This window comes from Fundulus heteroclitus, chromosome 16, assembly GCF_011125445.2.
Source record: "Fundulus heteroclitus isolate FHET01 chromosome 16, MU-UCD_Fhet_4.1, whole genome shotgun sequence".
In the NCBI taxonomy this organism is placed as follows: domain Eukaryota; kingdom Metazoa; phylum Chordata; class Actinopteri; order Cyprinodontiformes; family Fundulidae; genus Fundulus; species Fundulus heteroclitus.
In genome coordinates, this window is record NC_046376.1 from 18,574,356 (window position 1) to 18,718,534 (window position 144,179).

General features: G+C 40.9%; 4 protein-coding genes, 1 long non-coding RNA gene and 1 pseudogene across 9 annotated transcripts; 1 reads left to right on the top strand and 5 right to left on the bottom strand.

Annotated features, from left to right (window-relative positions):
- Positions 1–11,205: 11,205 nt before the first annotated feature.
- Positions 11,206–63,422, bottom strand: cyth1a (cytohesin 1a). Of its 4 annotated transcripts, none has more exons than XM_036147960.1 (13): positions 63,260–63,422; positions 27,469–27,551; positions 25,629–25,693; positions 24,054–24,120; positions 23,840–23,958; positions 20,813–20,893; positions 20,565–20,677; positions 19,735–19,883; positions 19,532–19,644; positions 14,529–14,607; positions 14,378–14,446; positions 14,104–14,258; positions 11,206–13,432 (listed from the first exon to the last, which is right to left on the bottom strand). In XM_036147960.1, exons 1-13 carry the CDS (start codon positions 63,276–63,278, stop codon positions 13,354–13,356), a joined length of 1,191 nt encoding a protein of 396 aa, XP_036003853.1. In that variant the 5' UTR covers positions 63,279–63,422; the 3' UTR covers positions 11,206–13,353. The 4 variants fall into 4 exon arrangements, with proteins under 4 accessions (XP_036003853.1, XP_012732318.1, XP_012732320.1 ...); XM_012876864.3 differs by lacking the exon at positions 63,260–63,422 and adding an exon at positions 56,719–56,896 and having other exon boundaries at positions 14,529–14,605; positions 19,533–19,644; XM_012876866.3 differs by lacking the exon at positions 63,260–63,422 and adding an exon at positions 45,819–46,058.
- A 1,907-nt stretch (positions 63,423–65,329) lies between these two features.
- Positions 65,330–93,393, bottom strand: usp36 (ubiquitin specific peptidase 36). 2 transcript variants are annotated; one of them, XM_036147961.1, is made up of 20 exons: positions 93,291–93,393; positions 88,443–88,708; positions 88,117–88,338; positions 85,156–85,266; positions 83,781–83,883; positions 83,623–83,690; positions 81,742–81,812; positions 81,553–81,635; positions 81,316–81,427; positions 78,838–78,978; positions 78,639–78,739; positions 78,408–78,546; positions 77,960–78,316; positions 76,507–76,731; positions 76,036–76,160; positions 75,280–75,936; positions 74,739–74,944; positions 69,589–69,771; positions 69,359–69,474; positions 65,330–67,326 (listed from the first exon to the last, which is right to left on the bottom strand). In XM_036147961.1, exons 2-20 carry the CDS (start codon positions 88,693–88,695, stop codon positions 67,195–67,197), a joined length of 3,405 nt encoding a protein of 1,134 aa, XP_036003854.1. In that variant the 5' UTR covers positions 88,696–88,708; positions 93,291–93,393; the 3' UTR covers positions 65,330–67,194. The 2 variants fall into 2 exon arrangements, with proteins under 2 accessions (XP_036003854.1, XP_036003855.1); XM_036147962.1 differs by lacking the exons at positions 65,330–67,326; positions 69,359–69,474 and having other exon boundaries at positions 69,629–69,821.
- A 2,073-nt stretch (positions 93,394–95,466) lies between these two features.
- Positions 95,467–107,810, bottom strand: timp2b (TIMP metallopeptidase inhibitor 2b). The gene is made up of 5 exons (XM_036148312.1): positions 107,452–107,810; positions 97,157–97,257; positions 96,948–97,056; positions 96,717–96,841; positions 95,467–96,587 (listed from the first exon to the last, which is right to left on the bottom strand). The coding sequence occupies exons 1-5, from the start codon at positions 107,579–107,581 to the stop codon at positions 96,390–96,392; spliced, it is 663 nt and encodes a 220-aa protein (XP_036004205.1). The 5' UTR covers positions 107,582–107,810; the 3' UTR covers positions 95,467–96,389.
- LOC118566382 lies at positions 97,813–99,694 on the top strand. Its single transcript, XR_004932970.1, has 2 exons — positions 97,813–99,257; positions 99,612–99,694. It is a non-coding gene; the product is annotated as an uncharacterized LOC118566382 (long non-coding RNA).
- Positions 107,811–125,555: 17,745 nt separating the features above from the next.
- LOC118556572 lies at positions 125,556–130,112 on the bottom strand (annotated as a pseudogene).
- A 7,522-nt stretch (positions 130,113–137,634) lies between these two features.
- LOC118566489 (galectin-3-binding protein B-like) lies at positions 137,635–142,156 on the bottom strand. The gene is made up of 6 exons (XM_036148763.1): positions 142,116–142,156; positions 139,975–140,075; positions 139,615–139,818; positions 139,295–139,456; positions 138,917–139,208; positions 137,635–138,838 (listed from the first exon to the last, which is right to left on the bottom strand). Exons 2-6 carry the CDS (start codon positions 140,051–140,053, stop codon positions 137,764–137,766), a joined length of 1,812 nt encoding a protein of 603 aa, XP_036004656.1. The 5' UTR covers positions 140,054–140,075; positions 142,116–142,156; the 3' UTR covers positions 137,635–137,763.
- Between the last annotated feature and the right edge of the window lie 2,023 nt (positions 142,157–144,179).

Genomic DNA, 144,179 nt, shown 5'->3' on the forward strand with positions numbered 1-144,179 from the left:
GCCGCTGCTCCTCCACGTCGAGAGGAGCCAGTTGAGGTGGCTCGGGCATCTGGTCAGGATGCCTCCTGGACGCCTCCCTGGTGAGGTGTTCCGGGCACGTCCCACCGGGAGGAGGCCCAGGACACGCTGGAGAGACTATGTTTCTCGCCTGGCCTGGGAACGCCTTGGGATTCCTCCTGAGGAGCTGGCCCGAGTGGCTGGGGAGAGGGACGTTTGGGCCTCCCTACTGAAGCTGCTACCCCCGCGACCCGACCCTGGATAAGCGGAAGAGGATGGATAGATGGATAAATGGGTGTGTGGATGGATGGATGAATTGAAACTGCGTATTTGGATTCATTTTTTTGATCAAGTTTCACAAACCAAAAATCCCAAACAGTTCGCCCTGTACCTTGGTGGGTTGCAGATTCAAATCCCTGCTCTGACATCTCATTTGTTCTGTCCTTGGGCAAGACACTTCACTCGCTTTCCCTGCTGCCAGTGGTCAAAGGGCCTGATGCCGCTAATTGTATGGCAGCCTCGCTCCTATCAGTGTGCCCCAGGGCAGCAGTGGCAGGCAGATTGTGAGAGAATGACTGAATGTGGTGCAAAAACGGTTTGGGGTCTTCAGGCCATTTACCGTTTGAATGCATTTGATTGTGAGAGATTAGGAAAATCTCATTTCAGTCTGAAGCCTGCTTCTGCTTTCTTTCTTGGCAAATATGTTTTTACTTTTTGTTTCCTGCAACCATCCTGACACAAAGCTAATTCCAGTCAATGTCACATGTCTGGAAGGAAATATGATTGACTTTGTGTTTGTTCCTCTGCAATCAGTTTCGTTATCATTTGCCAGTCACACTTAAGATCTAAACCCGGAAGTTAGATTTTACAAGTTAAGCTGCACAGTTGCCGAATATTATGTCATGAGCCACACAATGTGCTTCCTCCTGCTTTTCTTTCTTCCTCCTCGATGTTTTAACTTTTACAGGCTGACAGGAATAGTTTGCACTTAAACCGCTGCTTGAAAGACTCGCAGCTTCCTTCAGTCTCCCAGCAAACAGCGCTCCAGAGCCTCAGCCTGTGTGCAATTTGAAGATTTCTAAAGCTGGAGGCTCAGGGCACACCTATTTCTATGTGCAAAGGGACAGAGCAGGGCAGATTTTATTGCCGTGACACAGTATCTGCAGAAATCATTGTCCAAAGTGCTTCAAAACAATTCACTCTGAAGCCTGCCAGCACAGTTTGGCTGTTCAGAGGTCACATTCGTGGCATTAAGACTTGACATGAAGCAGGAGCACTCCGGCCCCTTTAAATGCTTTCACCTCAATAATAAACAACTGGACCTTTGTAGAAAAGTCTGAAAAGCCTGGTAAACCCTTATGTGCTATTAAAACATGAGAACACTTCAAAAGACTTTGCCGAGACTACTCCCTTTCTGACATTTAATGGCACAAAAAGGCCTAATTAAGAATAAAAATGTAATTATTTTTTCTTTTCTTTTTTTTTTTTTTGCAGAAGGCATGAAGATAGACTATATATAGCTATATTTATGCTATATTTAGAAATTCATGACGGGGCACTTAACACAGAATAGTTTTGTGTAAACTGGAAGCTATTTAGAAGTGCTCCTCTAAACTGAGGTGGACACCTTGAAGCACCAGATGCCCGCATGAGCAGTTGACATGAAAATAGAGCAAGCACGCGTGGACGCCGCGTTCCTAGAAGTCGCTGTTGTTTTGAATTTCGGATGAGTCACCTGTAATGTATTAGAATCCGTCATAACCGAAGAATCGCTGCAATCCTAAACAGGGCATGTGAAAACAAGAGTGGAGCAAAAGGCTGTGGGTACACAAAGTTTTAGTTGTTCATGGGACATCCCTTTTACTATAAATAGTTTGACGCTGATTTTGCTGATTTTCAGACTGTGAGCTCTTTTCCAAAACTGCATTGCACCATGAGATAATTATCTAATTCTGGCCAGCGTATATATTAATCTGATAAGGTTTCTGCTGAGAATCTTTTAATCATCACGTAGTAACACTATGAGATAGTGAGAAGTGCACCTAAAAAAGCACAGCACTTTATGCTGGTAACGTCACCTAGAGCCATGAATTGGCCTGACTGAAGTCAGTAACACCCCACAGAACATATAGCTCAGCTGTCTAATTTCAGCGCTAAAGAGTGAGTTACAAATGAGTTGATCCAGCTAAAAAAAGAAATAAATCTGAGCACATCGCACTTCAAAGGAAATGTGTTTGTTCAAAGGGTCCTGAAGGGGGAAACCTCAATTACCTGAGCAGGAAATCAGCCTTTTGTTAATGTCTTGGATTCTTACAGAGCAAAACCAAGTTACTTCAGATACTAACACTGACCAAAAAATAAATAAACCATGCTTGCAGTGTAGGTATAAAAAGAGGGCGCGTAGGTAGTAAGTCTAATTTTGGTTGGAGGCACAAAGCATCATTAAATGGGAACCTCGCCCTTTTCCAGCCATTGCTAAACAACACAAAGCAAGCTGGAAAACAGATGCGAACTGAAAAGGATTGTAGTTTTTTTGTGCATGAGGTTTACATCATATCTGCTCCGTGTTTTGCGTCCTTGAACGACCTGATTACTTGGATTTAACGGTTGGGTATTTTGGCATCTGTGCACATGGAAACACAATGTGTCCAAGGGAATAAATCAGTTGATTGTAACACAAACAACTCTTGAGAGACGTTCGTTTTAAACAACAAAATCCAAACATGCCTTAAAAAAAAAAAAGCTGCATGCTTTGTCCTTGTGTGAAAAATGTGGGCCGATCTAAAGAGAGGGAGGGTCATCTCCTCTCCAGATCTTCCAAGTAAAGGGGGAGTTGAATATGCAGCTGGTTGCAATCTGCAACTTTGCTGTCGTGTCCAATTTAGCTGAGGACATCAGCAAAAAACATGTGTAAAAACCATTGCATGGGCTGCAGTGTGCAACATAAGCTCGCTCACACTCTGATAGGGAATGTGGGCTGCGACTACAACATGCAAGATGAGGTCATCCTGGTGGTTTTTCATGCAGATCTGCCACATTTCCAATCAGCAGCCGGAGCTTAGATAAACATGACAAAAATGCAGATTGCATCAGTGCAGACTACTGGGACTAGTGTGGTGCTGCCTGCCAATTTATGTAACCACGTCTCTCCTGGTTATACCTACCTATCCGTATCAGGTTGGTTGTAAATGAATCAGTCACGGAGTTAACAGCTGAGAGGCGCTGTTTACCGAAAGCAACTCATTAATAAAAGCGCTCAAGTGGGGAAACATGGAGCTTGAAGAAGGACGTGTGCTCATCCGCGCGTGTGCTGCTCTTTATTATGCAAAGGACCAATGTTCTGCTTGACTATTTGCCTACAAGCACATGCAAAGATCCAAATGCTCCGTTTCCACCGCAACCTGGCGATAGTAACTTGAGCCTCCTTTGTGCCGGTAAGCTGGACGGGTTCCGCACAGAGTTGGCGCGTGCACTGAGGATCACCGATAACGGTGCTGATACCGATTCCTGATAGGCGCGCTGGATGGGGGACGGGGGACATTTAGGTGGCTAAGGTGGGGATTTACCTGAAGAAGAAAAAAATACCCTCATTTGCACTCGCTGATAAAATGCCTTTCCTTTCGTATCCCGCGTTGGCTGAACTGCTTGGACTCAGTCAGATGTGCCGGAGGATACCAAGGGCACTTTGATCCTGGCCCCTCCCTGTCTGACTAAGCGACTCCATGTGTGTGTGTGACGTGGCCCCGGACGACCTCGCACGAGAGGCTCTCCCGCTGCAGACACAATGAAGTCATTCCAGAGCCTATTGTTACTGGCGCAGGTGTCCTCCGTTTCGAAGCGTCGCCTGAGTGAGCTGCTCTTTCATCTCCTCTGCCGTCACCTATGAGTATCTGTTTCCTCCCTTTTGATAAGGTGCCAGCTGTATCCTGTTCGCTTGGGTTCCTTCGCGGCTTTGCCGACGCTGTTCTCTTTGTTTCACCCATTTCTTCAACGGTGCCCCGCTTCCCAACAGTTGTGCTGAGCAGGAACGCCACGCCTGCCTGTGCCTGCGCCGTGTGCCTCTTGCAGGAACAAAGGCGTGAAGTGCATGTTACTTTTTGGGCTGGCAAGTGGAGGCCCCAAATGATTTTTTTTTTCACCCTTCGAGGCCTCCTGTTTCCTCGAGTTGTGCGTGCTCTGTGCTCGCTGATAACGTGACGTCTAAACTCTACGGAAAACAAAAAACAATGCTGTCTCAAAGTTGCACTGCGTTTTTATCTGCAAAATCTCAAATGTCCTTTAGTTACCCGGGAATGTTGCAAACGTTCTCTTTATCCTTTCGGTGTAATCAAGCCAAAGGAAAGAGTGAGCTGGTCCTAAAGCAGGGATTAGAAAGGAACTGTGAAGTCCCCCACACCCACCCTCTTTCTGAAAGGCATTTCCTTTGTCCCCCCGCTAACCGGGCACTCCCTGTAGACAGGAAATTCTTCTGGAGTCACTCCAAAACCCTCGCCTCTCTTCGTTTCGTTTTTTATTTATTTATTTTTTTGCTCTCAAGCTTAACTTCGAGATCTTTGGAAGGAAGGTACAGCTTGTCCCCCGGCCCTCGGCCTCCTGCATGTAAACAAAGAGCGTGCCTAATCCACATTTAAGACGATCCCATCTAGGATGTCGTGTAATTAAGATGCACGACAAGCAACAATGAGCAAAAGATAGCAAACAGGATGGCGCATCGCGAAGAGAGATAAAGCTGCAAAACTATTTAGGAGTGGAACGAAATGTGCTTGTTTTCTCTCTCACACACACACACACACACACACACACACACACACACACACACAAAGGACTTCCCAGAATGAGAGCCTCCCATATTCCCACTTTCCCACTGGGACAAACAACAATCTGTCTTTTTTTTTTTTTTTTCCCCAGTTACCACATTTCTCTGTATCAGCGACTCATCGACCTCAACGTGCGAACAAGTAAAAAGAAAGATCCTTCTTTTTTTTTTCCTGCTGCAAATCAAATCAATGCTGCACACAAGACAGCGTCTAGTTCCCGACTCGATTCTGCTCAGTGAAATCCAATTTTTTTTTTTTTTTTTCTTCCAGTCAGAGCAAACATCAGGATGACTGACGGTGGCTGCGTTACTTTCTCAGCTGCGATTGTGCAGTTGCTGGTAACTGAAGTTATGCCCCGTGGCTGTTTGTTAAATTATTTACAGCTTCTTTAATTAGCTGCAGAGGGCGGTTTACAGCCGTCCGTGAAGCCTCCGGTTTCAGTCTCTGTGACAGTCACGGGCAAGTAAATGAGAACCTGTTTGTTCTCAAAACAGTATAATTCCTTATCACGTTGTTTTAGTATCTGGGTCACTGTGTCACAAATGAACATTTGCCACAGCTTCTGGGAAACTGGCAATGAAGAACGGCAGGCTTATGTTACAAATGGTGGTGTAAAAAGCATCGCTGCGTGAGAGATCTGCTATTATTTATGCTCATCTTAAGTAAAATACAATATATGTTACTAATTATAGCACACCAGTTTAAAGGGATTTATTTGAATCGGTTTATATAGCTGTCTTGGTCCATTGCATTTATCAGAGTTAGAAAATATTCAAAGCAACAGCAGCTTTCCTTCCCTTCCAAGAAGCACAACTGAGAGTGGAAACTGGAGGAGCACCTTCTTCTTACTGTAATAATCAATATTGTATATTAATACTGGCAGTCACGATCTGCATTTTTTGCTCACATCAGTCCATGCGGAATCGGAAACGTTTTCATTTTATGAGGATAGCTGAGAGGGGGAAGATCCTTAAAACAGAAAATAGAGAAAAAATTCACCGTATGTGAGAATTCTTGTGTGACGATTGTATCTTTTTGCTTTTAGTTCAACTTGTCTTTATTTCTATTTTACTCATTTTAGTGACTTAATTACATATTTTTTCTGCTGATATGTTAGACTAATAGAATTTTATGATTTAACCACAATTATTTACCTGTATAGCTCCATATATTCCCGATTTATAATTGATTGATTTATATCTGGAGTAGAATGTTTTTATTTTTTACAGTTTCTATTTTTTTGTTACATTTTTATTTTGAAATACATTTATTTTTACACATACATAAGTCAATATCTTACTTTTCATTATAAAATTCACTGATGGTTCCTCTTCTGATATCTTATCTAGAGCCACATGTAACCACTAACCACTAACATCAAACCTGATGAAGACCCTCCAGAGGCTGATCTTCAACCATCGTCGCCCCTGGTGAGGTCTACACTGCAGTTTGCTTACCAGCCTGGCATCGGGGTGGATGATGCCATCATCTACCTGCTGCACCGAGCTCTGGCCCACCTGGAGAAACCTGGAAGATGCTCTAAGGCGAGCTTCTGCAGGTCGTTCCTCCCAGCTGCTGTTAGACTTTGTAATCTCTGCTGCTCGCAAACGACTCAATAACCATTTGCAACATGCTAATGGCCGCCCAGCTTCTCATCTGATAAATAATAATTTAAACTGTTTTAGAGATGCTAATGCTCATTTGCACGCGCTTTAGCTACTCTGGGGTGTTTGCTTGCACAATCATGCATATTGCATTGTGTTTCTCACATCGCCTGTCAACTGGCTGCTGCCTTTCCTGTGTTTTAACTTGTATATTGCATTTCTTTTTAAATATTCCACATTATCAATAACTGCACAATATTTTCTATTTTCCCTTTGTGATAGGTTCATTCTCGTTTGGTTTCAAATGTAACTTTAAATGAGCTTGTTATTCCTCTTACTAATCTAGCTCTATGTGTTTTTGCCACTGTCATGCCCTAATTTCCTGAAAAGAGTCTTCATTTGTGTAACACTGTGAATTTGTTGGGTATCCTACTTCCTCCTTGTTAGCTGTGCACGTCGATCTATTTTCATTTATTTTATTTCTCTGTGGGGTCATTTGCCTTGCTGAAAACAACGGATTGGATGATTAATAACTCCATTTTGTTTGCACGTTTTTCATTAATATAATCTGCACTTGCAGAAGTTACTGCAAATCATGTACAGCTGAGCTTGCGAGAGGTATGAGATAGTGGTTGTCAGGGGTGGGGGGGGATGGTCGTACTTTCTTGTGGGTGCTTTCAAAACTCCCATTCTCAGAAGTCCTGTCCTGAGGATTAAAGTTGGTGTCCCCCGAGCAGAGCGGGAGGATTCCAGAAAGGACCTGAGGAGGACTTTGTTTCCAGGAAAGCAACAAAACACCCACCGACATCACAGCACATGAAACGCACATATGCATCCCCTGCCTCGTTGCACATCCGAGTAAGATTTCTAAAATAAGAGCTGCAAAGGGCAAGCCATCATTCATCCTGTTTATTTTCGGCTCTGCTATATGCTGACCATTGTGATATTTGAGCTTTTGGCGACCCATATGAGCGATGACTCACCTGCCAAACCCAAAAATGTCGCGTCCAGACCTGAAAACCAGCAGATCTGTAACAGCAAGTTCTGTGCAGTGGCGAATTGGATCGCGTAAAAACACTCAACAGGCTGTGCTGTTTGACAGAAAAACGTATTGTTTATGTGTATGCAGGCCTTTGCGCGCGTGTGTGTGTGTGCGTGTGTGTGTTGCATTCTTTGTTTGAGTGAGGCTCAGGGACAAGAATGGTCGGCTGAGGGCACCGTGGGGTGCTCCCTTCCCCTGCAGTGTTGGGTCGAGAGGCAGTGTGGGGGGAGGGATTCAGAGCTTCTGGGAAACAGTCTGGGCATAATTGGAACCTGACTGTTCTCACATGTCTCCACTTACGGGAGGAGTCGGAGAACCATGCTGCCTTTGAAAGCTGCAGCAGGCCCGGTCCTGAGTGCCGAGGACCTGAATGTTTTCACAGCAAAAAAAAGAATCTCAGGTGAGCTGAGCCAGTTTGCTCCTGTCCACCTGGGTACATTTTGTTCCAGGGATATTATTTCAGTACAGTACAGCGTGTGCTTCGCTCCTGCTGTTGTTCTTTCCACTCCTTCTGGTGCACCGCTGAGCATTCGTCACGTTCCTGTTCGCACAAAGACCTCAACCGCACGAGAAAAATGAGCCGTTTTTATTTGTTTCTGCAGCGAGAACATGCAGATAAAGGACAAAAAAAAAAAAACAACAACAAAGACTTCCTCACTTCTGCTGCTTCTTCACAACCACCGCACGCTCACGTTTTTTTTTCTCTCTTCCTGCAGCAGCATGCCTCTCGTTTCCCATCAGCCACAGTCACCTCCTAAGCCTTGCTCTGTAATTCTCATAAACAGCACTTTCATCCTGTTTTACTGCAGAGATGCAAAATATTGTTGAAAAGCGGCTATGCAGAGACAAATTACGGGTAATCACTCGTCTTTTTTGAATGCTGTTTAAAAAAGCTTTATTTTCATTTGAAAACCAAATGCACAAATGTAAATGAGGAATCTTGGGCTTTTCAGTGCACATCTGGAACAAATTGCTTCATAATTTGCACCCGTATTCTCACTAAATGCCACAGGGAATGGCCCATAGGAAAACATTGTAAACAACGATCCGTTTAAGCTCTTTTATAGACATAGTTTGGCTTTGCTGCCTGCTGCCGCTCTGTCACTTCAAGATGTGTCAAGGACTTTTTTGTTTGGATAAAATACGACATTAGCTGGAAGGGCCAGCAATACAAAAATACACATGAAGCAAAAGGAAGTAGAAAAAAAAAAGGAATTTTTTTGGGCACTTCACGTCAAACATAATTTATATCAAGTTAAACAGGATGCTGTAAAAAAAAATATATTTCATTTTAACTTTTGCACTTTTAAAGAGTTTTTTTTTTATGCTTCAGTCTAATGAATAAATGCTGCAGCCCTATCATTACCATCATGTGTTCGATATTTGGTTAGGCACCTTCGGAAACAAAAGCAGCTTTCCAAAAAAACCCTTTGGAACACCTTTCCTCTCCGGGTCTTCTGGGAAAAGTCACTGGAAGTATCAGAACACAGCCGTTTTCTGTTCAGGTCTTTCCACAGCCACGCTGGGCTCAGATGGAGACTCTATAGCTGCTCTACCTTTTACTGACGTTATTTAAAGCCACTCCTGTGTTTGTCTGACCTTTTTGCTTTGGGTTGGTCTTGGCTGACAGAAATGCAGCTCCACAAATCCTGAGGCCTGTTTTCCCCTTTCCCCCTCGACTCTGCCAAATGTTCCCAGTTCTCAATGCAGGGAAAGGTAAACCCTGTTAAACAATGGAGCTTTTAGATTTCATTATAAGGTTTAATGTCGGTGGAGTGTCAGTCAATTACTTTTCATATTCTAAGATCGTTTCAAGTGGCTTTGAAAATTAGAAATAGCCTCTTTGTCCTCTTTAGCACCAGATGCGTTCATGTAGGCTTCGCTTAGGTGCCCACGGGAACTCTCTCCTCGATTACTCAGTTTGCTTGGGTAACCGTATCTAGAAATCTGTCGGTGTTTCTAAACTTCAACCAAGAATGATGAAAGCTTCTGTACTTTTCTGCGTTGCTCGGGTTGCTCTTGTCCATTTCTTCACATCTGTTCTGACACAATCTTTACAAAGGGGGGGAAAAAAAACCTTTAGTTGCAGTTTCATACTTTAGTTTACATTCATCATAATCATCTGATTCCGCAGATGATTATGCAGAACCATAAGACTGAAGCAGGATGTTCGCGAATTAAGAAATCGGCTCTTTGTCATAATGAGGGGAGAGGGGAACGGTACCTCCGCCCCAAGCCTGAAGTCCTTCTCAGCCACTGATAGGTTTTGTTCCAGGGTATACATCTGATGTATTTACTTCCATCCCTCTTCCCATCAAAGTTCTGACCAGCTTCCATCTCCCTGCTGAGGAAAAGCATCCCCACAGCATGATGCAGCCACCACTTGGTTTGCATAAAACTGCTAATGGTGCTTCTAAATGTCATTTTTCTTTCCAAAGCTTCCTGAAAAAGGCCAAACTAATTGTCTTGACATTCTCCTACCCGGGTAACGGATCTCTCTACAACTCCTCCAGAGTAACCACAGGCTCTCCTTGCCAGGCATGTCTCGGTAGGTTTGTAGCAGTGCAGAGGACGGATTGAACAGTTTTTAGTGAGTTTTAAACTTTAGACTTCTCCACAATGTGACTCCTGACCTGTCTGGTGGGTTCCTTGGTGTTCATGATGCTCTTCGTTCACTTGTCTAACAAGTCTTCACACGACACCTGTATTCATACTGGGGTAGAAATAGCGTAAGGGGGACTCTGTGAGCAATTGGTTGCACTGGATTTTATTTCAGGTATCAGAGAGGCTGAATAGAAACTTGCACACACACTCCTAAGATTTTCTATTATTTAAAAACAAAATAATTGAAAGCATAAATTTCCCTTGCAGCGTAGAATTATGCGATGGTAAAATCATAATAAAACCTGTTGAGGTTTTGCATAATTTAGAAGACTGAAAAAAAGGACACTAGCAGGATGAAAATGTGGAAATATTTAACAGGGCTCACAACTTTTAAAGGTTGGAGTTCTTGTTAAAGTTGAACCTTCCTGGGAATAAATTACTTTTCTCCGCTGGTAGGACTCGACTCACCCTGACAATCACAGTCCCACCACCTACCAGACAGATACCAACAGAAGCCATCGGGGTGCGTGTGAATATTAATGCATTTCAGACTTCATTATTTCTAACCTGCCCTCTATTGCGCAGCATGACAGCTGTGCCTCGCCGCTTCCTGCACGACTGTCCCATTGAGAAAGTCGTTTCTATCGATTGCTTTTCCAGGCATCATTGAATTTGATACATATTCACCTATTAAATGTCGACCTTTCCCCCGCCGCGCCGGCCCTTTGTGGCAATGCCGGCGGAGTAATATTAAATGTTATGGAGCAGTAGATAAAGACAGGGTTTAAACAGTAACTGAAGGGAAGCTCGTTTTTTATTTTTTATATATATATATATATATATATATATATATATATATATATATATATATATATATATATATATATATATATATGTATAAAAATCTGGAGTAAAGCTTGCTTAGGAAGGAGTGTGATCGGGAAGAAAAAAAAAAAAAAAAAAAAAAAAAAAAGAGAGCATGATTGGATTTCAAGGCTGCCCTCAAGGGGAAGTTCGGTATTCCTGGACATACAGTACTGCAGACATTTCAAGCCTAGGACAGACAGGACTGCCCCTGTCCTATACTGCCACCTGCTGGAGAACCTAAAATCTGCTGCACACACATTCCACACAAGTCAGGTTTTAGAGACAAATGAGGCTTTATTTCAAATTGAGTAAATGGCATTGATAGAAATCTGAAATACTATAACAGTATACTAAACCAAAATTGTCAAATCTAACAAAACTCAAAACAAAACGCCCACTATCTATTTAAATATGTACAACATTGATAAATAAAACAATACTGTTGAGAATCATGACCGCTCTGCCTTTTTTTTTTCTTCTTCTTCTCCTAATCCTCTGGGAGCAGGGCGTCGAAAGCAGCGGAGAGGACGAGAAACAAGAAACTGAACAGATAGTCCACTTTAGAAAATAAAATAAAAACTAAATGCACAATTTGTGATTGTTTTTTTTTCAATTTGTCGCTGCTGCAGCCCCCCGTCACCATTTCATACGAAACATCCTGAGACGGAGGTACATCCCACTCATTTACAGGCATAGTTTAGAGCTTCGACAGCAATAAGTTTCTTTTGTTGTTGCTTTTTTTTTTTTTTTTTACAATATGGCTTTAACATAACCTGAAGATTACAATGGTTATTTTTTACAATGGTCAGAGGGGTTATGTTTATTATTAAAAATAACAACACTGTGCAGAAAATAAGGAGAGAGAAAATCTGTGCTAGACAGGGTAAAGAAAAAACTAAATCAGGCTCGCCAACCAGCAGCAATTCCAGTCACATTTTCTCAAAAGCGCCGAGCACTAGCGCTCTCTAACATTTACACTCCTTCAGTGTCACAGAGTGACGCTGAGCTTCTGTTTCGCACATGGAGCGAAAAGCTCTGTCCGCGCGAACCCGATCACTTGGAAAAGGGACGCCCACCGTTCGCATTGACACAGAGATTTTTTCAAAACTCACATTTGTGTGCGGCCAGGATTTCTGGAGATAATTAAAAAATGCCACAACATGCAAGGTCGCTCTTCCTCTCTTTGTCCCGTCTCTCGTTTCCACAAATCTCTGCCCTTTCCTCAGTTATTCCACCTGCCGACAAACTTGTGTCGCGGACGCGACGAAATGCAGCCGTTTAGTTTCGGAAATCCTCCCTGCGTCACAACGCTGCTGACGCCGGGTTTCACAGCGGGGACGTGGCGTTCAGGAGCACTTGTATTGTTTTGCCTTGCACTGCTTTAGCAATGCTCAGGATGTTCTGCTCTTAACGGCTGATGTTGGTTAATGTCAACTTTCCCGTCCCCTGCAGGCTGAGCGTCGGTATAACAAGCGTCCAGCAGGATAAAATATCTAAATGCGGTTTTGATTGGAATCTAACAGCACTGACCAAATTGGAGAAAAAGAAATATCTGTTTAAATATCCAGAGTAACGTAGCAAGGGGGCCTAAAGGGAGACAAGAACTGAGTTTGCAGACATACCAAGACCACGCAAGTTCTGAATGGTTGCATCGAGAGGAGGTCCGGTTTCGTTTTCGCTTTAATCTCCTGAGTGGCAACTTGTTTTGTAACCGTAGGGTTTGCGGTTACACTTTCTCTTTTTCTCAAAAGTAAAAAAAAAAAAAAAATCATTAAAAACATTCCCAACTGCTTCAACCGTCGGTCTGAAACAGCCTTTCCAGCAGCTCCTGCTGCAAGAACAGTCGTGATCACAGGCAGACAAAACAAAGAGCAACAGACAGCGAAAGCTTTAAAAAAATACACTCGTTACTAAAACATATTAAAAGCACGTCAGTAAAAGATCTTTGAGGAACATTTTGGTTCGGGGATGCCACGCTTGGGTCAGACCTGCTGAGTTCAAAATGACGTGTGCAAAGGGGGCGCCTGCAGGAGCACGTTGTCGATATACACGATGAATATGAGGAATGACTTCTTAAAGCTTTTTTTCAAAAGGGGATTTTTACCAGCAAGATTCCCTTCCTGCCTGAGAAACAGAACATCCAAAGCTGTGAGTGGAAAAAAAAAAAGGAGACATTCAGACAGAAGGGTTGAGGAAGCTTTGAGCCCCCCCCGGCTCTTATCTGACTCCCCACCATGCTTCCTGTTTTTGTTTCTAGCCTGTAGAGTTGAAGAGAAACCGTCGGAGAGGTTTTGAGGGAAACCTCAACCGTGGCCTCTGCACCGACCCAGGAGGGGGAAGCAGACAGCCAGAACCCCCCACCCCCCACCTCCACGCCACCCCTCTTCTCTGTCAAGTGCAACGTTGGAGGAGCCCAGCAGCTCTAGTGCCTCTTAAGCGACGACACTTTCTTCTTCCTGGCTGCAAGCATCTCATAAAAGGGGTCCCTGCTAATAGCAGCTCTGTGGAAAAAAAAGATACAGAGGAAAGGGTAAATAAAGGCAAAGGAACACCGTGCTGCAACAGTACCAGGTGTCTGCGTGTGTAAACGTGGTTTTAATTGATCCGTTTCACATTCCTTGATTTTTTTTTTCCTCAATAAAACCAATGATTTCAATGGATTTCATTTGGAGCTTTATGTGCTAGAGCAACTCAAAGCAGTGCATGATTGTAAAGTGGAAAGAAAATGCATGTTTTCAGAGCGTGTGGGCACCTGTGGTCTGACCTAAACATTTGTATTCAGGTCATAGTCAATACTTTGCAGAGCCACCTACCGCTCTGACTGCAGCTACAAGTCTATCGGGGTATCCCACTTCACGCTTTGCAAATCTAGTGATGGCTCAAACCTTTCAGATCTGATGGAGATCGTCTGTGAACGTCACCTTTCTCTTTTGAACTGGGTTTAGGTCTGCACTTTGTGGGTTTTACCATGTTAAACTATAAATACATTAAAATATATATATATATATATATATATATATATATATATATATATATATATATATATATATATATATATATATATATATATATATATATATCTCAATACTTGAAAAGCAACCTGACATGGGATTTGTTTTCAAAATGAAGCATGTTGCCATGTTTCAAAAGAAAGTGAGGAAAATGTACTCACTGTATGCTGTTCATCCATTCGTCTTTCTCCTCTTCAGTCGGGGCAGAGATGCGGTAGAAGGTGTGGTTGCCTTCGACAACACGCCCATCCGCCTCGGTTTTGCACGCTTTTATTACCTGATCTTTGTTGTCTGGGATGTAAAGCTCGAAGCAGTTCTGCCAAGACAAAAAGGAGAATAATGAAGAACAAAATCTGCCAAACTGCTGCTACATGAAATGGATTGATGCTTTATGTAATCTCTTTATGCACCACTAGAGGGCGCGGCACTACTTACAGGCTTCTTATCCTCAACCTCCCTGATGTTCAGATTCTCCAACGGGATGATCCCTCTGGGCTCTTTGTCCTGAAAGCAAAAAATTAATATGTGTAAGTCGGCAGGTTCTGCACATTAATGTGCACCAGCATCTGTTAAAAGTTGTACTTACTGTGGTGTACTCAAAGTAGTAAAGACAGTTGTCTGTGAGAATGAACCACCTTCTCTTCCAAGTTTTGACCCGGCCGCCTGTGGAGCAAACGGCACGAATCAGAGACGCACGGCGAGACGAGGAGACGAGGAGACAAGGAGAAAGAGACGAGCACCAAAAGCACCGAGCGGAGCAGCAGACAGGCAGACGCATGTATGGCAGACAGACAGATGACGGCTCCAGGGGACTCCTGGTAGCCACACCAATTATCACCAAGTTCTCCCCTTCACCACAGGAATTACAGTTTTTAGACACTTCAAAACTACTGCTTAATTATAAACTACCGACTAAAAACTCTCCCAGCAGCCCAACTTTTAGGACATGGCCGCCCTTCTTTTGGTTTATCCTGTTGATTTGCAGGGACGTGCGTCTAAAGAAGCAGGTCGATATTAAAAATACAGATGCGTTTTATTTTTTCCTGCACTTACTTGAGCTCAGTTCTAAAATACAAAATGAGCCCTGAAGTGTTACTGAGAGCTGAGACGTCGTAGTAACGTCTGTTGTGGGCGGTCTGATCATATCCGGACGACGCTAAATCCAGATGTGAACGCGCTCAGAACGTTTTGAGGACGGCCTTCAGATGCGCTCTGGGACCCTTTGATCTGCGTTAGATCAGCAGTCTGAATGCATTCTGCCCTGAGAAGCACTGAAAGACCAACCTGAAGCGACTCGCTCAGGCAACAGCGTTGTTAGCTGGGAGTCTTTGGGCCAAAGGAACAGACATATATCCTGTAAACGGTGTTAAAAAAAAGCTCCACAATCTCCAATCAACATTTTAAACTGTATTGTCGCTCTCTATGTACTTCCTAAAAATGTGAACGTTTCTTGATGGTTAGAGACTTTAGCAGCAGTTTTTCTGTGCTCCGATTCAACCTTCCTGTCGGCTGCTGAAGGTTTCGTTGTCTCTCGCAACCTGAGCGCACGGCGGCCAAAAGCTTCTCGCATCTCTCTGCGTTCTCCCATCTTCGGTTTAAAACTACGAACTGAAATATGCAACAGCTAACACCGAGTTTTCCCCACTTCCACAGCGAATGCTGTCGCTGCAACCTGGGACCGCTGAGTCATGGTTCGTCCATCGATCAGAAAAAAAGATTTGAATTACATAGTTCGCCGTCTCGGTGCATCTCTACAGATGAACTTTTATTAAGTCCCATATTATTTACTCTTCTTAGCGTCTACCGTTGTGTCTGTTAAGGTTAATAATTTAACTCATCGGGAGTTTTATAGCAAATAACTTCACAAGAAAATGGGACCCAGGGGACTCTCAGTCATGTGAATATCTGAATGATGATAGAAATGAATTTACTGAATGTGTCTGCGGTGTTAGAGAAGACCTGGTTATTGTTTCCTGTTTTTTGGTCAATGTCGTTCAGCTGACAAAGCCGCCGGGTGACTTAAAATAAGTATTTATATGCAGATATTAATGGCAGGTACTTTTATCTGATTTTGCAAAACGAGAAGAGTTCGAGGGTTCGGTTTTAAGCCACAGGAGGCGAGCAGGTCAACTTTGCGCTCGCTGATCTGCGTTTGACCTGTCGGCCTCTTTGCCACCGATGCTTCCTGTGAGGGAAAGCCCGATTACAGGAGCAGAAGGGCGACTAAACACCGGGAGGAATGGGATGCCGACAGACAGCGTGAAACCGGAGAGCTTAGGCCTACAACTTGCTTTCTCTAAAGGCATCTCAGACTTGAATTTCCTGTTTGTCTAGACTAGAAAATCCCACCACCGAGGTTAGTAAAAAAGGAAAAAAAGAGAGAGTTGTGCAGTGTAACTCAATCTCCAGTAGGTGAGGTTTTGAGGATATTTCTGTACAAACACGAAGAACACACTTTTGTCATCATATTACAGCAAAGGCGCTGCATATGATATCCGATCCTATTCCAGAACTAACAAGACGTCTAAGCTTAGCATCTAAACACAGAGTTGACATCTGACAGAGATGGAGATCTGCGGCTCCTCCCCGCGTGTCGAACAAGAGCAAAAACAACAACAAAAAAAAGCAGGCCAACAGAAAACATAGATGCGGTGGGAGAATCACGAAGCTCGTTGAGCTGGTTCCAGATTGGAATCGGTTTGATGAGCAACGTTGGTTCCTCACACTTAAAAACAGGAAAGAGTCCCCTCTGCAAACAGCATCTGGAAAGGTGGAGAAACGGCTCCAGCATGCCGTTGCAGAGGGGCGGGCGTGGATGTCGTTGGACTGGAATGGAGCAGGAGAGGAAGGAGTAGCTCCTGCGAGACGTGGGAGGTTAAGAGGACGCGTGTTTTCTTTTAGATTACAAGCAAATGGACACGTTTTGTTATCCCCCGCAGAGAGGAAGAAGCTCATACTGCGGGCAGATCTTCCACAATTTGGTGTTATCTGGAATTTCGCTTAGATATGCCAATCGAGTCTCTTTTTAGAGACGCTCTTCCCCCCGCAGTTCATTCCAGTCCAGACACCCACAAACAGGCTGCAGCCACACTTTGACCCGTCAGATCCGGTTCTAGCAACGAGAGATAAGGAGAGCAGAGCTTCGCTGAGGTAAAGATGCAGTATTCCCTTTTTCATGCAAGCAGAGAGCAACTCTCTAATGACTATTTGGGTTTTGAGTATTCACCAAAGGTCTTTGCCCTGATCAGAGGATGTTAAAAAGGTATAATGCACCTTCCAAACAAACAAAAAAAAGGAGATCAAAGAGAGTGACCACTGTAGCATACAGAGGAATAAAAGCTGCTCAGTAGAGTGATCACAAAGCAGCGGCTCTCCCCCCCTGGGTTCGAGCCTGGAAGGTGGACAACCCAGCGAAGATAAGACCACCAGCTTATTGACACACACACACAAAAAAAAAAGAGACAAACATCTGAAATTTCAAATGAGCCAATGAGGAGACGAAAAGATACTCAACCTTGCTTGAGTCTAATTCATTAAATGAGGAACGGAACGAAAAGCATGACAGACCACCAAAAGCACCTGAGAGCCGAGAGATGGACTAGCTTTTTTTTTTTTTCGGAAGAGCAGGTGTACATACCTCCTGAGGAAAGACAACAGCCAAAATCATGGGAACAAACAAACGAAGAGGAGGGGGAAAAAAAACATGACAAATCAAATTAAATGATAAGTAATTATATCACCACAGTCCTTTTTTAAAAAAAATCAGTGCGGCTTTTTATGCACTGCTTTACAGCTTCCGGTCCACAAGAGGGCGCACCGCTAAATGTGGACAGCTTCTGTAAAGCATTACATGAAAGAAACAAAACAAAGAAACTCGGGTTTATTTTCAGTTATGACAGGTATTTGACCTTCCACCGTGATTATTTCACTCATTTCTCCCCATTAGGAGTCATTGGAGAAAGTAATTCCTCACTCCTTTGTCACAGTTGGTTGTAAAGATTCACTGTAATGTCATTTTTATTTTTATTTTCCAAATTCATGCTGGCTTCCGTTTTCACAGTGAATCTGTACAACAGAAAAATAAAATCTCAGAGGAAACAAAGGTTCAGGAGTCGGGGGACAGGGGGGGGGTGTCATTTCTCGCAGCCCTTATCGATATCCCCCCTTTTCACATTTCACCACATTACAACCTCAGACTTCAATATGTCCAGAGGGGATTTCATGTGATAAAGCAGCCTATAAGTCTAAAACATAAAAACAAATGCATGTGGCTCAAATTATTTCACAAACATGAATTTAAAAAAAATGATGGTGAGGCAATACTGTGTAGAACCAACTTTCATTGCAATTAGAACTTTTAAGGCATGTCCATGGCTTTACTTTAGAAACTAAAATTTTGATCTAAATAACCTCATGCTGAGTCAGACAGGTTTTTTTTTGCATGTTCACACTAAGTTTTGGGTCTGGATTTGACCGTAGCCTTTATACACTTTAATTTGCTTTGATCTGAACTATGTTTTATTGTAACTCTGGCTGTACTTTTAGCGGTGTCGTCCATTTAGGAAGGGAACCTCAGCTCTAGTCACAAATCGGCCTCTAACAGCTTTTCTTCTAAGATTACCCATATTTATCTCCATCCATCTTCCTATCATCTCTCTCCCTGCAGACTATTCCCACAGCCTGATGCTACCAACCATTTACGTACTCTGTTCTCTTCCGCTCACCTTCTTCAATGGGCTTGTGCTCAACTTTAAACTGGACCGCCTACAGCTTTTTTTTCCCCTCTCAGGATTGGCTTTCTTGCTACGGCCAGATTTCTGGAGTGCACAGCAAGCAGCTGTCCTGTGAACAGATGCTCTCCCACCTGAGCTGTAGAGCTCGGATGATCCTCCAGATTTACCTTTGGTCTCGTCTGACCCGGCGCATCAGGACAGGTTGGAAAGTCACGCATTCTTTGGGATGTTCAGAGTTTGGGATATTCTTTTATAACTTAAGCCTACAACTCCCTCTCTGACCTTTCTGCTGCGTTGCTCGGTCTTCCTGATGCTTTCACTGATGTTCTCAGACAAAGCTCTGAAGCCTTCGCAGGACAGTGATTTTATGTAGGGGTATGGTGTGGAGGTAACGGGGGCTGGATACATTTCTAAAACAATGTATCACTTCATAATTATCCCCCAACTTTGGTCTACCGTTAAAAGAAATCCCGATAAAAACACATAATGAAGTCTGTGGTTGTAACCTGACAATAAAAATATAGCAAAGTTCAAAGTGTATATATACTTTTGGAAGGCAATTTAATTCACAAAGTCACTATTTCTGTGCGTGCTTGCAATCCAGTTTATGAAAAGCTCTTGAATAATTCAAATGTCTCAACATGTTCTGGTCTGATTCATTATACATTAAAGCAGGCAGAGAGGCCTTCAGGTGTTGCGTGTGCACACACCTATTCCCACGTGATCGCTTGCACTTTAACACACTTACAGACCATAGATCTCAGGAGAGACAGCTGTCATTCCCCATAACTTGCTGACACAAAGACTAAAAGTGTTGATTCAGAACGGGTAGCATCTGACAGAGATATCCCACTGACCCAGCTTTAGCAGCCAGCCCTCTCTATCCGGGTTGAAGAAAGTGTGCGTGAGGTCGTTGCCGTCGTCTTCGGGGATTTTGAAAGGCTCATTCTTGATGCTGTCGTACAGGTTCTGCAACAAAAAGGAGGCGGAATCAACCTTTATTAAAAAGAGAGAGAGAGAGAGAGGTTTCCAGAGGTGGAGGCTGGATGTTCTCCTCACCCTGAGCAGGTCTTCGGGTAGGTCCCCTCCATCGTTAATGCCTCTGTTCATGGAGATGAACCGCTCCACGGTCGGCTTGTCCTTCACGTTGGGGTTGTGGAGGCTGGTGTTGAGCATGATGATGGCAAACGAAAGGATGTAGCACGTGTCTGTAACGCACAACAGGACGGTAAAAAGGTTGCAGCCTTACCATACAAACGAGTCCGCTGCATAATGAAACGCTTCAGTGTGAATGCAAACGGGGCCGAGCTGAATGCAGAAGTGCTTTCAGGCACAGAGCGGCGGACAGATGTGGCACTGTCTGGGAGCGGAGTGGGCAGACGGCACGTGGGCACTCCAGCATGCATGCATGCGCGTCTCTAAACGTGCGCCAAGCGTGAGCCCAGGGACGACGCGGCAAGCGCACGGCTGACACGGCAGCGCTTTATGAGCGCTGTTGTGTCGGAGAAGGCGCATGAAATATTCATATCCATCTGCATGCATGTTGGCGCCTGTCTGTTGGGAGCGCCGCTCTCCAGAAGCCTGTTAAAGGAAGCCGCTTTGAAATGATTTTCCTTAACTGGCCACCACATCTTGGCGTAATAGCCTTTAGTGAGTGTTTTTTTTGCATCTAGATTTCACTTGGACGTGCTCCCCAGATGTAACAGGATACTAAGCAGTGTCAGTGAACATTTTACTGCACTGTGGTTGCACTTTTTGCACCCATTTCTGTGGAATTCCTCATAATCAAGTCATTTTATTTAGAATAAAATGATATCAAACATATTGTTTAACAACCCAGATACTTATTGGAGTGTTGTAAACTTTGTTGCACAGCACAGCGGATTTACCTGTGGACTGGAAAACACCAGGGTTGCACTGGCAGTAGCGCTGAGCGAAGGCCTCCATCATGCGGTCGATCTTTTGGGCTTCTCCCGGCAGACGGAAACTCCACAGGAACTGCCTGTTACAGGACACACTCGCATCAGCAACGCTCGCACTCGCTCTGGGCGCGGGACTCGCTCCTGCACCAGTCTGAAACCAACAGCTGTATCCTTGCTAATGCGAATAAGTCAGCTTTTGAAAGCAGTCGTCTCACCTCAGGGCCTGGACCAGGTTGAGGTCTGTGAATTCGTGCAGCTCCACAAAAGCATGGAGGACTTGGATGTTGAAATCATCTCTGAAGGAAAGACAACAAGGTAAATTTGCTACAGCAAAACTGTAAGTTAATCCGCATACATTATTCAAGACAAAATGCCAGTTACCCAAATATTTATCTTCTATGATACATAAACATAAGCTTAGAATCTTAATCCAGTGTTACTCCAATAGAGAAAAAAAAACTATTTCCCAGCATATCAGACAGGAATATTACATTTTATTGACCTATATCTTACAAAAACGATACTTAGGAGGTAAACTGCCACATTTAGACTTAAAACAAAACCTTTACACCCAGTAATATACTGTAAATACACACAAATACAACTACTAGAAATACACAAGTGATTGAACCAATTTTTACTTGATTGAAAATACGGAAAAGAAATCCGTGCATTTTCTGCATCCAAACTTATGACCTGGACTGCTTTCACAAAACATTTTCTTTCAAGCACTTTGTCTTGGGTGGAATAAACAATCAGATGACGGTTAGGGAAATCTGCTTTGATGCACACGTTAGGATAATCTTTTAATCAATTCTTGCTCTGCTGGATTACTGCCTCTAACAAGAAAGCTGCAGCGCATGTTCTCCCTTCTAATTGTCAATGTTTATTAAAGTTAATCGTCTAATTTTTAACTACATTTTGTACAAGTTACTATCAGAGATGTTGACCTGAATTGGCAGATCAAGCTGAAAATCCTCAAATCTATTCTTTTTCCTGCTCAGGGAATGCACCGCATGTACACACCAGCATCCTTTGGCATGAAGGCTATTACTGCGTGAAGTGACTCTAAACTCAGATATGTTCAGTATCACTGAGGGGTGTAGAAATGGAGTCAGAGGAAGCTCACGCATAAAAAGCATCTAAAAAAAGGAAACTGAATTTTCTACCACGGCTCATCCTGGCTGAGAGAGAGCGAAAAACAAAGTAGATAACAGGAAGGTTGAAGACAGTATAGCCTCTGTCTGACATTAAACATGCAGGATTTGGAAATGTTGGCAGCTTTTTAGGAAATGTCAAAGTTAAGTTGAGGGTTCATATAATCGAAAACTGCCGTTTGTCTGCTGCTTGTCATGGTAATTGTTAAAAGAAGATCCTAAAGACAGCTTAAAATTATAGTATAAGTAAAATAAGTAAGTAAACAGATTTTATAGCTAATGCTCTCTCCCATTGTGGCATAATGTAACTCCTCATAACATCGATAATTAATGAATGCTTGCAGCAAGAAGGGTGGTAAAATATTTCCCAACTGCTCTAACATCTTCTTATATTAAGGTTCTCATTGAGACATTTGATTTAGCCTACATGGTAGGGCTGGGCGATAAATTGATTTAATTGATTAATTCGCATTTACAGTTTTTTTTAAGATTTTATTTTTGGAAAATCTGGATTTTATTTTGCCAATGCACTTATTGGGTTTCCATGAAGAGAATAGCTGAATATATGTTTAGGAAAATATACTGTCAACACACTGTAAAGAGGAAACTTTTTTTTACCGATAGATGAGACACTTTAATTACTCATTTTTGTAAGTTAGTTTGAAGTTACACAAGTAACAAGTTACACAAGTGAAGCCTGTTCTCATCTCTTTGTGAAATACCACTAGCAGCAAACATTTTGTTTTCATTGTTTACAATTCAGGGCCGTCATCTTGTTTTAAAAGTATGTTTCACAGCTTGTATTTAGTCACACTTTGAATTCAGGGCCAGTCCCATACAAAATATTTGATATAAAAGCTACTTTTTAAAATAATTTCTTTAACTTATTTTTGTGAAGAAAATAAAATTTGATTAATCGGATTTGGTATAGTAAAACCAGATTTTATTTTTAAGCCATGTCGTCAAGCCCTACTACCTGGGTACTAGAAGGAAAAAGCTTTACTATAACCAGGGATCAGAAATAGACAACAAGTTTTTGATTGTAAACGTGTGTGTTTAAATTCCTTAGCAGGAACAATCAGTTTGGCCAAAAACCAAAATCGGCAGGTCAAACTTTAATGTTGGATAATTTACAAAAAATAAAGTGAAAAGTGAAGTGAAGTGAAAGCGGATCGTCGGTATTTGTCTGTAAAGACGTGATCAGTGCATCTCTAAGAAATTTAGACGGTTTCTTCAAAACAAAATAAAAAAATACTTCTTTTTTTTTAAAATATACTCTGTAAATGACAGAGAACATGTATTTCTTGACCATTTCCTGTTTCTGACCTACTTAAAACTGGTTCAAAATATCCATGTTACAAATGATACTCCAGGAATCCAAAAGGGGGGATATATATCCCCCCCACCCCTGTTTACTTATCATCCAAACTAGATCATGATATCATCCTGGCCTTAAAGCCCTTCAGAGTAAATGATCTCTCCTTAGGGATGATGGAGAGGCTCTAAGGAGCCACGCATCATATCCAGTCACCACATTCAGCGGACAAATGACCACCAGGATCTCAAGACTCCCCCTCGCAGTGTAGAAACCAAAACAATTTATCTTGTTTTGATAAAAACCCAGCAGCGCATCAACTCCATTTCCTTATCTGACCCTGAAACGGGCCCCACCCCGAGCGTAGCCCTGATTCCCCAACAGGCTCTGAGCAGAGCAGAGCAGACCGGACATCGAGCTCAGGCTTTTCCGATGATCTCTACTCTCAAGTGAAATCCTTAATTGCTTAAAACCCATGCGTTCCTAGGTTGTGAGTGTCTTGGTTACGTTACTTATGAATGAGTGTACTTATCAGAGACATATGGAAGGGCTGTTGAGTATGAGGCATTGGCTTGAGATGACGCGTTAAATGTGGAACCAATATCCAGTGTTTGGGAAAGGAATGGGTGTGGGCCTGACGAAGCAGAAACAAAGCAACAGCAAAACTATGCTCTCCGCACGCTCTGCATGCTTTTAAGCGCTCATGCGGATGGGTTCTGGTAAAGCGAAAGGGCGAGGTGTTTGGGCAGAGCGAAAGAGGAAAGACTGACCTCTCTCCGAGGTAATCTCCGATGGCGGTTTTGTTCAGGCCCTCGCCCTTGTAGAGGAACTGAGCGATGTTATCACTGGTGTTCTTCAGCAAGTCGTTGTCAATCAGGAACTGGATCCCCTGAGAAAGAGACCAGACCTCCAAATTAAACCCTGTACATCAAAACATGAGCGGAGGGTGGGGGGGAAAAACAACTTGTTTTTACAGCTACAAACCTTTTTAGGGTCCATGTTAAATTTCTTTCGCCCCATGGCCACCTGTTTGTTCCTCTGCATATTTTTCCTGGAAAGCGAGCAAAATCATTAGCTGTTCCTGGTATTAACGCAACATGGTGTCACAGTACACCTGCAAACTATACATTTATTTTCCAAGAAACACAAAGTAGTACATAAATATATAGAGGAAGGAAATACCTGGTTCTTCTTATTTGCAAGTAAAAATCATAAAAGTGTGTACACATATGTGTTCAGTCCCCTTTAGTCTGATAAACCTAAATTATATAGCTCCCAGTTACCTATTGGCCTACATGCAAACGCTATGCGAGGCGAAAAAAAAAAAAAAAAAAAAAAAAAACACTGAATATTTCCCTTAACACACCATCCCTATGTCAAAGCATGGCAGCGGCAGCAGCATGCTGTGGGAATTCAACTTTGACTTGAGATTTGCTGTTCCCAGATACGCTTCATCCAATCAGACGGAGGTTGACCTTTTTTTTTTTTTTTCAGGTTGTGCCTTTTAGGATTTTGGCCTGTGAAAACGTTTTTAGGTCAGTTCTAATTTTGTTTCCACGTTTGTTCTTATTTTCTCACACCCTTATGCACTACTTTGTGTTAGTCGGAAACAAAAAAAAAAGAATCTAAATAAAACACATTAAAGTTTTTGTTGTAATGCAAAATCTGAAAGAGATTTCTATGACTGCGTCCTTTAACAAGCAAAAATAAAAGAGAGAGGCGATTATGTCCTGCAATTGTTTGCAACTGATCAAATAAACTAGTCAAATTATTTCAGCAGATTCTTTCGCTCCTATTCATGTCGAATAAATCAGCTGGGAACAGAACGTCAATGTAAATTTATTCAGTCCAGATCGTGTCTTTGCCTCTGACATCTTTCTTTTTGGCAGGGGCTGGTGATGCCGTGCCGATCGAGTGAGATGTTAAAAGGTTGAGCCGCATAAGGGAATGTCTCATTTCTCAGGCTTTGAATAATTCAGGGGTCAAAGTGCACCTCGATTCTCAGCTGATGAGACGTCAGCGCCTCGTTCCAAAGTGTCTCTTTAGGTTTTTGAATGCCAAAGTCCTCATCTGAGCAGCGATAAGACTTTTTAGAGGTTTTTTTTTCTTCCCCCCTACATTCAACAAATCAAATCATGAGAAAGTACTTGGATCATCAGCGGGTTCCCAATGCAAGTGAAAATATTTTAGATGAGATTTTTCAAAGCTGATAGGATCCGTATCCACTTAAGCGGACTAAATCCCAAGCTCTCCTTCTCCTGAGACCATCCATTGTCTGCTTCTGCCAGTACACCCACTGCATTATTCAATGAGACCTCCCATCATGGAGGAGGGGGTGGGTGCGTGATGAAACATTTAAACTGCCTTAAAAGCATAAAAGCAAAGCCAATTTATGGAGGGCATTTGGTGTGATGGAAAGCCCATCTTAGCCATCAAACATGAATAATTGACAGCCTCATTTTGCTAACTTAATAGAAGGGATGCAACGAGCCAACTTAGGCAAAACAGAAAGGGAAGAGCTGGGTCCGCTTCTTTTTTTTTAATTATTTTTTTTATTACCTTTCCTCAGTGGAACCAAGGTTCTCGATCTCACTGGTCACTTCTGCTATCTCATCCTTCAGCCGCTGCAAAGACAACAAACAGCAGTGTTGAAATGCTGCGAGTCAGCTGTCCCACCAACGTCACAGCGAGGCAAAAAAAGGGTGTGAGGGACACAGAACAAGAAGCAAAGAATCTGTAAATCCATCCCAGGTTTTCCAGGTTGCACGTGTTCATAGGTGAAAAGGCAATAACCTCAATATAAACTGTTTTACACCGTTATATGAGAGGAACATATCTTGTGATGCTCTTTACTGATGGCTTTGGTCGATTGTGCCGGAGTCAGACTGATGTTATGGTGAGAAGAGACGATGATGAACTTCACATCAGCTCGATGAAGGAGGGGAATACTCTCCTTGATTATGTAGTATTTGGATATTTTAAGCTTACCAAGAACTGTTTACTATGGAAGTGATGAGAGCTCATGCCTGGAAACTCTCTAATTGTTAAGACGCCACAATGTTTCTCATGATGACAGTGAAGTTTGTCCAGTTCCTGTCAGTGCGTGTGTCATGTGCTAACCCTGCAGCCAGTTAACAATTAGCCACTAACTATGCCAGCGCTATGGCATTAAACCCCCCCTTAGAATTAGACAAATATACGAATAGTGATATATGGACGAGTCAGCCCCCAACGCAAAATATTTTACACTGACTGCTGATGTCTTTAAAGCGTTTTGTGAAACGTTTGCTTTATTTGAGAAAACCACACAGTTGAAACCTCTTCCATGTGAACAACACGACGTGTGTCGTCTCTTCTCATGAAGCCGGACGCATGGTAGCGCCCCTAAAATGTACGTCCGCCGAGCAGCTTCCTTCATACCCTGCTCCAGTGACAGCATACCATTCCGCGCGGACAAAACTAACTTAGCGAAGACCAAAACCGCGGAAGACGCAGCGGCGGTTTCAAGGCCTCTGCAATCACAATACATTCCTCAGATGCTTGCCTCCAAAAACAAAGACTGTCCTCATCCAGAAAAACGACAGGGCCTGCGGTGGGTTGACACGCAGGAGCGGCAGAGAGAAGGGTGTGGGAGTCACACAAGGGGAGTGGGGTCAGCGTGCAGACAACTGAGGGGGCGAGGGTGAGGGGGGGGAGGGAGGAGGGGGGAATGGGCAGCAATGGTGTCCCAGACTCGTAAAAATGAGGTGATGGATCCCACCTCCAGAGCCCACAAAGGGGGGGTCAGCAGAAGTCGAGTCCCCCTGGGTCTGTCCCCTGGGTGAGATATTCACTTACTGCGCCGGGTTACTGAGTGACAGGACTGACCCGAGCTGCAATCTAGAATAATGGGCTGGACGTGGGTCGTGGGTAGGAATCTGATTTGACTGCAGAAATATGCCACTGACCGCTTGCCTACGTTCGGCCACAGAGTCATTTGCCTGTTTCATTTGCAACCATTATAAATTCAAAACAGCATTTAAAAAAAAAAAAAAACAGAACTGAGATAGATGGATTAAACAGGGGCCTATGCTGTTGACATAGGACACCTACGGATGGCGAACTGGTGAGCAATGACGGGAAAACATCTTCAAAGGAAGTGACTTGTTGGTAGGAAATGCCTCACATTCCACAAGGAGTGCAGAAGACAACTCAGGGGGCAAATAACCAACAGTTTCTGACACCGAAACACATTGATTTTAAGGAAAAATGCTATCAATGTTGAGTTAAAGCAACTCAAAATGCAATTTTACCTATTTAAAATGGCATAATTTTATATTATTAAATGTATTAGATATTTTGTTATCCAATAATGCATCTTATACACCCATACTAGCAGAATGTCTTTCTTCTGTGTTACCTGAATGTCCTCCTGCAGCTCCTGCTTGCGCCGGCGGATATTCTCCAGCTCCTGCTTCTCCTCCGGGGTGAGATCGTCTGGAACTGGACGGAGATAAAAGGAGAAGATGAAAGCTTAGCATGGCTAGGCTTATCTAGTCACGTCTATTCCTAAAGTAGATCCCTGAGGGGTGCATCACTGAAGCAATATCTGATTATACTTTCTAATGCTTGTTTTTTTTTTCTTTTTTTTTTTTCTTCTTTCATCAAAAGGTGAAAGCAAAGCCAAGGGAAAGAGATTTTGGAGTCTGGCAACCGAAGACATAGTGTCTAAATGGCAACAGGAGATGATTTTTATTTATTAAAAAATGCCCCCAATGTCTCCTTGTGATAAATAAACAGTGAATATAAAAACACAATTAAACGGCTATCCAAATTAGCAGTTTTGGAAAACCGACGGGTCTGAGAGTGCTGCTAGTGTTTCTGTCACTCTCACATTACTGGCTTCTAATTAGCAACGTGCCCTGGGTGAAACGCGTGGGCACTACCTGCACGACAGAGCAGCATCAGCAGCACTCTCAGCGAAAGATCGGTCTGAACTTTTCTGCTGAGCTAAAGGTGCTTGCTTTCACTTTCACTCTGACTGGCAAGAGAAAGTCTCCCTTTTTAAAAAAACGCTCTCTTGCCTCCTTACCCTTTATATCAAGCAAACATGACTCAACAGCTAGGCCCACTTACAGCTTTTTGGTTAACGTCTACGTTTGAGACTTTTATTTTGAAGTAAGACAGGAAGCACTCCACGGGCCAAACATTTGGAAACAACTTCCAGGTTGTGTGACTTCCATGGGTTATAGGACGGATCTCTACCGCATGGTTACTAAACGATGAGCCGTTTCTCTTCGGTTCGGACCAAATATGAATAAATGCGAAGAAAAGAGAAGAAGAGCTTTGTTTCCGTCTTGGGACGATGTGCAACAGTTACAACTTCTTTCAAAAAAATACACCCTAATTACGTTTTCAATATTGTCCAAAACAATTGTTAAAATGGCAACAGGATTTCAGGAAAATATATAAATGCAATTCGATTGCTACAAGTTAAAATATGGACTGTTCTGTCTTTTTTTTTTTTTTTTTTTTACCCTTACATATTGTCCTCAAACTCTCTTGTAGAGTTTTAGCAACTCAGCCACTGATGATGTGTGTCAAATGTGGGCATTCAGCTCAATCAGAGTTAACCTACTGGGCAAAAATATTATGACTATGGCCGACACTAGAAACACAGTACCCTGCTAAATATCGCGTTCGTGTACGTCTTTGCAATTGTAATACTGCCCACAGATAATCCAATATATTGCGCGGCTTTAATTAAGATTATGAATTTCAATCCTTCGACCCCATTTCTGTGATTCCTCCTGCGGCCGAGCACAAGCCCTGCCCTCTGACCTCTGCTCTTTATTAACGCGGCGGCAGAGTTTAAAGGTCGGAGGCCCGGGGCAGCAGCTTGACCCTGTGCAGCTCTAGTAACGTTTAACAAAGTAACAGTTAGGAAGTGATGGAAACCCAGCACGGACAAATGCTCAATACCACATCTTATGTTACTGCATTCACAGCTTTCCATAAAAAAATTAAAAAAACCTAATTTATTATGTTTTCCGTCAATCTATAACGTGAACTTTTCACCTTCAGCGTGAAGGAGGGCACTTATATTTAATAACAGGAGGCATGTGAGCCTGAACACCTTGAGGCAAATACCCATGACATTTACTGGAATGTCTGTTAATGTCTGGCTAGAGGATAATAGACAATGGGAGTGAGGACCAGACTGAAGCCTTTCAGCTGGCTGCTGAGGACGACCAAAACAAAGCCACGTTTTCTTCCCGAGGCCGTTCCAGGCTGACCTTTCACACGTCGTATCTTGCGACCTACAAATTTCATCCAGACCCACTTTTCCCGACGGCACGATACAGACACCAGAAGACATGCCTGTCCACCTTTTTCTGTTGTCTCCCCGATGGGGACGAGGACGCTTCAGGACAACGACCTTACAGCAGTTAGTCAAGTTGTCTTTCTGGACACGTGATTGGGAGGTTCTGCAGCAGTCGGACGCGACACAAGGCAAACCGCCACGTCCCGGAAATTGGACTGACAGGAGATGAGCAGCAGAAAAAAACACTATAATTGAGCAAAAGGGAGGATTTGAGGATGAAATCTATTTGCTTGTCTCACTCCAGACTACGAGAAAGGCCCTTGGACAAAGTCAGGAGAACAGACACTCAAACGGTCAGTCAGTCTGGGCTAGCACACCACTCACCACCTTCTAGACTGAGCTTTCAAAAAAAAAAAGATCAACATTTCAGGGAAAGGAGTAACCCTTTCTAGAGGGCTTGTGCCATAGATGCTCAGACTGGGGGAAACTTCCCACAACTCGGCAAATCGGGGGGCGGCCCATCCAATTAGGGTAAATGCTGAGAGCGCTGATCAACTCTTAGTCTGCAAACTTCTGCACTGACTTGGCACACTGCAAAAACAGACCTTAAAATAAGTAAAATGTTCTTAAAATGTGGGTTTTTGTCCTTGATTTAAGCAGGTAAATGATAATATCTGCCAATGGAATGACTATTTTGACCCCTAAAATACGATAATTAGACATCCTGCACTTGAAATAAGACGATGGAGATGAGTTGGTCCTATTTTAAGAGCTTAAATCTTATTTGATTGGCAGATCATCTTATTTACCTGCTCAAATCAAGGATAGATACACTAATTTTAAGAAACGTTTACTTATTTTTAGTTTAGTTTTTGCAGTGCAAATGAATAGATTCTGGAGTCTGTGGGATGCCTGCGAAGCAGAACTGGAGATACGGTCGCCCCATCCACAGGGCAGGGAGACAGGTCACTCTGGGCAATATTTGTTTTTTGTACATGCATGTGAAGCTGTGCATACAATAGCTGCAGAGAGGCACAAAGACCAGGAAACTGTGACATGAACCTGCGCGCACGTACACACACAGTTTCTTTCTACTGTTCCTGGCATTGTGTTTGGAATTTGCAACTACTCAACCTCAACCAAATTTTTCTTGTGATTTCTAACCAGCATTAGGAAAAATCTAAAAAAATATTTGCGATTCTCCAGTTAATTGACCACACTGCGTTTATGGACAGGGCAAACAATTAAAAAAATTATAATAATTTTGATTAAACCCATCAAATTTTAAGGGCTCCTACCATTCCTGATCTGTAAAAGCACAAACCAACAGCATATACTTTGATGCTCTTATAATCTTGTAATTCCTTCTATTTCTGTTGGATTTAAAGCTTCGGTCTCCATCGGAAAACCTGCCGACAGTTTGCGTTTCTTGCCTTTCTTAAGAGAAATAAATAAAAATCTAAACTGAAATGGGCAGGTCAGACCTTAAAGAAAATCCAAAATCGTATCAGCCAGCAAATGAACAAGTGATCTCTGGAAAATTTACATGCTCTGTATGTTGCAGGACATTTATGCAAATCTGGACCAGTGAGAGAAAAAAATTTCACAAGCCACATCGGACATTGCGAAGTTTTAAACGCCATTGCAGGTCTGAAACAGCCGAGAGTAGCCTCACATGATTGGCCAAGGTCTTGTGAGATGTGACGTAACAGCCTAGAAATCCAAAGAGGGGAAAGACATTCCTAAAGAGAAGCCCGCTCTCGTCTTATTGTGTCTATCAACTGCATTTGTTGTCTTTTACCCCCCAGCAGAAAATGTGTTTACAGTTCGGACGAGCGTGCTCCCAAATTAAAGTCACGCAAGCGAAGCTTTACCGCCACACCAGTATTTGTCTTCAGGAAGTTATTGGCCAATTTTCTGACTGCTAGTTTTTGCTCTTTTCACACACAAAAAAAAAAGAAATCCTCAGATGAGCTTCACTAGTGAGTGGACACATGATTACTAATTTCCTCTCACTGGAAGTGACTCAACCCCCGATTTCCAGAGAGAATCCACGAGATGAGAATGAAGCTCCGACACTCAAGTCACTTGGCTTCAATCAGACTTACCATCGGGGGGAAAAAATTAGCACTCGTTTTACACAATAGGTCCTTCAAAAATCAAAAATAAATCTTATGGTTAGTCAAGAGGCCCGAATTACGTATTCAAAAGACTCATCTTGCCGGATCGTGTAATTCTTGTCCTGGCTTTCATTATTTCAGAGTGCTCTTCAATCCCAGTTTATGACTTGAAACAGTCAATACGGTTTCCCTCAGAGTAACACGGGTGCCTTCCTCAGCCTTCGCTGCGCCGTGCCTGCTGCAAACTGCTCTCCTACGGCAGAGCGTCACGCCATCCAACCAAAAAGACCTAATTCACATAATTTCTTGAACATGCTGACCATATGCGTGCCCTGAAATTCATGCATCTTGCGAGTATTTTAGGATTTCTTGAAGCGGACCCATTTTTAGTGAGGGCTGGGTCAGCAGAGAGGACTGCGGTGGGTTACATCAAGGGAGATATCAATTATAGCTCCGTCTCCCGCAGCGGGAGAGAGCCACTAATACCTATCCTGATTGCCATCCCGGCAGAGGAGGCAGACGTTTCATTTCCACCCAGATCACAGAAGAATACTCCTTGGAAAATAAGGAAATTAGAATCCTGGGTGCAGAGGAGAGCCCCCCCATCCACTCCAGATGTGACCCAAATTAAGAAGCTCTGCTAATCACTCGAGGTACAAAGCCAGGGCAAAAGAAAAAAGGATGTACTTATTAAATAATGTCTCTACCATGAACGCATTAACAAAATATGTTTAATAAGGGGGCAATGACAAAATGCACGCCTGGAGGTGAAAAGATTTATATCGCAACACTAACTACATCTGCTGGCAGAGAAATTATGCAAAGATATAGCTATTTCTGCAACCGTGCGTTGGTTTGCCTGCACTCTGATTAGATTTGGACGAAGTGCACAGAGTGAATGACACAGCTGAACGACCCCACTCCCCCTCACATCATTTATTCTACGCAGACAAGCTTTTCCTTCGTGTATGTGAGGAGGAATAACACCCCTAAAGGCCACGGCACACTTTCCATTAGGCTTCATTAGAACCCTTCACTACCTGCTCTATTACGCCGCTTCAAGCCTTCTGCTCGGTCTGCCTCATTAATAAAATATATCCAAGAACATCAGCTTGTTTCGTCCTCTTATGCCGACGTCTCTTAAGGATTTTATTGAAAAATCATTATGGACGCAGGGACATCATGCGGTGACCTGCATCGGGCGACTTTAAGAAGCGTGTCGGACTGGTGAAAAGCGGACTGTGCTGACAACACTCTTCGGTGTGGATGCTATTACTGACTGAAGAAAATGCCATTTTGAGTTTTCGGTTCGGGCTTTTCCAGAAGAGTGATTTCCGTGCTTCATGGAAACTGGTGCTACAACCAGTTACCGGTTCTTTAAAACATCCTGGGTTGTTAGGTACAACCTGCGAGCCACGTCATTCACCTTATCCGGCAAACTTCAGATCCTTTTTTTTAGTTTAGATAAGGCTGCTCACTTACACACACAGTGTGACATCTCCTCTGGTCCTAATACCAGAAGTACCAGAAGACAAGGAGCTAAACTTTAGTTCTTAAAGAAAAATAGGAATTTGGTCAAATAAAATCTGTGCATCTCTAAGAGCTATTGAGTAAATAATTGAATTAGAGACACAATACTGAGTTCATGAGAACAGGACAGAACAAGATTTTAACCTGGCTTTCAGGAGGAGTGAATGCTGCTTGTCAAGACTCGATGTGATCTACTGGGTGTCCTTACACACTGCAAAAACGGATCTAAAAATAAGTAAAATGTTCTTAAAGTTAGTGTATTTGTACTTGATTTGAGCAGGAAAATAAGATTATCTGCCAATGGAATGAGTATTTTGACCCCTAAAATAGGATAATTAGACATCCTGCACTTGGAGATGGATGGTTCCTATTTTAAGTGCAAAAATCTTATCCCATTGGCAAATGATCTTATGTACCTGTTCAAATCAAGGACAAATACACTAACTTTAAGAACATTTTACTTATTTTTAGTTCCGTTTTTGCAGTGCATCGGAAACGTTTTGACCAATCTGACGGATGATTTATTTTTTTGAATTTAACTCTGCAAAGTGCCTTGAGATGACGTGTAGTGATTTGGTGCTATATAAATAAAACTGAATTGAACCCTTTTAAGAAATCTCAGTTCCCGACTGACGGTGTGCACTGTGATTGTGATGCAATGCAGTACCCCTAAACGTCCAGAAATCGGACGTCATAGCGATCGATGCTTTCTGCCTCCTTTAATGTCAGAACAACTTTACACTTTCACTGCTTGTAGATATTAAGTGATCACTTTGCGAGCAAAATGCCGACATGATGGCATGATGTACTTTGTACTGTGGTGCCAAGGCATTTTCCAGCAACATCTATCCTTTTCGATTTAGGCCATGTAGGCACGGTGCTGTGGTGGTTCTGAAGGTGTCTTTGCGTTGTGCTCGTCTTAGTCACTGTGTATGATAAAAAAAACAATTCGCCGGTGCTTAAATATTGTTTGTGTCTTTTCTGTCACCTTATTACTGGAAACCCAAAATGCTGTCAAACAAATAATCTGAGTAGCTGGGGAATTATGTAATACAAGTGACCTTGACTGGCTAGCGCTTGTGAGATAGAAGTCACCTCAATGAGAAATATCACAACGTTTTTTTATATCGAGGGAGATCTCGTTACACCTCAAGTAAATTAACTTGGAAAGTTAGAAAGGCATCGAGCTCCGGCAGGTCTCCAACTGGATAAGAGTTCCAACAGTAGCAAAAAGCAGCCAACTCCACGACAAGAGAGTGAATTCAGCATGAAAACAATCAATAGTTCTTGCAGGCCGATGCAAAAACGTCAGCACACAGAGGTCCCCCAAACAAATACTGGTAGATTTGCTGCTTTTTCCAGCATTTAGTTGCTTAAGCAGACAAAAAAAAAAAGATGTGATCTCTAAAGTGAGACTGAATTTAATTGTTAAATCTGATCCCAAGAGTGCTCAGTCATATTTCTTGGCCACACACACACACACACACACAAACGTTGATCTTCTAAACCACACAGTTTCTAACAAAGGAATGTCAGCGTTTGATGTGGTCAACCAAAGGAAGTTGGTCAACTATGACCTCCAGCTCTAAAGATCCAGGGACTGAAAAACACGTCCAAAAAGAAGAACAGTCTGGATCAAGAATCCCAGGAGGCATCGAACTTGACCTGGCCCGTGGGTAGGTGGAGCTGAAGGCGACAGGGGAGCGCGGGAGGTGGACGACAGGAGAAGGAGCCCTGTGTCGGTTCGGGGAGGAGTGGGTCAGCGAGTGGCAGGAGAACACAGAGTCGGTGGGACGAGTGGTGGGATGGACACAGCTCCTTCTTTGTGTCTGGAAACAGTCACGTTCCTCTACAAAGCTCAAACACCGGGTTTCAGTTTCCATACTTCAACATTAGCAAGTCAATGACTTTCTAATGAAATCATATTTTTCATTAAGACTGGAAGCCCCCTTATTTACAATTCTAAAGAGTCAAACGTTACACACCTTCACCATCCCCCCCAACTTCATAGAGACAACTGACAGCAACCCGCTGTACAGTTATTGGCCCGCTGCACCGGTACTCAATCATCCCCGGCCATCAGTGGCTAAAGTGCCAACAACAGGCCTTTCCAAATATGCACCAAGCCAGGCTGGAGAATGACAGGCCATTCATAAAGATAAGTCAAACCACAAGTAGCTGGTCCTCGCTTTGCCGTACATCATGCATCACCTGGAGCTTTATTGATTTACCAAAGTCTAAGCGTGTTACAGTAAAGCGGGAGGGCACGAAAGCGGAGCAAAGTCCCACAGACAAACAGCAGAAATGGCACTGTGGAGAGCAACACATGCCGAGAAACCCAGAGAAAGATGTTTCAGCCCGCTAACCTGAATAGAATATTCTCCAGTTTCCCTCCTCCTCGGCTTCTCTTTTCACTCCTGGTGATAAAGGAGTCAGATCCTATTGCAGAGACATCCTCATCAAGTGGCAGAGGGAAGGAGCCCGCTCCTCCAGGCAGGGCCAGAGACGCCGTAGACGTTTTAACAGCACAGCTATCGGCTCTCGCAGTGTGCTCGCAGCACGCCGACACTGACAGTCCATTTGGGAAGGAGGCTTACTCACATACCTCGCTCCCTCCTCTCCCTCTCCCTACCCACGCTTTGCTGTCACCACCACTGACATGAAGGCTCCACCCAGTGGTTGCTCCGCTCGCTGCCTCCCCTCTCGCAGACGCACAAATAAAAAGCTAAAAAAAAGCTAAGCAACAAAAAGACAAGAAGCAATACCGTTGCTCTGTCAGCAGATGACGTTGGCAGCCCGGTGTAAAAAGGTGTGCAAAATCTTGAGATAAATTCCCTTTTGTTTGCACGAATAGAATCTTACACTGAAATACTTGGGGGGGGGGGGGGAAATAAGCAGGAGTAAAAAGAATCAACCAGGAGTTTTAATTTGGCATCATGCAACCATGAGGAAAGTTTGGTGAGACAGCGACTCAGAATGCAAACAGACGCAAAATCAAAATGTTCACGATTAATGCAATGACAACACTTCCTAAAAGCGTGGAAATGGTCCTTAGCATCTGATAAGTTTTAAATGTTTAAGTCAAAAAAGACCGATAGTAACTTTACAGAACGACATAGTTAACAAGTTTGGGGCGACTGTGGCTTGATGGGTTGAGTAGTTGTCTGGCAATTAGAAGGTTGTGGGTTTGATTCCAGCTTCCCCTTGCCACATGTCAATGTGCCCCTGGGCAAGGCACTTAACCCCAAATTGCCTACCGAGCTGCGGTAGTTAGTGGTTAGAGCAGTGCGCTTGCACTTAGAGAAGGATGCAAGTACCCGGTTCGATCCCCATCGCCTGTACTCTGGGTCTCTGAGCAAGACCCTTAACCCCACATTGCTCCCAGGGCGCCGCGCATGGCAGCCCACTGCTTCCCAAGGGTGATGGAGAACAAATTTCGTTGTAATGTATGTTTCAATGACAATAAAGATGATATTACTATTACTTATTACTAAGTTTGCAAATAGCCGTTAGCAAACATTTAAAATGTTTAAGTTAATTGCTGTTCAGTTCAACAAAAGAAGAGTTCATGTAAGCAGTCGACCAGCGAGGAAAGCGGCCCACAGCATCACAGAGCTTCCGCCTCATTTATAAATTTGCCTTTTTTCAACATGTTAATCCTACTGTTCATGTAGTGTTTACTGACCTCTCAGCCTCTTTTGGTGAAAGCAAAACCACTTCAGTCAAAGTAACACACGTGTACGTTTGTGATGGTGGGACAAAAAGGCTTTTGGCCAGACTGCCTCGCAAACAGCAGGTTGGCAAGCGGACGTTGAGGAGCATTTATTTTTTTGTTGTGACAAACGAAGGTCTTCATCCATTCCGCGTGTCACAGTTTTTATTGAATTTTACTTGAATTTCAAGATGGATTAAATCTTCTTGTTGTATATTTCTGACTTATAGTGATCAGCACTCATCTACTTTCAATAAACCGCACGTTCGCTTTTCTTTTCCATTTTAAAGCCTGGCTGAGGGGAAAAAAAGGGAAACAAAGTAGTGATTACTGATTCAGTGTGGGTAGAAATACTGATCCATTTAATAACATAAGGAAGGAATTTTTAAAAAAAAGCTTTCTTTCTATTATTAAATAGCTAGAAGGGATTGTTGGGTGGTGCTCCGCTGATAATTTTAATAATAATGGAAAAAAATTGCTTCCCTTAATTGATTTTATTCCCTCCGATAACTAAATGTGCACCTTTTTTTTTTCAAACTAAGATGTTTATGATAATTATGAAATAAATTTCCAACCCCACATCTTTACCAGGAGTAACAACTGTTCAGATTATTTTAATTAAATCAAAGCATTTATCAAAATAGGCTTTCAGAGAACTAGCTAAATATGTCCGTTTCTAGACTCTTACTGAGAGCTCTGGTTAGTCACCGTTTCATTTCAGGCCCCTCTTCAATTTCCTGACCAGTCTCACTCCGGCTATCATCTCCCATACGGAGTTAAGTTGCACATTCCGTTCTGGACTCCACCTGCGTGTAGAAATGACCCCAATGGGAATGTCTCTGCTGAGAAAACGGGGCACCGTTCCCAGGATTCCTCGTCGAGCACAGAACTTTTTGCAGCATGAGTGATACGTCAGCCACGGGCGTGCCTGTAGCTCGGGGCGGATGTGAACAGACATGCGAGCTTGCCTCTCGTCTGCTCGGAGACGCGTGAGTCAAACTGGAACCCTCTGCTGTGAACGCTGAACTCTGCCGCCCCACAGTGACAGAGCTTCCTCTGTCTGGTGTGCGTGATCCATGCGTTGGTTAAGTTATAGCTCGCACTTAAAAGTGGCGTTAGCACCTTTTACAGAGGGTACTTATGGGAAGATAAACGACTCACAGCAGACGATCACGCTGGAAAGGACCTCAAAAGAACCACAGACAGCGGGGAAAAAAATACATAAAACAGCACAAGATCGTTGCTATACCTAAAACCACAATATGTCTTTTCCCCACAGAAACCACATCATCAATATACTGAAGTAAAGATATACAGAAAAAGAAAGAATAGCAGTTATTTGGGTAAGCCGCTACTGTCTATAGCAGGGGTGTCAAACATACGGCCCGCGGGCCGGATCCGGCCCGCCAAACAATTTAGTCCGGCCCTGTGTCTAAATGCAGTATCATTATTAAAAAAAAATAAAAAAATTATTATTTTTTTTCCCCCAATGTCCTGTCTGGCAATGTGGCAATAAGATGCCACAAAGAGCTTATCAGATTTGACTTTCACAAGTGGACAAGATAAAAGGAAGAGAATGATAAAACAATTATTGAAAAAAACATGTACTTCATTCATTTGAAAATATGCAGTTCCAATATTGTCCATGAGGGGCGCTGTGTTTTAATTAGCAGATTAAGCTTCGGTTGTGGAAAAATTTAAATCATTTCTTAATTTGTATCTGTTTGATGTATTTTGTCATGCAGGACAGTGTTTTTAAGTTCCAAAAAATGTGAATACATGTTTTTCAACATTGTACAATCACTGTGATCAGTTCTTATGCATAATGACAACGTTTAACTGAGTAAAAGTATTGTTGAAATTGCACATACTTTTCTTAAAAACGCTGAGGTTATTCATAATATATTGTGTAAAAGTGAAATTCATTTAATATAAAAATTAATAAGTCCACATTTATTAGTTCTATTTAATCTTGCAATAAGTTAACTCATGTGGCCCTCTTGAGATCAGATTAAGCTGTATGCGGCCCCTAAACCAAAATGAGTTTGACACCCCTGGTCTATAGCATCTTTACTCTGAAGCATCTTTAATAAAGTTAAGCTCAAAATCAGACCAATTGTCTAAAGATGCACTGATTGGGCTTCTCTGGACCAATACAGACTTCCTGTAATCTTCGAGGTCCAACCCGCCGTTCCCAAATTGGACCGTTTCCGAATCTATATGTTGTTTTTTTTTTGCAGGCTTTTTGATAGAGATGGCAGTTTTTGAATCCAAAAGATAACGAAGGATCCCTTTATTCTTCATCACAGTATTTGTCCCTAACTTTCATAGGATTTGTATTATCTGAAATGTGCATCATAGTGATCCAACATGCACGTCTGAGTTAATAATGAATGGATTTTTATATATATATATATATATATATATATATATATATATATATCAGTATTTGACCTGCTGATAACGGATCAGTTAACGGATCAATTTCCAGTTCCAGTCCCCGGCCAATTAATTTGTCACTGTTGCCTAATTAGCCTTTTTATTATGGGATGCCACTGAAAAAAAGTTTATGTATGTAATGGCCAACTAACCAAACATTCATAAAGCCTTCATGCAGTACACAGCGCAATCTTCAAAGCCCTTCTGGCTTCTGGTCCGTTTTAAAAAGGGAAATGTCAACCTGTGACCTCACATCAAAAGACTAAGGGACACACTGAGGCCAGCGCCGCCTACTACTGTACATGTGACAAATAAATAAAAGAGCACAAGAACACCAACATTTACTTGAAAGCACCTCAACCATCAAGGAAGTGAGGTTTTGGCCTCATCGCTGACATAACTTTTTACCTGGTTTATCAAAAGCATCAACTCATTTTGGTCAACAAATGAATTTGGATTATTATTTAAACTTTGATTGGGTGAAAGTGATCAAGTCCCCATAGTTGCATTAGTTTTAGGTTTAGTGCCACATCGGCAGGCATAGCTTTATTATAGAAACTAGCTAAAACAGCAACTTTTTAAAACAACAGATAAAACAAAAACAAAAAAAACTTTTTATAAAATATTCACCAGGATTTAGTTCTTTGAATTTTTACTAACACATTTATATGATTTATTTTGCTTCCTTTTGTAGAGATGTGAAGCTTTCTAAAAGTTTGAAATCACCATCAATCACAACAAAAACACCCGATGTTGGAGGTTTTAAAAAAGTGTCGTATTTTCCCCCAAAACTCCTCCAAACTGCATCTAAGAGCAAGTCGCCATATTTCATTGTATTAACTAACTTTTGCTTTTCTTCTGCCATCTTTTCTTCCAGGTTTCTAGATCAGCTTTTAGAGTAAACGGGGGTGGGACCGAAGATCCAACATAAACGACATCTGAACTTCCTGTCCCGACTCTTGCCGTCGAAGCAGCAGAGCAGGAATGTGAGAACAAGAGGGTGTGAGTGGGTAGGAACCAGAGCCGCAGAACGCACGGCGAGGCCTCTGCGCCTAAAGCAAACACACAGACCGAATGCATGCACAAACACACCAGAAGAATGGTTATGGACTGTGCAGCGCGGCTTTCTTCAATAATCCGCTGTTTAATTTGCATTAGCTGTTTTCTATGGAGGCCCTCTCAATGTTATCCCTCAAAGGCGGAAGTGCTGCCATTTCTCCACAATGCCCGCCTTTGTCGTTAGCCGCGATTCTTATCGGGGGACGTCCTATTGTCAACATCCTCCTGCTCGGTACACATACACACGTCCTACAACCCGTGATGGGAAAAGCTGGAAGTCTAGTTTTAATCCACACGCATGCCGTTCGGTTTTCTCTCCGTCTCGCTTTTTTTTTTTCTCTAAAGTTTTTTTTCCCACCCACACACAAAGTATTTAAAGGCGATTTCCTGCTGAGCACATTGTCAAACTCCTAGCTTCCTGTTTATGCTATGCTCGGTTTATTGTGTGGATATGCATAAGTTCCAACTTTGGGGAAACAAAAGTTCATCTTTTCACCTATTGACATAAATCATGCATGTAACGAAAAAGTGCTAAAAAAAAAAAAAACGGCAGAGGTGGCAAATCACCGCAAAGCAAACAAACACATAGCTCAGCAAACAGACCAGATCTTTTAATGGATGTTCTGAATGTGGCTCTTTATTTAGAAAAGAAGCATTTTAAATGGCTAAAACCTGTCTTCTGCCCAAAATCCTTTGTAAAAAAAAATAAATATATAAAAAATAATCAAATCCGCAGAGCATAAACCGGCATTTCTCAGCTAGAAAGTGCAAAATGTGCTATTTTAGGGCTTCAACATCAGCAGAATACATCTAGACCTAACCCAACCCGAACACAGTAAACAGATATTTGATGAACACGCCTTTAAAGACTTTTAATTCAGATTGCGGGGAAATGTGCTGCATTAAATCTCTGGAATTATAGAAGAGAAAGAACAGGAGGCGTGTCTCTACCTGCTGTGGACAAAGCTGAAAGTCAGACATGCCACATCTCTGAGGAAAAGTGTCACATAATTACTGGCAGGAAAGATCAAGCACAGAGGGACACATTTACAGCCCTGAAAAAGTTTTTAAACACTTCTGTAGTATTTGACCAACATGCTTTGTGATGAGTTACTGTCCAGAAATGTTCAGCACAGGGAAAAGTAAACACTGTTATTCTGACAAGATGAATCATCAGACAAATCCCTTCAAGTTCAGACTTGATCCAGTGGCACAGTAGGTTCTAGGATATTTCATATTTGATAACGTAAGAGCACAAATATTAGGGCTGTAACAGTTACACCTAAAGTCCTGTTCTGTACAGGTGTGATAAAGCTAACGTAAATGCATTTGACTCATTTTAACGCTCGCATTACCCGTTTTAGTGTATAACTCTCTGAACTGTAGGGCCGAATTTAGCACTTACATGCCTCATTATGCCAAAAAAAGGGTTTAATTAAATCCCAAACTTTGTATATATATATATATATATATATATATATATATATATATATATATATATATATATATATATATATATATATATAAAGAAGAAGTTAACCTTCCTGACAATTACAGTACAGAAATGGATTAACTTCTCTAGGTTATAAAATGTTAAGCATGTATTCACCTGGTGTGACACTGTGGGAAAACTAGGTGGCGCTTGTTGAGAAGCTGGTGTTAGGTTGCAAGGTTTCTTAAGCTGTAGGGTGAAGCCGAACATGTACTGAAACCACGAAACAAAATAGGCAAAAAAAAAAGTATGTGGAGGATATGAACTAAATGCACAAACGATATGCCATGGCTTGCCATATTTCTACCACTCAAACGAAACTGAAAACTGCAGAAAAACAAAACAACCCAGTCTTAGATTTCTGTGAATCATTCTTTGCACTAGTTTGGAGTGGAGTACTTTGGATAGTAGCCTAACCTACTGAGGTTCTCTCGTAGTTTGCCATTACAGTGACAGTTCATAAAACGGAATTGTGACCATTACACCCTTAAAATAAAATTTTAAAACTAAATACATTCATTTTAAATTACTGACTATTATTGTGAAACGTTAAAACAAAGTGTAGTTTCTGTTGTATGCTGGAAACTATTTAAGGAGGTGTTGTTTCTTTACAAACAGGTATAAAATAAAGTGGATATCGTGAGCCATCAGTTGTTTCGTACTAGGAAATACTGCAGGGAATAAAGAGATATAATAACTATGCCTGCTTCAAGTTATTTTACGCTAGTGATAAGCTTACTTTAAACTAAACATTTATATTCTTTAAACTGATGGTTTACATACACCTACATCTCACTGTAAAACACAACATGTGACAACAGCAGAACACTGAATGTTCATATTCAATGGCACTCTATTATTACAATGTATCTTAATATACTGGATACTAAAAAATTTACTAATCAAAGATACTTATTTGCATCAAAAATGCATATAAACTGAACTTTCTGTATAAGGCAGATGGACAAGAGAAAACAAAATGTTGCATGATGCTAAATGCTAAGCTATCACTACAAGCTAACGCGACAACACTGATGTTTGAGAGCGACGTAAAAAGGTCTGTAAAGCTCCTGTAAGTGGTAAACCTCTCGGATGACATGAGCTATCTTTTAAAATATTAGCTTCAAACATAAGGACAGCGCAACGATGGTTTTCTGTCGTTCTAAGCAACGCTCCGTTCTACTGCGGCAGGAATCAACCCAAGAACGTGTTAATTGTGTGACGCCTCAGGTGGCTACTAAATAGTGTAGTAGCCCCTCAATTACTCAACCATTTAGTTTTAAAAAGCATTTGAGACTAGCGTAGCTAATAATAGGACAGGTTATGGTAGAAGTAGACTGAAACTGACAATTACAGCAGAAAAAAAAAGTAGAAACCCGTAGTTGCGCGGTGCAGCTGGAAGGGGCTAGCTAATAACAGCTAGCGTTAGCTTATAGCTGCGCTTTTGCACGTTCAAGAGCTTTATTGACCTTCCTGTTGCTCTCAAACATCCATGTCGTACCGTTACGTGTCGTTATGCTCACTAAAAATTAGCGTAATGGTCTAATTTTGAAAACTCTTAGGGTGACGTTGGTCTGAAATGCGCTGGCGAGAACCCTCTTTGTCCCTCAGCAGTAACATTTATTTGTATCAGGAACAATCTGACTGGCAAATGGAAGCACAGGGTAGCACACAAAAGACAAGCAATTATAATAAAATGATTGCACATCTGAATCAAAGGTACATATTTTCATAAAGGAACGTAAAACTCAGAGGTGGGGACTCGAGTCATTGATTTTATAACTAGCTTTGACTTGAAAAGGTTTTCCAGAGACTTGGGACATGACTTAGACTTTAACACCAATGAATTGGACTTGATCCTGTTTGCTTGGAAAGATTTGATATTTTACTCAAATTCTAAAGCTTAAGACATCCATCATTTAAAAAGAGCGCACCATTAATTAATTTCACTCAATCAGCATCTACAAACACAGACTGTCTCTCTTTCCCCTCTGTACGCATGCATGCGTGAGCTGCAGCACAGCCAATTAGGGCTGGACGATATAGAAAAAAAGCATATCGATAAAATAGACATCATACTGATCGATATTTCCAGATATTTAAAAAAGGAAGAGGAAAAAAAGCAAAGGACAAAAATGCCCCCAACAGTAATTTCAATTGGGTCTAAATATGAAGTTCTGCTGTTGCATTTTTCAGTGAATATTCTAGAAAAATATGGTTCAAAGGACAGTTCTTGAAGCTAAGTTTAATTGTACTGTTTTATAAGGTCAGTTGCACTGGTTTCACCATGTTTTGAGGTAAATGCTGATTTAAGATACTCTGTTATTTACATTTAACATGTAATTCAACATTATTAAAGACTCGAAAAGTCTTTAATAATGAAATTAGAAGTTTCAGACTTGGGACTTGACTTGAGAAATACCAATTTTGACGTGACTTGGCTGACCGTACATGAGACTTGGCTCGGGACTTGAGGATAAAGACTTGAGACTTACTTGGGACCTGCAAAAACAGTGACTTGGTCCCACCTCTGGTAAAACTTGTACAAACTGTTATCCGGTCTACTGTTTACCCAAACAAGGAAGTGGCACTTAAATTATATATTCCTCTAAACGAGAATTACTTAATGGTTTTGCCCCAATAAAGGAAGTTAAAGTTAAGTTTGTCATATTGTAATTAATCCTCTTTTCTGTTTTTGCTCTTCGGCCTGTGCCATCAAAAATAAAAGTTGCTGCGGTATCGAGTTAGAAATTTTAGCATCGTGACAAACCCTGCAAAACCAGCAGATAACCAAGCACGGACTGAGCTACCAAACATCTTTAACTGCTCCAGACAGTAAATCCATTTCCCCGCTATAGCTGCGCGTAATGAATGATGACCTGAGCGCAGAGCAGGTCTGCTCCCGATGCAGAAAGAAGGCAGAAATGTGATTACAGAGAGATGATGAAGATTAGCAAACTACCAGGGCATTAGTGCCAGCCGGGGCGCACAGAACCACAGGGCCCGTAAGAGCTTTCAGCTCCCGTTCATTAGAAAGCCATTAGAGACAACTACTTTAACCCCACGGACCAGCCACTTTAAAGCGGCAGAGACAAATGGACTCAAAAGGAATCGACTGCTCCTCTCGTTGGGGGTATGGCAAGGAAAGGAAAGGAGACGGCTGTAAGCGTGTGCCAGCCTGGAGCGCCGAGGCAAACCGGCGTAGCCCCAGCAGAACAAAACGGTAATCAGCGGCTCCCAGCCGGATCAGTCGGTCAGACGTTCACCCTTATCCAACATGATTAACAGTGACGCAAGTCAGGGGTGCTAGATAATAATGCTGCCAGGCTAAACCAAGCCAAGGAGATGAAAGAATCAGCAACAAAGGCCCTCTGTCTCCTACCAGGGGGCTACCCACTCACTCACTCTAGTTACACAATACCACACTCTGACAGAATGTTGTGTAAAAGCATTGCAGACACCAGCTGTTGTGATGTTAACACTACACTACATTGCAGGTGTTTTAACAGGCTTATAATAACAATAATAAAATACATTAAGCAATAGTGACTGCTGCATTTAGGGGAATGTGTCTGACCCACCTGTTGCTGTGCATTCAGGGAATAACAACACTAGGATATACTGACTATTAATCTATATTAAAAGTGTCTGATCATGTGGGGAATTAGCTTGTCTTAAAGAGCAAAGATAATACTTTTGTCTAGTATATCAACGTAGACAAGAAAGGGCAGGATTCAATAGGAAGAGAGCATAAAAAGCGTTAATAACGCCATAAATGTACGGCTGCTTTGCATTTAACGTGCTGTTAAATGGCAATTTAAATGAAATTTGTGTGATGTGGGGGGGAATAAACAGTTAATAACAGTGAACAATAAGGATATTAAGAAAAACTGAGTAAACAGGAGAGACAGAGAAAGAGGAGAAAGCCAGCACTGTTCTCGCGTTTGGTTTTTGGAGATTTATTTACATAAAACTCAACAAGTAACTTATACAGTTCCGGTTCTGAACAACAAACAGAGTTTTTTAGAGATGACTGAAGGACATTCTGGCGACGGAAAAAGTCGCTCCCTAACTTTTCTTTTTTTTAACTCACCGACTCCTTCTTCCGACTTTAACACCATGCTGTTCTGTCAGCAAGTCCGCGTCCGCAGAGAAAAAAAGTTTATGGAGGCTTCCGAGAGCGAAAAAACTTTAGACTGCTAAAAACTACAAATACACTAACGAGTCTTGAGATTGTTCTTGTTCGAAGTGAGAACGGAACAGCCGTCAGACCAAAGGGAGTGGTTTCAAGGTAGGTACGAGACGGGCTTTAACCAGCCTTCCCTCCTGGGTCAGGAGTCACCGTGAAGTCTGTCAGAGGCACAACACATAGCTTCCGGTTGTGCCCTTCACAATAAAAGTTGGTATATATATATATATATATATATATATATATATATATATATATATATATATATATATATATATATATATATATATATATATATATATATATTGTAAATTTGACAGATTAAAAATACCTTTTGGGGAAAGAAATACCTTTAGGCCGGTATTAAGCATACCTTTCATTAAGCCCCCTTTTCTGCATGACAAATATTGCTTTTTTATTGGTCTGACACAATATTTTAATCTTAAATGCTGTGTCTTAATTAGCTGAAGGTGGGGGGGGGGGTCATAATTAGCAGAAATAAAGGCTTTAGAGGTTGTTTGCTTGACGGTGTGCTGTAATTGGAGAATAAGAATTGAAAGATAGCCTACGTACAACGATAAACCACCCATGAGCGGGGTCTTTGGTACCTGCTCTTGACATTCACTCTTCCTCATCAGTGCCCAATTATATTATCTTATATTATACCCCCAAAACCACAGAATAATAACAATAAAATGGTCATGACCCCTTTAATGATATATAATGTGTTTCCCTTAGTGAATTGAGTTACTGAAATAAAGGAACTTTTCAATAATATTCTATTTTATTCAGTATGACTGTATACACCATTTCATTTATGTTCACTGTTGTTTTTATTGTTGTTGTGAATCAAACAACAAATAAGGCAAAATAACAACTTCAGTGTCCCCCCAAACACACACACACACACACACACACACACACACACACACACTATTTCGTGGAGATCCCTGATATAAAAAACATTAAAAAAAATATTGAAATTACGGTGAACACAAAGGAAACAACAATAAATAAATATAGCAAAAGTATTTAAACGCGCACTCGTGCACTATGTCTTGGTTTCACAATAAAAATAAAAACAGTATGATGATGTGTATAAAGCCGGTGGTCAGCTGCTAGGCTACTGACACTATTGATCGTGGTAAAATCGAGATTTCCCTCTTTTCCTCTCTCATATCCCCTAGCCTACGCTTTCATAGTTGTTTCAAACACTGACCATTGTTTCAAAGTGCGAGTTCTGAAATGTGTCCTTTTAATTTGAAGAGTTGGCTTGCTACATTTCCGGTTTCAGTGTCGTTTCTGGTCAGGCAGAAACCGACAGCAGTCTGGTTACGCGCTTTATCTGATACCCCCTATCTGCCACGCGCGCGCGCGCCGCGCACACACGCGCGTGCAGATCTGTTGTCGGTCGGGAGAGGACCGAGTGGGGGCAGGGAGAGAATAACCGACAACTAGCGACTGCTACTGAATCTAACTCATGTTTGGGCTCTCCATTAAGCCACATCCGCAGAGAGCAGAAGTCTGAGCCTTCAGACTTTCACCTCGGAAACAAAAGTAAAGAAATAGCAACAAAAGATATCCAGACAGACAACACATAAAACCTGAAACCACTTACGAACACCTGTTGAATGTCATGGTCTTATTTATAAATAATAGACGCAACCTGAATTTGTTATTTCAACGTCATAATTATGTGTATACCTGATACCAACATCAATTATGCACCATGGTTGTTGTTTGTTTTGTTTTTTTTTTTTTTGTTTTTTTTAATCATAGCTAAATAGTTTTGTTTTGAAAAGATGCAAAAGCATTTTACATTTTAAAAGTTTCTACTCAACAAACAATGCACTTTTTCCCATATTGACTCAGTTATATGACAACTTTACGTGACTGACCAATGCAAAGCAGTAGATTGTTCTGACTTGGAAGGAAAATGATTTGTGGTTTTCAAAGTAAAAAAATAAAATAAAAATGCATTTGTGTTTTAGCGTCTGGTGCCCCAAAATCCAATCCAGCATCACTGATTGCCCCCAGAAGTAAACTAATTAGTAAATGCCTCTGTGTGCAATTTAATCTCGGCATAAATCCAGCTGTTCTGAGGAGGATTTGAAAAGAACATTATTGAACAATCATGAAGACCACAGAGCACAGCAGACACCTCAGGGAGAAAGTTGTGGAGAAATTTGAAGCAGAACATTACGTCGGGCTTTGAACCTCTCACAGGGCGCGGCGTTTCAGTCCGCCGTCTGAAAAGGAAAGAATAATAGGAAATCTACCAAGACGTGGCTGTTCAACCAACTGACAAGTCAAGCGGGGTGACAGAAAATTTTAGCATCCTCATAACAAACTGCCAGAACACCGATCCTTTTTTGAAGCTTTTCTAAACAACATGTCATGATTTCAAAATACAAGAGTACGTTTTTCTTCAGATCCTTTCCTTTGTCTAGGTTGAAAACATAAACAGAAATACACAAAAAAAAAAGACAGTGGCTTAAATATAATGCTCGCTATGAATAAACAATTAATCCCACACATTAATAAAAGAGGCACCTAAGTGTGGAGGAGCTGCAGCGATCCACAGCTCAGGTGGGGAATTCTAGCCATAAGAGATCTTGTTTGTGGCTTTTGCACAGCCCACGTAGGGGATACAGCAAACATGGGGTAGAAAGGTGGTCTGGTCAGATGAGACCAAATCCGAACTTGACATAAAAAAAAAATCCTCCTGACCACGGCGTGGCCATTGTGAAACATGGTGGTGGAAGCACGTTGCTGAGAAGGTTTTCTGCTTCAGCAGGAACACGGAAGGCAGTCCGAGTTGACAGGAAGACAAATGGAACTGACCCCAAATGTGGGATTAGAAAACGATTGTGGGCCAAGAGTTACTAAGGGATGTAAAGTCGATAACTGAAAATCAAACATAATCTAAAAATATCTCTTTTTTTCCCTTAAATTGGAAATTCAAATGTTTTAAAAAAAAAGTCATACACGCAGAAAAACATTACGCAAAAGGCTGTTTTGCGTTGTCATTGTAGTACCTTTTTGGTTTTGGTGTGTTTCCCACGATACCGGTGATAAATAAAAGGGAGCTTTTCTTCTATCGAGAAGGGAATTTCTTGCCTGCATGGGGGAACATTGTAAGGCCTTTTCCTTCCCTTTATAAAAGGGGAATAAATCAGTATGGTGTTTGAAAAACACCTGCACCTGCATGGTGCTCTCAGATTAAAAAAAAAAAAAAAAAGGCCTGTCCATGCCTGTTGATGAAAACAAGAGGAATGAGGAAGAATGCAGCCAGAGGTAGGCCTTGTAGAGGTGCAAAACCTCTCCTTCCTGCGTTCATTGCCCTCACTCTTTGGATGTTAGTTGTTTATCCAACGACAGCTGAGTAAAATATGGTGTGAGGTCCAATTTATTGAAGCCTGATTGACTTTTTCAAACCCCTTTCAAAGATAGACCTCGTTCTGGGGATAGCCCAAAATCCTCAGCGTCTGCCTCTATCTGCGCTCTAGAGTCCTTATCTACAAGCCGGGACCGATGAATGCACCACTTGTGTGCTGCAAACTCAACAACTGACAATGCAGCCTGTGTGAAAATGAAGTGTCTCACACAAAGTTTCAATTCATTGTTACTAGTTCATCCATGCCCCCCAGGGCCGCTGCACAGATGAGCCTAAACCCCAGAGCGAATGAAAGCAGGGAGCTGTTTGACCTTTACAGGAGAAGATCGGTAGTTAATTATGAACACACACACACACACACACACACGTCTTCTGCAGCTCGCTGAAGCCAGAATACATGCAACGTTAACTGAGTGTTTATGCAAAGACGCGATCATTGTCGTTCTGCGCTGGGCCGGTGAAGAGGGGCTTTTTTTTTTTTTTTTTTTTTGTCCCAGCAGGTAAAAAGATGCAGCTGGTTTAAAACACAATTCATGTTTTATCTGTAGATGTCAGATGCTTGGATATTTGAAACCCAAGTTATTTGCTAGTGTGCTCCATTTTTGTTAACGAAAAAACAACTCATGATTGTAGACAAATGCATGATAGAGAGAGCTGAAAAGACATTTGCATTCCTGTTGGAATAATATAGAAAGAAGATTTCAAGAGCTAATAATTAAAGACAGACGCGGCATCATTATCATAACAAATTAATGAAGAGTTTGCATTTGGTATTTAATGAAATCAGTGACTAAATGTTGCATCTCGTCTCAAATTGTGGCCTGTGATTGGGTACCTTTACCCAACTACTGTGCTTTTAATTGTTATAATATAAGAGCTCTCATTATGTTTTGATGCCACGCTAAAGGGTTAATAAAAATCCCTTTAGCTGCGTTTTCCAACTGACGCACGACTTCTAAAGTGAATAGAATAAAACTCGCGTATGTTAAATTAGGATCTTACTATAAGGATGAATCAGTACAAATATTATAAAGTGGGTTATATGTTAATAGGTTTCCCAATCATTGATTGTTTAAACATATCTAGTTGGCAAATTTAAGTTAAAATGTGTTATTACCTTGCAAAGACAAAAAAAAAAAAAAACACTCCTTATTCCTTTTTTATAGATAAATCTTAACAGTTTTGTATAATAATAAAACTGTCTTTTTATTATTGGCTTATTCAAGCCATGGCTTAAATATGCAAAATATCCAGTTTGTTTAGACATACAAGCTACTAGCACTGTTCGATTTAAAATAAAAGTTAAAACTGTATTCAAATTGCTGTGAGTGAGATATTTCAAGTATATCATTCTGTTTATTTTGATGGTTATTGCAGATAAAAAGGCAAGAAAATGACCAGATCAAATATAAGAAACCACCTTTCATCTGAATTTGCCAACGCCTGACTCCAGTTACAGGAAAACAAATTATAATACCATCAATAATTGTATTTGTTTCAATTATTACATTGAAAAGTTTATGCAGATTCATTACATATATTACAACCCCTGCAGGACCCTCGCGGTTAGGGTGGTTCACCGTGGCACTTAGTTTTTAAACACTGACCAGCAGCTATGGTGTCTCTGCTCTCATCCACACATGCTGCACACACATTCTTCACTCACACCCACCGTACATCATTAATTTCACTGACTTTAACACATCGTAATTGTTAGAAATTTTATTTTAACCCACAGTCGTGTTAAATAACTTTATATTTAAAAATTATTAGGCATTTTTGGCCCCTATAATTGGGTCATACCAGAGAGCTTTGCTTATCCCTGTTGCTTGTGTACCTTTTCCCACCACGCGTTTTCCGTTCAATCAACTTTCCAATAATGTATTTGAATAAAGCTGTTTGAGCAGCCAGATTTTTTAGCTATGAACCTTTGTGGTTTGCCCTCTTTGTAGAGGGTGTTCCGCTTTCAGGCAGTTTTCCCCATTCTTGTGTGGGTCATAAAATGATCAGAACATAACACTTTTGTAAAAAAAAAAAAAAAAAAAAAAAAAAAGACACTTTTTAAAACTGATCTCATACAAAAAGTTTTCTGAGAAAATCTAAATGTAGGTTTTTAGTAGTATTATATATATATATTTACATACCTGCCCACCTATACTATAACTTTACTATACTATAACTTTTTTAAGTGAATTAGCTTTTGATGCGTTATTCTTAACAATATTCCCTAAAATTTGAAAAGAAAGAGATGCCAACAGTGCCACCTGCTGATCATTTGCGTTAAATGCAAGGGAAATTCAAAGAAAATAAAGATAAAATAAAATAAATAGTTATAAAAATAGCTATAAAATCATTTTTACTTAACTGCGTTACCTTAAGCATATTGCTTATTCTAGTTTGACTGGATTAATGAATATGTGGAGCTAGAAGAATACTCAGCATGCATTTATTGATTTATTTTAAATAATCATTGTTTTGGACTTTTTATATTTTTAGAAGATAGATAGATAGATAGATAGATAGATAGATAGATAGATAGATAGATAGATAGATAGATAGATAGATAGATAGATAGATAGATAGATAGATAGATAGATAGATAGACGAAATACAGAGAAAAAGTGCATCAATTTAAATCTAAAAAAGAGACACTCATATTGCATATTCCATTTTCTCTGTGTTTGTATTACTATGACTTACAAACAAAATGTATATACCAAGAAAATCTGTTTGCTGAGAAGCAAGTAAACAACAATCGTGAAAATAACACAGTCTGCGGGGCAGACATTAGCTTTGCCTGGAGCTTTGCAGCTCTCCACATGACTCACCACACGAGCTGATTTTGAAACCAACGCTCGGCGTTCATTGGTGCCGTAATAAGACCTCTGGATCAATGCATCCTATAATTTTGTTGGTGGGTGGGAGGGCAGACCCTGAAAATAAGAGGATACGTTTCTAGCACTGGTATCACGTTTCTAATCATTGCACAAGGGAAGAAAAGCACTTTTTGTGGATGGCCAATCACATCACAGTCACGCCAAATATATATAGATCGGCACACCTTTCAGCAGATATTACCCAAGCTGCAAATACATAAATACTTCTGATGAAAGCTGCATGGAGAAAATTTAGGAGGAGGATGTGAAATACAGATAGTTCTCGCTAAAGGACAAGTCAATGAGAGCAGTATTGCATTTGGTGTAAATGTCACATCCTTAAAACTTCCACCATGTTCACCATACAGGGTTCATCAGGACGGGAATATTAGCAGAAAACCAATCCTCCTCACAGAAATATCTTTTGCTGGTTGTAGAGCTGCTTGGGTTGACTTCATCCGTTTATAGATTCCCACACATTCCTGCTCCAGGCGGCCCACTTCCAGATTCTGCCTCTCGCTATCTAAAACGCATCAGACTGTGCGCTAACAGAAGAAGACGGATCTTCGCTCCGAGGAAGCAAAACACATGCGATCTGTCCGTCCACATTAGATATTTCTTCTACTGTATGCAAGAGCAAACACTAATTAATTAATTATCCTTACGATGTAATTCAATAATACAACATGTGGACATTTCTTCTGTATAAATGATGGTTCGGACATGGTAAAGGGATCAAATAAAATTTTACTTAAAAAAATGTATTTCAGAGCCTAAGAGTGATTATATATTCTTTTAAATGTTGGTGACCCCTGATCTAGAGTAAACTGCTTTTAGAGAGAGGGTCCCACTTTCTGATGATCAGACAACCATGCACCTAAATTAGTAACTGATTTCTTTACTATTAGTTAAATGGGTGATGACAGTGTGAAATTTCATTAATTACTTGATTAATAGCAATGTGATTTTATCTTTGTAAACATCGTTCTTTGTGTTCTCTGTGTGGTATAGTACTATGTGATTGTTTTTGATTGTTTATGTGATAGACAAAGTCTTTTTATTAATTTTAAGCTTTCTTTGTGTAATGGGATTTCCCCTCTGGGATAAATAAAGTTCTATTCTATTCTGTTTGTGTTTTTGAAAACCTGAGTCTGGATTTCAATAATTTTACAACCTGGACAATATGTTTTTTTTATATATATGAGAAAAAGAAACAGCGCTATTTTGTACAAAAACAAATTTAATTTCGCTTTCTATGTTAGTTTGGGGTCCAGCAATACGTCACAAAAAACACTTGTGAAAACAATCTAATTCATAAATAAATATTGTAGTTGACTTAATAAAATGCAACAACCTCCATATCCTGCTGAGAAACACACAAAAAAACTGATTTTTTCATCTTTAAAAAGATAAAAAAAAGCCTAAACAAAACTTTTCCAGGGAACGACCACACGCTTGAAACAGCCGGCAACAGCTGACACCAACAGGGCATCACACGCTCCCTTGCAACAAGCTGAGCAGGCAGAAATCTTTAAACGCTGGCTGCTGCTGACAGCCTCGTGTGAGCCTCCATACAGATCGGTGTCCTCAGCTGGCCCCGGACTCCACGCTCTATAGGCTCCCTGCCAGAGAGTCTCAGCAAATGTTTCCCAGCGCACCTGTCCCACCGTGCAGATGGTAACCTCTGATATTAGTCAGCTAGATTCCTAATTTAACAGCTCTACAAGACGCGACGCCCCGACATGAGCAAACTGATTCACTTAATCACTCGTTTAGTTAGACTGACATTTGCAGCTGGGAGGAGCAGTAATGCAAAAAAGCGGGCTTGTACATGAGAAAAAGACAGTTTAAAAACAGCGCTGAGGGAAAGCTCTGATTATCTTTGTCTAAGGTTTTATTGCCGACAGCTATAAAGCCAACACATTATGACTTCATGTTGTTCAATTCAATTCAATTTGGTTTTATTTATATAGCGCCAATTCATGAAACATGTCATCTCAAGGCACTTTTCAAAGTAAAATTCAATCAGATTATACAGATTGGGTCAGATTATACAGATTGGTCAAAGAATTTCCTATATAAGGGAACCCAGTTGATTGCATCAAAGTCTTGACAAGCAGCATTCACTCCTCCTGAAGAAGCGTAGAGCCACAGGGAGAGTTGTCTGTTTTTTTATTTTCCGCCAGATTCATTATATAACACACCCAAATGTCCACTTTTCCAGCCTGGAAGACTTCCCAAAAAACATTGGGGATGAATTAACTTTAGGTCAGCAGGCTTTAAAGATAGGTAATGACTTAAAGGGTCCTATAGTTGCATATTAGATCATAAAAAGAAAACACAAAAAAACACATATATTATTCAGATAAAACAACATACGTCAGGCATTTGTCCTGATAGTGTTTACTGAGTCCTCTTTGAGCCTGAAAAGAACTTTGCCCCGGGCAAGATCGGCAGACGTAAATATTGTCGTGCCATCTGCTGGAAGTACCGCGTAAAAATCAGAAAGCAAGATGGCGACAACTGATGCAGCCTCTGTAAGAGCCAATAGATCGTCCTGCAATGCCGCGCGGTAAAGGGACAGCTCGACGTTGTCAAAAACCAACCGGATCTACAGGGTTAGGGTTACTTAACCGCTTTATTTTCGCTCCTCCGCTGAGCACGGCCGACTCGCCCTGCTACATTGCTTCTCCCTGTTTACTCTTTGCGTAAACGCGCAATATCATACTTCTGGTCATGTGGTCTTGTTATGGTAAATATATGCACAAAAGTGCTTTTTTTTTTACTAACAAATAGAGCAAAAACAAAGTGTAAAACAGAAATAGAATATCATAAGCCAATTTAATAGGAAAACCTTTGTATGCAAACAGAGGAAGCTACTTGCGTAGAAATTCGTAAAGTCGTAGTGTGTGACCAAACGGAGACTAAGTGTTGTATGATGGAAATGCTTACATGCATGCACAGCAATCTCCACACTTATCAGCAAACAAATATGTTGAAAGGTGTTCAAATGAATGAATCTTCTATTGCAGCTACATACTCTCCATCTGAATCTGGTAGCACCCTCTTCACTGTCATCAGCCTCACTTTTTTCTTTTTTACTTTTTTTAATTATTGACTTCTTTCTCACAGCTATTATCTTAGTTGAAAAGATCAAAATATTACTTGAATGGTACGTTCTCTTGTCTTTCATATTTTGAAAAGAAATTAATATTAAAAAAAGAATAGGCCTCAATGTCACGCCCTATAAGGTAAAGGAGAAAGTCAACAAAAAGTCAAAAAACAAAGGAAAAATAGAAAAACAATTTGGGTATTGCAGGGGCGGCTCCTCCTGCAGGCAGAGGCGGGTCTTATTAATTGGAGCCACTTGGGCTCACTATATAAGTTGGGCTCCATTAACACTCTCTCTACTCCTCCAGGTACTCACTTTGTTGGTTGGTTCCGTTTGTTAACATTCAGACACATTCTCACATACATGTTCACCCACTCATACACTGCACACACTAAACATTCTTACAGACTCACATCTCATCCCTGTTTTATTTATTTAAAGTTACTTATAGGTTACAATAAACTATTGATTGGCCTAAACCGTTTTGTCTCCCCTCCTTTTTGTCATGGGCATAGAGCCGGCCTGTGACAGTATATTAACTGGACAAAAATAGGAAAAGATTAGTCAGATTTAAAGTCAAAGAGGGACAATATACTGATGTAAAAATAATAATAATAATAATAAAATCAACAAATACGATAAATTTCCTTCGGAAATCCCCTGCAACTCTTTCGATTTCATGCGCTTTAAGAAATTTTCAAGCAGAACAATCCAGATCACTTCCCTGTCAAATATCCGAAGCTAAGAAAGCTTCTCCTCCCACACACACACACACGCACACACGCGCGCGCGCACACACACACGCACGCACAAACACAAAAACACCGGTTGCTGACTCAGGTGTTTTGAAATCACCGAGACGGCATCGCTTCCCGCCCAGCACACACTCCGTCAGCTGTTTCGCCACAACCCAACAACAGAGCTGCTGCAGTCACGACAGCAAACGGTTTAAACGCTCCCCGTGGAAAACCTGCAGGGAACTGGAGTCCAGTTGCAACACTTAACAACGCAGCAAACACAGCCGCCTCAGTTCTGGGTATCACTGCAGGAGGAGTGGCCCCAGGTCCAGCTGAACAATCTTTATTCAAAGAGTTTAAAACTTAATAACAAATCTTTACCTTGAGGTTTCAGTGTTAACAGCTACGGTGCGTATTGGCAGTATGTGTCAACATGACTGTGGAGATTAGTAGTAAAAACGTTACATCACACTCCCTAAGAGGCCGCACACGGGCTTAGACGGAGACAGCCGGGTTAGATCAACAGAGTCTCCTTCTATTTTTGTCCGACTGATGTTTCCATCGCCATGGAGGCTGTGTGTGTGTGTTTGTGTACATCCCATCCGGCACAGGGACAACGCCTGGACTTTCAGGCTGTAAACATTGCGCCACACTGATTCCTGTTCTCGTGTTTTTCTTTTACCTGGAGGCGTCTTCACCGCTGGGCACAGGAAGGTCTGAAGGCTGGACACGCACAGCTCGCTCACCGTTCCCATCGCCTCCGACAGGGATCCCCGCGTGTCCGCGTTTGAAGTCTCCGTGGTGGCCGCGAGCTGCTCTTTCGACACGCGCCGCTCAGTGCGGAGGGGGAAAAAAAGGGAAGTTTCAGGGAACCTTTAAACTCCCCGCTGTCAGTAACTCCTGGTCGTAGAGAGAATCCCACCTGTTACCCTGAGTCGCTTTGCTTCACTTAATCCCCGAGTCGGATGACTTCCCCGGTCTCCTTGGCAAGGAATAAAAAAAATCTCTCACAGTCACCGAGTTTCTCTTCCCCTTTGATCTGAATGTGCAACTTGCTCGGATGCAAAAAAAAAAAAAAATCACTTCTGCTTTCTCCCTCTTTCCCCTTTTTTTTACTTTTTTTTCACATGCTTTCGTCTCAGCTTTCCTCTCTCTCTGCGCTCTGCTCCCTCTCGCTGCGCAGGACTACATTCTAGCGGCCAGTGTCAAACAAACTGCCCAGACCGAGGACGCAAACGGAAAAACACGCGCGACCTTGGTTATGAAGTGTCAGCAGCTAGGCCAAGCAGATTTTTGGATTGCAGCCTCTGGGCCGGGCGGCTCTTTAGCCTTTTCTTGCCCTCCAAAAGGCCGTGCGCGCCAACAAAAGACGGTCAAAGCTCGGAGCGATGAACTTTCACGGCGCGATTACGCAGCCCCCTTGCAGCGAAACAGGCGGCGTTCCTATAATCAGTGGAACGTTTCGTGTGTTTACCTTCACACTTGAGCTGGTATTACTCTCTCCTGCCGCTCTGAATTAGCCGACCTGTCAGTCACACAAACCATCTCTGACTCTCTGTCAGCGTTGGTCATTAATCGATTCATCAACTCGCTCATCCTTCTTTGTCAATCTTGCTTAGGTGGCCGTAACTGAATGCTGCTTTTCATTCTTTCTTTCTTTTTTTTTTTTTTTTTTTTTTTTTTTGTAGGGTGTGCGTGAGTATGACAACTGCTGTTACCCTGTTTGGTTGCCAGAGGCCTGAATGCTTCTACCTGACCCTTGCATGAACTGCCATGTCTGCATGGCTACTTTAAATGCTTACAGTTGCACATCATCACCCGAAGAGGAACGGCACACGGTGGAGTCAGCACTAAGGCATGTTCTAGATTTTTATTTTTATTTTTTTTATTTTTTTTTTGCGGAATATTTTCTGCTTTAACTTTTAAAGATGCTGTCAGCAGTCATACTGCAGACGCTGAATGGATGGTGCGACTATTCTGGGATGCACATATTAATACTTAAAAAACACAGCTAGAGCCAAGAAGAAAAGCCACAGCACTTTGCAAAAGTATTTAGAATCCATCCATCGTGCTTTTCACATTTTCTGACACTCTGACTAAAAAACTAAATCTGGAGAGTGTGGTGTGTGTTTTAACCCGGCCCCTGATACTCTGATACCCCAAAAAGCAAATCCAGAGTAAACAACTGCCTTGAGTGGACGCCTAATGGGTAAATAGAGAGATAGTCAGTATGGATACAGGCTTCAGAGGTTTGTGAGACTAAGGCTACGTTCACACTGCAGGTCTCGATGCTCAATTCCGATTTTTTTGTGAAATCGGATTTTTTTGCGTGTCAGTTCACATTTCCAAATATATGCGACTTGTATATGATCTCCTGTGTGAACTGAATGCGTTCAACCTAAGTGTCCCGCGTGGGCAGTCGAGGACGCGATGACGTCACACGTAGCAAGCGTCCTCAGTGTTTGCGGAAGTAAACATGGATTATATTGCTGGCGCGCATTTTGAGGTCATTAATTTCTTTTCTAACCGGAGCTTTCTCTCCATTGACTGCTCTTCTCATTGTAGTCCGCTATGGGTGTCGTCTTTCTTCCCGCTCTGCATAGCAGGACGCAGAATAGTGGCGTTTGTGGAGTATCGGTGACGTACAGGTCGGATAAATGCGACCTGGCCGTACAGACACAGGTCGCATTTGAAAAGATCAGATACGTATCGGATTCAGGACCACATATCCAAGTGGCCTGGGTCGCATTTGAAAAAAATAAAATTATCTGTGTTGTTCAGACTGTCATAAAAGGATCAGATCCAGGTCGCATACGGGCAAAAAAAATCAGAATTGGGTCACTTCAGGCTGCAGTGTGAACGTAGCCTAAGACAACTGACCACACCAGACAGGTCCGGAGTAAAGTTGTGAAGACATTTAAACTGAGAAGAAGCAGAGAGGCCGATGGTAACTCTGGAGGAGCTGCAGAGATCCACAGCTCAGCTGGTAAAATATGTAGACAGGGGAACTATTGGTGTTGAACTCCATATAAGAGTGTTTGTTTTTTGTTTGCCGAAGAATCCCGCACAGCTAGAACGGCATGGTTTAGCTCAAAGTGTATCAATGTGTTAGAAAGTCCCAGTCAAACCCCACCTGAAAAGGAAAACCACATATCATCTGGATTCAAATTCACCACCATGCTATACCTTGTGTTGGTCAATCGCATAGAAAATCCCAAATGTATGTCAACTGAAGGCTCTGGCTGAAATGTGTCAAAATGTGAAAAGGTGGCATGAATAGTTTTATAGTAATGATAGCCATTTTGAATTAAAACATAATATTACAGTTCATGTGTGCCAAAATCTGCGGTTCTTAAATCATAACTTGTCAACTAATGACTTTTTTGGTTCGAAGGACACTCCTTGAGCTCAGATCATGCAACACCTGAGCCACTGTTGACCCGCGACTTAATCACGCCTACATTTAACAGCTAAAAGTCAATTTCAAACACTCCTGTCAAACCGTGGCTGTTTCTCCGCGTTATGTTTTGTTTACAGTCGAAAAGCAGATAGGCCTAAAGCGCCGATTGAGACGACCTGACTTTTCCAGATGTGATTTGATTCGGCCACACCTCAGAGATTCATGAGCAGCTGCTCCGCGCGACGCAAGCATCATCATTAGGCTGGGAGAGCGGCGAGACGAGCGTGACTTCCTGCATGCATACAAAGCATGAAGGAGGCCGCAGAGAGGCAAACAGCAGCTTCCTTGGCCAGCACACGCCACCGAGTGGACAAAACGGGCAACAGCAACACTTTTAGTTTCAATCCAACAAGCAACACTAAGATTCCCCTGCAGTTTAGCAAACAGCGTTCCCTCAGCTCCAGCGATAATATGGGATGGATGTGAAGGACGGCTCCCTGCTCCCTTCTGTAGTCTGTCTCCCAGAGACGCTTCACACAGGAGGACGAATAAAAAAAATCCACAGGGAGCTTCACTGATCTGTGTTTGATGCACTCCCACACACCGGCCGAAGTGCAAACACCACCTCAGGTGTCTAACAAGCGGGCCGAGAGGGGGCTGAATCCGCCCTGCTGCTGGTGCATCTCACCGAATATGCACGACGACACCAGTGATAAGCACTCTACATGCACACCGAACAGCTGCCGAACGCGATCAAAGAAAGCTCTGCTCCATAGTTTTAGCTTCAGCTGGGTGTGATTCTTACTGCGGTATTTATTTTTAGGAATCCAAAGAAGGACCCGTTTTAATCTATCTGGTTCAGTGAATCAGTTCAGTTCATAAAAGTAGTCAGGTTTATTTTTAGTGTTGTCTGACCTAATGGGGGGAGAGATATGAGAGATCTGTCTAAACTTTGAAGCTCGTTTAAAAAAATAATAATAATAAAGACGCATCTCAAAGAAATGACAGATCTGAGATGATTTTAGAAATGCCTCAAACACCAGAGGAGCTCCAGTGTCTTGCAAAAGTATTCCCACCCCTTGAGCTCGCTCTTATGGGACAGACCAACACAGAGTTCGTCCTAACTCTGACATAAAGAAGAAAACTATGCTTGGTTTCTTTATCACAAGAAGGTGCCCTGAGCAGAAGAGACTACGTGCCAAATGTTCACAGCAAACAAACACCCTCAACGCGCCACTCCCACAGTAAAAGGGGTGGGATATTTTTCATGAGCAAGGAAAGCAAAGGTGGCCAGAGCTGGTAGGCAGTAGTGCATAAAGGAATGGATACATGTATAAATCTGACAAAAACACACAGCGTGTGTTTGTATTCAGACCCCCGATTTGATTGTGTAGAAGCTAGTTGAACGGAACCACCTTTTGCTCCAATTGTAACTGCAAGTCTTTGGGGATATGGCTCCATAAGATTTGCACATTTAGAGACTGGATGTTTGCCAATTCTGTTAGGCGAAATAGCTCAGGCTAGGCCAGACAGGACGCAGAGTGTCCGTGAACAGCAATATTTGACTCTTGTGAGTCTGAGTGTTGACTGATTCCAAAATCTGACTCTAAACTCTGACTCTACTCTGATTTCTTTTGTATTTTTTATTCTTATTCTTATTTTTTCTCATTTTCTTTTTGATGCACTGTATATATGAAGATACGCTGTATATAACTGATGCACCATTCCTACTTTTGGCACCTTCTTCTGACTATTGAGCCGATGGGACAAGTGAATTTCTCCAACGTGAGCTCAATAAAGCCATTCTTATCTTATCTTATCTTATCTTATCTTATATTAAAACATGCATACGCTTTGATCTAAGCTTTTTCCAGTGTAGCTCCGGCTGTATATTTAGGGTTGCTTCCCTGCTGGACGCTGAACCTCTGCCACAGTCTTGAGCGCTTTGCAGCATCCAACAGGTTGTCTTCCTGGATTGTTTCCACTCTCAGCTTCATCAACCAACTCTCAACAGCTTCCCTGTCCCTGCTTAAAAAAAACCACATCCATTCCCACAGCATGATGCTGCCGCCGCCGTGTTTCGCTGTGAGCGTGGGTGCTCGCAGGGTTTAGGGTGTCGGTCTTTAGCACCTTCTTTCACAGACACAAATTCTAGAAAAAAAGGTGTGTCATTTCCCACTCACCACGGCAACGCGCACGACTTTGAGTTGATCTATCGCAAAAACCAAAAATAGAATATACAGATGTTTGTGGCTGTTAAGTGACAAGATATGAATAGATTCAGCAACGCACTCGCGAGAGCTGACAGCAACTACGGGATAAGACGAGGAAGGGGCGCCGTAACGTGTCGGAGATCCCCCGCATCTCACCCAAATCAAACAGAGAGACGCAGCGAGACGACACCCATAACCGCATTTACCACACCTACCTGCGAATGTAGCGCACCACGCCTTTGAACACATGCGCCGTTTCCTTTTGTATGTGCGCGTTTCATTATGCAGAGAGAAAACCGGCCTGAGCTGACAGGTGCAGGTAAAGACGGCAAGATGCAGAGAGAAGATAAAGGCACTTTGACACCCGGCAGCTGGGGAAGCCTTTTGAAGTGGGTCTCTCGAGCAGAGCCGCACCCCGATGAATTCAGAGGGAGAAAAAGCACAGCGCCACATCTGGAGAGCAGAGTTTGAGAACAGGACAAAGCATCAAAGCAAGTGTATCATTCCGGACACAATGCACATGGGGACTTGACGGCAGTATACTTTCTTGTGCGGAGACAGAAGCGATGGCATGACTTGCGTTTCGTGGGCCTTCGCGGTCACAAGCTGTCAGCTTGACAGGCACAAGTGGGAGTGTTTACGATGTCCTGTCGCCTTCACCTCCCACCCTGGCCGGTCGTCACAAAAAAACCGTTCCCTAACTCATTAGAGGCTCCGCCAAGAGAAAAGGCCTGAAAATAGTTGCGTTTAGGTTGCAAATGCAACCTGAATGCAATGTTTTCTAGAAGCAGGGGGAAAGCAGGATGCGTGTACTGTTTGGACTCGGGGATAAGTAGCCACAGATCCCCTAAAATCAGCAAAACACCAGAACCACATTTTTGTCCTAGATTAACTACGGGGTTCTCATGCAACTTCTAGTTCTCCTGTCAACACCGCATCTATAAGGAAATCCTGCAATGAGGCCACTGCCAGGGGTTCTATTTTGAGACGCACCAAGCCGAAACTCTAAAATAGCTAAATTATTGAGGGGATGCTCAATCACAGCCTTCGCTCAGCCGTCCCGCTCCCCCCGCCTCACCGCGGCCTGACATCATCAGACCAGGTCACCTCACAGAAATGAAGTCAGGACCTGATTTTCCGGCCAAACCTCAAGTGACAGCCTCGCCGGAGGCCATGTCATCCTGCTTTGCCGGTGAATGATATCACCACGAGTTCAAGAGGAGCAGTGACAGCAACTTTTAGGCTGTATTTCCACCATGCTGCCAGAGCTGCAGTGTGATGCTCAATAATTCAGCGTGCTGATCTTTTTTTTATGTCTCACTGGCTGTGCATTCCACAGAGCCCACCTGTTTTAGAGGAAGCTTGTGACAGCCCACCCCCCCCCCCCAACCCAACCCCCAAAAGTGTTTACCTTACATAAACTAACACGCACATTAAAATCCACTGCGGATTAACTGGACTTCGGGGTTTCCACAGCTCTAGATGCGCATTTTCCAAGCACGCACAGCTTTCTTGGACTGTGGCATCTCTGACTGGCACCGCACACCACGCACGCAGCACGTCCCGAAACACGCATCTGATTAAGAACCCAAGAAGAGTGAAAGACGAACCGTGATTCTCCCCCTCCATCCCTGGTGGTCCTGATGCTGCCGCGGGCGTCACTGGTCGGGGATGCCTCTCTCCGTCGCGCCCGGAGCGGATGCGGATACCTGCCTCAGTACTGGCTCCTTTACTTCCTCCTTCCAGCCCTGCTCGTCACGCTGCTGTCCTCCCCTCACCCCCCTCTTCCGCCGCTCAGAGATCCGAGTTTTTTTTTACTTCGAAGCGTGTCGCTGTTGGATTTGCTTGGCTTGCACCCTGTTTTACAGACTGAGATGTGCGCGTTTTTGGCCGGTGTGGGATGCTCGCTGGTCCGCCTCCTCACTCGGGAGGAACCCGGTCCACGGAGCTGGGCCCCTCCCGCCCCCAGCTGTGATGTCACGCTCTAACTCGCCTCTAACTTTGCTCTGCACATGAGTGCATGTTAGATCATCTATGCATAAGTTGGAAATTATAACACTTAGATTGCAAGGAAATGTATTTCTTTATTTTCTGTGTTTTATTTATTGTCCTAACTTAGGGTGAAGGTATGAAATCACATAAGATTTGACCAGCTTGACTCTTACAATAATTGTGCAACTGACATAAAAGTGTAATTTTTGAATATGATGACCAATATATATATATATATATATATATATATATATATATATATATATATATATATATATATATATATATATATATAGATATATAGTCCCAGGCTTGGATGTTCTTTTCTAAATTTCCATGATGACAGGGTTGGTAACTAAAATTGGCAGTGAATGAATTATACATTTTTGAATCTCATGAATTACCAATTTGTTCTTCACAACAATAAAAAAAATAACACCTAGAGGAATAGGTTAATCTTTCAATGCTCATCTGTAAAACAGCATTTTTTTGTGTTCAAGGGAGACTGGTGGAATGCCAACCGCTGACATGTCCCACTTAAACCGAAACCTGGGCAAGAAGGCCTTCCACAAGTCATCTGCTTATCTGTGAAGCTGATAAAATAAGCTATTTATACATTTCAAGCAATGCTATTTATACTGAATACTCGTGTCTCTTATGCATGTTTGTATGATTGTGGCCAGAGATAAAGAGTTTCTCTCTGAAAAAGGTGATTATTTTTGGCTCAGTATGATAATCTGCCACAGACACACCTTTTGTAAACTCCTCCATCACAACGGGGGTGACTTGTGCATGCTGTTTCAGAAGAAAGAAGAGTCCTACCAATTAGAGTAGTGGATATGAATACAAAGTGGTAATAGTAAAACGCCATGACAGGAATGTGAAGAAAAATTACTGTAAATGAATTAGTTTTCATTTTGTTACTGTACAAAAAATATGGCAATAATCTGAAAATTGAATTACAGTACAGACTTAGACACTGAAAACCTTACAGTAACTTATTGAGAAATTTACAGCGATTTCTAAGTGTGGATTCTACTAATGAATAGATCCCAACTGAAGTGTCAACATGTCGACTATAAAAGAACAAATGTTTCTTATATTCATCGTCTAGCTTTCCAGACAGGATTGATTGATTTGGCAATGACTGTTTTTTGATGCATAAATATAATTAAGTCTAGCCTTCTCAGTTGCTGATTAATTACCATATAGTCAGACGTTATCATTCCCTACGCAACCTTCCTTTTTAGTCAACATTTGCCTAAATTTAGATACCAATTGACCTTTCCCTTTAAAAGCCTGTGTATAAAAGGAATAAAAACTGATGTCCGAGCACCATTTTATTTTTATTTTTTTCAGAATGGACTTCTTTAGTTAAGTGGGCTCTTGGTTGTATGTGGGGTTTAGACACATATTATGCTAAACACATCACCTAAATTAGCTTAGATGCTTCTGCGCAAAGTTTGCTGAGTGTATACAGTTTCTGTGTATATATCCTTTTTACTTCTTATTTTACTGTATTCTTATTTTTTGTCTGCACCATCAACACCAAGTCAAATTCCTTGTAAGTGCAAACCTACTTAGCGATTAAACCTGATTCTGATTACAATAGAGAAAAATAAATCTGCTACTTGTACAAATATGCAATATGTGGAGGACTTACAAGAGAGGAAGAAAAACACAGCTCACAAAAGTCACAACTTTATTGCACCTTTTTTACTTAACTGTATTGTGGTAAGAGCTTCTTTCATTATGAAAGTTCTCATTCCTGGTCAGAAAAAAAAAACAAACAAAAAAAAAAAAAAAACGGTGCAAAACAGAATCGTTGCAAACACTGATGCGAAATGTTCCTCTGAGCCTCTTTGAGAGTCATATAGCCTACGTTATGAGTTCACAGTTGATGACAAAGTCCTACAGAAGTTAAGACTGCTCCACCCCCCCTCCCCTGCTCTGTATGCATACTACAGAGGCAGCAGAGAACTTGCATGAAAACAGGTAACTCTTATACACAAACACATTTGCAGGTAAATTCTCAAGTCAACATCCATCAACTTATCATTAGAACAATAAAAGATCTGTCTTTTGTTCTTTAAATTAGATATTTATAACATTAAATCCTATAGTTGTAGCCAATTCAAGGCAACATCTCTAGAATGAAAAGAAATGCTTTGGGCAACTCTTCAAAGCATTTAAGGGTGATGCAGGTAGCACAAGACGGACTGTACAGTCTTCTACGTTGGCGAAGCGGTTTTCTACGCGTTTCTGTCCCCGATGGTTTCCCGCGCTCGGAAAACAATTGTTCGTATACAAACCCCCCCGAAAAAAAAAAAAAAAACGTTTCTACAAGATGTACAGGATGCAATCGTGGTGGTCCAGGTAGAATAGCTGCGCTGAAATGAAACAGGAGGAGGATAAGGTTGATCTGGACGTAGGGTGAATGCATGGCGTACAGGAGGTCCGCGTTCCTGAGTCTCAGCCCGGTTTTTTTTACATGACCAGCGTGACGGTCAGAAGATTGCATAGTAATAAAAAGTTACATGGGAAAAGAAACGATCACGTCCCCCTCTGATGCCCTGTCTGACATGACAGACTGAAATGATCCTTGTTGTGGTTTTTGTAGAGAACAGGAAGGTCCCATTTCCAGATTGGAGGCCTCTGAACGAACAATTGAGATGCTCAGTTGTAGAAGAAAAAAAATAAAAAATAAAATAACCTGTACATATCTGGTTCCCTCGGAAATCCGACCCACTCGCCTACAAGAAGGCGAATTGCATACTAAGGTGTCAATGTAATCTTACTAGGCTTTTTTTGTGGTACAGGATAACTAAATGACATGAAACTCATTCAAAGCAACAGGCAAATTAAACTTACATTTGTTCAGTCAAGCATGCAATATATATATATATATATATATATATATATATATATATATATATATATATATATATATATATATATATATATATATAAAAAATCTAGAAATTTAAACCACAATTTTACCAGCCATACGCAGGCAAAATTTGGTCCAAAAGAAAACAGATAGCACCAACTTAAAAAATAAAATAAAATAAAAAATCCGCAAAGGAATTAAAAGACTTAAATCACTGTATGATTTGGTATAGAAGGATACATCTAGGGGATGGGTTAAAACAAACGTCTCTTCGTTAAGGTCTTAACTCGAGAGCCCTTATGCCAGCAGAGACCGCGTGAAGTCGGACACAAGACAGCCAACGTGTTACAGCGAAATCCTCACGATTACAGTGTTTATTTCCTTTTAGAGCAGTTCTAAACACCGTAACTAAGGCTCAAAGGATGTGGACACTCAGCAATTCATGTGACATTGATACATCATACATCTTTTTTTGTTTAATGAACCAATAAAAAGGCAACATTTTATACGTTAGGACTGGTCAGAGTGTCAGTGGGCTGCTTGTGGCACATGCTGTTCCCGTGAATTTGGGAAACAATCGTGAACACAGCAGACGGAGATGAAAACCGGAGAACGGACGTTTGGTTTACAGTGTAGCTGTCCAACGTTTCCGGCAGCAGGACCTCAGCGCCGCGCTCCGAAAACTCGCTTGGCTCCGGGTGTTACCGACCACTTGTTCCGCCTGTCCTGGATCTTCTGGAAGATGCTGCCGCCGCCCCTCCACTTCTCTCTTTTGTAGTTCTTGACTTTCTTCACCTGAACGTTTAAAAAGAAAGGGAGGTCAGAGAGACAATAAACAATGCATGCTGATCTAGAAGTAGCTGGCAGTGGGACGCTGGAGCTCAGAGACACAGTGCGACTCACGCCGCTGGTAAAACTTACGTCCTGTAAAACTCAACTGAAAAACAAACAAATCTGTAACGGGAAAAAAAAAAAAAAAAAAAAAAAAAAAAAAAAACTATGAAGCTATGCAATAGCCTAGTAACCCAGGTGTGCATAATCTTAAACCAATAATTGGATGAACCACATTTTGATTTGTTTTCCAGCATTACTTCTTTAGCAGGAGTCTATTAGTATGCTACGTCCTTGTCTTTTCTGCAAGCTAGAGAGTCTATGTCTTTTCTCTAGCTAGCAGGAAAAAAAATCTATCTATCTATCTATCTATCTATCTATCGAGTCATTATTTGTTATTCTGCTACGTTTTTCATTTTGTTAACATTGTAAAGTTTGGAGGAATTTCCTTTTAAACTGACTTGGGTTGAGCATTTTTGGCAAGGCCGAATATGACCAGACAGTTTAACTGAAGTTTCATGAGATTGCTGGAAATATTGCCAAAAAATGGCTTCTTTCTACCAGCGTGGTCTTTAAGCCCATGTCAGTACAGGCCTTGTTTCACAGAGGAAAAAGAAACACTAACTTCAGCCAGTATCTTCACATTGTTGTTGTTTTTTTCTTATCTAGGCTATTGCCCAACGTATGTTATTGTAAATGATAGATGGACTGAATGTAGGTAGCCAATCTCTAGTCACACCAACCACTCAAAGCACTTTACATCAGAGCTCACAAACAGTCACACACTAATAGATTGCTGTATAAATCTATAATTCATCATTCAGACAAGTTGAGGCTAACTGCCTTGCCCAGGGGCACATCGACATGTGGCCGGAGGAAGGTTGCTGTTAATACTCGCTCAGATGATCGTGGAACATTTTGGCGTCTGGAAATTGTACCCGAGCATCAAACAGACTCGTTGAGGTCCACGTTTTATTTTTCTACTATTTTTCTGTCACGCAAAGAGGGATGTGAAATCAAAAAGACTGAATAATGGAATAAAACCTGTGGTCCAACAAAATATCGGTTTAATCACAGTTTAATGTTTCATTTATTGTATTTCGCCTCCCTTAGACTTATTGTTGCTGTTAAACTGCACAGGGCATGTGTTGCATTAAAGATGGAAAAGGCTTGGAAATGATTTATCATGATTTCTCTTATTAAGAATCAAAAACACAGAGGGAGGGATGTAGACGTCAGAGTCGCCTCCATTAAATCTAGGGCTGAACAATTAATGGAATTTTCAATATAATCGCGATTAAAAAAATAAATAAAAAAAATCGCAGAGGTCTGCAATTTTTGGCTATGTAACAATTAGTGAATCAGACGCGTCCTTTAGGTTTCACTAATATGTTTAAAGTGGATTTACCTCCACATGGAAAGAAGAGAGTTGCAGCAGTGAGATAATCTAACTTTTTTTTTACTTGTTTTAGAGTTTATATAATCATACATAGCATTAAGTACAGGTCAATCAGTTTAATACATAGACTTGCTTGTTGGTTGCACTTTATGTTCAACAAGGATTGATGTCCAAATCAATTAAAAGCTGTTCTCTTGAACAATTTTTTCTGATTAATAGAAACAATAAAAGTTCTTGTTTTAAATAGTCCTTGTTTACAAACATCTTTATCTAGAGGCCATTTTTGTTTCTTGTGGTTAATGCAGAAAAAAGTCAAAATTGCAATTTTGGTTTAAATGTATCGTAGGCAGAATGCAATCATTTCTGCTCTGAGTTGGGATGCTGTGGGTCTTTTAGCAACTAATCCGCATGGCGAGGAAACAAACTGATTTGTTGTTTTGTATATGTTTAAAAAGACATGATAAATTAAACTGGGGAAAAAAAAGAAAGAAAAAAAAAACACATTAAATCGCAAAATTAAGATAAAAAAAAAAAAAAAAAAATTGCAATTAGATTATTTTTTCAAAATCGTTCAGCCCTAATTAAATCATTCCACACCTTTCCTTGGTCAAAGTCCTCATCCCACTCATCAATCACCGTGTCACACATGGCGCTGCGGACATCTTCAATTGCATCCTTACTGACAGCAGACACCTCGCCATCCCAGCTGAGGACTGGAGAAAAAAAAAAAAAAAAAAAGAAAAAAAAGAAAGCATATAGCTCTGTTAAGGCGGCCCGGATTGTATCTCCCGACACGGCGACCTCACGTTCACGCAGCGCCGTCTCACCGTTGGCTCCGTAGGCTTTATCCGTGGAGTTCTTGAGGAGCTCTTCCACGACGGCGCTGCTCTTTTTCCCGTCCCAGGATGCAGGAGCAACGCGGCTCGGGGTCTTCGCCGAAGCGCTTCCGTCAGCCGCCGGCGCCCTGCTGCGTTTGTAGCCGTCCCTCACCTGGCTGTCCCACAGCACCACTGAGGTTTAAGATCATCAGAGAGAAAAAGGAATTCAGGTGAGGTGCTGCCTGGTAAAACATAACGAGCAATTAGCTTTTGGCACCATAGTGAGTTACCAAACCACAGTGTTCATTAGGCTTTAACATTTTGGCCAGAATCGAGCATCATGATATATCCTATCAAAATAAAAGGTCAAATCTATATAAATACAAAATAAATTTGTAGTTTGTATTCATAGCTGCCATGGTCAGCCAATACAATAAAAAAAATTGTCAACATTAGTATTTTTAGATACAAAATTTTCATTTAAGTGTTTGTTTTATTCTCCTAAACTATTTTCTTGACATTTTAAATAAAGGGTGAGATATAAGCATATTCTTTTTTCTTTGGAGCTGCCCTCATGTCTGAAATGGAACCGGTTTAGATTTTACTTTCACTTTAGTCTCATCTTAGTCGACATTATGAATATTTATGCTTTTGTTTCACGAGTTTAATTTGTTCTGTGATGAATTAATTCGTTCAAATCAACTTTCCCAGTTGAAATATATTCAAAACAGCATTTATCTGCTCTGGACCTCACCGAAAACACCGCAATTTTTCATGTGGTTTTCAATAAGAATGAGGTCTCTGAAAATGTTGCTATTGCAGAGATAACCATCTCCGCTGTGTCACCCAGTCCTTTATAAAAAAAAAAAAAAAATAAATTAATAATAATAATAATAATAATAATAATAATAATAACTAGAAACGTTCAACTTCTGAAGAAGTTGAAGAAGGCGCCCGCCTGGTGGTGCGCGTAACCGTCAAAGGCAAACCTTCCGAGTTCCATGGTCGTAGGCTTTTATCACTTGGGGATTTTAAATCAAATCGTCTGAGTGTGAAAAGGATTTGTCTTTGTCAAAACCAGCCGACAGGAGAAGGTCTGCATCCAAGCAGCATGGAAAATTGGTGTTATTAAAACATGATTAAATACTTCAGTGTAGCAAGAAAAAAATAAATATGTGAATAAAAATGTTAAAGGCATTACAAACTACTAAAGGAAGTACAAACTCTGTGAAGCCGAAGTTGGTGAGACCTTCCTAGAGCTACTTCCTGTTAGCAACATGCTAAGCGTTAGCCGCTAACATGGTTGTGTCCAGTATCACCGGGTGATTGTACTCTGTTAGTTTGGTCCAAATCCTGTACTGGCAAGTTCCTCAAAAAGGGGTGCCAATACTTAATGTCACCAAAGCTCACCAAAGGCCATGTGTCAGATTGGCCTCCTTTAGCAACTAAGCCTCACCAAATCTGGGCCCAGAACTCAACATTTGACAAAAATGGTGTGTGCCATTTCCCACAGGTGAGTGGTGCTGTATTGGCCGGGGGGTAGTTCTTGCTGTTGCAATTTTTCCATCATTCATTCATTTATATCGGTTGTTCAAATTATTTATTTGTTACTTGTAAAAAAAATAAAAAAATATTGGGTTACCCCCCAGCGGGTTGCGAACCTGCGACCTTTGGTGCACCAGCCCAACACCTAAACCACTGTACCGAAAAAAAAGTGCCATGCTGAGCTCTGCATTTTTGTGAGGTCAACTGTGTCTAGGAAGTGGTTTTGAGAAGTGTTTTTTTGTTAATTTTGTCACCACGGTAACTTTAAAAGGCGTCAAGTACAAATAGCACACTTCGCGGCGTCGAGACGCACGTTTTGATATATAGTTTGTGGGGGTACAGCCTACGGTTCGGGCTGTATTAACGGTGACGGAAGATTAAAAAACAATAATAATAAAGAAACCCTTATTAGGTGCATAACATAAGGCCTCCGCCTATGCATTTTCAATGCATAGGCGGGCGCCTAATAATAAAAGATCCCTGTGAGTCTGTGGCTCCTTTGTTGAAGCGTTCGCCATGGTGTGCGCCCACTAGTGGTGGGATGTATGAATCTAGCTTTAAACAACGCATTGGCTGGACAAGATGTTTCAAGGGGCAAAACTTTGTTAAAGGCTATGTTGTTACTGTTTATTCTGCAACTGAACACAGCATACACGTATTATCGGCATACTTTCAGGAATTAGTTTATTGCCACGATTGTGGGCATAAACAAGGATTTTCACTTGCTTCTTAAACAGCAACCTAAATTATGTAAAGCAGTGGTGGCCAACACGTCTATCGTGATCGACTGGTGGATCTTTGAAACTTTCCCCGTAGATCCAGTAAATGATGGAATGACGCTGTCATGTTAACTGTAGCAAAATGACAATATACGGCACTAGCTATATGGCTGATAGGTGACAGCAGATAGATGGTGATGTCAGCTGGCATGGCGGAGGCTCTGAGAAAGAAGTCAAAAACGTATAATTTCCATGGGGAATGGGAAGAGGAATTAATTTTCAACGTGGTGAAAGACAAATGTGTTTGCATTCTGTGCTACCAAACGCTTGTGCTGTCTAAAAGAGGAAATCTGGAGTGGCACCACGACACCAACCACGTAAAACTCAAAAGACAGTTTCCCCGCCAAGAGCGTAATCCGCGCTAGGAAAGTTGCTGAGCTGAAAGCGAGGTTGAAGGCCCAGCATTCGCTTTTCACAAAACCTGCTGCTCAAAATAAGGCTGTGAATGAAGCTTCATTCCGTATTAGTCACCTTTTGACTAAACACAAGAAGCCTTTTCACTCCGATTTGATGAATCCCTGGACGTAATGGACACAGCTCAGCCTGTTCCAGTCGTCAGGATGGCGCTACTGAACTCTACAACAAAAGAGGATCTCCTCACTCTTGCACTTAAAGGAGAGAACAAGAGGTGAGGATATTTACAATTCCATTAAAAAATGCGTCCGCGATAATGCCGTCCCTGTTCACAAACTGGAGGTAATTACCACTGGTGGAGCCCAAGCGATGAGCGGTAAGCGCACTGGATTTATCGCGCCGCGCCAATATGACTGGTGGTCAAACCGTTCAACTCGATTAGTGCAAAAGCATTTCAGCACGGCTTATTCAAGGTGGGCATAAAAATGGGTCAGGGGTGAAAAAAGGTGGAGAAGGATTAAACCCATGTAGGGGGGTCTGGGGGCTTTTTTTCCCCTGGAAGAAAATGTTGTACTATTTAATTTAGAAGCACTAATCTAGAGCACTTGGATAGAATAATCAAACAAAGTTACAGAAGAGATGCGTACCTTTCATATTTAAACCGATACGGTTTAAATATGGACCGGTACTTGGGAAACAATACCGGTAATTAACAGTACCCATTTTCAATACTTGTGTGTATATGCTGTAAATTTTTTTATTATTATTAATTATATATATATATATATATATATATATATATATATCTATATATATATCTATATATATATATATATATATATATATATATATATATATATATATATATATATAAATGTCTGTTTTATAGACAGACATTTATATATATATATATATATATATATATATATGGATGAAAATCAGTGCCTCCAAATCCGAGACCATGGTCTTGAACCGGAAAAGGGTAGAGTGCCTTCTCCGGGTTGGGGAGGATGTGCTGCCCCTAGTGGAGGAGTTCAAGTATCTTGGGGTCTTGTTCACGAATGAGGGGAAGATGGAGCGGGAGATCGACAGGCGGATTGGTGCAGCGTCTGCTGTGAAGCGGGCGCTGTACCGATCCGTTGTGGTGAAGAGAGAGCTGAGCCAAAAGGCGAAGCTCTCGATTTACCGGTCGATCTACGTTCCTACCCTCATCTATGGTCACGAGCTTTGGGTCGTGACCGAAAGAACGAGATCCCGGATACAAGCGGCTGAAATGAGTTTTCTCCGTAGTGTGTCTGGGCTCTCCCTTAGAGATAGGGTGAGGAGCTCAGTCATCCGGGGAGGACTCAGAGTAGAGCCGCTGCTCCTCCACGTCGAGAGGAGCCAGTTGAGGTGGCTCGGGCATCTGGTAAGGATGCCTCCTGGACGCCTCCCTGGAGAGGTGTTCCGGGCACGTCCCACCGGGAGGAGACCCAGGGGAAGACCCAGGACACGCTGGAGGGACTATGTCTCCCGGCTGGCCTGGGAACGCCTTGGGATTCCTCCTGAGGAGCTGGCCCAAGTGGCTGGGGAGAGGGACGTCTGGGCCTCCCTACTGAAGCTGCTACCCCCGCGACCCGACCCCGGATAAGCGGAAGACAACGGACGGACGGACGGACGGACGGTCTGTTTTATAAAATTTTTCTTCTATTATGATTATTACTATAACTACTTTCTCCAGTTTTCAGTTATTTGAGTAAATGGAAAGGTAAGACTAAGTTTGAGGATGACTGTACATAGTTGGATTTCAAATCTAAAAGGCAGATGTATTTTGTCACAAAATAGTAGGGTAATAAGTAGGCTAACAGTGAAAAGGACCATATGTGAAAGCCCAGCATTCACACCAGTTTCATGCCATCCAAAGACCAACATTATTGCTTTGCTATAAGCAGCACGTCCTGTGACACATAACAGGGATATTAAAAACAACAAAAAAAAAATCAATCATGTTAACGTTCATTTGTTGAGTCAGATCTTCATAATGAAGCTAGCTAGAGTAGTCGCTAAATGTTAATGTTAGTTTGAGTCAGTCAACGTTACCTAAAAGCCTCTCAAAGCGGTCCCATCAACATCTGCCAAAGTCCACTGTCAGATTCATGCCGCTCTCGTGTAGTCGTAATGAACCCCCCCCCCCCCCCCCCCCCCCCCATTTTTTTTCATTGTATCTACAGGATTCACATGGGAGACCAATTTCGGATTCAAAACGCTAAATTTGTCTGAAAGGTGAGTGATTTTCATGTCTGCGAGGCATTAATGAATGAGCTCCATGCCATTCTTCTGCGTAGGAGACCTACTCCTCCATCTCTAAAAGTTTAATGTAAAAATAAAAAACTTTGGCTTTTTGAAGGAAAATTAATTAGATTAACTGAAAAATGTGTCAAAACAGGGATAATTGCATTGTGCAACAGAGACACTAAACTGAAGTTTTAATTTGGCGCTCACCTGTACTTTCCTTGCCACCTTTTCTGTCCTCTGTTGAGATCTTTTTGGAGGCGGGTTCTTCTCCCGATTCATCTTCAGAACATTTTCTCTCCTCTCGCAGCTCTACTTTTAGCTTTTTCTTCTTCTTCTTTATAGTCAGTTTATTGTTCATCTTTATTAAATCTTCTGCATCATTAGGAAAACCTGCGATTTTCATCTCTGGATCCCTGTTGGGAAAACATAGCAGAAACGTAAGAAGTCTGACAGATTCGCCAGCATCTACTCTTTAAAGCAGAGCAAATGAAACATTTATAAAGAAGAGCAGCTGATGCGCAGCACTTTATGGAGAGCTGAGTAATGAAACACAAATCACAAGGGATTGTTTCATGAAATGTAGCTGGTGTGTGGCTAAACTTTGCTCTAAGCATTTGGCTAAGTCTAAAAGCTTTAAGGTAGCGCGTAGAGCTTGCCGGAAGCCAAACAGGTCGATCAATCGGAAAGCTTGAAATAGAAATGGTGGGGGGAAAAAAAAGGTGATATTAATTTACAAATGTACACCCACCTTTCTGATGTGGAGTGCGTAGCCTCCTCCTGTTCATGTCTCATCTTCTTTTTCTTCTTCTTTTTCTTCACAGGGTCAGTTTGCTGTTCTTTCTGATTTGACTCGGACTGCGTCGAGCCGGTGGGGGAAAGCCGAACCTTTTGCTCCGACGGAGATGTTAGACTCCACAAGCCGCTCTGACACCAATCCTCCTCTTGATTCGACGTGTCCAAATGAGACTGGACGCACTCCCTCAGTTCCGATTTTTCCGCACCCTCTCCCTCGTGTTTCCGCTTCTTCTTCTTCTTCTTCTTGCTCTTCTTCTCGTGCGTAGACTCGGTGGGGCTGGACGGTGTGGCAGGAGCCGAGGACGTAAAAGTCTCCGCGTCGCCCATTGCCTCGGAGTGTCGTCGCTTCTTCTTCTTCTTTTTCTTCTTCTTTGGGCTGACGTCCTGAGCCAGAGGGTCGAGGTCTGGCTCTGGAGCTGCGGGGCTGAGGTTGCTGGAAGACTTGGGGCTCGTTGGACTGTGAAGGCCATTGGTTTTGTGAGAAAGGCTGGCTTTTGGTTTTTGCGGTATGGAGGAAAATGGCTGTTCGTGGGGGCTCTTCTGCGCTAGGGGGCCGCATGAGTGGGCAAAAGGTGAGAACTGGGCTTTAGGAGGATTAAATGGGCTGACTCTGGAAAGAAAACGGAAAAAATAAATAAAATAAAAATGGAGGACTGGAACCAGAAATTTAGGAACAGAAACTGAAATCCTGATATCTTCTTTTAAATACCTGTAATTGTGATTGGCTGAGGCGGTGGCGGGTGATTTAAGTTGAGTTTGATGCATGGGGTCAGTGGGCAGCCGCTTAGGCGCATGGCGCAGAGCATCAATGTTGCTCGGACTCTGACTGTAAGCCTGCAGTTATCGACATAAATAAAAACTTGGTGGTCTAAAAGAAAAATAGCCATGAATGTGACAAAAACAAGGAGAGAGAGAGAAAGAGAGAGAGAGAGAGAAAAAAAAATCATATCAGGAAGACAGGTGTTGAAAGGCAGGGCGGGAAAAGATGGAGGGAGGGATGCAAGGAAGAAAGGGTGTGGCAGAGAAGAATTAGAAATGGTTAGAAAAAAAGGGGAGCTAAAGAAAAAGAAGAGAAAATCTAACATGGTTGATTAGACAGATACAGCAGGTGAAACCATTGATTACACAAAGCAGCAATAAGGTTGAATATGCCGAGGTTAGGGAATTACAGGAAACTTACCTTCTTGGCTGAGAGGGCCAGCTTCTTGGCAGGTGGTGGAGACATGGCGCTGGTGGCTTCGGCTGTGATGTTGTTGAGTGCCGGGGGTTTTAATTTGGCCGTCTTTTGCTCCTCCGTGCTCTGGGAGCGCTCCACGCTCCGGGCCGGAGACGCCACGCTGCTGGAGCCCTTCCGAGGAGTCGAGGGGGTCTCTCTGGCGGGCTCGCTTTTCGTACCGACCGACTCCTGGCCAGAAGAAAGGTTGTAGGTTCTACTACCATTTCTGTAAACCCCTCTACAGTGCCTTGCAAAAGTATAGCGACAACCTGAACTTTTTACAATTTAATTCTGCTACAGCTAAAGTAGATTTTCACCTGACTCTCTCTATACAAAGTGACAGAGCATGAGCCATTTCTATGCCTTTCCACAGATGTTTTAGGTGGATTTAGCTCTGGACTTTGACTGGGCCATTCTACTACATAATATTCTTTGATTGAAACCATTCTCTTGTAGCTCTGGCAGTAAGTTTATGGTCACCGCCTTGCTGGAAGGTGAACCTCTGCCCCGAGGCTCCTAAAGTCTCAAACAAAAAAAATGATATATAAACAGGTTTCCCTCTACATTGATCAATTCAACTTAATTCGTCTTATAAGCAAATATTAGCTCCTAGTTCGCTAATGTTCTCTAACAGACCTCTGAGGCTGAGAACACCTACATTCTCTGCGTTGTTAGCAGAGATCCACCGATCACGTCTTCCTGACCGATACCCTCTTCTGTGTTTTCAGATTTGCCGATTAGGATTTTGACTGTTTCCATTTATTTTTCTCCTAAACAATTTATTTCAAAAGAGAAAATTGCAGGTTCTTTGATAAAAGGGAAGAGTTGACTGAAGAACCAAGAAATATAAAGCATTCAAATTTGAGAACAACATGTATTTTAAGCCATTGTAGTGACATATTTATGTGTTGACATATTTATGAACTTAAGGTCTAAAATAAGGATAATAAAACCTTCTAAAAGACATTAAGTCCCAGCAAAAAACCCCACATATTACATTTCCATGTCACAATAATGCACTACTTTATGTTCTATAAAATTAATTTATGTTTGTGGCTGCAATTTAAAAAACATGAAAAAGTTCAATACTTTTGCAAGGTACTTTTGCAAGTTCAATACTTTTGCAAAGGTCTTCTAACTAGGGCTGCACAATAGAGCACAGATAATTTTCTTGTATCAGCGTGAGTATTATTAATATCACAAAAGGACTGTTTTGAGTGCAACAGTTGTTGGCGAATATATTTCAAGGGTTTTGAACTCGCATTTTGCTGCTAATGTAATATTTAGTCAGCTGGAAAGAGTTTCACGACATAGATGACCTTGCTGGAGGCACAAATGGTATCGCCCAATAATCTGCATTGAAAGATTTTCTAACATTGCGCAGCCCTGCTACTGACGTCGCTACTTCAAACGATACCTTTGAGTCGGTGGTGTCAGCAGAGGAAGAGTCAGACAGAGACTTGAATGAGGTAGATGCTGCCATCCCTCTGCCCTCGCCGCTCTGCTTTTTCTCCCCGTCCGTCCTCCCGACCCCGTTGTTGGAAGGGGTCGGCGTGGTGCTGCGGGACTGCGCCTGGCTCTGAGGAGAGGGCTTGTTGACCTTCTTGAAGGGCTCCTCTATGACCGTGGGTCCGCCCGGCACCTTCGACAGGCCGTTGGAGGATGACGTCCAGTTGGACAGTCTGGGCTGGGAGTTCACGCCGTTCCTGGAAACGGGCAGACCCAAGCCGCCGTCCATGGACTGGATCTTACGCAGCTGGGCAGGCTCGAGTTTCTGTAGGGGGAAAGAGTCCAATCGGAGTAAAAAAAATCCTTCCAACTGATATTTAAAAGAAGACGACCTGGATGACAAAGTGTTTTAATACCTTGGTATCTTGCAATGAAGATAGAGGCCCGTTTAAGTTTGCCCTCTTTATCTGCTCGGATGATGCGCTGTTCTTCCCAGAATGCAGCATTCCCTGCTTGGTGGTCTGCCCGTCTGCGTTCCTCTTTGACTCCGGGATCCTTCATTGCGCAGCCAGACGAAGAGATTATTTAACACCACCCCCTTGACGGGCACAGACATCTGCTTTGATTCGGCCTCGTCTCCGTCTTACCGCAGGTAGAACAGCACGTAAGCCTGCTGGTTCAAAACCACTTTGATGTTGCTGGAGTGAACCATGGAATCGTTCATTTGGTACCACTGTCCGTTGCTCGCCTAGAGGAGGGGGCGGGAAGTAGGAGATGTCAGCTGGACATTACGTTGGTGAATGTAACGCAGGAGAATGACATTCCACACAGATGATATAAGCCTACCTTGACATAACAGTAGTAGTGACCGGCGTGACAGCTGTAGCCGGAATGCACCAAGACGGCGTATAAACCGTACATAACTGGGTCGCCTGAGCTCTGAGACATGTAGGGGCGGATGTTTAGAAATTCTGGATAACCGACGTCCTATGAAGAAAGAAAATTAAAGAAATAAGACCATCCGTCCACCGTCTTCTGTGAGTCCAAGACTGGGTCATTGATGTAAACCGGATCCCCAGAGACAGCTTCCCGCTCGTTCTGGAAATGTCCAATCAGAAGGGATATACTGTTGTTCCAACGGGTCGGCTGCGGAGTCTTCTCCCACATGAACGTGACCAGACCTTGGCAGGATGGAGGTGATCTGACCCGATGCTTTAACCGGCACCACCGAGTCGTTTTTGATGCAGAGGAGCAGAAGCTCTACTCCGAGCCCCCCCCCTGAATGACCGAGCCCCACGCCACAAGGCTACGGATGAGCCCAGCCATCTGCATCTGTGATGGTTCGCTTTAGGTCAGGATAGATACCTCGTAACTTCAGCGAAGGTCAGAGTACAGACGGGCCGGTGTATCGCTTAGCTTTTCGGTAGAGCTGCGCTGATCACATACACCTTTTTAATTTTCATATAAATTCTACCTGACTCTTATTTATCTTTAAGATAAACACTGATTTTCTCTTTAGATGCAAAAACAGTAGTCTTGGACTGATAAAATGACAGTCAATGTTAGGGCTAACCAATTAATCGCATTTTCAATATAATCGCGATTTAAAATAACACAATTTCCAAATCGCAGAGTCTGCAATTTTTGGCTATGTAACAATCAGCGAATTAGACACGTCCATTAGGTGTTGGTAAAATGTTTAAAGTGGGTTTGCCTCCACATGGAAGGGAAGACAGTTGCAGCAGAGAGGTAATCTAATTTTATTACTTGTATTAGAGTTTATATAATCATCCATAGCATTAAGTACAGGTCAATCAGTTTAATACGTAGACTTGCTTGTTAGTTGCACTTTATGTTCAACAAGGATTGATGTCCAAATCAACTAAAAGCTGTTCTCTTGAATAATATTCTGATTATTAGAAACATTAAAAATTCTTGTTTAAAATAGTCCTTGTTTACAAACATCTTTATTTAGAAGCCATTTTTGTTGCTTGTGGTTAATGCAGAGAAAAGTCAAAATTGCAATTTTGGTTGAAATATATCATAGGCAGAACACAATCATTTCTGCACCGAGTTTAAATGCTGTGGGTCTTTTAGCAACTAATTTGCACAGCGAGGAAACAAGTTGATTTATTGTTTATCATGTCTTTTTAAACATATACAAATTAAACTGGAAAAAATAAAAATCGCATTAAATCGCAATATTAAGAAAAAAAAAAAAAAGAAAAAAAAAAATCGCAATTAGATTATTTTCCAAAATCGTTCAGCCCTAGTCAATGTTCAAAAAGGTAAGAATAGGCCAGGCCTTTGATGCTTGCGGTGGCTGTTCTGGGCAGTCTAAGAAGAAATGCCCTCAGTGCGCTCGGCTAGGGGGGCGAAAGAGTCTTGTTGGGCTGCCGCTGCATCCTGTCTGCTCTGTTGTGTCCTGCCCTGGACCTGACTTCTCTAACTGCAGACGGTGGGACAGAAAACTGCAGTTAATGCGCGCATGGATGTGTTCGATTTATACATGAAACAAGCCGACTTTTCAGCAGACAACAGGGAACAAGCAGTTTTTCCAAGAGATACAATCTACATGTTATGTACAGATAAACAGCCCCACCCTCATTAAACGACAGTGTGATGCGATACAAAAAAAAAAAGGGTCAATAAAAAGTTCAACAGAACAACAGTTTTCCTTCCTTTTGCATTTTAGCCTATCATGTAGGTTAATACTACAGCCATTACATCCTCCCAACAATCATAAACAAAGAACCAGGAACCCTGTCACCAAGCTCCGCCCCTTTCAAAGAGTCCAGAAAGCCCTTGTTCTTTTTTTCTCTTTGGTTGAATAAAGGGTTGAGTTTGAAATTAGTTTGTGTGTTCTGCATCTAAAGCAACAGCATAAAAAAAGCCAGGATTGCACCTAAAATACATGTTTTGAATATTTTGATAATCATCGATATCAATCAATATGATTTCTATTTCATCAATGTTTTTTTTTTTCCCTAGATCGTCCTTCCTAATTAAGATTCCCACCCTTAGCTGTCAGCGGAACTTAGCAGTGCGTAATATAACAGAAAGGGAAAAATAAACAGGTAATCAAGCTACAAATTAACCAAAACATTTAACCATCTCCTTTTTTTGCCATAGCTCTTTTTTTTCCACAACCTAACGCAGCAGCGCCCGTATTACAGCAGGTCAGGCCCACCTATCCATCCATCCATCCATCTCCCCGTTTTACCCACCTTCCTGACAGCCCAATCACTCAAATTTAAAAAAATATAGCAATACTATAAATAAAAAAAATAAAAAAAAAATCAATAAAATAATGGTGAAGCTCACCTTGGTTATTTTTCCTCCGCTAAAGTTTGCAAACCTCTTCAGAGAAAGGGTGAGGACGTTGGATGTCCGGTGGACAGTGAAGCGCTTGGTGGCTGGCACTTTCTTTTTGCACCTGAAGAAAGCAGATTTAGTATCGTCCCTTTCCAGAAGAAATGCTCGTAATACAAGTTGAGCGTTTCTCACACCCAAAAAAGGTATTTTTTAAGCGCGCAGTCAGACAAAACAAATGCCACTCACTTGGCACACATGTAGGCATTCTCCCCACTCAAGACGTCAGGTTTGACAAACAGCTCCAGGGCTCGCACTATGTTCGCTGCTTGCTGAAAAGGTAAACACGCACGCTTACCGTCACGCTGTCGAACATTTTCATTCACGTGGAAATAAATGGCTCAATAAAAAAAATAAAAACAAACTCATGCAACATACCCGGATCTCCACTGCAATGTCCAGGTACGGGTCGTACGTGTCCGACACACTTTTGCAGATGGAGCATTTCACTGAAAGATGAAAAATAAACAGAATCTTGGTGTGAGGGTGATTACCGGATAAATAAATGCATTGAAAGGATCACATATTTAAGAGGGACCATTGTAACATGAATCTGTTCCTAATACTTAACCTAATGGTAAATTGCAATAACAGACTCACACTCTCACATCCTTATTAAATATACAGGATGATATTTAATAATGACATAAATGTGGAAAAGCTCCATGGCTCTGGATGCTGATATTTATGTGCCTTGCAAAAGTATTCAAACTCTGAACTTTTACATGATGTGTTACACAACAACCACATTCTTCAATGTATATTATTGAGATTTTATTTGACACACCAACACAAACAACTACATCACCGTGGAGTAGAAGACAAAAGGATAGAAAGTTTCCTTTTGTATATACGTTCAAATCAGATGATTGTGGAGTAAGTCTGTATTTAGCAGCAATAACTTTGATACCCAAAAATAAAATGTAGTGCAATCTATTACCTTCAGAAGTCACCTAATAAGTAAATAAGTCCCCTGATCTGTAATTATTATTTCTTTATAAATGCTGCTCTGTGAGGGTTTGTTAGAGAACAATAGTGAAGAGAAAGAAAGCAGAGCAGACAGGTCCGCAGTAAAAGTGTAAAGTTTCTAGCAGCATCAAGTCATAAGAGAATATCTGAAGCTTTAAACGTTTCGCAGAGCATCTGAAAATGTGAACGAGTAAGGGGAGGTCCACAGTAACCAAGACGCTCATGGTAGCTCTGGAGGAGCTACCATGAGCTAAATGAATGACCATCCCGGAATAATAATAAAAAAAAAAAAAAAAAACTGTTAGATGTTAGAACTAGAGCAGAGGGTCACCATCCAGAAGGACAACAACCTTAGAGGAGCAATAAGTGAGATTTCACCACTAGATGCGCTGTTGAGCACAGTCTGTTAACCAAAAGCAAGATGTGTGGCAAGCCACGCCTCTCTACCTCCAAAATCTAAGAATGAAACCAGTTATTTGCTTAAATTTTACATTTTGTCAAAAAGAAAATGCCCTGAATGTACGCGAGGATCACGGTGGGCAGCTCAAAAGTATCAAACAATTAGCTGGGCATAACCGTAATGCCTGGCTCATTGCTAGTCAGACTCAAACAATTGACCCACATGCCACAATTGCAGCATTACACTGATTCATAGCAACACAAGCCTAACAGGACTGTAAAACCAACAACAACCAACATTTGACTGCAAGCTGTTGCTCACCTGTCCGGAGGAGAAAAGCTAGCTCCAGGTCAAACTGGAGCTACTTCTACTCTCCAAATGCTCTCCACCTTGGAAACACGAGGCCAAGGTTTAATCCCTGTTGTTCCATTTCCTTATCTTACAACTCATTTACCAAAAGGCCGTTATTTTTTGTGTGATACAAGCAGGTCCTAATGTGGCGGTGGCATTTTCAGGGGAGGGAGGGGGTAAGCCCTGAGTGGCAGCTGTTCACATACACGTACGTGCCTTCCCCACAAGACTCACAGCTATAATTACTGCAAAATCTAACTCTACATTAGTATTTCCAAAAGACGCCCATCTATGAATGCACACAAAGATTTTCAGATTATTATTATTATTAATAAAAACAAGGTTCAAAACTTTGTAACCTTTTCATTCTACTCCACAATCATGAGCTACTTTGTGTCAGAAAAAAATAACCAAAAGAGCATGCTGTGGTTTGTGGTTGACTTGACAAAAACAGGAAAATTCATAGCTAACATTTTTTTTGCAGAGCACAGTATGTGTGAAGAAAACAAACAAAAAAAAGGAATAAAAAAATAAACTACCTCTTGACCTGAGGTAACCTCCAAAGATCTGGTGAACCAGTGTGGTGGCTTGAGTCTGTCTATCGAGTCTAAAACAAAACAGGAAGACAGCAAGTAGTAAGACAAAAAAAAAACAAAAGGTTTTCAGAACCAAAACGTTTAATAAGCAATAAACATACTTAGGGTATCCATTGAGACAGGCTTTCTGCATGGCATCGATGGTGTACCGCAGAAACTCATGGGCGTCCTCTTGGCTTCCGAAGCGAAAATGGCGAGCGATTTCTGTGGGAAACAAAAGTGCATCTTAAATTCTTAGCACTTTAATCTCTCTTAATGGGCACAAAAATACATAATCAGACAAGCTACTGAGAAAAAAAAACAATCAGGTTATATACAAAGGGCGATATTTCTCTTACTTTGTAATGTTTATTAGAGTGAGAGATTCCCTGCATAAGAAATACCTTTGGTCAGACGCTGCATTTATTTTCTAAAATAGATATAAGTCATGTTAGAAATAATTATTAACCAAGAAGAAAAGTCCCATTCGAACAGTAAATGTTTTAAAGAGAATTCAAATAACTTTTTCTTCCCTAAAACTAACCACACATTGTAAATATTTGACATGTTAAAATGAATCTCTGTTCAACTCGTGCTCTTTTTAAATGTGCTTTTAAAAATGTATTTTAAATCATTCTGAGCAGCCTTAACATATATTTCGAATATATAAAAAAAGCTTTTTGTCAATAGCGTAAGCAGACTTGCATCTCATCCAAATTAAAAGTCCAGCATCAGAGCTAATGCAGCTGCAGGATCTTTGCCTTTCTGTGGTCTCCTAATGGACAAATGAGAGACTTTGAGCTGGCACACGCCTAATGTGGTCATCACCACTTTCCCAGAACTACAGCATCACTCACTGCTGGACAACTGAGTCACCCGAGAGTGGGAAAGTGGAATAAGACGTGATGCGCTCATGACCAATCCTGGGCACTTACGGCGGAGAAGGGATGAAATCAGCAGCAGCAGTCTTTTTTTTTTTAACTGTGAGAGAATAGGCAGTGCAGAACTTGGTAATAGAGCTTCTCCAAATCTTATATGATGAAACAGGGGCATATTTACATTTTTTGGCCAATTCTATGCAATAATTTTTTCCCCTTTATGCCTTTGGGATTTCTAAATGTAGTAGCATAAATAAATGTGACACAAACTACGTCTGAAGCCAGGTGGAGGGGAGGAGAAGCAGGTAGCTCGCAGATTTTTGTGCTAAAGCAGCTCCTCTAAGCCTGCAGTCACAAGGAGACAGAAAGGGCATTGGGGGGAAGGGGGGAGTAGGGAGGCAAGAGGGGAGGGGAGGGAGGCGCAGGAGGTAGGGACAAGGTTGCAGCAGCGCATAAGGAGAAAGCAGACGAAGTGGGGTACTCGGCTGCAGAGAAACTCCAGCATGTCGATGCGAGAGCTCCCACTGGCTCCGGTTATGTTCTGCCACATATCCTCTAGAAGGCTGCGGGAATGAGCTGCTCAGACCGAATGACGCAGGGTTCACCGAGGTGTTCTTACTTTTCAGGTCTCTGATGAAGGAGACGGGCTTAATGGCGTTGCCCGTGTTGGCGAAGGCTTGGATGATATGGTTCTGCATCACACAGATCATACAGAAGCCTGACTGGTGGCCTGAGACAAAAACAAAACAAAGATACATTTTAATCAAGTTTGTGGCACCTGAGCTTAAGAAAATGTCAATTTTTATGAATTAATAAATCGTAAAAAAAAAAAAAAATTATTTGACTGATTCCCATCTTTTTAGTAAGTACAAACAAGAATTTACAATAATAATAAAAAAATATTTAATCTCAGCAGACGTTCATTTTGACATAAATGGAAGTGCATCTTAGTATATCAGAATATTATTAAAAAAGGTTAATTTATTTTTCAGTCAATTTAAAAAAAAGGTGCACTTCACATTAGGGCTGGACTATATAGAAAAAAAGCATATTGATAAAATAGATGTCATATTGATGGATATCAATAATTATCAACAAATTCAAAACATATTTTAAGTGCAGCCCTGGCCTTTTTATGCTGTTGCTTAGTGACCTATTTGAAGATAAAGAACACACAGACACTGAATTCAACCAACTTTTTACCAAAACTGCAAGTTTTAAAAAAACAACATAAGAACACGTGCTTTCTGAACTCTTTGAAGGGGGCGGGGCTTAGTGATGGAGCTTGCCTCCTGGGTTTGTAATTGGTTGGGAGGATTTAAATGACTAATATTAATCTTAGGGCTGGGCAAGTTAACGCGTTAATTTCGCGTTAACTCATTAGACTATTAACGGCGATATTTTCTTTAACGCGCGTTAACGCATGTTGGTCACATGCTTTTATTTTGTGAAGGTCTGTTGCTGCGGTGTAGGGGTTTGAATCAGAACAGTAGGTGGCGATAATGCGCCAATAACCTCGCTGTCAGCCCAGCCTCAGATTCAAAGAGGAAGAAAGGTGCTGGCCGGAAAAAAACACAGCTGACATGCGGAAGGCGGTGTTTCCACTGAGCTATATAGCTCAGTGGGTGTTTCCCGCTTAGGCGAGGCGGTGAGTTGGCGGCCGGAACAAGTTTTGTGCGGAGCGGAGCGGGGGGGGGGGGGTCTGCAGCGACGCCGTCGGTGAAGTCGCTTCTCGTTTCAAAGTATCCATGTATTTTTGCCTGTTTTTCCCCTGCCATTCACTATATGCGCGCGAGAAAGCAACAACAAAAAACCGCGTGTCAACGTCAAATAAACGCAAGCATATCGAGTTAGCAAGCATTTCAGTTTAAAGTTCTTCCAGCATGGAATATGACAGAAACAAGTTAGTTGTAACCACTGCCAAGTTAAACTTTGGTATTGAACATAAAATGGTAATGCTGCTCCCTGCTGTTACCTCAGAAATTGCCTGTTTTTGGTAGATCTTTTCCCCATAAAGAGAATTCCCTGTCAGTGGCAATAAGCTTTAATTTATTATTATTGCTATTTTTTGTTTTACATGTTTAAGTTGAGCTTTACACTAAATATGTGTTACTGATAAGTGCTACAAATGTTACAACACTTTTGTTCATATGGCAGCAGAACATTAAAATAAAAGTGCTCTTTACACTACTTTTGAATTCATTCTTGGAGTTTGTAAATACAATGCGATTAATCGCGATTAATCAGTGCGATTAATCGCGATTAAATATTTTAATCGTTGCCCAGCCCTAATTAATCTACATGGCTAGAACGCAAAAGGAACAAAAACTTTTAATCTATAGAACTTTTTATTGACCTTTTTTTCTACAACCAATATAAGTCTATCGATATATATTGGTATTGAATTATCCTCCAGCCCTACTTCACCTTATAGTCATTACACACATAGCTGTTCAAGATCGTCTAAAACATTTTCCTTCCACTTAACTTTCCATTACAATGCTTGAATACATCAACAAGCCAGATAACATTTATGTATTAAGAAAACAAAACATTATTGGTCTTTATGCAAGTTATATGTTGAGAGAAACTCAACACTGGATTTTGATGTTAGCTGTTAAATTAATAAGCAGCAAAGTAAACAGGAAACAATAAAATATTTCCCGCTGTGTTAAAGAACCCAAAATGTAGCCTCTTTTTTGTGTTTGTACCTCTCGGGACCTGTAATAAATATGGGCTTTACATTTATAACAGACTCACTAAAATGAGGTAGCTTTTTTTATAATATTCTAATAGAGTGAGATGCTCCTGTAAATATGGATTAAATTAGTTCTTCATACAAAAGGAGACAGTAAATAAAAAGAAAAAAGAAATTGAGGGAGCCATTATTCATTTGGATGGAGAAAAACTTGACTGCATTTAGCTTGTGTTATTGGTTTGCTTTTGGCAAACAAAGAAAACAAAGACAGTTAAAGAAAAAGTACATAAAATATTTTTGCGTGTCTTCCATACTTTGTATTTGTATTTATTTTTATTTAATCAGGACAGTGCACATTAATGAACAATCATACTCTTGTACAGATTGTAAATGAGCCAGATTATAGCATAGATGCTAATTTACATCTGTCGTCCTGACACCTGTTGTGTAGTAAACATACGTCTGCTATTAAAACCCATTTTAAATGTATTTGATTTAAAACAAATAAGGCCACAAAAGTATGCTATAATGTTGAAACTCATTATCAATTTGCTCAGCGTCACTTTCTAAACAGTTTTATTTCAAACACAGCCCCGACATATTAGAGAATCTCACCTTTGAAGAGGCTTTCTTAGCTAATTTATATGTAATCAGCTATTTTATAAAAACAAAACTGGTCCTTCACCAACCGGATGAAGATGCCAACATTATGAAACAGGGAAATAAGCGAAAAGACCCAGATCCAAAGCTAAACTACACCCAACACAACACTTCTCTTTGTGCTTCCCCCTCTCCTCGTCTATCGGATTGAAATGTCCAAACAGTGGCGTGTAAGTAAAAAAAAAAAAAAACATGGAGGGAAGTGCGGGATGAAGTACTCACAGGCCCGACTGTGCTCCTTTGAGAGCAGGTAGTTGGCGAGCGGCGGGGTGTAGGTGAGACACTGGACAGTGGAGTTGAGGAAGCAGGTGTTTCCGAGGTTGTGGAGACCAGCTCCCACCCTGTACACGCGCTCCCATTTCAGATTGAGCTTGTTCCCAGGGAAGAGCATCTTCTGCGGGGCCGGGACCCCGTCGCCCTGGCTGCTGATCACATTTTCAGACGCTGATGGAGGAGGAGGACGACACACAGAACAAGAGCTGAACTCCTACTGCCTGGAGACTAGAAAGAACGTTTAAAAATCCAAACCTACATTTGAAAGCTCTCACCTTGCCTCTTGATTTGAGCCGGCTCCGCAGCTCTCTGGCCCGTGGCGCCCTCGGTTCTGGGATTGAGGATCACATACTTGTTCTTCAGGCTGTCCAGCTGGTAGGAGAAACCCTTGGTGGCGGGCTCAAACTCGATTTTCTGCAGGAGCACCTTCTTGGCGGAAGAAGCCAGCAGCTTGTTCAGGTCGCCGTCGTCGCCCGTCTCCTTCCGACCGGGTTTCAGCGCCTCCTTGAGTTTATCTACTATCGGCATTGTTGGAACATTACTGCAGAGAAGCAGAGACAGCGTCACCTCACGGCTGGTGGCGGCATCGTCTTAGTGGACGCCATTTGAAGGCGTCTCGGTTGAGTGCGAGTCCTTAAGAGGTTTGAAAATAAAAGCTGGCCGTAGAAACCGGCGGCAAAATGGTCTCTAAACGCTTCTGCGTGGATTTAGTTCATTAAGTCTAGTTTATTACATTAGATTAAAGCTGAACGCATCCTTGGCAGCAGCCCTCTGTAGCTATACAAGAGCTCAGACGTCATAAACAAGCGGCGAAGAGGACAGTGAGCATTTGCAGCTCATCACCAGACAAATTTTGACCGTCTATTTACATTTAAACTATTTTTTTTTCATGTTATAAGCATTTATATTTCTATAAAATGGTTTTAAAATTATAAAAAAGCATCTAGAAAGACAAAGTAGTTTGGGTGCAACACACAAGAGACGTTTCTGAGTCGATATTATAAAGCAAAAAGCTCTCTGAGTGTCCTCGGATGCAGCAAAAAAAAAAAAAAAAAGAAACAAATCTGTTCACGGCTCGGTAAGAGACAAACCCCAGGCACCTTTGGGTTTTTATTCATTTGATGGTGTTACTGTGCTGCCTAGTTGGGATGATAAACAGACAGAAACGATGGCCCATTAGAGCGGGCAGCGGCGTCATGGAGCAGCAGGAGGGCTGATCGTACGTCGTACGCACAAGGACAGCCTGACCTTCCCATGCAGCTGATACTGATACAAGTAAGAGGAAGGGAGCCTGTGGGGACCCAGCTAACAGCAGGAAGGGGGGTGGGGGGGCTATTACACAACGCAGAACCACTGATGGGCACTAAAACACGGTTCTCTACATTAGCGTAGTTTAGAGCCTTTGGGGGATGCAAACCGGATGGTGTAGCAGTGGCAGTAAGAAACCCCCCCGCAGGGTTTAGGTCTCAGTTGCGTCCTTCTGTTCCATTTCCATGTTCTCTCCATGACTTAGTGGGTTTTATTTGTGCACCCCCTTCCTCCACAGTCAAAAAACACGTTTATTAGGTAAAGTGCATTATTCTACACCAACCCAGTGATGGACCAGTAACTTGCCCCTGAATGCTGCTCTGATGCCATCAGTTGCAGTTAATCCACACATCCCCATAATCATTGCTCCTCTTAACAAGGGTTCAATTACACACCCGAGGACACAAATTCAGCCAAACGCAAACCATTTACTGTCATCAATATGCTCATTTTAGAAAAGTGTTCTTTGATTTTAGGTTTTCTGAATACTTCAGGCCAATGCGTAAAGCATCAGCTTGTTCAGAATAATGATAAAACATGTAAACATGAGCTAATGTCCAGATTTCAGGCGGCGTAAGAAGATTCAATGGGATTTTTTTTCCTGACTGGAAGTACAAAATAAAAACATCTTTTATACCAAGATGATTTTTAGTTCATTAAAATAGATAATTTTATCAGAATCTAAAAACCTGCAGTTACATTAAAAGAGCGTGTCTTCTAGAAAGAGTTATTTTACATGCAGAGCTGTGGGGTAAAAATTAAAACTGCTCATCATACCAAGCAGTTGTTGTAATTTCACATAACAGATTCCAACATGTGTGTTGGGCCCAACATTTAACCCCCTCGCCCTAAAAATCATGGATATCCATTCTTTAATACCAAAGTCACGCCAGGCAACCTTTATAGGAAAACTTGACCCTAAAAGAGCAATTAAGATAAAGTTAAAAACATGGTAACTCTTTTTATACAAGTATTAAATTGGTGGATTAGCTGCTATAATTAAATATACATTAGACAAGAAGTAAATCAAGAGAAAATCAAGAATACACATTTCATAAGTTTAATTATTACAGATAGGTACAGCTTCTTAAAATGTAAAATAAAAAAAATCTCTTTGAATGTCATCCTAATTAAATATAATGAATACATCTACAGGGCTATTTTTAAAGATATGCACAGATCGCACCTTTACTTGCTGATACTGATTTGTTTTCTGTTTTTTTTTTTTTTTTTTTTTTTCCTTTTAGGAGGTATAATCTGTAGATACCAGCAAAATAATGTGCTTCAGGTTCCTGGATGTTAGTAGCAGTTTTAAATCCAATTAAATTAAAAGGAATTACAAGATTTTCTTTCCAATTTACCCATCAAAGCTTCAAACCCTTACGGCAACTGCCAATCAGAAATCTGAGCTGATCAAAGGAAAACTGACCAGTTGTGACAGACTGCTGCATGTTCACCTATTTACACTTTCATTTTGACAAAAAGATGATGTTTGGCTTCAGCTAATTAACTATCTGCCTCTTCATTATTTAGTATTTGTCCATTTATGTTAGGCACTTAATCAGGATTCCTTGAAATAAGATAAAACAGATTATTTTTAGCTAAATATAAGTCTGTTGTCACAATTTTTTGATACTGATGTATAAAAATATTTTCTGTCATGTTCTTCAAAGACAGATCATAAACAGAAAATAGTTTTAAAATTATTGAAATATCCATAAAATATTATGGTGAAAATTAAAAAAAAAAAGATAATGGAAAAAAAGTGAAAAAAAATTGGGATTTTGCTTTTGTCAAAAATGAAACCGAATGGTAAACCTAAGCATTTCTAGCCTGTGAAGGGTCCAGATCGACCAACAATGTACATTTACAGACAAAGGGGGGTGGGGGGTTGTGGCCTAGTGCTTAGAGCAGGGCGCTTGCTTCCTGACAAGGCTGCAAGTTCCCACAGGCGGCCACTCTGGGTCCCCGAGAAAGGCCCTTAGCCTCAGAATGCTCCCTGGAAGCTGCACAGTGGCAGCACACTGCTCCCTAAAAAGCGATGGGTTAAAAGCAGAGGACACATTTCACTGGAAAGTACAAAGCTGCCGTGACAAATAAGATGATTACAATAATATTATTATAAAAGAAAAATCCTTTACTGTCCACAGTGGGGAAATTTGGGTGTAAAACATGGTCTAGCCCAGAGTTAAAAAACATGACGCTTTGGCTAAATAATGGCCTATTACAAGTAAATTAACAAACACCTACCAACCACTAACGATTACCAAATATCATCTGTTGAACATTTCATGGCAATCCTTACAGACTTGAAAGTAAGCGATTTCTCGTGGGATTTTGGGTCTCAACTTTTCATAGATGTTAATGCAGAGTAAGAGGCAAAAACGACCCCAGAAATCCAGCATGTGAGAGGCCAAGGCTGCGGCAATCTTCAACCTACGCGTTTGATCTTGGCATCATTTAGATGTACACTTCTTTTTAACGTTCTTACACTTCAAACTCCAGAAGAAATTTAAATATTTGAATAATCACAGTGAAAATGGATTTCCTCGGTTTTCAATAATCCACTTGCACACAAACATTTCCTACTAATACAACTACGCTACTAGCAGTCTACCATTTGCTGTTTTGATGCATTATTTTGTGGCATTTATTGGGATTAAAGTGACATTAGATAGCTTTAAAACATGAATTACAGTGTTGTTAGCTATAAATGCTCACAAATATTGCTAAAAAAAAAAAATCAAACTTTGCCATGATCAAAGAGGCTTCTTCTATGTACCAGTCACATAATGTAGTGTGGTTGTAACTCTCAACAGCATGGCAACAGTTGCACTTTAACACCATTATCACAGTCAATCACAAAACTAATCACAATACCTCTCTCCGGTAATGATGATGGATATGATATGGGGCAACACCTGATGAAAATATAATTTTCTACAGTAAGAATCTTGATCCTTTCGGCTCATTAAATCACTTTGTGGCATAATAAGTTTCACAGCCTTAGAAACTTCAGCCACGTTTAGTATAAATTAACTAACACGAAGTAACCTGGAATTGTATGTTTTTGATATGTCGTAATTTTCTTATACTTTTTTTTTTTTAAACACGTGTGATTTTGTATCATTTAAAGTTGTTTTATTTTCCCACTACCTGTGAAAAGAAACGTTACTTTTGACATGCAACTACTCTGAAATTACAGTAAATAGAGGTGGAGATTTAAATTGCACAAAAACATCACTTTATAACACTGAAGTGATGTGATAACTGTTGAAAAAACACCATATTATGCTATTTTAGCAAGCCTAATCGCTTCCTAATTCCATTAATATACACGTTATGAGCTTTATTTATTTAGATAACTTTTTAAATGAATAAAGAATAGGAAAGACGTGGACAGCTCGTGTTAGACCCATCTGAACCTAGCACTACGGGACAGCTTCCAGCTTCCATGCTAGCTTGCTAAATGTCGCTCCCAGCAGTTTTCGGCCGGGGTGCTTTAAAACACGAAGAACACGTTTGAGCCGAGCGACTAAAACCCCTCTACATTTCGGTAGACGGGGTTTCTTTTGAGGCCCGCTTCGTTTTATACAGCCGTACGTCGCACGGAGCTGCAGTGTGAAGATTAGCCAGCGAGCTAACTTAACGTGGCGACAACCTCCTGCCTTCCTCGGCGCTGAAAATGTGGGTTAGCACATTTCAGAAACCAGATGGCTAACAGCCTCTGGCAGACACGTTTATATTTTGACAACCTGGACTACGGTTTTAAAAACAAACAAAAAACGCCGTATGCCTTACAGGGGTTCACTCACCTTTTGTTTAATCGGCCAAATATTTCTCAAAAGGAGTTTGCTCCCTCAGCTGAAGCTACCGAATCTGGAATTTTTTGCCCATGCTGCATTATGGAGGGGCGGGACCAGTATTGACAGACAGGCGCCAGGAACCTATCACAGCACAGACGGTGCCGTCACAGAAGAGGGTTGTCCAATCAGCGCTTCAGATGACGTTGGGCTGTCGGTAGAGAGCCACACGTGACTTCCAGTTCTCGCTGTTTACCATTGACGCAATCGGGCGCGATGGATGCCTGACAATTTCGACTGTGACAAAAGAGCAAAGCCGTGTGGAATAAAATGGAAAGCGATATTGTCATATAAAAGCAGGACGCGCTGTCCTCTTCAGATACCCTACATTTAATCATCGCTACTCAAAAGGGTTATTCAAGCCTTCGTAAATGTGATTGGTGTTATCAAAAAAGTACGTTTCAGAAATAATGAAGGTCATTCTTTCTAGAATAAATTACATTTCTACTTTCGTGCATTTTACCAGGCCTACCTATCTACATGTGCATTCTCTGTACCTGCAGAGAAGATGGGTAGTGTGTGAAAATGCATTATTTACTGGAGAAATGTGCATGTCAGAGATGTTACAGCAACACATTTCTGTAGGATTGTTTTAAATATAAAACACAGACGCAAAACAAAAGTGGAGATTTGTGTAAATATGACCAAGTCATTTCAGGTGTCCATTTTTAATTAAGAATTGTAGGAATGTGCTTAGAAAGCATATGTAAAATAAAAGTGATTAATGAGGATAGGCACCAGTCAATGGACGTTTCTGTATCTCATGAAGTATTAGTATGTCTTTACAACAGAATGGCAAATGTTCAAAGCAATATCTATGTTTTTTGTTCACTGATTAATATATTTATTAATTTAATATTAATTCTGGAACTGCAAACTACACACTGGTATCCTTGGTAAACATGGAACATTACATTAAAACTAATTTTGTTTGTAAAATTTAATAGCTTTCATTATCTGAAACCTGGAAATTCAGTGATTCTTAATTGAAACATAGACTCACATTGAACAATTTATTAAACTGGATCTGCTGCTGTTTGGATGGTTATGCTAGTACTCTGGCTCATGACAAATTTAATTTAGCAGGAACAAAGGGCAAAGGTGTTTTTTTTTTTTTTTTCAATATGACAACATAAGTGCCCGTTATATGTTCTTGAACCGTTTAAAGAATGCACACATCAGTAATTTCTCCTGGGACTTGGAGAACGCAGACTGTAGCTGATGCTTGAAAATGAGTGCAAGCCCAGCAGGACACCTTTTTTGCTGGCTGGTAGGCTAGATGAGAGCCAGTAATATATATTCTTAGATTGGTGTGACGAGTGAACATATGAAATCCAATGAATGTAAAGGCTTTAAGAATTTTCACTCATGGATATCTGTCAAATATTCACTGTAGCCTCTAAATATTACAAACTGATATTCAAATTTGGCCATATTTTGAAATCCCAAACGAGGTTCCCTCTTAGTTTTGCAGGTCCTGAGTTACTATTTGTACAGGTAGAAGTCTTAGTTGCATAAATATTCAATATCAATTTGAACTTATTTCTAAGGATATAATTTTCCAAATAGGATCACTGCTACATTTGACTCAAGTAAATTTGATTAAATGTTACAACAGCGTGCCATAAGCCTTGCGTCATTGAGCTGAGAAAAGTACCAGCCATTTACTTGTTAATTACTACAGGGATTTTGTCACTTCCCTGTGTTTGTTTTTTTTAAAAGGAGCTTGCACTTGGAAAGCCATAAACATATTCCATTAACCCAGAGGCGTTATTACAAGGTAACGGCATGTTTAAAACATGATGGGCAGTTCCAAAATGTGCAATGCACCATTGTACTAATGGTAATAATCAATATTGTGATAACAAGTGTTTCATCGCAGAAACTGCTCATCAGGGCACATGATTTGCCTCGTGCGTCTTTTATTTTGTCTGCTGTTTTCACCACTAGGGGGCACTAGTTTGCCATAATATGGGGCCCAATTGTTCTACAAGGCCTCAAACTGCTCCCCTGAGCAGCTACACTTGCCACAAGGTCACTCCTAATTTCTCATTTTACCAGTGTATCCCTACAAATGCATGCTTGTTTCACAAATCAGTACTTAAAAAATAAATATCACACATCAACACATCATTTACTTTTTAATAGCCAAATGTACAAAAACGGTTTGAGCTGGACATCCATGCAAAAATCATTCATCTCCAAAATCCCATGTGAAACCAGCACAAGATGTCACATTGCAAAAACAAGGGAGGGGGGGGGGGGAATTATACAAAATTTTGTAAGTCATGTGACGACAGCTCAAATAATTAGTTTTTTTTTTGCAAGGAAAATTACATACAAAACCTTCAATATGCAGCAACTGTCTAGGTTGTAAGACATTGAACACAGATACAATTTGTTTTTTATTTTGTACAAAGTCTGCTTATTAAACAGATACAAAATTGGGTCTTTTGTCAAAAGAATTTTCAGAATCATTTAATAGTAATGCTTAAATGTATGTCATACCTTCTAATTGAAAATGTTTGTGGAAAAAAAAAAAAAGAAAAAAAAAAAAGAAATAGTATTCAAAGTGCATTTTTTTGTCTATCCTGGATGATTTCACAGCAAAAGCACTGATGGTGACAACAGGTGGGGGTGGGGGGTGATTAGCATCAATGCAGTGAGAAAATTTCAAGTTTCTGAATTCTGCATTAAAGATTTGCATCTCACTTTAAATAAAACTTTAATTCATTACATATATATAAAAAAAGAGCACAAAGAAAAAAAAATATAAAAAAGAAAGAAAAAAAAACACTAAACTGATACTATTTATTTCAGATGGAGAATAAGTGGTTGATGAGGAAGTGCTTCAAAAAGGGTTGAAGTGGGGAAAGGCGAGTTTTTCATATCATGCAACCTGAAATAATTATTAGTCGTCTTACCAGGGCCTCCGCACAACAGTTAACAAAAACAAAGTCTACAAACATAATTTTTTTTTATTTCTTTTTGTGTGTGTGTGTTGAACTATTCAAACTGCACCCATCTTCAGATTGTTCCACAGACGAGGAGTTATGGGTCTTCAATGTCCAGAAAATCCTTCCTGGGTGGCGCACTGCCTCTGTACCAGGCGCACGAGTCGTCGCTCCTCTTGATGCAAGCGTAGTGCTTGGCTTGCTCTCCGTTCACCGTCTTTTCGATCACCCAGTCTGTCCAAAGGCACTCTGCCGGGCTGCTGATCATGCAGGGGATGGAGGTGCAGCGGGTGATCTGAGGGTTACAGAGGAGACGGAGGTGAGGAAACGTGCATAGCGAAGAAACATCTTGGTCTTTATATATTGTTAAGCTCAATGCAGCTATACGTCCAAGTTCATTATATTTTAGAAGCAACTTCTGTACCCTGCAGTCGCAGCCAGTTTCATAGCGCTCAGTCAGGCTCTTCCTCTGCATCGCGGTCAGGGTCTCCCACTGCTCCATGAAGTCACACAAGGTGACGTGCATCGTCCCATCAACCTCCAGTTTACCTAAAATTTGTAAAAACAATTGGATGGTGTCAAAAATTATATAAAGATGCATTTTTAAAACAATCTTGCAGTAAATAAAAACAGACATGAGGCAAAAACAAAATACCTGTAATAAGGTACTCCTTCTTTCCATCGGTGTCCAGAGTCACGCCACACATTGCTGAGGATGGAGCAGTATAGATGGCATCAATATCCTGGGTGGGACCTTTAAACATCTGAGGATTAAAAAAAACAAACAAAAAAAACATTTATATAACGAACATTTGCACTGAAAGAACCAAAAAGTAGTTTTTTCTTCACCCCACCCTTCATTACCTTCATCTGTTTGACGTCAAACCGGAGCCGTTTGATGGGATTTCCATATACATCATTGCCGCTGTCAACCTCCTGCATTCCAACCACTTTTGCCCTAATAACTAAAAGACAAACACAGCAAACCAGATTAAGATTTTATTCCAAAAGTAAAAAAACATCATTAGGTTAAACCTCAAACAAAATTTACAACAAGATGCCGCCTCCACCGTTACATTTGGCAGCAGAAGCATCATGCTGTGGGGAATCTTTTCAGCAGGGACAGGGAAGCTGGTCGGAGTAAACGCGTACGTTGATCCGCTAAATACGGGCCAATACTTAAACACAACCCATTGAAGCCGGTGGAGCTGCAGTTCAATGGTTCAGGTCAAGGATATTCGTGTATTAGAGTGGCCCGGTCTACGTTCAGACTTAAATCCAACTAAGAATCCAGGGCAAGACTCGGAAATGTATGTTAATAGATGCCCTTCAGCTAATCTGTCTGAGCTGGAACCATTTTGCAAAGATAAAGGCCAGTAATGTAGGCCCTATATGTGCAAAAGCTGGTAAAGCCATATTATCTCAACACTAATGTAATCATAGCAGTTCAAAGCGGATTTTACAAGTTAGAAGCTCAATGCATAGGCAAATAAACAGATTTTTATTTGGGGAAAAAAAAAAAAAAGTGTGGTAATTTGTATTGGTCCATAAAAATCCAAATGACTGAAGAAGTTTGTGTTTGGCGTTTTAAATGATAAAGGTTGAGAAGATGAATACTTTGGCAAAGCACTGTATATCTGAGAGCTCATGTGCAATAACTGCTGAGAAGACAGAAGCAGAGCAGAGCGTTTCATCAGCTGCCATCAGAAGGAAGAACGTGTGCTGCCTGTTTGGCTTCCTCCTACCTAAGGTCTGAGAACCTACAGTCAGCAGTCTTTGAAAAGCTGAATAAGAAATCTCCCTTTTTGCCTGCCTGCAGGCCCCCTTTCTCAGCTGGCCTCACCATCTGGATAGAGCTGCTGACATGTAAATCGTGCCTTTATTTTATTCTTTTCATTTTTTTTTGCATGATGCCTCAACTTTTCTCTTGTGAGTTCTGGAAAAAGAAAAGCTCATGCTCTCAGGGCAAATTATGGCACAGGCTGGGACCAAATAACTCTGGATTACCTGCACAACGCATAAAGTATTACTGTAAATTCCTAACACAACCGCAAAAGGAAAGGGCTTACGGTTTACATTTTTAAGAGGGGGAAACCAGCGACAGAGCTAATGCTAACCAGATGTTCCCTCTCAAATTCCAGTTCGGCCTTTGCTTTCTCAAGGTGGCAGCTGCAGAATCTCTCGGATCAAGACTTGCCCACTACTTTACCAAATAAGAGCAACTATTTAAATTAGTCTCGCTAAAACTTTCAGCCTACTCCAAGCTACCTTTTTCATTCCAAGTTTGTCAGAAAAGTTCTCTTTAGAGACCAGCTGAAAAAAAAAAACAACAACACTCAAAAATGTTTCCAGCACCAAAACAGCTTGAGACTTTAAAGGCCTTATTTGATCCATTTGCTCTTGGAGTACAGAGATCTAGGTGTCGTTTTAGACTTAGGTTCTGCTTTTGACAGTGTAGACAATATTATCTTAGCATGGCTGGGACTTTAGGAGGCTTGGCATTGAGAAAACTTATCTACAGGGGGTAAGGTCTTAAATAAGAGTTTCTCTATCAACACAGACATTTTCCTTCAGGAGCAACAACTCTTGCCTATAAAAGGTTCCTCAAGGTTCTATCCTTGGCCCAGTCTTGTTTTCATTATATTCGTTATCTCTGTGAAATACAACATTCCTTTCTGATGTTTTGTCAACGACGTCCTTTGATTTGATCAAGTTCCAGGACTTGATTTGAGAAACATGGCAAAAGTAAATGCACCCTCAGCTGCACCTTTAACTCTTTTTTCCTCTCCATTTATATTGCAGACTGCAGCTTTTGGCCCCATTAACCAACAAAACCCAAACATCGATTGTCACACAGAGAAAGTATGCAGGCATGGCCTTGTGAAACAGGGGAAAAGTGGAGCCTGGTAGCAGCCTGGACTTTATCTGAAGCCGACTCGGCCTTCTCCCCCATCTGCAGGTGCCGGTAGGTTTAATGCTCAGAGGTGGTAGGTCTGGTTTTAAAAAGGAGAAGAGGCCTTTGCACTAGAGTTTTCTCATCCAATAAAACAAAAGCTAGCAATTTCTTAAATACTTTGCTTTAATTATATCAAAAACAGATTACTTTAAATTTGCATCTTAAAGTTACCAAAACAGAAGTCATAGCATTTGGGAGATAGGGGCTTTCCCCCCCTCAGCCTTTATGATCGTTTCACTTCATACGATCAATCTTTTGTCATTTTTTTTTTTTGATAACCTCTTCAAATTCTAAAGGCAAATTGTGATGCAATGTCATGTTGTAGCTGATGGTTTTAATGAAGCGGAACAAATTAACTTACAGGGACAACAGCAGGGCAGAGCACAGACCACTATGAAGATCAGAGGAGCATGCAGGAGGCAGGATAACGGAGAAACTAGCTAAAGGGGAAAATCCAGGCAGCTTATATACAAAAAGGAGGAGTGAGGAGAGAAAGCATGAAGAAACCTAACAGAACCCAATAACCAACCCACAACATTTAACACTAAAGGATAATAAAACCATAGAAGGCATGATCCAGAAACTTAAAGAACCAATCCAAAACAAACACCTGGAGATCATTACAAACTCAATTGCCTTAGTGGGAACTTCGAGTGAAGTTTAAGCTCACCCCCCCCACTCAAAAAAAAATAAAACCATATTTAGATTATTCCATTTCCTTGTAAGTGGGCTAAAATCAGTCATCACTTGAAGGTGGTAGAAAATGCTGCTGAGAGCACAACTCTAGAGCCGGCCCCTCACCACTAACTTTGTTAACTATAGAAATGACAGACTATCACGTATTAAGGCCTTAAAACTGTCTGTCGGCATATTTAAAATGATATTTTTGCTAAGGTATTTCCCATTCACAAAAAGAACAGAGGTTAAACGGCAAGATGTTGGAGGTGATCCTACGTTCTCAAAGTTAGATTCATTTGCATTGTGTGCTGGCGGATCACACCCAAGTTGTAGAAAATGGCTTCAAAATACAAAACAATTGAATAGGAGCAAGAAACAATATTGATAGGGGAGATATTACTTTATGGAGCAATGAAGCTTCAGTATGGGCATTAAACAGCAGCTGGCCATATTAAAGCGGGTATCCCCTTTACTCAGGGCCTTCATTTTGTGTTTATGGCAAGACCTTTGTCAGGAAAATGCAGCATTATCCTGTTGAGAGGACATGGTTCATGAAATAATGTCCTTATGATTTTAGTCAGAGGAACATGAAATCTCAAAGAAGGTTTGATAATGGGAGGCAAGAAAGTTTTACAAAGATTGACCTATATTTGAGACAGTAATTGCCCTTTGTAAAACTACGTTAACCACAAGGAGCAACGTTAATAAGGTTGCTGTTTTTTTTTTTTTTTTTAAACAACTCAGCTCAACTCTTTGGCGTTGACATTTTCAATTAATTTGTGTTACCACATTTTACTGAATTAATTAGTTTTTAATGCTCATTTCAATAATTTCTATTAGCGTTACTGTGGTTTTATTGCATTATGAGCTCAATCTTTGGAATTATGAGTTAATTTTACTGCCTTTGTTGTGTAACAAATTTGTGCATTTTTGTTTCTAAAGTGCTAGTAAAGATTTTGCATCAGCAACAAACCATTACATGTGCACAAACTAAGAAGGTGGCCGTTTTCTGCACACACATAAAAAGACCGTGGAAAAAGAAGCAGATGTCACCTTGCCAATTTCAATATGTACTGTTGATGGCGAGACAATGAGAGAACCCATGTTGAGGTGCTGAGAAACTTAAATTGTTCTGCCCGAGCAGGGGATTATTTGTAATTCACACAAGTCCAAGTTCTAAAGGATTGCATTAATTGTTAAGTCCCACTGCATCCCATTTCCTAGTCCTCTAACAAAACAAAAAAGGTATATCCAGTGTAAAAATTCAGCCAAGTTTGTGCACAAGTTGTAATGACTTTCTGTGGTGACCCCTAAATAAGGGAGCACCCAAAAGGACTTAAACTCCATGCAACTGTGGCATGTTATGTTCAAGTTTAAAATTAGGGGTAGAGACAGGGGAAATCTTTCTAAAGTTTCCAAGACACATGGACATGCTATCTTCTCAGCTAAATTTCACATTATCAGGAGAACCAACACACATTACTGTGGTCCGAATCTTGTGTCACTCAGATTCTCTGCACACAGCTGTTTTCTGACCTGAAGGTTACCCTGATGCAGGAACCTGGTGGCTGCCTTATCTCTTTCAAGTTGTATTTCGAAGTGTGGAGGATAAACAATGCACAAAAATAATTAAATAAAACTGAACCAATAAATCGGCTAGGTCATCATTTCAGATTCTGTTTTCCCCCGTGTCTCCATCTGCACAGCTCTGTTGGTCTTTTCTGCAGGAAACCCTTCCAAGTCAGGGATGCTAACAAATAAACTGACTTACAACTAATTGTCGAATTAGGGTTTATTAAATTAAATTTGTTCCATCTGATTGACTGATAATGCAATGTGTTTTAGCGTGGTCACCATCCAAAAGAGCGGCTGCCATCCATACGTGGAGCCGGATCATGACTGTAAGAGAGTCATACCGGAGGCATTCCAGGCATGTGGAATGTTCCAAAGTCTGTTATGGGATTATTTTTACAGAGTTTAATGATGTCAGGGACGCAAAAATGCGTTTTATCTGCTTCTGTTTTTAAATATAAAGACTAGACGAGCTCCTTATGTTATTACCACAATTCAGACATGCTTGCATGTCTGAATTTTAGGCGGACCAGGCTGCGTCAACTTAACTGTAAACACAATTTACACCAGACCAGATAAAAAAAAATAAATAAATATGCAGCGTTTCTTCATTTATTAGGGTCTGGTTATATGAAGTGGAGCCCATTCAAAGCATACAAAGAGGACTGCTTTCAAGCCTGTTTGTGTTCAATTCCCAGTAGTTACTGATTGTAATCTTAACCCTCTCAGTGATATTTAAGTTGTTATTTTTAAGTCTTATTAACCTGTCTTAATAGTTTTAAATCTCTGCACAGGGATTTGTGTGTTAAACTCTTAAATGCAACCTTGTTTTCTATCTAGATTGTGTTGGTCATCTTAAAAGCAACTGCATCTGAAGGGAGATCTGTGTGTGCTGAGCTAAATAAATAAAAATCTGTATATTCTGTAGAAGTCCCCTTCAAAATACATACTTTCCAATCAACTCTGTAAAAATTCCACCGGTTTAACCAATGTCAGTCATTTTCCTATCCCGCTTTATTTTGGGAACACTAGGGGTGGGCTGTGTGCTGAGAATGAGAGAGGAAACCCACACAGGCACGGGAAGACCATGCATGCATTTAAAAAAAAAAAAAAAAAAAAAAAAAAAGAAGTTTGCTTTTGTTCTGAAGTGACAATGCAAACCATCCCACCACTGTGTTGCCCACTACATTCTATAAAAACGCTTTCCTTTTTGTGAGATATATTCCACGTGATTTTGTTATTTTTTTTTTAAACCACCCCCGAGTTGATTTGGTTTCTTTTACTGGTATACAATTTACACACTGCTACCCTCGGCTATGATGATTACCGAAAGAGGCTGACAAAGCCCCTCAGGCGGGCCGTGAGGCTCACAAAACTGGGAACCGAAGGAAGCATTGAATTTTCCAGTTGTTCAAACAATAACATGAACTTTTGCAAAACAGTATAATGGTCATGGGAGTGGATTAAAAGAAAAACAAAAAAGCAAGACGCATGTCATGTAATTGCATCTGCTTTCCTCTGAGAAGCCACAAAGGCTTAACAAAAACACTAAAAGAGACTCTCAAACATTTTTCCCTTGTTTTTAGACCACTGTGGAAAACAAAAAAGGCACACGTGGATATAGCTCACTTGTTTTTGTGACAAAAATAAAATCATTCTGCAAAGTAATTTTTATGTGCATTTGAAAATGTATATGCCAACATAAATGTATTTTTTTTTTTACCATTGCTAAAGCAATCTTTGTCATCATTATTTCCAGCAGGGAAACCACTACTCAACTTTCTCAGGTCTTCACAGATTCTAAAAGACTGAGTTCATATTAACAGACTAGTTGAAGTAGGATTGCCCCCCACTACAAATAACTTAAAGACTGAGGATGACACTGATAAATCCTGTGATCCCTAAGCAGTTGCAAACTAACAAAAGCCAGCTGAACACATCACTCAATGGCGACAGTTTGAATCCTGAGAACATCTTCTTTACCACCACCTACTGGTGTGTTTGTTCCTTCAGACAGGCTATACATTTTGTTCCCCCCTAAAATAAATTAAATGTAATTTGAGATAGGAGTATTTAATCAGTGCAATGGTCTTCACATACATTTCATGGTAAAGTACTTTGGTGCTGCAAGAGAAGCCTGAAACCTGATTAAAACCCCTTTTCAAGACTAGTTTTCTGCAGGAAGGAATAGCTGAAATTTGGACTCAGGCTTAAATTAAAAAAAATACCAGACCACTCTTCGAATTTTACTTTGAAGATTTAACAAGTGGTTGCAGCTTTTATTTTGAAGCCAAGATTGTCATGTTTCCTAAATAAATAGATCGAGTGCCTCATTGCAGGACATGCTGGAGATTTGAGCAGCTGTTGTGAGGGAAATAAAAGGGAAGAAAGGGAATGACCTGGTTTGTGTGAGAACTGTTTGCACAGCTTGAAGAGCAGCCGTGTTTATCCGGGAAGTCAAGTCAAGGCCAGTTCTGATTTCAATGTCTCAAATGATTCACTTTCCTTGTACAAAAGGCAATACAGATAATCTCTTAAAGAGATAAAAAGTTGTGCAGAAGTCTGTAATGAGGACACCATATGGCCCCTGAACATTCTTCTGCCTCAGGCAAAAAGCCAGGGGATGGATTTTTATTTATTGGCAAAAATGTTTTGGTACATGCTCCAGTATGATATTATTAACAGACATCAGGCTTTCTAACTGAACCCCACGTTTAATTTGCTGTAATTAGGAGACAAGTGAGGCCCACTCCAATAATAAAATAAATAAAGCTTCTAACAAGCAGCAGTGGATTAATGGTTGTACTTTTAAATCACAGTCACTGCTTTCTGCACAGCAATAGTTCTGCTTACAATGAACCATTGATTAAATATTCCTCCAAAAAAAGAAAACTATCTGCATTTATCTATATAAATACATTTGTTTTATCCTCTTCACACAAATGATCTACAGCAGCTCAGGAAGTGGACCATGAGTTAGATCAAAAAGTAATTTTTGTTTTTAGTTCTGCCAGTATAGAATAAAAAAAAAAAAAAAAAAAAAAAAAGTTTGGTTGCAACTCAAACCATTAGATTTCACCCTCAAACTCCTTAGAGTGGGTCTAACAATGATAGATATAATGCATGAGCATTCATGCCAGTAGAATGGGGAGCAATTTCTAACCATTTAGGCCAGAGTGTAGGACCTCCCAGACTCCTATGATTATAGTACATTTCTCAGGGTCTATCCATGGTGCTGAAGCCGCAGCGAAGGTGTCGGTTTCAGAGTCGTGTCAGGACCTGACCTCAGACACTGAGTCAATGAATCCTTCAGGAAGTTCAGGTGATTATTAGCACCTTGGTTTAGTCACAGCCCTGCACCGTCTGGATTAAAGAAACATTGTTCGTGACTTTGTTGCGTCACCGCCACTAACTTGGATTTTATGTGAGACCAACAGCATAATGCACAACAATTAAATGAAGGGGGAAATGATATATGGTTTCAGAGTCTTGGATCACTGCATTAATTTATCTCCAATCCATCATTGCAAAACAATTTAGGCTCTGGTTAAACAGAGACTCTGTTAATATAAATGTTCAAGTCTTGCCAAATCCTGGATTTAGTGCAATACTGTTTCACAGTGCTGTCTTCAGGGTTGTGTGCAATATTAGTTTCCATTATGCATAACATTTTACTTTTTGGTTAAGATGGTCATGTTTGACTCATCGGACACACAATATTGTTTGTACTTGAGTGCAGTGGTCCTTAACCCTGGTCTTCAGGAGCCATTGTCCTTTATCTCAGATGATGTTTATCTGCTGCAACACAGCTGATTCTAATGATTGCACTACCTCCTAAGCAAGCCAGCTGCAGAGGCATGTTAATTGCCCATTCATTTAAAACCAGGTATGTGGCAGCAAGGAATCGCCTAAACTAGAGGTTAACCCTGGTCCTCAGGACCCACTACCCCATAGGGATTAGGCATTTCCCTGCTTCTACACACCTGACTTAAATAAATGGGTGATTAACAGGCCTCTGAAGCCTGTGATGGGTGCTGAGGAGGTCATGCAATCATTTGATTCTGGTGTACTAGAGCAGAGACATCTAAAACGACACAGGACAGTGGGACCTGAGGACCAGGGTTACCGATTTCTGTGCTAAACAATGCGTGATGATATTTACCGGCCGAAGAGTTGGCATCAGTACTTGGAAGTGTTGCTGGAGTCTGCAAAGCAGACTTTTGTTCCTGTCCATGCACCTTGCAAGCAGTTGAAGTCGGCCTAGAAACCTCTGGATCTCAGAGCACCTTCAATGCCATCCTTGTTGTGTCCCAGACTCAACAAGGATGGTCATTGCCTTCTTTCAGCAATGGCTTCTGTCTACAGGCAAGATTTGTGGAGTTGATGGGTTAAGGTTATACTGTTCACAAATTCTTACAGCTGAAATATGAATCACTACAACGCTTCCAGAATTACCATTAGAACCCCTTAGCTTCTTCATCGGCTTTATTTACGGCCATCAGAGTAAAGGGCACTTAATACACCTGTACACAGCCACTCCTCTTTTACTGTAGAGTACCCATTTTTTTAAATATACTTTACCTTTCAATTCACCATTATTTTACTACTTCCTGCGAGTCACATAAAATCATTAAAACAAAATTTGAGATTGAGGTTGTAGAAGTGGCAAAATGAGAAAAGGTTAAAATACTTTACAGGAAACTATCTGCAGCCAGAGCAGATTTAAGATAGGTCTATACTGCAGGTCAAGGCCAATGATGTAAAAGTTTTAATGTGTTCCTTTTATCTACTTTAAATAATGATTGAACATGACTGTAGACATTAAGGCATCCAGTTATTCTCCAAACCAGATTTGTCCTGCTCAGGAAGGAAAGGAGAAGGGGGGAGGGTTTCAGTTCAAGTCAACAGGTAGGTTGGGAGCTGTAATTAGAGATGTGGGGGTTTTCCTACTGTAAACTTTATCCAGGATGGGCAAAACAACAATTTCACACTCTGTGGAACATACCAGAAATGATGCAACCGTGTCAAGGAGCCATTGCCTACTCATCTACCAATTGTTAAGCAACTTGATGCAGTTAAATCCAGGCCCACATCCAATGCCAGAGTGAATAAATGTGTGTCCTTTTCCCAGATAGGAAACTGCCAGATCTAAAATGGAAAAAGAGGGGGGTTGTTGGCTGTAAACTCTCCAGAAAAGACGGGTTTCTCCAATCTCCACAGCCGAGGAATGCCATGGCTGAGGAAAATGTCTAAATGAGCTCCCTTCTGTAGAAATGCCACACACTCAGACTGCTACAGAGTATGGAGGGGGGGAAAGAGGCTCAGCAAGCCCTAATTCAAATAGCAGCACAAGCTGGTCCCTGTTAGCCCAAGGTATTTCTTAAAGGCAACAACAAGCAGGGTTTTGTAAAAGGCTAAATGTTTACTTCACCTCTGGGGGGAAAAAAAAGAAAAGGGAACAACAAATAAGGTAGCTTCAAATGTTGCCAGTTCCTCATTTGTATATAGACCAATGGAAAATATAACGGGTGGTGTTTTTCTAAGAAACAGACTTTTCAGATGATTTATGGGGAACAAAAACACAAGAAAATACTGAGAAATCTCAACAAAACATTGTGGCAAAAACATGCCTGGGGATTGGTGTTATTTTGTTATATCATCTTAAAGCACATGATTTAAAAAAAAAAAAAAAAAGAAAAAAAAAGATTGGAGTACAATAACTACAAGATTCGGTACTATCAACAGATGATTAGAGGGGACGAAAAAGGGGGAGGGACATGGAGAGAAGGAAAAAGCTTATCCTGCTACACTTTTTACAGCAACCTAAATAGATTTTCCACAAACGAAACACATTGTACGTGCAACGTAAACAAACGCGGCTCTAAATAAAAAAAAAAAGTTGTATTTTTATGATTTTTTTATGAAATAAAAATACAACTGAAAATGAACTTACCGACGTCTGAGTTGCAGAAAGCCTGTTGAGGATGCGCAGGGGAGCAGCTGCAGGCTTCTGCCATTTCTTCAACGCGCCACAGAAACAGGATGGCCAGGGCGACCAAACAGCTGTGCGTCATGCAGCTCATCTTTACAAACTTTTTTTTTTTTAAACTTACAAACGGGGAGGTTAGAAAGAAGATGTTGCGCAGCAGAGTAGGCCTACTCCGTGAAGGCTGAAGCCTGACAAAGAAGACGTAAAATGATCCCCAGGGTTGGTTCGAGAACAGACGACGGCTGCTGCTGTCAAAGTACGAGGCGGATCTTTCCAGTTGCAAAGCCGATCACCCTCGATCCCTGTCTGTTTTCCAGCAGCCAGAGGACGAGCTTTATGTGGAGGAATCAGGCTCCGCCTCCCCTTCGGGGCGGTGAGCTGAGAGGTCAGGGGCTCCCAGCTTTTCACGCGTGAGGACGAACTCCGTCAGCTCCGATCTGACGCACGCCTGTTGCATCAACAGGCCGGATAATGAAGTCACACTCCGGCTCAGCTCCGTTCTTCCCTTTTTGATGGAAAAACAGCATTTCTTAAAAGCATGTTTTCTTGAACTACATTTAACCCGTGTGTCAAACCCGAACAGTGGCGGTTCTAGACCAGATTTACCAGGGGGGCCAAGGTGGGGCCAGTGTTTTTTTCACAGGGGCACATAAAAGAATGAAATCATAAAACAGGGCAATATTTAATCACTTAATAATATGAAGTGAGACACTTGGGGCTCTGGTACTGCAGGTTTCAGATCCCTGATCTAGCAGATGAAAACTGTGATCCCAGCTCAATACAGCTGAAGCTAAAAATAAAACACCTTGATTTTTAAACCCTTGTTAGGGTGAAATTGTAAAGGTAAAAAAAAAAAAAAAAAATTGGTCAAAGTGAAAAATCAGGTGTGGTTTCTTCACCAATGCATATAATTGTAAGAAGTTTATTTAATGTTATGACTTTAATACAAGGGCCAATAACAGGGGCCAGGACCATTTCTACAGGGGCACTGGCCCCTGTGGGCCCCTGTCTAGAGCCGCCCCTGAACCCGAATGCCAAACCTTCTCACTGCTTTTGTAAAAATAAATTATTATTATAACAATAATGATTATAAATAATGTATTTCTGATCCTGCCTGTGTTGTAAATCATATTTTTGAATCAGAAACCAGAAATGGGGGTTAAAAAACAAAACAAAAAAATCATTTCTCCTTTGAAACACAACATAGCCCAATAGATTGACTACAACTCTGTTCTGCAGGTAGATATATATATATATAAAATCGGTTTGAATTTCATCTCATATTTTAAATAGTAAGCCTAATAAAAACACAGCCGTTGAGGTGCGTTCACACCGAACGCGAACGGGGGCGGTCCGACCGACAGATTGAGGTGATATCCCTACGTACAGACGCAACACCGGAGCGATGCGACGCAAAGCGAGGCAACGGATGCGTTTCTAGTGACGCAACAGGCGCGATTTTGGCGATTAACAGGAGCGACACACGAGATGGATGCGAAGCGACAGTGGCTGGAGTTGAAAAATCTGAACTTTTTGTGTCTTCCCCCAATCGGGAACTGGATGTGGCGGTGACGTGGGGTGAAGGACTGCAGGGGAGACGGAGCAATTTTCATTCAACATGGAAGAAAAGCTGTTAGGGGCGGTCTGCGGTCAGCCTGAGTTGTACGGCTCAACAAATTATGACTACCGAGACAAGTCCAGAAAGGAGCAGGCCTGCAGAAGAGTGAGTGAGGAGACTGGAGTGGCAGGTCAGTGAAAGCGTCACTCGATAACACCATTGTAGTTGCCCGCTGTCCAATTGTTGTTGCCCAGCCATGCGATTTGCCGGCAATGTGTCATGTGAGCGACAGCATTTAAAAGTGGCAACATTGTCGGCAAAAACACTTACGGTGTGCAATGCACTTTCAGGAGACAGATCCAAAGATGTAGCCTCTTTTGACATGTTCCAGATCCCTTCACACCTAAACTTGATGAAGCAGAGTGACTGCGTCACCCCGTGACATCACTGCCCATTTACGGTAGGTGAGTGTTTTCCACATGAGGCTAACGTGTTGAAACAAAATTATGAAAATGTTTTAGAAAAAAAAATGTGCTTGTCTGTACTTGTGAAAATGTATAGGTGTTTATATCGTCAGCTCGTGTTTTGGTCATCATAACCAGCAATGAAGAGACGAAAATGGTGAAAAAGTAGTTAGTTCATTTTACTTGTAAATTATAAAATATCAAATTGAGAATGTAGCCACCTTCAATTTTTTTATGTTAAAAGCAGAAGACCAAAAATGTAAGTTTGGGTTGATTTTCTTTTTATACAAAAATATTAAAGAAGACGGGGAAAAAAAGTCCTGTTTTCTTATATTTTGACACCCTCATCCTGTCAAGTATTTTCTTCTTAATGTGATATCACTGCCCATATATATCATACTCACAAGCATAAAAAAAGAAATACTCATCTTTGTTCATGCTTATTGAAATCTGTGTTATTTTTTTATGTTCTTGGATCCATAGATGTTTTGGTCATCGGGTTTTCTCATCAGAAACCTATTGTGAAAAGAAAACATTTTAAGAGACCGCAAAACATTAAACAGAAGTAGAAGCAGTTTGTTTGTTTTTCAGATCAAAACTGGATGGGTAGTTTATGTTTTCCTTAAAATTACTTTCATTTTTAAAATAAGAAAATATCCAGCAAAGAAACAAATAGACTCATATTGGAGGATGCCAAACTCATATTCTGGCATCCTCCAATCGTGAACTTGCACTAATACTTCACCCAACGTGACATCGCTATGGTACATCTGGGTCTTTTTGAGAGCATGCTCACATGTCCTAAAAGTAATAAAAATTGTATTCTCATCCAAACTCTTCAAAATTTTAGATATGCACTTACAGCATGTGTTTTTGATCCGCTGTAATTGTTTTGTGGTTAGAAAATACTTGGGACAAACCTTTCAGTTGAACAGAAGAAACAGCGCCTCCTACTGTCACAGTAATTGATGCCTGTTCCACAGTATGAAAAACACAGGCGGTCATTTCTCTTTGCTGGTAATTTTTTTTTTTTTTTATTTCCAACAAAAATATAAAGAACAAATAAACAAAATGTCCTCATCAGTGTTTGATCTCAATAAAGATTGTTTCTTTATGGGGTTTGTTTTTCAAATTAAAAGTTTGCATTTTGAAATAAAAAAAAACATCCATGCACTAAAGATGAATATTTAATTATTATTGTGTGAAAAACACAAATATTTAGAAAATTGTGACGATGTATCATTCATTCAACAAGCTGATTTTTTTGTTAGTTCTTTTCAGTTCTAATAGACCATCTAAACAATGGTTCAATGAGTTTAGTAAGCCTTAAAAGTCCACAATGTTATCTTAGAATTATTTTTAAAAAAAATATTAGAAATTTAAACAACAGCCACAAAAAAAATATTATATTAAGGCACAAGAGAGATTTTTCATTTGGGCATTGAGGGATATTTCAAAATAATATGATGTAGGATAATGCATGTATTACCATTATTCCACTGCTTTAGACTTGCCTGAAGGAGGAACTTTTCATCATGGTTAATAATCACTCGTATTATTATTCTAAGGACACCAACATAAAAAAATATTAACATTAACAGTCTCAGTAGAAAAATTATCGGTCAAAAGGGTCCACTCATGGCAAAAACATATAAACAGATCCTAAAATACCCTCCAGCTTTTGAAAACAGTCTTTTCTTGCATCCTGTAACAGCTAACTGCGCTGCTGTGGAAGTGTTAGCTTGTTCATAAACAAACAAAAATAGTAGATTCAGTTTATTTTTATTTCTGATCTATCTATTTTTTAAAGCCTGCTAAACCAACCGGCTCTGATTAAGCACTTATTTTTTGAAAGCTGAGTTTAATTTTACATGCTACACCCTGATCTGACTACTCCCAGGACTGTGGAAACAACAAATCCCTTGAAAAGAACCCATTTCACAACATAAAATAGGCCGAAAGATTTCCAAATGTAACTCTTCGTGCCCCAGTCTGAAGAAATTGAAGTACAGTCGAGAACCAAAGGCATTAACATCTATTGGTCTGGAAAACAGTTTTAGCTCACTTCAGGTCAGCGTTCTTGATTAGATAAGAAAAAATGGATTGGACATAAATTGCATTATTGCTGACTAAAAATAAAATAAGTGTCCAGTTGTGTTTTTTTTTAATTTCACTTCATTTTACTTTTATTAATTCAATCTGGGACGTAGTACAGAAAACAGTTGTTCAAAGAGCAAAGAAGTTACATTTCCCAAAGAACATCTTAGTTGCTATGCTTCTATCCAATCAGGTGAATTTTAAATTAAATTTTAGTGAACTTTTAAAGTGTCACAAAAAAAGAAAACAAAATGCGAACTATATAGATTTCCATTTACTGGTTTGGAGCGAATTACCCAGGCTACACAAAGGGTAATTTTGTCAGAAGTTGACGTTACACATGGCTTGTAATAAACAGGAAGTAGAGGTTGCAAATGTACATGGACCATACATCTGAGAAAAACGGAGAAAGGTTTTTAGGAATGCATTACTATCGGGAAAGTTGTAATTTTTTTGTCATGTCAGTCAGTATTGGCCATATTAGGGGCTGTCCAGAGACAGGAAAATATAAGTTGTTTCAAGCCATGTTTCCGCGCATTATGAGAAGATGCCGACAGCGTAAATAGCTGATCAGTCATGTGAGGTAAATATTTGCTACATAAGAACTCATTCGTCAAATGTTTCCATCTCTGTTTTGGCCTTTAACTCTTTTTCGGAAAAGCCAAAAACCACCTCAAGCAACCGTAAAAGCTTTTTTTTTTTTTTGTGAAACAAAGGAACCTGTGTCGAATTTTGCAATTTCCATAAACTTTTTCTAATGTGATAGGCCTACTTTAAAATACGTATGAAAAAAAAAAAAAAAACGTTGACAGAAACACAGTTAGTGATCCCCAAAAGTTTTGAGAAAATATTCACACCAACCCAACAGTAAAACATCTACCTTGAAGCAGAACAAAAAAAAAAAAAATAGCCAAAGCAACAAAACTGTATGAGGCAAATACATTTTCAAAATAGTATCAGATAGTTTCAGGGAAACATAGTGAGGGCAAACCAAGGCGGTTCTGGGAAAATTCAGAAAGACTGTGCCCGGAAAGTCCGACGCTCCTAAAACATAAATTTAAAGATAAAACTGCCAGCTGGGATGAAGCTTGTAAAGAGAAGACACAATATCAGAACATAAACCTTCATCACAACCATACTAACACTGACAAATACCAGTATGATTTTTATAAACTATAAAAAAAGTAGAACATACATGCTGATCAGGAATAACATTACAACCCCAGACACGTAAAATGATGTAATGTTGGTGTTGATAGCAAGAATACACAGTGAATCACAGTTTTCCTGGGTATGGGGCTCCATAGCTTCTAGGTTAGGAGGGAGGAATGTAGCCTGATCCGAAGAATTACATTTTCTTTTACGTCATGTGAGTGACCAGAGGGTTTGTGACACCTACATAAAAAAACCACATAGCACTATCGTGAAAAGCCGTCCAAGCCAGTGTGATGTCTGTGGGCACAATATATCTGCTAGGAAGTCTTGTGTCCTGCCATGTTGATGTAAGTTTAAAGGGCTTATGCTTCTTATGCTTCCTTTGGAAGAAGTTAGGATAGGTCAATACAAAACATGCTCAATACATTTTTTCGCACACGATCCTCTTTCGACAGCGAGATTTCACCTCCTCGGTCCCGCCGGGTTCGAGCTCCTTTCAGGATAACCTGCTTTAGGACTGTAAGCGGCCACGCTCCTCCAACTCAATGTTTCCACTTTATACCCGTGGAAATGGCTGCCAACAAATCCACAATGGTACAACCGTGCCGTTTTGACCCTGAGTCAGACCCAGAAGCAGAAGAAGCGGAGCCTCCTGCACAAACAGCACGATGCGGTGAGCGGTTTCTGAACGGCATGTTTCTGAATGGTGCGTAGCCTGTTGTCAGCGTTAGCTTGTGCTAAATGACAGATCGTGTTTAATGCCAAGCAGCAACGCAAAACATACAAGATACATTGAGTACTTGCATCTCCGTTATCTGCAGCTTTGCAGCCAACAGTAGGCACAGAACGTTCCTTCGTTCGAAGGGACATTCACAGTCTTTTTGGAAAAAAATCTGCCACGTGCAGAGCTCCTGTATGCAGAGCTTTGGTTGCTAGAAGAAGGGCTCGGCTCGCTTGCGGATGCTGCGTGAGGAGCAGTGCCCGACAAGTGTGACGTAATAACTGGAGGTTTTTGAAACGTCTCGTTTTTCAGGGACCAACCAAAAAGGCATTTATTTATTGCCAAAAAAAATGGCTGGGTGTTTTGTTTTTCAACAGCTTTCTAGAAGCAGTGGATACCCATGTGGAAGTATAAGAACGTGAAAAAGGGAATTTTGCACAATGGGTCCCCTTATCCATTACCTTGGCACTGTTGCAGACCATGCAAACCCTTTAATTGAAGCGGAATTCCCTAAAGGTTCTGATTCTCTTTCAGTAGGATAAGTCACCAGCACAACAACAAACTGTAGAGATCACAATCCATTCGACCATCTGTGGGATGTGAGTGACAAACAAATCCGATCCACTGAGGCTCAACCTTGCTTGCTTCAAGGACTGAACAGATCTACTGCTAACATCTAAGGTAGCACAGCTTCAGGGTTCTAGTGGAGTAGAGGAGCAGGCACAAACCATCAGACCATTGCTCCAGGAAAGAAACAAGCAGTTATCCCAGATATGTGTTCAATAACAGCAGAATAGGACAGCAAAATATAAATATATAAATAAATTACACCATGTAGGATCTTAATTTCAGATGTTTTACTTAGTAAACAAAACATATGACTTTTGATAGGAGTTTGGAGATATTATGTCCAGGTCAGTTGGTGTCAAACAGGGTCTAAAACTGAGTTATTTGGACATCAGAACCCAAAGGTCATAGCTGGTATAATCCAAATACAGCATTTTGATAAAAAGAGCCCAACAACAACTCATACCACCTGCAAAGTATGGATCTGGAAGCGCCCTAATATGGGGATCCTTTCCTGCAGCAAGACCTGGCCAGCTCTCACTAGCATGGGATATACCATGAATATTACTGTTTATCAGAGGGTGCTTGAGGAAATGTGAGTATCAAAAAAAGAAAAAAAAAAGAAAAAAAAAAGCAGAACCCGACCCTGGCACATGACAATGACTTAAAACATACCAGTGAACACAGGAAAGAATGAATGAGACTTGAAAGATGCTGAATAGTCAAGAAATTCTGAACAGGCAAGAAATTCTTCAAAAATGTCACAACATGAATGTGAGGAATAAAGCAAACTTTCCAGTGAAGAAGAACTTCACTGAACTTATCTAAGCCACGATTGGTAAGATCAGCTATTAGGGGGTAGGATGTCCAAACTTGTTCCACACATTTTGTTGGCATCAATAATTTAATGAATATAAAAAAAGTTCATTTTTTTGTATTCTCTGCCAGAGAAATAATAAAATAAAAAGATATTTGTCAGTAAAGAATATTTTATTTCTTATTTTTTTCACTTGACAGTATGAAGCAACATCTGTATTTGTTCCCCTAAAGGGTATCTCTGTGTTGAGGAAGTGTTGTTTTTATCTGCTCCACACAATTACTGTAATCCCAAATTGCAGTTCCCAACACCAAAGCACGGTGCGTGACGCTCATCCCACGCTGCACCTATCTGTGAGTTGTTTCAGTGAGAGTGTTTATACAAGAAGACTCACTTTCAGGAACTACTGAAAAACCAAAGTGGTATGTGGACTTGGCATAGTGGCGAGAAGTGACATCATCCACTTACGCCTAATGGTTTCAATCTGGTAATTCCCTCAGTGTAAGCAGCCCAAACGCCTCGTTTATTTAACTAAAGAAACATATTCTCAAATTCCTGAATTCTTTTATTCCTAGACGCGTGGACAGAAATAGACTGCTCATATATCGGAAATTTTCCCCTCTGTGACAACGCCTCTGGAAGACGAGGATTTGCTGTGTTTAACGGCGTTGATGACTGACAATAAAAATAAGTGAAGGAAAAAGATGGAACGGGGGACTGTGGCTGCTTCGCTCGCTGACATCATATTTGGCCGCTGACTGTCAGTGGTCTCGCCACTACTCTGGCAAATATTTCCACTATTTTCCACAGTTTAGCAGTTTCTCCTCGGTTCTTTTCCACAGGTCTCTCGCTGGACGTCTGACTGAAAACTGGCCCGAGGGAAAATTCTACAATCGATGTATCTTCCCTGTCGTCGACATCCACTTTACTTCCCAGTAAAAAGGGGGTGTCACTTATATAAGGAAAAATTCCCAATATGTCTGTGTGACTCGTAAACAGAGTGGAAGTTTCCGGAAACAAAAGGCGGACCAGGGACAATAACACTGATGTCAGGACGTGAGACGGAGATCAAGAAACACAAAAGGAAGTGACACATCCTAAATGAGACTGGTTGGGGATTTGCTTCTGTCTGGAGGTTTACCAGAGGCAGCGGAGGTGCACCAGATGACGCCTTCTGGGCAACAGCCCGCCCAGCCCTTCTCCAAACATACAACGATTGAAAGATAGGGTCAACTGGAGCAAGCGGCTTCTGGGATTATCTGAAATGACCTCACAATTGAACCACTCTGTACGTCTTCCCGCATTGCAGATCCGGTTTTAGACACAGCTTTCCTCGCCGTGCAAAATCTCCGTTTATTGTACCACCATTTTGTTTTGATTTAGCTGAAACGGGGTGGATTTGTCCAAAAAAAAGTGCAATGTAGGCAGCCCTCCTGCTTGAAACGCTAAATAAGGGCTTGTATCTGGCCTGGCGAACTGGCCTTTATGCTTTAAATTACAGATGTTCTTAGCCAGAAATAGTCTCTAAAGCAAGAGCCCAATAAGGCATGAAAAGAGGGTCTCATTGTGGGGAGCTGGTGGGTGCTGTGGTAGAGACCCACATCCGAACTTACGCCTCATGTTCCCGGGTGCTTGCACACATTGTGCATGACTTGACCGTTCTGCAGCTTTTCAACCATTGATCCTTCCATAAACAGGGGTGGGGGGGATTTTCCGTCAACAGAGACAATGTAGGACAGTGAATCAGACTTGCCAACTGTTTGAGGGGAAGGCATATAGGTGGGGAAACATCTGCTTTGTAGATCTTTGAACAGTAAATAATACAACCACATCACACAGTCAAGGGTCAACCGGTCTGACCTGTCTACAACTTTGGGGTCAAACTATGTTAGTCACTGTGAGTCGGCTAAGAGGTTTCCCAAAGTTTCCTGCAAGTCTTCAAGATGTTACAATAGAGCTGCTGTTGGGCAATTGACCTGTGTGCTCTCAGAAACTTTCGCTTTTACCTCATCAACATCTGCAAGTGTTTGTAAAGGATTAAGTAATTTCCTTCTCAGAGCACAACACCGCCGGCCCCAGATTTACAGTCATGTTATGGGCAGGTTTTGAAATGATTCGCAATTTTACCAGCTTTGTCGTGGTTAAAAATGAGCTCTGCCCAAAGTTTCCTGAATATTACAGAGTGGCTATTTCCAAATTACCATTATAAAGAATACATCCAATCTCCCCCCCCCCCCCTTTTCAGCCTCCTGGCAAACCATTATGACCATCTAAATAAAGTCGCTTTCTGCTTCTTATCTTGCCACATATTGTGGCGTATCTAAAAACACTTGTAACACAGGTCCAAATGTGCTGTGAGGTATCTGTGCAACTTTAGACCCCAGTTTTGTACAGTATTGGTGCATTTATATGAATTAGGTAGAGTTTATAGTGTTCCATGGCTTTATGGCGAGGTACAGTATCTTTGCTGTGATGTCACAGTTGCATTTTGTATACCTTGGAAGGTATGATCAAGTGGTCAAAAAAAGATTGGCTGAATTAATCATAAAGCAAATCGTAGTACGCTAAGATGGTGATTCTGTGGCCATGTCATGATCTGGCCTGTCTGCTGTCTTTGTTCTGCCACTCTGTTGTTAATTAAACCTCATGAACAGCACCTCATGCTTCTTTGATACTCTGCAATGAACCTCATTCTACACACCTGTTTCATACTCTTTATAAGATGTCTTCAGACAGCAACAGATTATTGAAAGCTTCAGCAATAAGATGTCCAGTGTGTTTTTTTTCATCGCTGTTACTTCGTATTGACCACTATCACGTCCCACAGATTTGCCTGTTTTGCCTTGCTCTTGTTGGACATCTGCCTGCACTTCAGTCGTCTGAACCACGTCCTGGATTACTATCACGACTACGAGCCTTGCCCAGCCCAGCGGATCTATCTGCCCTGTCCTGCCTTAATGTGCAATACCTGATATTACTCAAGTACAGCTCCAAAGCTGCTTGCAATGCCCTGGATAACCAAGAAAAACAGAGGGGGAGGATTGAGCTTCCAAGTCCCCAGTGTTTAATGCTCGGTCCTTCAACATATTCTAAAGACATTACATAAACTGTCTCATCATGATTTAGGTGACCAGGTACTCCACTCACACCAAGCAATAGCTTCTAAAGACCCAGGACAGTGACAGGTGGGTCATTGATTTAAATCTGACGTGAAATGTGCCTAGGACGACTGACCTCCATGTTCTTAAAAACAGCAGCAACAACATCAACTGCAGGTTGCTCAAGTGCGAGCCACCAGAATTGACAAAGAGTCTTGGATAGGTGTCGAAACGTTTTCAGAAAGAACTGAACTGGTTGCCTCTGATTTAACCCTGTTTGCCGTCAAATGTACATTATCTGCGAGAGGGTAAGGCATTAAAGAGTATGTTTCCCAGTGGAACCACAATTGCAAATGTCGCTATGTCTGATTTTATAGTGATTAAACAAAGAAAAAATCCTATTTTGGAGTCTAACCTACCTGTTTTTGTTTTTTCAAAATAAACAGTGCAAAACTTCATGAAAAGCCTTTTGAGAAGCCTCAGACTTTAAAGATCCACATCCTGACCTAACTGCAGCGAAACTAGCCTGAAGCTTATTTGTTCCACAAAGGTTTCGGTGGGCAGTGTGGCAGGTTGACCTCTGATTTTAGCTAAATGTGCCAAAACTGTGCCAAATGTGTTTATCACCTCATGAAAGGGAATCTGTTCGAATAAAAGTGCTGATTTCCATTTTAGGACTCCCTCTACATATGACAATGTTTTTGGTCATAACATTTGTTTGAGAGTCATGTCTCATCTAATGTACCATTGTGCACAATATCAATGAAATAAAAAGAAAATGAGCTGAATTACCTTATAACTTCTTCCAAAGCTCTCTGTCAATGTCCCCTTCTGAGCCGATATGATGATATATCATAATAATAATACATTAATACATTATTATTATTATAACATACATATATGTTCAAAAAACAAAAACAGTGCCAAAGAAATTTGGTATCACAAGCAGCTGCAGCTGTCATCAGTTGCAGTAAGCTTGTCTATGCAGCAACACATTTTTCTGAGAGAGTCAGCAATGTTAGATACAGTTAAATAGCACGTTGTGTGTTTAAAGTGCTGTTAAACCGAAAATGTTAATGAAACAGGCTCTGTCGCTCTTCGTTTTGAGCTGTGTCCTGGGCGGGACCAGACGGTGCAGTTGGCCTGACATGGTCTGGGTTGATGAAGTTATGGGTGTGCAGGAGAATCTTGTATTCTATACGGACGTGGACAGGGAGCAAGTGCAGTATGCAGAGGATGGGGGTGATGTGCTTGTATTTTCGCACCCTCATCAGGATCCTGGTTACAATGTTTTGAACATATTGGGGTTTTTGGAGGCTCGTGGCAGGAATCCCAATGAAGAGTGCATTACAGTGTAAAAGTAGCAACCTGGAGGGTTGGACTACTAAAGGTGCTACTAAAGGCATGGACAAGCTTCTCTGCAGCATGGAGGGAGAGGGAAGGGCGCAGTTTGTAAATATTGCGGAGGTGAAAGAATTAAGTTTTGGTTCATTAGGTGATATGGTTTTCAAAAGAGAGGTGTGGGTCAAACATAACTCCCAGGTAGGTAATACAGAGGGAGAGAGGTAAATGGTGTGGCCTAAAAATTAAACAGAGGTGGTAGGGGAAGAGTTCTGGCTTGAATGGCTTCTGTTTTTGAGCCATTAAGCTGCAGGAAGTTTTGACTCATCCTTGCCTTAATCTCCTCCAGACAGGAGTTCAGATGGGTCTGTTTGGCAGAGGAGGAACTGGAGGGAGTGATCTGGTGGAAGTGGTGAGTGTTGTCAGCATAGCAATGGAAATGAGTTCCATGCTTGCTGATGACACAGCCGAGGAAATGCATGTAGATGGTGAAAAAGGTAGGACCGAGTACGGAGCCCTGGGGGACCCCACAGGAGACAGTGTGAGGACTAGATTTTGTCTCCCCCAAGGCCACAGACTTGGTCTGTTCTGTGAGGTACGAGTGAAACCAGTGAAGGGCAGTGCCGAATAGTGCTGGAGGTGCAGGAGGATGTGGTGATCTACTGTATCAAAAACAGCAGAGAGGTCGAGAAGGACGAGGAGAGATGTCGAACCGGAGTCAGATGCCAGTAGGTCACTGAGAATGAATGGAAGATTTGAAACTGGTCTTTAATAAGAACTATTTGGACCACCCAGGAGTAGAGAAAGCCAAAAGTGGCACAATTCAAATTAAAAACTCACAAAACTCATATTTATACACAAGGAAACAAAACTATTCAAACAGGGTAATCCATCCAATCCTAAGCTTTTGAAAAAGGAAATCTGAATAATTATTTTTATAAAAAAATGAGGAAATAATAATTAGGAAATTCTTTTTTGTATAAGTTCACCACATCTTTGATTTATTTTTTTATTAGATTTTCTAACAATATATTGAGACCTTAAAAATATCTTATAAAAATATTTATAGTTTGCGTCTATTTATTTGTTTATTTATTAAAATTATTACTTAGAACAATGTATTTATATCTTGTGGGATTTGTGTCACTGTTAGGAACCTATAGTGATGTAATCTAGAACCTTGTCTAAGGAGGAAAACTAAAATACTGGAGCTGATAGGAGAGGGATGAAGGGAAGAGGAGCGTAACAGAGAAATGGAAAGAGTTAAAATGCATGATATGCTAAATATTAGATATCTAGCAGTATATATATATATATACATACATACATATGTGTGTGTATATATATATATATATATATATATATATATATATATATATATATATACACACATATGTATGTATGTATGTATGTATGTATATATATATATATATATATATATATATATATATATATATACATACATATATATGTGTGTATATATATATATATATATATATATATATATATATATATATATATATATATATATACATACATACATACATACATACATACATGTGTGTGTGCGGCGTCTGCTGTGAAGCAGGCGCTGTACCGATCCGTTGTGGTGAAGAGAGAGCTGAGCCAAAAGGCGAAGCTCTCGATTTACCGGTCGATCTACGTTCCTACCCTCATCTATGGTCACGAGCTTTGGGTCGTGACCGAAAGAACGAGATCCCGGATACAAGCGGCTGAAATGAGTTTTCTCCGTAGTGTGTCTGGGCTCTCCCTTAGAGATAGGGTGAGGAGCTCAGTCATCCGGGGAGGACTCAGAGTAGAGCCGCTGCTCCTCCACGTCGAGAGGAGCCAGTTGAGGTGGCTCGGGCATCTGGTCAGGATGCCTCCTGGACGCCTCCCTGGAGAGGTGTTCCGGGCACGTCCCACCAGGAGGAGGCCCAGGGGAAGACCCAGGACACGCTGGACGGACTATGTTTCTCGCCTGGCCTGGGAACACCTTCGGATCCCCCTGGAGGAGCTGGCCCAAGTAGCTGGGGAGAGGGACGTCTGGGCCTCCCTACTGAAGCTGCTACCCCCGCGACCCGACTCGACGGAAGAAGATGGATGGATGGATATATATCAAACACATTTAGAAACGGCAACCACTGTCAGAAATGCAGTTGGGAAATTCCTTGTCACATGCTATCTGCTATACGGTATTTCATGATGGCTAAAATTGTGAGCAGCAGGACTCGGGCTTTTGTTGAGATGTTTGCATTCATATTGACATGGTTTCAGTTAATGAATTAGCTTAGAGCTACGTAGCTTGCTACTGTTGGAAAATACTGACATAAAGCTTTGGTTTGGTTCACCTTTCCCCATTTCACTGTAGCTGGAAGAAAAACTAATATTCCCAAATAGAAAACTCAGCTCTACCTGAGAGTCCCTGCTGCTTTGTTTTGTATAAGGCAAGGCAAGGCAAATTTATTTGTACAGCACAATTCAGTACAGAGACAATGCAATGTAAGTGCTTTACATGATTAAAATATAGGAAAATAAAACAGAATAAAAGCAAGTAGGAATAAAATGTAGAAACAAAATAGAACATTAAAAACAGTTGGACTAAAAAAGTTGAACTAGTGATGTTTCAGTAAAACTGTTTAACTGGAGCAGTCGAAGGCAATCATAAACAAATGGGTTTTTAATCTTGATTTTAAAAGAACTCAGGCTTTCCGCACTTTTACAGTTTTCTGGAAGTTTGTTCCAGATAAGCGGAGCGTAGGAACTAAATGCTGCTTCTCCTTGTTTAGTTCTGGTTCTAGGTATGCAGAGCAGGCTGGAGCCAGAAGACCTGAGTGGTCTGGAGGGTTTATACGCTGATAACAAGTCTGTGATGTATTTAGGTGCTAAGCCATTCAGGGATTAATAGACTAACAGAAGTATTTTAAAGTCTATTCTCTGAGAAACAGGGAGCCAGTGTAAGGACTTTAGAACTGGGGTGATGTGCTCTACTTTCTTAGTCTTAGTGAGGACGCGGGCAGCAGCGTTCTGGATCAGCTGCAGCTGTCTGATCCACTTTTTAGGCAGACCTGTGAAAACACCGTTGCAGTAATCAATTCGACTAAAAATAAACGCATGGATTAGTTGCGTCATGCTGAGATATTAGTCCTTTAATCCTGGAAATGTTCCTCAGGTGATAGAAAGCCAACCTTGTAATTGTCTTTAAATGCTTTTGAAGGTTCAGGTCTGAGTCCATCACTACACCCAGGTTTCGGGCCTAATCAGTGGTTTTTAGCTGAAGCAGCTGAAGCTGTGTGCTAACTTTTGATCTTTCCTCTATTGGTTCAAAGATTATTATTTCAGTTTTGTTTTTGCTCAATTGAAGAAAATTTTGGCACATCCAGGCATTGATTTCTTCTAAGCATTTACTCAATGCTTGAACTGGTTCATAGTCACCTGGTGACATGTTGATGTAAAGCTGTGTGTCGTCTGCATAGTTATGGTAGCTGATGTTGTTGTTTTTTATTATCTGAGCTAGAGGGAGCATGTAGCTATTGAAGAGGAGGGGACCCAGGATGGACCCTTGGGGAACCCCACATGTGATTTTTGTCATCTCTGATGTAAAATTACCTACTGATACAAAAAATTCCCTGTCCTTTAAGTAGGATTTAAACCAGTTGACAGCTGTACCAGAGAGGCCGAACCAGTTCTCCAGCGTTCTAACAGAACGGCTGAAAAAAATGGTATAGGTGCCATTTAAAAAGAAATGAGCAGCAGAAGTTAGCATTCCACATATTAGCTGTGCACATAAGCATTCTGCATTTGTTTAGATTCAAAACTAGGCTTCATTCTAGGCGAAAGGCGAAAACATTTCTGTATGAATAAAAGTAACAACACCCTTTGATACTCTGTTCATTGGCAGGTTTTTATTTTATTACCATTTGGAAGATTCCGAGCTGACATGCACTGTAAAGGGGGTTTATACTCGCTTCCTTTATGTCACTATGTCATTTTTGCAATAACATTTGGTTATTGCTTATTCTTTCACTGGACATTGTCTTTCTGTGTAAATACATTGAATGCTTCTTGCATACTTAACGGTGCAGTTATACCATGTTTAGTTAAAGCCCTCCTTAATCCTTTTTATCCTTATAACCGGCATTGTTTGTTGTTGGGTGTGTTGTATCATCACATGTTAGTGTTTTGTTTAGCCAATTGGGAAAATCGGGAAATTTTAGAGTTGTAGTGATGATGCATGCATGCAAAGAGTCATGGTTATGAACTAAAAAGAATTTCACAATGCTGGGGATAATCAAAGAAAGTGTGTTATGACTTGTGAATGAAACATTTTGTGGGTGAAATGATCCACGTTTTAAATTATGACCAACAGTTAGTCATACCCAAAGGATAACCTATAATGAAATATCTCTATTTTCCAAAATGAGAAATAGATTTTGATTGGGAGTTCCTTTCACCCAACACTTTCTCCTGTCTCTGACTACCCACAGCTCTGAGTTTACACCAGAATGAAGAGGAATTATATAGATTACTCACATTCAAACGTAAACAATAATAATGTTGTTGTTGTTTTTGCATGTGATCAACTAGTCAGGTGACTTCACAGACAAAAACTTCTAAAAACCTTTTAGTCACTGAGTGCAAATTGCTTAGCCACTTGCCAGCACATGCAGGTGAGACCCAGCTGTGTGAAGTGGGAACGTAGGAATATGAGAAAACGGCACGTAGTGGGGTGAAAAAAACAACTTCCTGGGAGGATTTGGTGATTCATTAGACAGCAATTTTTTAAAATCTTCAATCTGAACAAATCTGTTCCCCCTCAGGATCTTATCGGATGATATTAAATAAAACAACTGTGGATTAGAAATTAGTTTTGATGAGCATGTACTTTTACTATCTTCAAGCTAAAATTGTGCATATGCCTCCCCCCCCCCCCATCGCAAAGTAAAACAAAGTGTATAGTGGTAAGAAGACAGTATATTAAGAGTTTAAAGTACTAAAACTTGTAAGAACCTTGCGTTCATATAACTATTTTTTTTAATGAGATCATGATGAACCCTTGCAAAACAATCCCATACATCATTTATCCTGTACAATACGGCTGTAAAACAAGTGTATAAATTAAACAGAAATACAAAGGGTATTAGAAAAACAATTACATAGGTGTGCACACCCATAAATTAATTCCATGTTGAAGCCCCTGTTGAGTCGACGCCAGTATTCAGTCACCTTTGCTGGGAGTCTATGAGTTTCTCTCATCTTCACCTTGATATATTTGCCCTTTCTGCCTTGAAAAAGTTCTCCCGATTGTGAGGACGTCTCTTTTCCACCGCCCTCTTCACGTGACTCTACAGATTTGCTGTGACATTTTGTTCTGGACTCTGGTAAGGCCAGAACTCTCCAAAACTCTCATTTCACTGTCAGGAAGTCATTTGGTTATTCTTTTGGATGTAGACCTGCAATGAATTTGATGCTGTCTTCATCATCAGCTTTCTTGCAGAAAAAAAATTTTTTTGGATCAAAACAGACTGCTATTTGGATGATTTAATACTTCACCCTCCTTGAAAATATATGATCTGCAGCATACGGGTGGTTGGATAGGTAGGTAGGTAGGTAGATATTTTCTGAGGCTCATTCTCCTGACTGGTATGGTTTGTTTCCAAATAGAAAAGCAAAGAACAAACTATGCAGAGATTGAAACCTTTGTACAATATCATAGTTTTGTCCTTTGTAACTACTCTACAAACTATAGCTTTAGCTAAAGATGCAAGTGAACAAATCCCAGGAAAATCCTTCTAGGACAGATTAACCTTCTTCCTACCATATTCACTATAAGTGAAGGAAGGTGTGAACTCAAGAAGACTGAAGGCTGACACTGAGGAGACAGGTGCTTCAATACAGTATTACATTAAACTGTGTTCTCCTTTTTTGCCATTAGATTATTGTAGCTTTTAAATATTTTTCTATATTGTTTACCCATAATTTTATTTCAAAATTTTAATCGCACAGGATAAATGCCCACATTGTGGAAAACCTTTGAAAATAATTTAACAATCAGATTATGGCCACGCCCTAACATTTAAAAGTGATGCATTCACCACTGCCTGCTCCACCAAACCCTGTTCTTACTTTACTATACTAGGAAAAAGAAACAGGAGGTTTAAGGCGGAATTACAGATATTTGCGTATCAGGAATAATTAATGTGACCTCTGGAACATGTAAAAAAAAGAAGCTGCAACAGCTGGAGACATTCTGAATCACTTTATTGTTTTCTCCAACAAATGACATGAATGAAAACAAAGAAGGCCTTGAAAAAAATGTAAAAGCATTGTTATTTGATTTCAATCAGCTAAAGATTATTGACACACCATGATCTTGCATCTTATATCCATGTCAGCTCCTGACATTGGGTCAAACATACTCTGGTCTCACCACAAATGTGTAAACGTACTTGCCATCCGGACAAGGATAGGTAAGGGACTCTATAGGGATGTAAGCCATGTTCCTGGCGAAGGCCTGGATGTGACAGATGTAACGATTCTGGCACTTCAGCAGGACACGGTTATCGAAGCGAATGTTCCTCGTTGGATCAAAGCTGCTCTGCTGAACCAGCATTGCTGCAGGCACCGAGTGGCAATGGACGTTCTCTTTTGAACACTCGCTCTGGGTTTTGAAGACATTTGTCTTCCATCTGATCATCTTGTCCCTAAACAGAAGACTGTTGTGGAGAGGGGTTTGAAGCAAATTTGATTGACCATAAACTGAAAAACCCATGTCTAGGTAGTCAAAGCTATAGTCATAGCTATAGTCGTAGCTAGTGGTGTACTGACTTGGTGACGTCGGTGTAGGGTCGGTGGGAACGCTCCTGCTCCAAGCCTCACCGGTGTAGATCCTGCGCTTGTAATGATCATTTTCTCTTTCTAACTCTGATTCAGTCAGACTACTGTAAAGTAGAACATTGAACTGATATGCTTTCAAGACGCTGTCGCGATAAAAATTCCTGTGAGCGTTAGAGAGAGAAGAGTTGGCCAACAGACCATTCAGCTTCTCAGCAGGAATCATGGGGAAACGGACCAGACGGAGCAGGTCGACCTGATTCTTTGAACTCAGGGAGCCAGTTTTGTTTGTGATCCAGCTTTCAAGAATCTCAAGTACAAAATATTCATCAGGTACCACCAAATCTGAGCGGGTGAGGAGGGTTTGAAGGAGCTCCACGGGAAGCTCGGCCCAAACTGGGGAAGTGGTCAGGCTTTGGAAGTTCCAGGCCAAGTACTGGATGCAGCTTTCCTTAAGGATCGAATCCTTTGACTCAACTGCGTGTTTGTAGAGTGAAACTTGGAAGTAAAAGGAAGCATCATTGGGGAGGCTTTTAGAGATCACCTGACCTACATCCTCCATCAGCTGCCTTACTCCAAAGTCTGCAGCAAGCTGATGGAGGCACATCGCAGAGGAGTAGGTCACGTTGATCTTACGGGTGTAAAGGTACCTGTATAAGAACAGATTGTTAAATATTTTCAAGAGACATAAGTATTTAAACTAAACACTCACATTAGGTTCAGCATACCTTATGAAGGAGGTGAAATAAGACAAACAGGGTGTGTCTACAGTCACTGTGGTGTTATTTCCCTCCGCAGAAGCATTGAAGTAAGGGTACAACATGAGGATAGCTTTGTGCGCACAGATTGTAGACTGAGTCTTCTGTGGGGCGCCACCCTCGTGTTTGTCTCTAGCTGGTGTCTGGAAAGTGATCAGGTAGTCACAAGCGGCACCACTGTCAAAGACTTTCCCGAGGTCATCTGAGAGGGCGGTGCTGTGGTCCAGTGAGTATGTAGAGTTGCTCAGAGTCGTATTGTGACCTAGAATCACATACACACACTGCACTGAACATGCCGGAAAATTGCTTGTGCTGATACAAAAGGGGCTTTTCCTACATTAGATTTAACTTACTCTCTGTGTCATCAGGACTGGGGTAGGTAAGGGGCTCACAGATAACTCCGGCATCCTCCTCATGGCTGCAGTTATGGTTTCCCCAACCGTGGGAATCTACAAGACGCAAGCTTTTGCTCTGTGCCATAACAGTTGACGTTATCCAGCCAAATATGCCCAGAGGCTATATCAATGAAAGAAATAACAAGTATTGAAAACTTACATTTTCTCAAAATAACAAACATGACCACATGAGTGAGTTGAGTTTGAAAGTATAGTCCTGAAACTACAGCTCTGCATTGATGGCTGTTCTTTCACTGCCATCTGATTAAAAGAAGGGCACCTCGTCCGTAGCGTCCCCCAGGCACGGCAGATATGGCCCCTTGGAAGTTGAGCTGACGACAAACCACCTGGGCGTCAGCCAGGTCCCAGTTGTCGTCACACACCGTTCCCCATTCTCCGTAATGGTAGACCTCAACACGGCCCTCTGAGGTGCTCGTAGATCCAGACAGCCTCACATCGCCTTCATTAGGAGCAACAATTCTTTCTGAAAGCAAAAACACAGAGAGTCCATGCAGACATTGGTGGTATTTGCATGACAAACTATCAACATATTTATATGTGCACACAAATTGGAAATAGCTTGAAAAGGAAATATCTCCTTTTTCAAGCAAGGATGTATCAAGCAACTTAAATTACTTACTGACATTGTTGACCCTGTATGCCCCTGCAGAGACATTCAGAAGCGTGAAAAGCAAAGCAGCAAGTAGTTCTGGGAACATATCCAAACTGAAGTGTAGAAACCTATAAAAAACAAGAATAAAAATAAACAAATTAAAAAAAAGAAATATGCATTTAAGTGTAAAACTGACCTTATTCACACTTTGGATTTATTTTCATACCAATTATATAATTTCTCAAGCGCAGTTTTCAGGGACCTCTACTTTGGTCACAAAGTTGGTATTTTCCTCAAAAACATCTTCTGCGTTCTGTAAAGTTGTGTCTTCTACCCTCTGGTGGAGGATCTGAGTATTACAGGTGACCTGGACCAGTTTTATTCAAGGTTTCAAAGACTGCCTCATTGCTTAAAGGCGGCGGAAAACCTGCCTGGTGAGGTTTCTTGTTCATAAAGCCAGGAGTTCATAAGTGTCCAGGAAACTGACTTATACGTCAAATCCTATGCTGTTGACTCCAACATTGTGAATTGAACAGAATGGCTCTTTAAAGGGGAAATCTTTTGTATCAGTTTCTGCTTCTCGTGTTATTTTTAGCTGGATCATTGGGACTATGCTGAAATATGTGTGGTATTAGCTACAAAGAAGAAGTACTTAAACCTGGCACTTACACATCACCAGTCAAAATGCTTAAGTTATTTACAACATGAAAAAGCAAAATAGAAAATAGAGAAGCATGGAAATGAGTACCAAGTTAAGTACCTGGTGTAGCCTGATTTGATTGCGTATCCTGTTATTTTTGACCAAACCTATTTTTATACCCCTCGTGACCCCAACAGGGATAAAAGCGTTGGAAAATGGATAGATGGACCTATTTTTATAGTTTCCTAAAGTAATCTAAGACAGAAAATATTGATTTTGCTAAGGGGTAAATTTAAAAAAAAAATAACAATTTTGTATGCTGCATGATCCCTCTCTTGATTTCTTTTTTTGTTTTGTTTATTTGTTTCATAGACATCCTTTAAAAAATAATAAGAACACAAAAAAACCATTCCCCCAAAACTGTTGTTTGGTTGTTCCATGTAAAAACATATCTTTATTTAAATTATTAAGGATTAAGTAACAATAACGATTGCTGGCTTTGCTATAAGTTCTGCCAGCAGTAAGAACATTAGAGTATGAATGGTGGGCAGAGGCAAATGCTTGAGTTAAAGATGGACTGTAATGCTTGACCATACATACATACATACATACATACATACATACATACATACATACATACATACATACATACATACATACATACATACATACATACGTACATACATACGTACATCCAGACATTTATGCCTTTTCTAAATAATCTGGCAGGAATTTTTCAACGCAATGCAAAAAATCCCATAATTAGATAGTAAAAGAGTAAAATTGTTGGAAACATTTTTGAGTGTGTTAATTTTATTATGATAACTAAATTACAGTGACATGGAGGAGAGGGACGGGGTCGATACCAGAGACGGGTCAGATAAGACAATTGAAAGGAGGAAGCATAAAATGTGAATAATGTTAAAAACAGGACAGAATTTCCAAAAAGTGTTTTATGGTGCCAGGACCCAGTGTTATAGAGACATATAAAACTTTTATTGGACGTGCTGGCTTCTTTGTCATGTTCTCTTACCTTTTCAAGTTCAAGAACATAAATAAAGCACATTCTCATCGTGGGAGCTTCTAAGGGATGACTGATTCACAACAGAGACAAAAAACTATAGGTAACAAGGAAGAAACCCATGCTACAGCAAGATGTGAATAAATGTTGCTATTTCCCTAACAAAAGGAAAAAAACCCCCAGTGTAGGTCACTTAGAGTATGCAATATAAGACAACCCAGCGCTCTGCCTCTTGCAAGTATATATATATATATATATATATATATATATATATATATATATATATATATATATATATATATATAGATACAGGTTGAATAGAAATATTTAATGCATTTTTTGAAAAACAAATTCAAAATGGGGTTAAAATTTGGGTATTCCACATTATTTTTTTATGACAAGCATCTTATTGCAATAGACAGAGTATACTGATTAAATATTTGCATTAATTCATTTTGCTTAAATAACAACACCTACCTACTCGACACTGATATTAATCCTCCACACTCTTCTCTTTTCAAGTCTACAATTTAAACCTCTCTGTTGCAAAAGTCTGGATGGAATGTCGTATATACATCCTGTTTGAATATATATATATATTCTGTCACCCGAGTTGTCCCTCCCACTGCTTTCACAAAGTTTGGTTATGACAAATGCGATACAAATCTGTTTAAAGAGTTCGCCTGGGAAGCTGTCAAAACCTGTCAAAGAACGGTATTTGATTTATTGTTAAAACCATCTTACTGGAAATGTCAGGCAGAGACATGACAAGAGTTAAAGAATAACAATCGTTAGTTTCACTTTCAGATTCTTTTAACTACCATTTTGGCCCATTTTCCCCCTGAACCTGGGCACAGATACAAAAACATACAAAGTCCAAACTGCACATTTTCCCCAAAAACTTACATTTTCTTATGCATGCCAACCATGCCATTATTCATTGACTATTTCAGAAATATATAGAACTCTATATAGACTATAGAACTATATTGAACACGCCAATATGAACATTTGAAAATCAGTGTATCCTTTCAGGTGAGCATCAGTTCATTTCATTTCAGTAATATTTTAAAAATAACAAACTGTTACATTCTTTTTCAAGTATAGTTTAATAGATATTGAAGATAGATTGCCCATCATAGTAACACAAGAAAACTGTCAAGATACTGTAAAGAGATTCACTGTAACAAGTGACTGATGACCAGTAATCTGATGATGTTGTGAACATTTTTATCCACACAACTTCGGTTATTGTATTGTGTGCAAATCCATAGAGATCGACAGTTTCTGACAGCCAGCCATCCAGCATCTGTCTGCTTCCCCTTCATCCCAATAGTTTCATTTACTTCACAGATTTCTTCTGTTTTGGCCTAGTTTAAACACTTCAGTGTTGCAGACAGTCAAGCAAACTTTTGATATAAAAAAAAAGACAATACAAAATGCTGTTTTCAAGTGGATTTATTACATCTAAAAAACTATCCAAAAGAATCTGGTAGGATGTGAAAAAGTAATTCCCCTCTAAACTGGCTGTGCCACCCTTGTCAGCAACAATTGCCATAAACGCCTCCAATAACTGGAAGTGAGACTTTTTCATCACTGCGCAGGAATTTTGGTTACTTTTTTAAGGTCATCCCACAACATCTCAAGTGGATTTAACTACAGACTTTTGGTTAGCTGGAAGGCCATGACCTTATTTAGTAGTTCTGCAGCAAGTACTATGACCTAATTGTTTAAAAAACATAATAAAAAAACACAGAAAACTGAATGGCCTGAAAAGTATCACACAAAGACAATATAAAGATATCTACGCAGCGCCTGGAGTGACTATATTCAAATTTTCTGCACTCCTAGAGACTGCAAGTACACAACAAAATGTATTTAAAGGAGAAGAAAGTGGATTTTGCATGATATATCCCCTTTAATTGATATTTTGGTCCACAGGTCATCTAGTAATCAGACCTGGATGGGACCAGAGAAACTAAATCAAGAAATGAAGTCAGTGCCTGTTAATTATTAAGTCTAAAGAGAGGCATATTTTATGTACTTTACATTATGACACAATCAGATGATAGTGATAGGAATATTGATTATAAGGGCAAAAAGACTTCTAAAAAGGATACCTTTTTTATTTTTTTGTCATCATGATGTTGTCTTTATTCTTCTTCATTGAATCTGGCATCAAATTGTAAAATTGTTCTTGTCCTCAGGACAGCTTGCAGCTCTGATTTAGCAGTTTTAAAAAACTGGGAAGGTTCAAATATAATCTGTTTATGCACCTGTCAACTCCCACTGTGTTCCCATAGTTTCAATAACGGGAAAACAGGGGATTGACGTTGTTGCACAACAGGTAGTGGTAAAGAAAAGCAGTTAATGGATGTGACAGAACATGTTTGAAGGCTGTTCCAGAAATGTTGCTCCCAATGATAAAATCCCAGTTACCAGGAAGCCTGTGAACTTTTTATCTGCTTCTGTGAAATATGGTATCAAAAATGTTGGAGTTTTCTATGACAGCACTTTGTCTCTTGAGACCTTCTGCAAGCAAGTTGTTAGAAACTATTTTTATTACCTAAGAAACATCTTTAAGCATAGATTTGTTTTAAAAGATAGAACTAGAAATGATTATCCATGGGTTTCATTCATCTTGCTGCAACAATAATTTTAGATGTTTAAACAGGGAGTGTCTGGATTGGCTTCAGACTGTACACAATGTGCCGACAAGGCTTTTAATCGGGGATAAAAAGAGAGACCACATAACCACCTGTCCCAAACTCTGGACTCATTTACCACTGTATATCAGGCAGTCTTCCTCTTTGACCATTTTTAAATCTCTTTTAAAGACTCATCTTTTTTTCCCCTTGGCTTTTTATACTCAAGAGGATGTTGGCGTTTGATGATTTTATGTCAGTTTTTCCTATTTTTATTTTCCTACATTATTTTTATCCATGTTACTGAATTTAATGCTGTTTATATTTGTGTGTGTTTTTTTTTGTTCAGCACTTTGATCTCTATGTGTTGAAAATGCTTCATAAATAAAGTTGGATAGGATTTGATTCTTGTCACTCGATTGCACTGAATTCTTGCTAATTTTAGAATACAGTTTAATATTTTGGTTTTAACATTTAGGGCTCCCCATGACCAAGCCCCTAGAGTGGTCAAAATTTATAGTTTTAGTGGTGATTAGCAAAGGGAACAGTGCATGTTTTACCCAGACATTAGTGTTTCAGCTCTCTAGAAGAGCCATGGTGGAGTAGTCATCCTTAAACACTCACAGTTGTCATCCATCTTCGCATGCAATCGACCAGTTAGCTGCAGCCACAGACAACTGTGAAACTTCCACTAGTCACTGTGTGCTACATCCTAGAACACTTGTCCCTGCATGCCACTGTGAACAGTGTCATGACTGATGGCTGTGAGAATCGGAAATGTGAGAACACATACACACACAAAAAAAAAAAAAAAAAGCTGCCTCGTTTGACGGGAAAACAAAACCATGGTGGAATATCCCATGTTTCAGTTCATGAAGAGGAAACTGCTAAAATGAGCTATCAAAACAAATCTCTTCACACTCAAGATCATATTTAATGATCTTAGACCAAGTCAACATCAGAGCAACACAAGCTCTGTTCGGTTAGGATCTTGATGTTGGTGGCAAAGAAGCTCATTATACTGACTTGGAAATCTGTTTTGCCCTCTGGCTCAATGAGATGCTGGAATGCAAATGAAAAAACTGCCACTGCTGAACCTTGGCAGCCAGAACAGATGATGATGACAGTAAGTGTGGACAATAAATATGGACAATCTCTGTCCCTTTCTTCCTTCTCAAAATATTTCTCCAATGTTTCAGATCATCAAACAAACTTTAATATCAGCGATAACCTGAATAAAGCATTTTAAAACCAACGTGACCCTAATGTGAAAATATAATGCCATCCCTTGTTGAATGATGATATACCTGTAAATGTTTTGACCAGTGGAGTTCAATTTCACTATGCAGACCCTGGTCTGATCACTGCCTGGCCTGTAGAATCAAGAAATTGCTTAAATAGAACCTGTATGATTTCATGACTAGGCAAAAAGATCTCAAAAAGCAACATATCAGGTTCCAATCTAAAGAAATTCAATAACAAATGAGGAAAAAGTCAGTAACATCTTTAAAGGCACTAAACAGCACTCCAGCAGTGAAAGCTGTTCCCCATCAGGAAGAGAAGGTCATCCGCCTTGACACTGACGATGTGTGGAAGACTTTGAGGAGAGTCAACCCGCGGAAGGCCCCAAGTCCCGACAACATACCTGGGCGGGTGCTCAAAGAGTGTGCAGGTCAGCTGGCTGGTGTCCTCACAGACATTTTTACCACCTCGCTGGACCAAGCCACAGTGCCAGCATGCTTTAAGTCTGCCTCCATCATTCCGGTGCCGAAGAAACCTCAAGTCACCTGTTTCAACGACTACCGGCCTGTTGCACTGACTCCCATCATGATGAAGTGCTTTGAAAGGCTGGTGAAAGAATACATCGTCTCCAGTCTCCCCCAAACACTCAACCCGTTCCAGTTTGCCTATCAACGAAACCGCTCCACTGAGGACGCCATCTCCTCCGCTCTTCACCTGAGCCTGGCACACCTGGAGGAGAAGAACATGCAAGTGCGGATGCAGTTCCTGGACTTCAGTTCAGCGTTTAACACCATCATCCCACAACATCTGGTGGAAAAACTGGAGCATCTGGGCTTCGGCACACCCCTTCGCAACTGGCTGCTAGACTTCCTCACCAACAGACCTCAGTCAGTCCGGGTCGGACAGAACACCTCTGATGTCATCACCCTCAGCACGGGCTCCCCTCAGGGCTGCGTCCTGAGCCCCCTGCTGTTCACTCTGATGACGCACGACTGCGTCCCCAGGTTCACCACCAATCACATTGTGAAGTTTGCAGACGACACAACGGTGGTGGGCCTGATCAGAGACGACAACAACCAGGACTACAGAGAGGAGGTGGAGCAGCTGGTGGGCTGGTGCAGAGAAACAGCCTGATCCTGAACGTGGAGAAGACGAAGGAGATCATCGTCGACTTCAGGAACAACCAGCCTCACCACACTCCACTGCTCATCAACAGCTCAGCTGTGGAGGTGGTCAGCAGCACCAAGTTCCTGGGGGTGCACATCACGGACAACCTCAGCTGGTCTGTGAACACCACGTCACTGGTGAAGAGGGCACAGAAGCGCTTGTACTTCCTGAGGAGGATGAGGAGAGCCCACCTGCCCCCGCCCATCCTCACGACCTTCTACAGAAGCACCATAGAAAGCATCCTGACTAGCTGTCTCTCTGTGTGGTGTGGAGGCTGCAGTGCCTCTGACTGAAAGAACGTGAGGAGAGTGGTGAGGACAGCAGAAGTGATCATCGGGGCTCCTCTTCCCTCCATAAAAGACATTTCATTTCAGCGCTGCGTGTCCAGAGCCCGTAACATCATCAGGGACCCCTCACACCCCCACCATGGACTGTTCTCCCTGCAGCCCTCTGGGAAGAGGTTCCGCAGTATCCGCTGCAGGTTCACCAAGTTCTGCAAAAGCTTTTTCCCTGCTGTCATCAGACTGTTGAACTGCTGCTGATCTGCTGAACTATAACCCATAAACTCTGCACAATATTCGTATACTTGCACATTTTGCATCATTGCATCTCCATCTAGCATTACAAATGCTGCCGAACTCTTAGTTTTTAAATGCATTCTTGCACAAATGCCCTTTTCACAATCAAATTCTGTACATACAAATGTTTTTAAAAAAAAATACTCACCTGTACACTGCGACTTTCTCCTGCATTGTTTACATTTCAATTGTTTTACTTTTAAGTCAGTGCTGCACCTTATACTGTATTTTAAATCTACTGTAAATTACAAGCTGTATTCTTGCCCAAATGCCCTTGCACCATCAATTCTGCACATACAAATGGTTTTAAAAATACTCACCTGTACACTGTGACTTCTCCTGCATTGTCTACATTTAAATTGTTTACTTTTAAATCACTGCTGCACCTTATACTGCAATTAAATTTTTACTGCAATTTACAAGCTGTATGCAACGAAATTTTGTTCTGTACGCACTCTGTGCATACAAAATGACAAATAAAGTTATCTAAGTCTAAGTCTAAGTCTAAGTCTAAAGGAGCGTAGCCAAGTTTTTGCTGACTTCTGCCCCCTCTGGCAACAAGTTGAAATGACACCTGTGTTGTGCACACACGTGAGAAGAGGAAGAGCATCCGCCGCTGCAACTTCACGTGTTTTGTTTAGAGGCGTAATGTCTTTTGAGGTTAAAAAAATATTTATATTAAGTTAGCCTGTGTTCTCTCGCTAATGCATTGATTAAGGCAGTGACTTGATAAAGTAGCCAGATGAACTAGAGCGCACAGTGCTGACTAATGGAGCCTACAGAGGCCTTATATGGCAGTCAATCAGGGCGACTGTGGCTTGATGGGTTGAGTAGTTGTCTGGCAATCAGAAGGTTGTGGGTTTGACTCCAGCTTCCCCTTGCCACATGTCAATGTCCCCCTGGGCAAGGCACTTAACCCCAAACTGCCTACCGAGCTGCATCTCAGAGTATGGGGAGTGTTGGCCTAGTGGTTAGAGCAGCATGCTTGCACCCAGAGAAGGATGCAAGTACCCAGTTTGATCCCCAGCGCCCACACTCTGGGTCCCTGAGCAAGACCCTTAACCCCAGAATGCTTCCTGGGTGCCACACATGGCAGCCCACTGCTCCCCAAGGGTGATGGCTTAAAAAGGAGAGAACAAATTTCGCTGTAATGTATGTTTCAATGACAATAAAGATGATATTACTATTAACTGCTGTAAATACATCAGAAGGGGGAATATATGGGAAAGAAGAATTTAATCTTGTCAATGTCTTGTCTTGTCTCTGAGTCTGGAAAGAGTTTCAAAGCCATTTCAAGCTTTGAAGCTTTGCGACTTTAGTGAACCTTACTGAGAGCCTGACTTAACAAACGGAGATAAAAATGGAAATAACTGCCAAGAGAAGCCGGACAACCAAAATGTCTGCAAGACTGCATCAACAACCATCCAATATGTCCTAAAAGAGCCCATAACAACACGCAAAGCACTGCAGACCTCACTTTACCTCAGTTAAGATCAGTGTTCGGGATTCAACAATAAGGAGGAGTCTAAGCAAAAAGAAGCAGCAAAAAGCATTGGGTCATTCCATTTGTTTGCCAGGAGAAGGGGAAATTTGGCCTTTAGTTTAATTTTTACCATTTCTTTAATGTTTCTTCTTTTTGTAACTTAGGTCAATTCTAATATTTATTCAATTTAAAGATTTAGTAATGTGCTGACCAGTATTTGTTTATGTTCTTGTGTGTTTAATTACCCCCCTGTGTGAGTTAGCAGTGGTCTGATCAGCCACAATTTAAGTTCCCCTCATGTCTTGTTTTTTTAGGTCAGTTTTGTGCTTAAGTTTTTTGTGTTACTACCTGAGTTGTAGTTTGTTATGTTGACATCAGGTTTTGGGCCCCAATTTATCTTTTTTTTTTTTTTTTTGTATTTTTCTAATAAATTAAGAATATATTTTTGAAATTTCTTCAACGTTTCTTTGGCTGGTCTATTTAAAATCTTCACACTCCTCTACACTGGAATGTATGCTTAGTTTTAAAAGGGCAGCTTACTGAAGGAGGTGCCAGCCCTTTAATGGGATCCATCTATTCCCACCAGTCCCTCCAGAGTCATGGGAGGGGGGACTGCTGCCTGTCTCCAGCAGCCAATGGACAAGAGGCCCAGTGACCAGCCAGGTTCCCAGTCCATCAAAGCGTAGCACACACACAGACACACAAGGATACACACGCACACAGGACTTTCTTGCTACAGGGCAACAGTACAATAATTGGACATTTTTAAGCAAAAATTAAGAACACTAAATTCACTATAATTCTGCTCTTAATCAGTCCTTTAATTCATTTTCATATTTCCCAGAAGATTCTTTTAAAAAGTGCAGAGACTCGGAGCGTTTTTGTAGTCACTTTATTTTTGACATTTGACATTGACGTGATAATATTGATTCAGACATATTTTAATTGTCGAAACAATTATCATAGGAATCACTGAAAAAATTTGTTTAACAGGATACTTAACTGCTTTGAATAACCTTAACATCAATGACTCAAGTCAGTCACACTGCTTGTGATCATTGTTACCGTTTCCTCTCATTGGATCACACATACTCTGGTCTCACTACAAGCACGTAAGTGTACTTGTCACCAGGGCATGGATAGGAAAGGACCTGAGTGCTATTCGTATTGACATAAGCCAGGTCGCCTTCGAACCCCTGGATCTGACACACATACTTGTTCTGGCACACCACCAGCAGGCGATTACGGAAGAGGATGCTGCTCTCAGACCCATACCGGTCCTGGCGAGCCAGTCTGACCGCAGGAACAGATTCACACCATAAACCTCGGTTTGAACACTCTCTCTTGCTTTTGAAGACATTTACCTCCCAGCTGACCATGTTGTTCTTAAACAGAAGGCTGTTGTGGAGAGGTGTCCTCAGTTGCTTGTTTAAAGGGGATTGAGTAGAATATGGGTAGTAACCGTAACGATCATATTGACGCCTGTAGTCGTACTGATTTCGACTTCGAAACGATGAAGATTTTGGGTCAATAGTAACACTCCAGGTCTCCCCTGTGTAGATTCTGGGCTTGTAATCATCACTTTGCTTGTCTAACTTTAATTTGGTTAGATTACTGTAGAGAAGAACATTAAACTGATATGCTGTCAAGACACTTTCAAGGTACAAATCCTTGTGAGTCTTGTAGAGATGTGAGGTGGACTCCAGGTCATACAGCTTCTCGGCAGGGATCATGGGGAAACGGACCAGACGGAGCAAGTCGGCCTGATTCTCTGAACTCAGGGAGTCAGATTTGTTTTTAATCCAGTTTTCCAGGCTCTGAAGTACAAAATACTCATCAGGCACCACCAAATCTGAGCGGACAAGAAGGGCACGAAGGAGCTCCACTGGAAGCTCGGCCCAAAATGGGGAAGCGGTCAGGTTCTGGAAGTTCCAGGCCAAGTATTGGACACAGTTTTCCTCCAGGACCAAGTCCTTTGACTCAACTGCATATTTGTAAAGTGAAACCTGGGAGTAAAAGGAAGCATCATCGGGGAGGATTTTAGTGAACAGCCAGCCCACGTCCTCCATCAGCTGCTTTACTCCAAAGTCTGCAGCAAGCTGATGGAGGCACATGGCAGAGGAGTAGGTCACGTTGATCTTACGGGTGTAAAGGTACCTGTAAAAGAACAGATTGTTAAATATTTTCAAGAGACATAAGTATTTAAACTAAACACTCACATTAGGTTCAGCATACCTTATGAAGGAGGTGAAATAAGACAAACAGGGTGTGTCTACAGTCACTGTGGTGTTATTTCCTCCCGCAGAAGCATTGAAGTAAGGGTACAACATGAGGATAGCTTTGTGTGCACAGATTGTAGACTCAATCTTCTGTGGGGCGCCAACCTCTTGTTTGTCTCTAGCTGGTGTCTGGAAAGTGATCAGGTAGTCACAAGCGGCACCACTGTCAAAGACTTTCCCGAGGTCATCTGAGAGGGCGGTGCTGTGGTCCAGTGAGTATGTAGAGTTGCTCAGAGTCGTAGTGTGACCTAGAATCACATACACACACTGAACATGCCGGAAAATTGCTTGTGCTGATACAAAAGGGGCTTTTCCTACATTAGATTTAACTTACTCTCTGTGTCATCAGGACTGGGGTAGGTAATGGGCTCACAGATAACTCCGGCATCCTCCTCATGGCTGCAGTCATGATTTCCCCAACCGGGGAATCTACAAGACGCAAGCTTTTGCTCTGTGCCATAACAGTTGACGTTATCCAGCCAAATTTGCCCAGAGGCTATGTCAATGAAAGAAATAACAAGCATTGAAAACTTACATTTTCTCAAAATAACAAACATGACCACATGGTGAGTTGAGTTTGAAAGTATAGTCCTGAAACTACAGCTCTGCATTGATGGCTGTTCTTTCACTGCCATCTGATTAAAAGAAGGGCACCTCGTCCGTAGCGTCCCCCAGGCACGGCAGATATGGCCCCTTGGAAGTTGAGCTGACGACAAACCACCTGGGCGTCAGCCAGGTCCCAGTTGTCGTCACACACCGTTCCCCATTCTCCGTTATGGTAGACCTCAACACGGCCCTCTGTGGTGCTCGTAGATCCAGACAGCCTCACATCGCCTTCATTAGGAGCAACAATTCTTTCTGAAAGCAAAAACACAGAGAGTCCATGCAGACATTGGTGGTATTTGCATGACGAACTATCAACATATTTATATGTGCACACAAAGTGGAAATAGCTTGAAAAAGAAATATCTTGTTTTTCAAGCAAAGATGTATCAAGCAACTGAAATTACTTACTGACATTGTTGACCCTGTATGCCCCTGCAGAGACATTCAGAAGTGTGAAAAACAAAGCAGCAAGTAGTTCTGGGAACATATCCAAACTGAAGTGTAGAAACCTATAAAAAACAAGAATAAAAATAAACAAATTAAAATAAATAAATATGCATTTATGTGTAAAACTGACCTTATTCACACTTTGGATTTATTTTCATACCAATTATATAATTTCTCAAGCGCAGTTTTCAGGGACCTCTACTTTGGTCACAAATTTTCCTCAAAAACATCTTCTGTGTTCTGTAAAGTTGTGTCTTCTACCCTCTGGTGGAGGATCTGAGTATTACAGGTGACCTGGACCAGTTTTATTCAAGGTTTCAAAGACTGCCTCATTGCTTAAAGGCGGAAAACCTGCCTGGTGAGGTTTCTTGTACATAAAGCCAGGAGTTCATAAATGTCCAGGAAACTGACTCATACGTCAAATCCTATTCTGTTGACTCCAACATTGTGAATTGAACAGAATGGCTCTTTAAAGGGGAAATCTTTTGTATCAGTTTCTGCTTCTCGTGTTTTTTTAGCTGGATACTTGGGACTATGCTGAAATATGTGTGGTATTAGCTACAAAGAAGAAGTACTTAAACCTGGCACTTACACATCACCAGTCAAAATGCTTAAGTTATTTACAACATGAAAAAGCAAAATAGAAAATAGAGAAGCATGGAAATGAGTACCAAGTTAAGTACCTGGTGTAGCCTGATTTGATTGCGTATCCTGTTATTTTTGACCAAACCTATTTTTATACCCCTCGCGACCCCAACAGGGATAAGCGTGTTGGAAAATGGATAGATGGACCTATTTTTATAGTTTCCTAAAGTAATCCAAGACAGAAAATATTGATTTTGCTAAGGGGTAAATTATAAAAAAAATAACAATTTTGTATGCTGCATGATCCCTCTCTTGATTTCTTTTTTTGTTTTGTTTATTTGTTTCATAGACATCCTTTAAAAAATAATAAAAACACAAAAAAAAACATTCCCCCAAAACTGTTGTTTGGTTGTTCCATGTAAAAACATATATATTTTTCAAATTATTAAGGATTAAGTAACAATAACGATTGCTGGCTTTGCTATAAGTTCTGCCAGCAGTAAGAACATTAGAGTATGAATGGTGGGCAGAGGCAAATGCTTGAGTTAAAGATGGACTGTAATGCTTAACCATACATACATACATACATACATACATACATACATACATACATACATACATATATACATACATACATACATACATACATACATACATACATACATACATACATACATACATACATACATACATACATACAGACATTTATGCCTTTTCTAAATAATCTGGCAGGAATTTTTCAACGCAATGCAAAAAATCCCATAATTAGATAGTAAAAGAGTAAAATTGTTGGAAACATTTTTGAGTGTGTTAATTTTATTATGGTAACTAAATTACAGTGACATGGAGGAGTGGGACGGGGTCAATACCAGAGACGGGTCAGATAAGACAATTGAAAGGAGGAAGCATAAAACAACCAGTGAATAATGTCAAAAACAGGACAGAATTTCCAAAAAGTATTTTATGGTGCCAGGACCCAGTGTTATAGAGACATATAAAACTTTTATTGGACGTGCTGGCTTCTTTGTCATGTTCTCTTACCTTTTCAAGTTCAAGAACCTAAATAAAGCACATTCTCATCGTGGGAGCTTCTAAGGGATGACTGATTCACAACAGAGACAAAAAACTATAGGTAACAAGGAAGAAACCCATGCTACAGCAAGATGTGAATAAATGTTGCTATTTCCCTAACAAAAGGGAAAAAAAAACAGTGTAGGTCACTTAGAGTACGCAATATAAGACAACCCAGCGCTCTGCCTCTTGCAAGTATGTGTATATATATATATATATATATATATATATATATATATATATATATATATATATATATATATATATAGATACAGGTTGAATAGAAATATTTAATGCATTTTTTGAAAAACAAATTCAAAATGGGGTTAAAATTTGGGTATTCCACATAATTTTTTTATGACAAGCATCTTATTGCAATAGACAAAGAGTATACTGATTAAATATTTGCATTAATTCATTTTGCTTAAATAACAACACCTACCTACTCGACACTGATATTAATCCTCCACACTCTTCTCTTTTCAAGTCTACAATTTTAACCTCTCTGTTGCAAAAGTCTGGATGGAATGTCGTATATACATCCTGTTTGAATATATATATATATATTCTGTCACCCGAGTTGTCCCTCCCACTGCTTTCACAAAGTTTGGTTATGACAAATGCGATACAAATCTGTTTAAAGAGTTCGCCTGGGAAGCTGTCAAAACCTGTCAAAGAACGGTATTTGATTTATTGTTAAAACCATCTTACTGGAAATGTCAGGCAGAGACATGACAAGAGTTAAAGAATAACAATCATTAGTTTCACTTTCAGATTCTTTTAACTACCATTTTGGCCCATTTTCCCCCTGAACCTGGGCACAGATACAAAAACATACAAAGTCCAAACTGCACATTTCCCCCAAAAACTTATATTTTCTTATGCATGCCATCCATGCCATTATTCAGTCAACTTAAATGACTATTTCAGAAATATATAGAACTCTATATAGACTATAGAACTATATTGAACACGCCAATATGAACATTTGAAAATCAGTGTATCCTTTCAGGTGAGCATCGGTTCATTTAATATCAGTAATATATTTAAAAATTACAAACTGTTACATTCTTTCTCAAGTATAGTTTAATAGATATTGAAGATAGATTGCCCATCATAGTAACACAAGAAAACTGTCAAGATACTGTAAAGAGATTCACTTTAACAAGTGACTGATGACCAGTAATCTGATGATGTTGTGAACATTTTTATCCACACAACTTCGGTTATTGTATTGTGTGCAAATCCATAGAGATCGACAGTTTCTGACAGCCAGCCATCCAGCATCTGTCTGCTTCCCCTTCATCCCAATAGTTTCATTTACTTCACAGATTTCTTTTGTTTTGGCCTAATTTTCACACTTCAATGTTGCAGACAGTCAAGGAAACTTTTGATTTAAAAAAAAGAAAATACAAAATGCTGTTTTCAAGTGGATTTATTACATCTAAAAAACTATCCAAAAGAATCTGGTAGGATGCGAAAAAGTAATTCCCCTCTAAACTGACTGTGCCACCCTTGTCAGCAACAATTGCCATAAACGCCTCCAATAACTGGAAGTGAGACTTTTTCATCACTGTGCAGGAATTTTGGTTACTTTTTAAGGTCATCCCACAACATCTCAAGTGGATTTAACTACAGACTTTTGGTTAGCTGGAAGGCCATGACCTTATTTAGTAGTTCTGCAGCAAGTACTATGACCTAATTGTTTAAAAAAACATAATCAAAAACAGAGAAAACTGAATGACCTGAAAAGTCTCACCCAAAGACAATATAAAGATATCTACGCAGCGCCTGAACTAAGTATATTCAAATTTTCTGCAGTCCTAGAGACTGCAAGTACACAACAAAATGTATTTAAAGGAGAAGAAAGTGGATTTTGCATGATATATCCCCTTTAATTGATATTTTGGTCCACGAGTCATCTAGTAATCAGACCTGGATGGGACCAGAGAAACTAAATCAAGAAATGAAGTCAGTGCGTGTTAATTATTAAGTCTAAAGAGAGGCATATTTTATGTACTTTACATTATGATACAATCAGATGATAGTGATAGGAATATTGATTATAAGGGCAAAAAGACTTCTAAAAAGGATACCTTTTTTATTTTTTTGTCATCATGATGTTGTCTTTATTCTTCTTCATTGAATCTGGCATCAAATTGTAAAATTGTTCTTGTCCTCAGGACAGCTTGCAGCTCTGATTTAGCAGTTTTAAAAAACTGGGAAGGTTCAAATATAATCTGTTTATGCACCTGTCAACTCCCACTGTGTTCCCATAGTTTCAATAACGGGAAAACAGGGGATTGACGTTGTTGCACAACAGGTAGTGGTAAAGAAAAGCAGTTAATGGATGTGACAGAACATGTTTGAAGGCTGTTCCAGAAATGTTGCTCCCAATGATAAAATCCCAGTTACCAGGAAGCCTGTGAACTTTTTATCTGCTTCTGTGAAATATGGTATCAAAAATGTTGGAGTTTTCTATGACAGCACTTTGTCTCTTGAGACCTTCT

Coding starts and splice junctions, on each gene's coding strand:
- cyth1a (XM_012876864.3), bottom strand. CDS start 56,791: ATGGGAACGGTGAGCGAGCTGTGCGTGTCCAGCCTTCAGACCTTCCTG. Junction 23,959..24,053: donor TTAACATGGACCCTAAAAAG/GTTTGTAGCTGT, acceptor TCTCTTTCTCAG/GGGATCCAGTTCCTGATTGA. Junction 14,447..14,528: donor ACTACTTTGAGTACACCACA/GTAAGTACAACT, acceptor TTTTGCTTTCAG/GACAAAGAGCCCAGAGGGAT.
- usp36 (XM_036147961.1), bottom strand. CDS start 88,695: ATGCCGATAGTAGATAAACTCAAGGAGGCGCTGAAACCCGGTCGGAAG. Junction 81,813..83,622: donor AGGTTACCTCAGGTCAAGAG/GTAGTTTATTTT, acceptor TTCATCTTTCAG/TGAAATGCTCCATCTGCAAA. Junction 69,475..69,588: donor TAAAGCCTACGGAGCCAACG/GTGAGACGGCGC, acceptor TTTTTTCTCCAG/TCCTCAGCTGGGATGGCGAG.
- timp2b (XM_036148312.1), bottom strand. CDS start 107,581: ATGAGCTGCATGACGCACAGCTGTTTGGTCGCCCTGGCCATCCTGTTT. Junction 97,057..97,156: donor TTGACGTCAAACAGATGAAG/GTAATGAAGGGT, acceptor TTTAATCCTCAG/ATGTTTAAAGGTCCCACCCA. Junction 96,842..96,947: donor GAAGGAGTACCTTATTACAG/GTATTTTGTTTT, acceptor TACAAATTTTAG/GTAAACTGGAGGTTGATGGG.
- LOC118566489 (XM_036148763.1), bottom strand. CDS start 140,053: ATGTTCCCAGAACTACTTGCTGCTTTGTTTTTCACACTTCTGAATGTC. Junction 139,819..139,974: donor ATACAGGGTCAACAATGTCA/GTAAGTAATTTC, acceptor TTTTGCTTTCAG/AAAGAATTGTTGCTCCTAAT. Junction 139,457..139,614: donor TGGGGGACGCTACGGACGAG/GTGCCCTTCTTT, acceptor TCATTGACATAG/CCTCTGGGCAAATTTGGCTG.